At 40.7% G+C, this 144,179-nt stretch overlaps 1 pseudogene; it reads right to left on the bottom strand.

The window, feature by feature from the left end:
* Window positions 1-89,909: 89,909 nt before the first annotated feature.
* Window positions 89,910-90,704, bottom strand: LOC114226536 (large ribosomal subunit protein bL9m-like; annotated as a pseudogene).
* Window positions 90,705-144,179: the final 53,475 nt, after the last annotated feature.

Consider the following 144,179-nt stretch of genomic DNA (forward strand, 5'->3'; position numbering starts at 1 on the left):
AGCTCTTACAATCTCAGACACCCCCGTTCTGCAGTGTGTCCTGAGTGGTCAGCAAGGGGTTTTGCTAGCATGGATGTGGCTCATTTGGCAGGTCTCTGGCTGCCTTGGAGGCAGATGCTGTAGCACCAATACAGGCACATGCAAGAGAAAATAATTAAGACAAAAATTCCCCAAATCAGTGAAAACTTTTTCCACCAAGAGCCCCATGATCTGAATCACCAATTTATTAAGTCTTCTAGGCACTCAGAGCATTCACTTATGTCCCCATGTAATTTAATAAAGATGACACATAGGCAGACTTCATCAGGTATGAACATACAACATTCTGTTTGGATAAAGGCACAGGTGACTTTTTGTGAAGCAGTAATAATGTCCAAGGCCATCCTATTTGGAAGACAGCCTTTCTCACTAGAGACATTTCAGTGTTCAGTAAGGACAAGCTATTATTTAAGGCTTGCTGGGTGAATTTAGTAAGGGCTCCCATGTGTGCTATAACATCCTACAAGCCAAAGGAGGGAACAAAGATGGTGGCCAGATGATCACACCAGTGGAAAACAAAATGTGTCCACCTGGCCTTGAGGAGAGGGAGGTGGGCAGATTCAGGAGTTTAACCTGGCCTGGTTGTATATACCATATGTGTTCGCTGGGGGAGACAGCACTGTCAGGCATGAGAAGATGGACTAGAGACGAGATATGCCGGACCAGGACCAGGACCCCCACCATCTCCCCTCTTTTAACGGTGCATGTCACATTCCTGGTATAGTGCATTTCGGCAGGTCCACCTTAGAGCAGGACAATAGAATCTCAGTGGAGATGGAGTAGTTCCTCCTTACTCAGGGGTGTGAAGTCACTCACCCATCCTGGTGGAATATCCCATTGTAAACTCCAATAGATGACACCTTTTCCAGGTGTGATGGGGCTTGGTGTTCTCAGCAGCATAGCACATTGATCCCTGGTGAGAGTCAGGGCAATGGCATTTTCCCCTCAACTTCCATACCTTTATGGCACTAGGTGTCTCAGCAGGAGTTCTCAGTCTGGCATATGGGGTAACAGGCCTGACTTGTTGATCATTCAAAATTATTAAAGCCTGAGACAGTACTTTAGTCCACCCAGCTGAGATGGTTTTACTCATTAGTAATTTATTCTGCTCCTTTAATATTTCATTTTTCCTTTCTACCAACCCTGCTATGTGCAGGTTATAGGAGAGATGGACTTTCTGTTCAATGGCATGTTCTTTTGCCCAGACTTGCATCATGACCTTTGAAATGTGACCCCTAATCACTGTCTAGTTGATGAGGATATCTATACATGGTACTCAGCTTCTCTAAACCCCTAATGGTGGCAGCCTGATTTGTATGGTGACAGGAAAATCTGAGTGAGTGTAGATGTGGTGTACCCAAACCAAGGCATATGTAGAACCCTCACTCAGATGGAGGGGGATAATATAATCAATTTTCCAATTCCTTACCAATTGGGCCACCTTTGTACCCAGGTGGGATGGCATATTGCCAAGGACACTGGGTTGCCTTTGAATTACAGTGACTTGGTTGATGCAGTACCAGCATGTTCTAAACGACCCAGGTGCAATGATGGCCACTCTTCCTGTGCACCCAATCTGCTATATCAATCGAAGGGTCAGTCATTAAGGCTTATACCTGGGCTAGGGCATCAGCTTCCTGATTGCTAGGGAATACCAGTGCATTATGAGCCAGGACATGGAAGACAGGGAAGAGTGTCTCAGGCTCCTGCAGGTGAACCTGAATTTCACTCCACACATCCTGACCCCACAAGGACATACTCATGATTATCCACCTCTTGGCTTCCCATTATATAAGCCACAGGGTTAATCCCCTTAGAATAGCTCAACTGTCAGTGCAAAGGGTTAATGGTCATGGATCATGAGTGATCACCAGCCAAATTGCTCTGAGTGCAGCCTACTGGTTGCCGCACTGGCTTCTGTATGAAAGGATCTTCCTGGAGGAACACTGTGTTCATTGCTAAGAACTGTTGCTTTAGGGGATGTTTTGGGTTTCTGTCCCCTCTTTTAGCTTGGACCAAAATCCTAGGGCTACTCTCTTCTTCTGTTGTTTCTGCCACAGTGCCTGACCTATATATTCCTGAGTCACAAACACAACACATCTAACTCAAATGGTAGTCCTGCTTGGGAAATGCCCAGAGCTTTAACTGAGTTTCCCTCATTAGTATTTTTGTCTTTCCAAAGGCAGCTTACTGCTCAAATCCCCATTCCCACACATACCCTTTCTTAACCAGGTGGTATAAGAGATGGAAGCACTCTGCCAGGTGAGGAATAAAAGTCCTCCAATCCTAAAATCTCTACATAGGCTTGCATCTCTTTCACATTTTTAGGGGTTGGATAGGCTTGCATCTTGTCAATAACAGTTTCTGGGAGAATGTATGTCTTACCTGACCAAATGACTCCCAGATACTTTGTGGGGGGGTGCCTTAGCCTTTTTTCTGTGGGTTTTCTGTGGGAATTTTTGTGGGTTCACCGCCCAGTTTCTCCCTCACAGATGTTTCAGCAAATCCTGCAGTGTCTAACAGGAGAGGCAAGTCTTCACACATAAACATTATATTATTAATGTAACGGCTCATTTTACTGATGTGGGGAAGACGAACAGGGACAGGTCTCAGGCTACCAACCCATGACATATTGTGGGGCCACATAGGTAGCCTTGGGGAAGCATATGTAAGGTCCACTGTTACCCTTTCCATGTGAAGTAATTATCAGAAACCTGTACTTGTCAGAGACATTTCCATGAATCTCCTTGAAGGTGAAGCACTTTTGTAGGAACACTTTGCAAATATCAGAATAAAACAATAACTGTCTGTAAATGACAAAAGACTTAAAACCACCCATGGTTAAAAATCTGATGAGAGTTTATTATAATGCAATTGACAAGGGAATTTGTTTATTTCAGTGACACATTTTATTTAAAAAAATTTTATTATGTTATTTTATTCACCATGTAGTACATCATTAGGTTTTTTTTTTTAAAAAGATTTTATTTATTTATTTGTGAGAGAGAGAGAGAGAGAGAGAGAGAGAGAGAGTGAGCATGAGAGGGGGGAGGGTCAGAGGGAGAAGTAGACTCCCCGCTGAGCAGGGAGCCTGATATGGGACTCGATCCCAGGACTCCAGGATCATGACCTGAGCCAAATGCAGTCGCTTAACCAACTGAGCCACCCAGGCGCCCCACATTAGTTTTTGATGTATTGTTCCATGATTCATTATTTGCATCTAACACCCAGTGCTCATTACAACGCATGCCCTCCTTAATACCCAACACTGGGCTAACCCATCCCCCCACCCCTGTCCCCTCAGATTGTTTCCCAGAGTAGTCTCTTGTGGTTCATCTCCCCTCTGACCCCCCCCTTCATTGTTCCCTTCCTTCTCCTAATGTCCTCCCTGCTATTCCTTCTGTTCCACAAATAAGTGAAACCATATGATAATTGACTTTCTCTGCTTGACTTACTTCACTGAGCATAATCCCCTCCAGTCCCATCCATGTTGATGTCAAAATTGGGTATTCATCCTTTCTGATGGCTGAGTCATATTCCATCGTATAGAGGGACCACATCTTCTTTATCCATTCGTCTGTTGATGGACATCTTGGCTCTTTCCACAGTTTGGCTATTGTGGACATTGCTGCTATGAACATTGGGGTGCATATGGCCCTTCTTTTCACTACATCTGTGTCTTTGGGGTAAATACCCAGGAGTGCAATTGCTGGGTCATAGGGTAGCTCTATTTTTAACTTTTTGAGGAACCTCCATACTGTTTTCCAAAGTGGCTGTACCAACTTGCATTCCCACCAACAGTGTAGGAGAGTTCCCCTTTCTCCACATCCTCTCCAACATTTGTTGTTTCCTGCCTTGTTAATTTTTGTCATTCTAACTGGTGTAAGATCGTATCTCAATGTGGTTTTGATTTGAATTTCCCTGATGGCTAATGATGATGAACGTTTTTTCACGTGTCTGTTAGCCATTTGTATGTTTTCTTTGGAGAAGTTCAGTGACACACATTTTATTTATTTATTTATTTATTTATTTAATTTTTAATTGTTATGTTAATCACCATACATTACATCATTAGTTTTTGATGTAGTGTTCCATGATTCATTGTTTGTGCATAACACCCAGTGCTCTACGCAGAATGTGCCCTCTTTAATACCCATCACCAGGCTAACCCATCCCCTCCACCCTCCTCCCCTCTAGAACCCTCAGTTTGTTTTTCAGAGTCCATCATCTTTCATGGTTCGTCTCCCCATCCGACTTACTCCCCTTCATTCTTCCCCTCCTGCTATCTTCTTCTTTTTCTTTTTTCTTAACATATGTTGCATTATTTGTTTCAGAAGTACAGATCTGTGATTCAACAGTCTTGCACAACTCACAGTGCTCACCATAGCACATACCCTCCCCAATGTCTATCACCCAGCCACCCCATCCTTCTCACCCCCCTCCACTCCAGCAACCCTCAGTTTGTTTCCTGAGATTAAGAGTCTCTTATGGTTTGTCTCCCTCTCTGGTTTTGTCTTGTTTCATTTTTCCCTCCATTCCCCTATGGTCCTCTGTCTTGTTTCTCAAATTCCTCATATCAGTGAGATCATATGATAATTGTCTTTCTCTGATTGACTTATTTCACTTAATATAATACCCTCTAGTTCCATCCACATCATTGCAAATGGCAAGATTTCATTTTTTGATGGCTGCATAATATTCCATTATATATACATACCACATCTTCTTTATCCATCCATCTGTTGATGGACCTCTGGGCTCTTTTCATAGTTTGGCTATTGTGGACATTGCTGCTGTAAACACTGGAGTGCACATGCCCCTTCGGATCACTACATTTGTATCTTTGTGGTAAATACCTAGTAGTGCAATTGCTGGGACATAAGGTAGCTCTATTTTTAACTTTTTGAGGAACCACCATACTGTTTTCCAGAGTGGTTGCACAAGCTTGCATTCCTACCAACAGTGTAGGAGGGTTCCCCTTTCTCTGCATCCTCGCCAACATCTCAGTGACACACATTTTAAAGTTATAACTGATAACATTATACCAGAACATATCAGATTTTTAGAAATTTCATATAAATATATCCCCCAAAATTTTAGCATTATTTCTTATTTGACAATGTTTCCCATGAAATTTAATATACCATGTAAGCCTAATTAGTTTGACATCTTGCTTTCATAAGGATAGAGAACACATCTTTTGAGATGGTCCAGGGACCCTTTAGAAAATCCCAAAGTTAGTTCAGGGTCAACAAGACTTCACTCAGGATTTGTTTTTGGGGAAGTTTGTTAAAAATATTGAAATGTTTAAAACCCTTGATTAAATAAGATCATAGGTCACTGTGAAACAGTACTTAGCTATCAATTAATGAAAGTGACAAAGACTTCAAAGGCAAATACAGAAAGCTATAGAGTTGTAAAAATCTTATCTCTTGAATAGAGAAGACTAAGTTTTCTCCAGTAATCAACGACCTGATAAATACAACATGCAGCACAGGAAATTATTTTGATAAAATATAGAATCTTTGTTTTTTAGGCAGATTACTTAACAAGTAAAGCAAAGCCTTTCACAATCCCACCAAGAACAGACCAAGAACTTTTAGCAGATGAAAGAAAATTAAGTTTCAGTTTTACATGAGTACACCTTGATATTAAAGCTTACTTTTCTTTAGGTCAAGTGAATAGAGCTCTTTTACAGATCAGTTTTGTAAATTACCTCTAGAGGTAGAAAAAAAAATCACATATACATAACAGCCATCCATAGACATACGCAAAAATACAGACAGACACAGAGACCCATAGCTTTTATTCCAAAACCTTAGTCCTTGATGAATAATCTCCTGGAGGCTGTAGACTAGATTTTGGGCGGGGGAGCTTCTACAGTAGTCTATATTTTAAAAAGCTTCTCCCTTCCCCTTTTTTTCTCTTCAGTCTTTGTGGGTAGTGTTTTAGTTATCTCCTGGGATGTTTATATTTCAAAGACATTATAAGATTTACAACTTCGAGGACAGAGAAAGAATGCAACTTTTCTCCTAGGAGTTTTAGGGTGTATTTCTTTATTATCAGAAGTCTAGATAATTGCTATTTAAAGTTTTTCTTTGTATTAGGGGTCAGACAGCATGGGGCATTCATGTTTCACTGTCAATCACAACATCCTCCCCTTTGCTTTCCTTACTTTCCTGGGATTCTGCCTCTTAGCATCCTAATCAGGCTTTGTCACAAAGCCCTCCTCGTAGCTTTACCAAATGGCACAATAAGTTCTCCAAGTTATTATTCAGCTCTTCTACCTTGTCTGCCAGCCGAGTAGTAGAAAACTGCACATCCTTCTCTAAGTTCAGTTCTTTTCCCAACTTTCTAACTTGAGCTTCAGCTTCTAGTTGGGCATCAGTGTCTAGGCAAACTGCCCACAGTAGAGGCCAACCCACTGCGGCAGCCATTCATTTCACTTCTTTGCCACAATGCACTATGTGTAGTTTCTTAAACAAGCGCATTCAAGCAGCCAGTGTTTTCAGGGCATCCTTGTACTCACATGGCAGTCCACAAAACATCTAACATATGGGTCACCCCTCCTTGCATAGAGGTCAGTGGCCAACTTGGGATGCCTCTTTCCCACCTATTTCTTAGTCTCTGGGCTGGCTCACCAATTGTTTGTTGCCAAACTGGTCCCCTTACACAGGGGATAAAGAGAGACTGAAGAAAGAGGCAAGCCACGCCAGATAGTAGGTGGCAGATTTAATAAGCACGAGAACTGGCTTACAAGGCTTGTCCTGGGCAGCCAGCCACAAGATTAGTAGATCTCTCAAAAGTCCGCATAAAGGTCCTAACTGGGTTCAGCCATGTAGACTGTCCAGATGATCTCAATACCACATAACTGTCTAAAGGTTATGTCCTTGGGGCAACTTCTAGCATGGGGAAGGCAAGCACAACACACATTCCAAGAACAGGGAAGGAGGTGAGAAGCCTCTGAAGCTCAGGTCCAGCTCATGGGTCAACCAGGGATCATGTCCTCTCAGTGACCTTCTCCAACACTGGCTGATGTAGACAGCAGCCTGCATGTGACAAGTCTGACAAAGAAGGGTCACCAACTGGATGCACTAGGGGCTCTGAATAGCTCTGGTGCCTATAATATTAATTTCAAGCCAACATTTGCTCAAAGAAAACAAGCGGTAAAATCACTTTCCCTTATCATTTGAAATGGACATCAAAATCCTGTTAAAAATCTGAGGATGACTGAAGACCCTGCACTCAGGAGGAAAAACAGTTTCTTGCTTTTGTAAAGTGACTATCAAATATGTCAAGTATTTACTTTCCATTGCAGTTATAATGGTACTTCAGTATCTCCCGTGGTTGTTGGTGGGGGGGAATTGAGGCATTTGTGTAATTTAAAAAAATAAATTATGATGCCAAATATTCTTCACAACAATTTTTGGTCAGTTTCTGTGCAGGTCTATAGAGGCTGTTAAAATATGAGATTACAGCAGAAAACCAGTTTCAATGTAAGCCTATGGAGATCCCATTACAATATAAAAATGAAATGTTGCCAATGTATGTTATACACTACACCCAGAAATAGATAGAAAGCAATATGAAAACCCTCATGCCTATATAATATTTTGGTTCAGACATTCATCCATTGATTGAGCAGCATTCTCTAAAAGGAAGCTGACACAGCATCCTTACCTCAAATTGTAGTTGTTATTATACCACAGATGATGTTTTATTTAAATGGATTATGCTTTAAGCCACCTGGGAAAATTACAAAGAAACTGAATTCAAAGTCTTAGGCCATAACTAGACAACTCAAGGGTATTAACTGAGAAAGTCAGGCAATCAGCGTGTTTAGTACATTAGTGATTCTCAACTCTGGCTGTACATTAGAATTACTGGGAAGGTTTAAAAAATACTTATGCCTGGGTTCTAACCCCCAAAAGTCTAATTTAATTAGTTTCCTGGTGCTGTGCAGGCATCAGTATTCTAATATGCAACACTGATTTACATAGACCCGAAAAGCTGGGTTTAGCGGAGCCTGCTATGTTTTGCCCACCCAAAAAATTGAAGAAGGAGTCCTGTCAATCAGGAACAGAAATTGCATACAAATGGATACAGTAGCTTCTGCCAATTTCTTTCTCACTCCATCTGCTATATCACTTTGGAAGTTTGATGGAGGAAATATTGAGGAATGGTGGGTTAGAAGTGGGAGAGGAACATTTAAGGTGTATCGAGGGCAGCTTGGACTTCTGATTACTTGCATACTAATTTGAACTACTATTGGGATAGACATTTAGTAGTCAAGCTAAATTCTTTACCTAACTCTAAATTATTTGTGCATAACAGCACTCTGGATCTATTTAAGTATCCATCCCATCTCCAGCTTTCACGGACCAGGAGTGAACATAAGATCTAAATTTGCGAAATTGTAAGAGATTTATATTCCTTCCCCACCTCCCATAACCAGTATTAACAAGCAAACACACAACCTCCAGTAGCAGTTAATGCTATCTTAAAACAAGGAAGGGAATCAGACTTAGGAGGAAGTTGTACCTAGGGAGGCAGAGTGGAACAGGTAGAAAGAACCTGGGTCTTTGATGACATCCCTGGGTTGCTGACCATGGGTACCTAGAACGTACTCTGTTTCTAGACCAGGTAGATCATATAGTTCCTCATTGTTTAACCTATTTTTGTGAAAATGATGCATAATTAGGAATTATTTCAGATGGGTAGAAAGAAGAAAGCATTCTAGTTGGAATTAGGAGTCTCAATCTGACACTAACTCAAAGATGTTAGACCAAGAGAAATATCTCTGAACCTGAGTTTCCTCCTTGGTTAGTGTTAGGGATCTGAACACGATTTGAGGTTCTTTCATCACTCAAAGATCTGAGTATATGCTTAAGAATTTTATTCATTAAGTTATATTTGCTACTCGGTGCTTTCTGAGAAACAGTATTATTTTCAAACATGCTTAATATATCTCTTCTTTGTAACCTAGCAGTTTCAAACTTTCATAGAGAGTCAATCTCAAGTGTAATTTCAATACATTTTCATTGATATTTCAGTTTGGGATTGTCAGTTTTGGGGGCCCAAGGCCAATCTAGACTTTTGCTCCTATCATCTTTTTGTTTTTATCTCAGACTTAATTTCTTTCCCCCTCATAGTAGCCTTCTGTCTGGCTGCTGCCTCTTGAAGTGGCATTAGATGGGTAGACCTGATCCTACATGCTCACGTCAGGCTCTTGGCTCGGGGTCATGAAATAAGTAACATGATCAGAAAAAAATCACCTAACAGGGAATAGTGGAGGTGCATGCAGAATGCTAGGAGTTTTGCTCACTTTCAGCTGTAGAATCTGGAGTCTAATAGTAATGCAATGTCTATCCAGGTATATAACAATACCCAAGAGGTTTATTAATGTGGGCTGTATAAAGACTTTTGTCACTTTCGACAAATCATTTTGAGCTTACATTCTGAAATGAAAATGGTATATAATATGTACACACTAAAAGAACAAAATTTGAAGGTATGCTGTGTGTCTTGATGTCAGTCTTTAATGTTCTCTTATTAAGATCAAAGTTCTATATCCCATGGGCTGATGGTAAAAATCTCACAACTCATCTGTCGATACCTTTTTCTGTGTTTCCCACATTGCTCTCATTCTGATGACTCACCTGCTACTTCCTTGTCTCCCTCTCTGCTCTCACCCCATCCCTTACAACTGTTAGTTTCTAGTATGTGCCAAACACGGCACTACATAGTGGATATAAAAATTTGCTCCATGTCTGGTGGTGGTGGGGGGACCAAAGAAACACAACACATGATTAAAAAGAGTGTAACATTTCTACATAAGAGGATTGAAAAATAACTGCCTCTTTTGTAAGGTATGATCTGGCAAGAGATTACATTGTAATAAGTTTTGAGAAGAGTAGAGTAGAAAAAATCTTACCATGTTCTTTGGCACAGAATATGCATGGCCTCCGGTGTAAGTGTGTAATAAAAACTGAAATAGTATATATGAAATTCAATCTAGTTCCTCTAGTAGAAGAGTAGAAGAGTAGCCCTCTTCCCCTTTATTCATGGCTTGTTTGAAACTTTGCAGAGTGGAGTGGTTCTTTGAGGTGTGAAGGCACAGCTGATGTCTTTACCAAGGCACATGCAAAGGTGGCTTAGTTTGTGGCCACACATAATTGTGCTGTAGCCCCAGTGTAGCTCTGGTGTATAAGGTCTTTAGAAAGAACTCCCTTCTACAATCTTACTTCAGTTTGAGAAAAAACAAAACTTTTTAGAGGAGATTTCTCTCAGAGTAGATTCTTCTGCAGAGTCGTTGATGGCTCTTGTATTGACAACTCTTAGTCACTTGTAAGCATATGGTCTTTCTGGTAGGGCTGCCCAGTTATTTAAAAACTGCCCAACATAGAGTCTAATCATGTAACAGATGCACAGATGGTGCTGGAATGAACACACTGGTGGACCCTGAAGATAACTTCCCTCATTCTCTGCTGCATTTTAATTTGTTTTGTGACTTATTGACAATGGATTTGATTAGAGTAGAAATCTGCTAGCTAGTTTCCAGGTGGCATGAGCTGTGTGTCTGGTAACCTCATGGGAGTGTGTGTGTGTGTGTGTGTGTGTTGTCTGGTTAGTGTGAGGTTTTAAAAATCTTGTCTTTGAGTCATAGTTTAGAAACTATGACCCCCGCAAGCCAGATAATTGAGTAAAATAGTAGTCGATACTGTATCAAGAGAATTAGACAATGAGCACATAGTCTTTTTAAAAATTTTTATTGTTATGTTAATCACCATACATTACACCATTAGTTTTTTAATAATTTTTTATTGTTATGTTAATCACCACACATTACATCATTAGTTTTTGATGTAGTGTTCCGTGATTCATTGTTTGTGCATAACACCCAGTGCTCCATGCAGAATGTGCCCTCTTTAATACCCATCACCAGGCTAACCCATCCCCCCATCCTCCTCCCCTCTAGAACCCTCAGTTTGTTTTTCAGAGTCCATCGTCTCTCATGGTCCGTCTCCCCCTCCAACTTACTCCCCCTTCATTCTTCCCCTCCTGCTATCTTCTTTTTTTTTTCTTAACATATGTTGCATTATTTGTTTCAGAGGTACAGATTTGTGATTCAACAGTCTTGCACAATTCACAGCGCTCACCCTAGCGCATACCCTCCCCAATGTCTATCACCCAGCCACCCCATCCCTCCCACCCCCCACCACTCCAGCAACCCTCAGTTTGGTTCCTGAGATTAAGAATTCCTCATATCAGTGAGGTCATATGAAACATGTCTTTCTCTGATTGACTTATTTCACTCAGCATAACACCCTCCAGTTCCATCCACGTCGTTGCAAATGGCAAGATCTCATTCCTTTTGATGGCTACATAATATTCCATTGTGTATATATACCACATCTTCTTTATCCATTCATCTGTCAATGGACATCTTGGCTCTTTCCACAGTTTGGCTATGGTGGACATTGCTGCTATAAACATCGGGGTGCATGTACCCCTTTGGATCCCTACATTTCTATCTTTGTGGTAAATACCCAGTAGTGCAATTGCTGGATCGTAGGGTAGCTCTATTTTCAACTGTTTGAGGAACCTCCATACTGTTTTCCAGAGTGGTTGCACCAGCTTGCATTCCCACCAACAGTGTAGGAGGGTTCCCCTTTCTCCTCATCCCCGCCAACATCTGTCGTTTCCTGACTTGTTACTTTTAGCCATTCTGACTGGTGTGAGGTGGTATCTCATTGAGGTTTTGATTTGGATTTCCCTGATGCCAAGCGATGTTGAGCACTTTTTCATGTGTCTGTTGGCCATCTGGATGTCTTCTTTGGAAAAATGTCTGTTCATGTCTTCTGCCCATTTCTGGATTGGATCATTTGTTCTTTGGGTGTTGAGTTTGATAAATTCTTTATAGATTTTGGATACCAACCCTTTATCTGATATGTCATTTGCAAATATCTTCTCCCATTCTGTTGGTTGTCTTTTGGTTTTGTGGACTGTTTCTTTTGCTGTGCAAAAACTTTTTATCTTGATGAAATCCCAATAGTTAATTTTTGCCCTGGCTTCCCTTGCCTATGGCGATGTTTCTAGGAAGAAGTTGCTGCGGCTGAGGTCGAAGAGGTTGCTGCCTGTGTTCCCCTTTAGGATTTTGATGGACTCCTGTCTCACACTTAGGTCTTTCAACCATTTGGAGTCTATTTTTGTGTGTGGTGTAAGGAAATGATCCAGTTTCATTCTTCTGCATGTGGCTGTCCAATTTTCCCAACACCATTTGTTGAAGAGACTGTCTTTTTTCCATTGGACATTCTTTCCTGCTTTGTCAAAGATGAGTTGACCATAGAGTTGAGGGTCCATTTCTGGGCTCTCAATTCTGTTCCATTGATCTATGTGTCTGGTTTTGTGCCAGTACCATACTGTCGAGCACATAGTCTTTTGTGCTGGAATAGACCATTGGAAGCAGAAATAAGTACAAGTATTATTCTCCTTAAAGAACACTGTATCTAGGATTTTGGTATTTCTTATGGGTCTGGATTTTAATAACTAGCTGTGTTGGCAAACACAACTAATCTATCTGGCCTCACGTTCTTCTTCTGTGAAATAAGTGTGTACTAAATCAGAGTGCTTTCCTGCCAAAAAGTTTGAAAGTAGTCTTTAAATAAAATTACAGGGGGGAATAAATTATATAAAAGAAATACAACTGGAACTGTAGTTGAAGTAGAAATGTTTAAGAACCTAGGCCCCAGAAACGCAGATGACATCTTACTGAGAAAAGTAGCTCAGAAAGCTAAGCTGCGTCTAGTGAGTGATAGGGGTAAGGACTATGGTTTCTTCCCTGTACTGATGATACAGTCTGGGCTATAAAATAAGGTGATGTGTGGGTGTGTGAAACTCCTCTCTGCAGTGGCAAACCAGGGGTGTTTGCGGACAAGTGTTCTGCCTGTGCAGTGGGGGTAAACTAAATCTGTGCTTGCTCCACACTGAATTTTGAGATGGGCCATTTCATCCTCAGTGTTCTGTCACCTTCAAACTATGGAATTCTGTTTCTAATCCTCTCAAGGATAGGAAGATGTGAAAATGCACAGTCCTCTAAAATGATCATCTATTTCTCAAGGGGCGACCCTCCTGGAAAAAATTTCTTATGGTCAGAAGCTGCTATACAGTAGTTTTAAGCAGGGCCCCGAAAGTAATTCCATTTCTAGGTGATTTCATTAACAACCTGCAATGACTTGGTTGATCTGGAGATGATTTTCTACCAGACTGGGAAGTACTCATCCCTTCAGCATTTACTTAATGTCTGCCATATGCCAGGCATATGCTCAGTGCAAGAGACAAAAGGAAACTCTTTGTCTTCAAGGAAGTTAAGGTGTGAAGTGGGAGATAGCTACACAAGCCAACAATTCTAATGTACTGCAGTGAGTCCCACTGAGGGCTGGACAAGGTGTTACAGTAAGCAGAGAAGTAAACCATCTCGGCCTCGTGGGGGAGGCTTCCTGGAGGAGATGATGCCAGAATCAGCTGAGAAAGAAGCTAAGAGAGGAAGAAACGCCTCCTGGGCAGAGGAAATAGCACGTGGGGCCCAGAGGCGAGAGAGACAGTAAAAAGAGTTGAGGATCTCCAAGTACTTTGCAGGGGCTAGAGAATCAACTGTGTGTGGGGGCTGGAAATAAAGTGAGACAGGTGGGCAGAACCTGCCTCACAGGCCACAGTCAGGGGATTAAACTTTCTTCTGAAGGATTGAGAATCTCTGATGGAGTGCAAGTAGGGAAGCAACAAAATATAGATTCATGTATTAGGAGGCTCTCCCTGTCAATAACATAGATGATCCTCTGGGGTTGAATGATGGGGAGGGAGGGAGGAGGAATGAACTTAGAAGGCAGGGGGCCAATTACAGCACTGGTTCAGGGAAGAAGTGATCAATAGCAAACAGAAAGTTGTGGCCTCTAATTATTCTTGGGCTATTTCACTTCTCAGTAAACTTTATTTGGTCATGGAACATTTTTTTTTTTTTTATGTTCTGTTGGATTCTATTTGCTAATATTAAGTTAGAGATTTTTACATTGACATTAATTAGCAAGATCTTTATTTCTTATTTGTTTTCTATGCTTTGAAAGAGTGTAAATAGTATCACAGTATTCGTTCTTTGAAGATTTGACAAAAATGAATGTTTGTGTCTTTTTGACCCACTCTTGTTGGGGGGTGGGGAGATGGAGAGTAGTTGTTCTTTGACCCCAGAAGAGAAAGAAGGTAAGCAAATTTATAGTCATGAAAGAAGATAAGAATGCTCTCAGTTTTGATACTTTTTAACTTAGAAACTGTCCATTTCACCTAGGAACTCAGTATTATTTTTATAGAGTTTTTATGAAGTACTCATAATTCTTTAAAAAATCTTATGCATATGAGGTTTCTTCCCCCCTTGGTCTCATTGTTAGTGATCTGTGTTTGCGCTCTCGCCTTTTTATTTTTTTGTTTAGACTAACTGCTGATTTATCTTGATTTCTTTTCCCCCTAAGAATCGCCTTCTGGTTTTATTGATTAAGTTTACTTTCTCTCTTTTGTTTTATAATCAATTAATGCTTTTTATCTTAAATAATTTGTTCCTTCTGCTTGCCTTAGGTTTTATTCTTTTTAAATTACTGAGTTGAATTTATATTTAGTAATGTGTTTAGAACTTCACATTTTTTACAATGCATAGCTTTAGCTATTGACATGGGGTTTTATTAATATAGTGTTTTCAATATTATTATTTGCTAGATATTCTGCACTTTGGAGTCAATGAAGAAATCATGACTAGAATTGTTAAAGAATGAGTTATAACATTTCAGGTGGTTGGTTTTATAAGTTACTAATTTCTACTTGAATTGCATTATAACCTAAGAGCATGGTCATTACTATTATTACCATTTGTTTTGAAATACTTTTTTGTGCCTAATATATGGTCAAGTTTTATAAATATTTTTAAAAGTATTTGAAAACAAGTCTATTCTTGTTTTCAGGGTTGGAATTATAAAGGTGTTAATCTGGTGGATTAGATTCCGGATTCTTTATACCATCACTCATTTTGAGAATTTGCCTTGTTTGCAGCTGAAAGAAATAAATTAAAATCCTTCTCCATTTAGAGCAATCTCCTTAAATTCTCTGTGTTTTAAGCTTTATGTGTTCTTATGCTGCAATAATTGGAATGTAAAATATAACAGTAGTTATATCTTCATTTGAGATTGAATGTTTTTATAATGATAAACTACTCTTTTGGCTTGTTTAATGCTTTTTGCCTTGAAGTCTGTCTGGCAGACATGACAAATTCATGCCAAAAAAAAAAAAAAAGAGAGAGAGAGAGAGAGAGAGAAAAGCCAGAATCACTTGTCATATCACTCATTTGACTTTTAACATTCTTGAGTGATTGAGACATATAGATAGCTTTTGTTTATTAAACACAATTTGAGAATCTTTGAAGAATTTATTATATTTCATATACATATATAACGTATTTATTACATATATAACGTTTCAATTCTGTCATCTTGTGTTTTCTCTTTCTAATGCTTCTGTTGCTTTTCATCTCTTGCTATGTGGTTATGTTTTCTTTATTTTGGTTCTGTTGCTCCCCTACCATTGATATTTTGAGAGATTTATAATCTGGTTTTAAGTTCCTCTAGGGGCTACCTTTATGATTGTTAATATTTTTTCAAGTTAGGTCCATTGACTCCTTGCTATGAAATATGGGGAAATCCTACACCATCCCTACATCACTACCTTGCTTTTTAGCTCCTTTGTTTCACAGTGTTAAAGTTTACAACACTTCTAGTAGATGTAATACACTTCTTTATTTTATTTTATTTTTTAATAATTTCTTATTGTTATGTTAATTACCATACATTACATCATTAGTTTTTGATGTAGTGTTCCATGATTCATTGTTTGTGCATAACACCCAGGGCTCCATGCAGAATGTGCCCTCTTTAATACCCATCACCAGGCTAACCCATCCCCCCAACCCCCTCCCCTCTAGAACCCTCAATTTGTTTTTCAGAGTCCATCGTCTCTAATGGTTCGTCTCCCCCTCCGACTTACTCCCCTTCATTCTTCCCCTCCTGCTATCTTCTTCTTTCTTTTTTTTAATTAACATATATTGCATTATTTGTTTCAGAAGTACAGATTCATGATTCATCAGTCTTGTACAATTCACAGCGCTCACCATAGCACATACCCTCCCCAGTGTCTATCACCCAGCCACCCCATCCCTCCCACCCCCCACCACTCCAGCAACCCTCAGTTTGGTTCCTGAGATTAAGAATTCCTCATATCAGTGAGGTCATATGATACATGTCTTTCTCTGATTGACTTATTTAATTCAGCATAACACCCTCTACTTCCATCCATGTCGTTGCAAATGGCAAGATCTCATTTCTTTTGATGGCTGCATAATATTCCATTGTGTATATATACCACATCTTCTTTATCCATTCATCTGTCGATGGACATCTTGGCTCTTTCCACAGTTTGGCTATGGTGGACATTGCTGCTATAAACATCGGGGTGCACGTACCCCTTTGGATCCCTACACTTGTATCTTTGTGGTAAATACCCAGTAGTGCAATGGCTGGATCGTATGGTAGCTCTATTTTCAACTGTTTGAGGAACCTCCATACTGTTTTCCAGAGTGGCTGCACCAGCTTGCATTCCCACCAACAGTGTAGGAGGGTTCCCCTTTCTCCACATCCCTGCCAACATCTGTCGTTCCCTGGCTTGTTAATTTTAGCCCTTCTGACGGATGTGAGGTGGTATCTCATTGAGGTTTTGATTTGGATTTCCCTGATGCCGAGCGATGTGGAGCACTTTTTCGTGTGTCTGTTGGCCATTTGGATGTCTTCTTTGGAAAAATGTCTGTTCATGTCTTCTGCCCATTTCTTGGTTGGATCATTTGTTCTTTGGGGGTTGAGTTTGATAAGTTCTTTATAGATTTTGGATACTAGCCCTTTATCTAGTAGTCATTGCAAATATTTTCTCCCATTCTGTTGGTTGTCTTTTGGTTTTGTGGACTGTTTCTTTTGCTGTGCAAAAGCTTTTTATCTTGAAGAAATCCCAATAGTTCATTTTTGCCCTGGCTTCCATTGCCTTTGGCGATGTTTCTAGGAAGAAGTTGCTGCGGCTGAGGTCGAAGAGGTGGCTGCCTGTGTTCTCCTTTAGGATTTTGATGGACTCCTGTCTCACGTTTAGGTCTTTCAACCATTTGGAGTCTATTTTTGTGTGTGGGGTAAGGAAATGGTCCAGTTTCATTCTTCTGCATGTGGCTGTCCAATTTTCTCAACACCAGTTGTTGAAGAGACTGTCTTTTTTCCATTGGACATTCTTTCCTGCTTTGTCAAAGATGAGTTGACCATAGAGTTGAGGGTCCATTTCTGGGCTCTCGATTCTGTTCCATTGATCTATGTGTCTGTTTTTGTGCCGGTACCATACTGTCTTGATGATGACAGCTTTGTAATAGAGCTGGAAGGCCGGAATTGTGACGCCACCAACTTTGCTTTTCTTTTTCAATATTCCTCTGGCTATTCGGGGTCTCTTCTGGTTCCATACAAATTTTAGGATTATTTGTTCCATTTCTTTGAAATAGGTGGATGGTATTTTGATGGGGATTGCATTGAATATGTAGATTGCTCTAGGTAGCACTGACATCTTCACAATGTTTGTTCTTCCAATCCATGAGCGTGGAACGTTTTTCCATTTCTTTGTGTCTTCTTCAATTTCTTTCATGAGTATTTTATAGTTTTCTGAGTACAGATCCTTTACCTCTTTGGTTAAATTTATTCCTAGGTATCTAATGGTTTTGGGTGCAATTGTAAATGGGATCGACTCCTTGATTTGTCTCTCTTCTGTCTTGTTGTTGGTGTATAGGAATGCCACTGATTTCTGTGCATTGATTTTATATCCTGCCATTTTACTGAATTCCTGTATGAGTTCTAGCAGTTTTGGGGTGGAGTCTTTTGGGTTTTCCACATAAAGTATCATATCATCTGCAAAGAGTGAGAGTTTGACTTCCTCTTTGCTGATTTGGATGCCTTTGATTTCTTTTTGTTGTCTGATTGCTGTGGCTAGGACTTCTAATACTATGTTGAATAGCAGTGGTGAGAGTGGACATCCCTGCCGCGTTCCTGACCTTAGGGGGAAAGCTCTCAGCTTTTCCCCATTGAGAATGATATTCGCTGTAGGTTTCTCATAGATGGCTTTTATGATATCGAGGTATGTACCCTCTATCCCAATACTCAGAAGAGTTTTGATCAACAAAGGATGCTGTACTTTGTCAAATGCTTTTTCTGCCTCTATCGAGAGGATGCTATGATTCTTGTCCTTTCTTTTGTTAATGTATTGTATCACGTTGATTGATTTGAGGATGTTGAACCAGCCTTGCAGCCCAGGGATAAATCCCACTTGGTCATGGTGAATAATCCTTTTAATGTGCTGTTGGATCCTATTGGCTAGTATTTTGGTCAGAATTTTTGCATCCATGTTCATCAAGGATATTGGTCTGTAATTCTCCTTTTTGATGGGGTCTTCGTCTGGTTTGGGATCAAGGTAATGCTGACCTCATAAAATGAGTTTGGAAGTTTTCCTTCCATTTCTATTTTTTGGAACAGTTTCAGGAGAATAGGTATTAATTCTTCTTTAAATGTCTGATAGAATTCCCCTGGGAAGCCATCTGGCCCTGGGCTTTTGTTTGTTGGGAGATTTTTGATGACTGCTTCAATTTCCTTAGTGGCTATAGGTCTGTTCAGGATTTCTATTTCTTCCTGGTTCAATTTTGGTAGTTGATACATCTCTAGGAATGCACCCATTTCTTCCAGGTTATCTAATTTGCTGGCATAGAGTTGCTCCTAATATATTCTTATAATTGTTTGTATTTCTTGGTGTTGGTTGTGATCTCTCCTCTTTCATTCATGACTTTGTTGATCTGGGTCATTTCTCTTTTCTTTTTGATAAGTCTGGCCAGGGTTTATCAATCTTGTTAATTCTTTCAAAGAACCAGCTCCCAGTTTCGTTGATCTCTTCTACTGTTCTTTTGGTTTCTAGTTCATTGATTTCTGCTCTGATCTTTATTATTTCTCTTCTCCTGCTGGGTTTAGGCTTTCTTTGCTGTTCTTTCTCCAGCTCCTTTAGGTGTAGGGTTAGGTTGTGTATTTGAGAACTTTCTTGTTTCTTGTGAAAGGCTTGTATTGCTATATACTTTCCTCTCAGGACTGCCTTTGCTGTATCCCAAAGATTTTGAAGAGTTGTGTTTTCATTTTCATTGGTTTCCATGAATCTTTTTAATTCTTCTTTAATTTCCTGGTTGACCCATTCATTCTTTAGTAGGATGCGCTTTAGCCTCCATGTATTTGAGTACTCTCTGACTTTCCTCTTGTGATTGAGTTCTAGGTTGAAAGCATTGTGGTCTGAAACTATGCAGGGAATAATCCCAATCTTTTGGTACCGGTTGAGACCTGATTTGTGACCTAGGATGTGATCAATTCTGGAGAATGTTCCATGGGCACTAGAGAAGAATGTGTATTCTGTTGCTTTGGGAGGGAATGTTCTGAATATGTCTGTGAAGTCCATTTGGTCCAGTGTGTCATTTAAAGTCTTTATTTCCTTGTTGATCTTTCGCTTAGATGATCTGTCCATTTCAGTCAGGGGGGTGTTCAAGTCCCCCACTATTATTGTATTGTTGTCAACGTGTTTCTTCGCTTTTGTTATTAATTGCCTTATATAATTGGCTGCTCCCATGTTAGGAGCATAGATATTTACAATTGTTAGATCTTCTTGTTGGATAGACCCTTTAAGTAGGATATAGTGTCCTTCTTCATCTCTTATTACAGTCTTTGTTTTAAAATCTAATTTGTCTGATATAAGGATTGCCACCCCAGCTTTCTTTTGGTGTCCATTAGCATAGTAAATGGTTTTCCACCCCCTCACTTTCAATGTGGGGGTGTGTTTGGGTCTGAAATGAGTCTCTTGCAGACAGCATATCGATGGGTCTTGTTTTTTAATCCAATCCGATAGCCTGTGTCTTTTGATTGGGGCATTGAGCCCATTTACATTCAGGGTAAATATTGAAAGGTATGAATTTAGTGACATTGTATTGCCTGTAAGGTGACTGTTACTGTATACTGTCTGTGTTCTTTTCTGATCTATGCTGCTTTTAGGCTCTCTTTTTGCTTCGAGGACCTCTTTCAATATTTCTTGTAGGGCTGGTTTTGTGTTTGCAAATTCCTTTAGTTTTTGTTTGTCCTGGAAGCTTTTTATCTCTCCTTCTATTTTCAATGACAGCCTAGCTGGATATTGTATTCTGGCTGCATATTTTTCTCATTTAGTGCTCTGAAGATATCATGCCAGTCCTTTTTGGCCTGCCAGGTCTCTGTGGATAGGTCTGTTGCCAATCTAATATTTCTACCATTGTAGGTTACATATCTCTTCTCCCGAGCTGCTTTCAGGATTTTCTCTTTGTCTCTGAGACTCACAAGTTTTACTATTAGATGTCGGGGTGTTGACCTATTTTTATTGATTTTGAGAGGCGTTCTCTGTGCCTCCTGGATTTTGATGCCTGTTTCCTTCCCCACATTAGGGAAGTTCTCTGCTATAATTTGCTCCTATATACCTTCTGCCCCTCTCTCTCTTTCTTCTTCTGCTGGGATCCCAATTATTCTAATGTTGTTTCATCTTATCGTATCGTTTATCTCTCAAATTCTGCCCTCGTGATCATGGAGTTGTTTCTCTCTTTCTCTGCCTCTTTATTTTCCATCATTTGGTCTTCTCTATCGCTGATTCTCTCTTCTGCCTCATTTATCCTAGTAGTTAGTGCCCCCATTTTTGATTGCACCTCATTAATAGCCTTTTTGATTTTGACTTGGTTAGATTTTAGTTCTTTTATTTCTCCAGAAAGGGTTTCTCTAATAACTTCCATGCTTTTTTCAAGCCCAGCTAGTATCTTTAAAGTCATGATTCTGAACTCTAGGTCCGACATCGTACTAATGTCCGTATTGAGTAGGTCCCTGGCAGACAGTACTACCTCTTGTTCTTTTTGCTGAGGTGATTTTTTTCATCTTGTCATTTTGTCCAGAGGAGAACAGATGAATGAGAGACCAGAATGCTAACAGGTTAACAACGTCTCCAGCAAATATACTCTATACAAATCAGAAAAGACCTGAAACCAGGGGACAAGAAAGGGAAAGAAAGAAGAGAAACAAAAGGAAAAAGAAAAAGATAAAAACAAACAAAAAGAGAACAAAACAAAACAGAATATGATCAAATATGATCAGGCTAGTGCATAGATCAGTGCCACACACTAGCTTTTAGGCATATTTTGGTCTGTTAGAAGAAAGTGCCTGCTAAAATTTTAAAGGAAGAAAGACTTATATATGTACAAAATAAGGGTTGATACAATGAAGGGATGGCAGATGACTGTAAAGAGGAAAATTATAAAAGATTTTATAAAAGGAATTGATAAGATAAGAAGTTGTTTTGAAAAAGAAAGAAGAAGATTTAAAAAGAAAAGAAAAAAGAAAAAAAGAACAAAAAGGGAGAGAATGTGATCAGGCAGGAGAATAGAACAAAGCCATACACTAGTGATTTAGGGTATATTTTGATCTGTTAGAAGAAATTGTATCTCAAAATTTTAAAGAGAGAACAACTTATATATATATATGCCAAAAATAAGGGTAACTACTATGAAGGGATAAAAATGTGACTCTAAAAATGAAAAAATATAAAATGTTTTTTTTTTTTAAAAGGGATTGATAAGGTGTTGTTTGAAAAAGGGAAAAGACGAACCAGGAGAGATGATGGACTCTGAAAAACAAACAGGTTTCTAGAGGGGAGGAGGGTAGGGGGATGGGTTAGCCTGGTGATGGGTATTAAAGAGGGCACATTCTGCGTGGAGCACTGGGTGTTATGAACAAACAATGAATCATGGAACACTACACCAAAACAAATTATGTAATATATGGTGATTAACATAACAATAAAAAATTAAAAAAAAGGAAAGATAAAAGATACATATGGTATGATTCCATTTATATAAAATTCTAAAATAGTCACAACTAATGTATAATGAGAGAAACACATCTGTGGTTACATGGGTCTGGACTAATTTCAAAGGGACACAGGGGAACTCTCTGGGCCTAGGGATTGTTCTGTATCATTTCGGGCATGATAGTTACATAAGGATAGACATTTGTTACAGCTCATTGAACTGTGCGCTTAAAATGGGTATATTTTATTGTATGTAAATTACACCTCAATGAAATTTTATTACTTATTAATAAGGAAAAAAATAAAAAAAAGAAAAAGTGAAAAAGAAAACTAAAAAAAAACAGTTAAAAAAATTAACTTTGAAAAACGAATGAATTATGTTAAAAAAAGCCATGAATTCTATGTGCAGTATTCCCCTAGCGCTGGAGTTCTCCAGTTCTCCTTGATCGGTAAACTTGGTCTTGGCTTGCTGGCTGTTCGTGCTGATCTTCTGGGGGAGGGGCCTGTTGCCGTGGTTCCCAAATGTCTTTGCTGGAGGCAGAATTGCCCTGCCCTTTTGAGTCCAGGCTAAGGAAGCTGCTCGGGTTTGCTCTCAGGAGCTTTTGTTCCCTGCAAGCTCTCAGTACAGCTTTGGAGGACCAGGGTGAAAATGGTGGCCTCCCAATCTCTGCCTGGAGGAGCTGAGAACTCGGGGCCCCGCTCCTCAGTGCACCCCCGGAGAAAAGCAGTCACTCCGGTCTCCCTGGTCTCCGGCCGCACTCCGTGCTCACCCGGCCTGTGACCGAGCGTTTCTATGTCTGGCACCCGACCCCGTGTGGAGTCTCCAAACCCAGCAGATCCCTGCGGTGTGCTCCCGCGCCGCTCCCCCCGGGGGAGGAAGGGGAGTCTCCCCGGCTCTGCCGCTTGTTGGGTCCCTGCTGGAGGAGCAGTGGCCCGACTGGGCCGCGGATCACAGTTTATGGCAACCCCTTGCTGAGAGCCTGCGCCTTGGCTCCGTCTCTGCAGCCGGCTTCCCCGCTCCCATACCTGGGAGCTCTGCCACACTCAGACACCCCCGGTCTTTTTGTGACCCCGAGGGTCCTGAGACCACACTGTCCCGCGAGGGTTCCACCCCCCGCTTAGCCACTGGAGAGGAGTCCCTCTAAGGAGCCGGCTTCTAAAAGTTCCGATTTTGTGTTCCGCTGCTCTATCACTTGCCAGAAGCGGCCAACGGAGGCCCCCTCCCCCGCCGTCTATCCTCCTGAATATCGCCTCAGATTCACTTCTCCGCACATCCTACCTTCCAGAAAGTGGTCGCTTTTCTGTTCAGAGTGTTGTTACTCTTCTTATCTTCGATCTCCTGTTGAGTTCGTAGGTGTTCAGAATGGTTTGATCCCTATTCCGCTGAATTCCTGAGACCAGAGGAAATCCAGGTCTCCTACTCCCCCGCCATCTTGCTCCGCCCCCTCGATGTTATCCACTTCTAATGGCTACAGTATTCAACACCAAGTCCTTAAATATCACAGCTCCCTCATTTCTGATTCTTTATTTCAATTCCTCTTTTTGCTGGTTGGAGTTCATTCTCTCTCAGTTTTTCCCATTAGGTTTGATTGTTATATTCTGACTCTTTGCATAGTTGCAAACACATGGCCAATGACCATGTTCATGACTGATAATTGGTTAGTTTGAAAGTATTGGGGGCATGCATATTTCTCCCTAGACATCTCTAAACATTGCTCTGGCACGGAAGCTTTTGTAGCTATGTTATCCTAATCCAGCGTTTCTATTCTCACTATTATTATATTTACATATACATATATAACATATATATTTTATATATATATCATATGTTCTAACTTCATTATTGCTTTCTCTCCCGAAGAGCATTTAATACCACATGGCCCCTGGAGGGCCACAAACTATTATAATATCTAAGATTTTTCTCAGTCCCCCTTACCCTCCATGAAGCAATTTTTCTCCCCTTGGGGGTGATGTCATCCCTGTTGAGAACATATGTGCCAACCTGATGTCCCGTGTCCTCCTGTAAGTGACTTCTTCAGTGAGAATAGTGTTTTCCTGCACATTTTCTTGGGCCACAGTGTGATCTTCACTACTGCAGATTTAGGGCTTGCTTTTTTCTCTGCCAACTTTTATTATATTTTTGAAAAAAATTTGGGGTCCATCTGTTCCATTCCCTTCTTGAGAACTGTCAATTATGTGTGTATTAGTCATCTGCTTTCATCTTCCATGCCTCTGATCTTCTCTTTAGCCTCTTCTTTTGTCTCTTTTTTTCATTTTATTGCCTAGCTTCAAAGAGTCCATGTCACATTTCAGATGTCTCTCTTTTCTCTTTTGCTGCTTTTAATGTTTTACATTTTTGTACTGGTTTTTTTTTTTTTAATATCCTCTTTCTGACTTCACCACCATACTTCTTCCTGATATGTGTGTTCTTCATTTTTCTTTTGCCTTTTAAATTTCTTTTCTCCTTCATCAAAAACTAATGATGTAATGTATGGTGACTAACATAACATAAGAAAATTAAAAAAATTTCTTTTCTCCTTTTGGTGTTTCCATACATCTATGCTACTATCATCCCTTAGATTTTGGGATAATCTGCTCCTTCTCCCCTTCTCTGGGTATGCAGATCACCAGCCAGGAGATCCATGAGAATTTGCAGTATAGTTCCATGGCTCGTAGGTCTTTCATCTGGTGATTTTGTACTTACTTATCTTGCTTAGTTGGGTGTAGGAAACAGGAGCAAATCTGTCTGCTGTTTCTGACCTTTTTTCAACCTCCTCACCCCTGGCTGTTTTCAGCCCAGGAGTCATAACTGGAGACTGTGAAGATAGAAATAATACTTTTTCAACCCTTGTTTTCCTGTTCCTCAGTGTGTAACAGCCTCCATGATGGTCTCCTCATGGACTAGGCATGCACTCATACTCATCCTTCCACATAGAGCTAGGTCTCTTGGTCTCTGAGTGATTTTCTGAAAAAATCTGTATCCTTATTAAGACCCAAAGAGGTATAAAACATATCTAATCTATTATTCTACTTTATAATAAATATAATCTACTTATATGAAATTTTTAGAAAAGGCAAACCTATACTGACAGAAAGCCAGTCAGTGGTTGCCAGGGGCCAAGGAAGGGATTAACTGCAAAGAGGCACAAAATAATTTTTGGGGATAACGGAAATACTACATATTGCCATTGTGGTGGTGGTTACAGAGCTATATACATTTGCCAAAACTCACCAAATTGTATCTAATAATCGGTGGAGTTTTTGTAAAGCTGAGTTTTAGAAATTAAATAAAGACAGCAACAAATGTGCAGTGTATATATATATATATATATATATATATATATATATATATATATATTGCTGACATAATTCTATTTGTTTCACTATATACACTAGATTCTTGACTCTAAGAAAGTTTTGACAACATATCTGAGCATAACATGAGATGAAAAAATATAAGATGTTTTCCTTACTGCCTACTGCAGTAGTTCCCAAACAGATATACCTCAGAATTCCCTGGGATGCAGCTCTCCAGGCCCCACTCCCAGAGGTTCTGATTTAAGGCCACGTATGGGGGGTAGACTTCTGTGATCTAATGGTCTTTCCAGGTGATTATGATGCATGGAAAAATTTGAAAATCATCAGCCTAGTATATAGACTGACCTTGGAGTAAACTGAATTGATGTCACACTCTGGTCTGTTTCAGAGACTTCTGAGAATAACATCAGAAACATCGTAAAAGACCTTGAAGTGATAAATTACCAATTGCCTTGGCTAAATAGCTCTATAAGGAGTCTCAGGGCTTGGCAAAGTTGTATCCCAGAAGTCAAGTCTTCTGATATGCCATTGATCCCCTTCCCTGACCTCGGCCTGGCTAAGAAAGCATACTGAATCTTTGAGCTCTAGTTTTCTAATCGGTTATTTGGTAGGATCAATAGTACCTACCTACCTCCTATGGTTGGTTGTCAGAATTAAGCAGGATAATTCATGTAAACTGCTTAGCACAATGCCTAGTACATAGTATGTACAATGAAACCTGGAAAATTCAGATAACCTTAACTGGTAACTGATTCCCAACCTCCACAGCAGGCTCGCCCTGATCATTTCATTAATTTTATAATAATGAGAACTTAGATTTCATGCTTTTTAATTATTTGGCCCATTATACCATTTACACCATTGTAGTTGTTGTCACTGTTAATGTCAATGTTGTTGTTAATGTTGTTAGCATTATCATTATGTCTTATGTTTATTATTATATTTATTATCATTATCATCATCTCAGTGATTTTGATATCAATGGACCATCCTCTACCTCCCACCTGGGTTTACCACTGGCATTATTTTGTGGGATTGAAGCATTCCTCTCCTGAGTATCCAGACAGATCTCTATTTGCCTGTTAAAGTGGAATCGTTTGATAATCACTGTTTACTTTTTTAAAAAATTTAAATTCAATTAGCCAACACATAATACATTATTAGTTTCAGATGTAGTGTTCAACAGTGCATCAGTTGCCACTGTTTACTTTTAACAAGCCATTTCAGATAACTCTAAAGGTAATGTAAAACTTAGAAAAATATAACAAAGGATCAAATTGTAATAAAAGAATGACATTCAACCCTCTTCAAGTCTATTATTTAATAGCCTAAAATTAACCCAGATGGTACTTCCAACCACATTGTCTCACTTTTCTTTTCTAGCCTCTGCTTCCCAGGAGCTTGGGGGAGAGGGTGATTAGAGCTGGTGTTTTTGGTATAGGTGAGTGGAGGTGATTCAGGTAGGCAGTGACAGCAGGTGGTTAATGACAAGGAGTCATCAAGGTCTTCCCTCTTCTCTACTGCCCTCTCCTGAGCTGTTGTTCTGGGGTAGTCAGGCAACAACTAGCCTTTTCTCAGGTACACACATCAAGCAGAGCATTGTGATCAGTCCTGAATATTATGCACCCTATAGCTGAGGTTTTTACAGTGTAATAATAATTGATGTTTGACAAAGTGCTTAATAGTCTATAAAATTGGAAGATATCTTCTACTGAGGCCTAGACAGGTCATCCTTGGCAGAAAAGATAGTGTTGTGACTTAAACCAGATTTCGTTCAGCAATTCATCAGTATTATTGAACACTACATCTGAAACTAATGATGTACTATAAGTTGGCTACTTGAATTTAAATAAATAAAAAATAATAATTAAAAATAAACAAGCAAAAAACCCTCAGATTTCGTGACTCTAAATTCCATGGTTCTTTTCGCTCTCTGTGACACCCTTCCAGTTGGGAGGGAGACTGTGTTAGCACTTCTCAATTAATAGCTTACAGGCGAGCCAAAATCTTGACACTTCTCAGCCCTCAAGGTGGCCTGGTAAAAACTGTGTGCCAAGATGGCCTGGTTGGTCTATGCTTGGAGGTGAGCCACCTCTGTTCTTTACCCCAATGTGCTATGTGGACTGTGATGTGGAAAATGTCAGGAAGCACTGATATATGTTATCCGATGTTGAGGTATTAATCTTTATACTTCAAATGAGTGGCATTTGTACCTTGAACTATTGGGATTTTGAGAATTCAAAAACCCTGCTTCCCTCTGCCCACAAGTACTGGTGCTGATGGAATCAGATCTCTTCTGGGCACTCCCAGGCCGAAGAGATTGTTTAGACCAGAGGGGTCACAGGAAGACAGAATTTGTGCATTTTTGATCCCCTATGTTCTTCTCAGGTATTCCCATAGCACCCCATACTTCAGGATATCACACAAACTATCACACTGAATTATAATGTTCTCCTTCCTTGTTGATTTGTCCAGTTAAACTATAATCTTTTATTTTTAAAGATTTTATTTATTTGACAGAAAGAGAGAGACATTGAGAGAGGGAACACAAGCAGGGGGAGTGGGAGAGGGAGAAGCAGGCTCCCCACTGAGCAGGGAACCCGACACGGGGCTCGATCCCAGGACCCTGGGATCATGACCTGAGCCGAAGGCAGATGCTTAATGACTGATCAGCCACCCACTATAATATATAGCCCCTAGACTATAATCTTTTAGAGAGCAGATCATTCACTATTATACCCTGACCAGCACAGTGCCTAAGCCACTGTAGTAGCCTCTTAACTGGCCTCTCTACATTTACTCTTGCCTTCTTATGACCCTTCTTCAAGTTTGAGTAAGATTTTTAAAATGGAAACAAAAATCATGTAACCCCCTGTTTAAAATGCTGAAATGGTTGGAAATGTTTTGTATCTTGATTGTGGTGGGGATCATATGACTATAGACCTTTGTCATAATTCATAAAATTGTACACCTGAGAGGGGCGATTCTTACTGTACATAAATCATACTTCAATAAACCTGATCTCAAATTTAAAAAATTTAAATCGCCAATAACTCCATTGTACTTACGACAAAAGCCACACTCTTTGCTGTGGCTGATAGGACTATATGAGAGTCAGGGTGCCACGGAAAACAAGATGACACATTCAAATTAGGAAAAAATTGTAGATACTTTGTTGAACTCTCCTTAGAAGTGTGGGCAGACCATCATGAAGTGACAGGTGGTGTGGAGTCCCCAGAGCGAGTAAAAGCAGGGCACAGTTAGCACCCCAGGCTTGAAAGGAACGCCACCTGTTCAGTGTTAGGTGAAAACAGAGAGGCTGCATGGGGCTGAGACTGGCAGTTAAACACACAGGCCCCTATCTTCTCTCACCTGGTAGGACTCCTCATTGGCTGGACACAAACGAAGGTAGAAGATGAGGGAACGTTGCCCCTAGGACACAAAGCAGGGTGAAGAGTGGATCTAGAGGGGCAGATAGCAGCTATCCACTAAATAATGGTAAGTGGTCTGCCTCCTCTTTACCTCTATAACTTCGTCTCCAGCTCCTTCCAGAAAGCAATGTGATCCAATGAGACTGGCCTTTTTGTTTCCATTTCACCACCTTCCTACTTATTTATTCCTATGCCCCAAGTTCTCTGCTCCTGGATCTTTGCAAAGTGGTCGCTTGTGTGACATTTAGACCACCCTCCCAATCAAAAGTAAAGCCCACCCTCCCTTCTCAGCAGTCATCATCTCTGAATTCATCTTGGTTCCTATTTGCTTACACATTTCTGTCTCTCTCCAATACTGAAAACAGAGCGTGGCACAGAGTAAATCCTTAAGTGTTCAAAATACGGAAAGAACAGGGAGGGGTGGTTCCCCTGCCTTGTGCCCTGACTTTCCACTGGGGGCTGGTTAGATGGACACAGAGATATGGAATGTTGAGATCTGGATTGGGGAGGGAGGACGACATGGGCAGGTGGGTGCGAGGCCTAAGTGAGTGGAACACTCCAGGCATCGTGAGAAAGTCAGGGCCGGGACAGACATGGCTAGGGTGCCCTGAGATCCATGGAGAAAATGTGCTTTTCGCTTCTTCGGAATCAGCAGAAACCACTCTCTATGCATGAGAAAGCAGCAGAGAAAGGTCTGACCAGTGGGCCAGTGTGGGTCAAATCATGGGCACTCAATAAATATCTGACCAATATTCTGATTTACTGGAGCTTGGAAAGGAGACATTCTCCCTTTCTAAGGGAAAAAAACAAGAGATCATGAAAAAGGTAAATATTTAGTTAGCAAGCTATACTTATAGCAAGTTAAAGATCTTTTAACTGAGTTGGTTTAAATAAATATCTATACTTTCCAGAAAGCATTGTTCTTAGATTTTCATTATGCCTTATTCCTAAAAACAATTAATTGAGGCAGTATCTTTGTAATTAAAAAAAATCTCTCAAATAAATAAATAAAAATCTTTAAAAAAAATTCATTTGCAAAAATAAGTCCTCCAACCTAAGGCAGAAAACACTGCAAGAATGTTTCCAGCGTTTAGTCAATTTTGTCCAGAGCTGCTAAATTTTATATATAATAGTTTTCCTCTTTTGCTACAGAGCAAATCTCATGAATTGCAAAAATGTGAACATTTTAAATTAGAATAAAGGTTTCCTCAAATCATTTTCTGTATATGGAATAGTCTTTCATTCTCAGCATTCCCCAGTTTTAAAAGAACAGACTATCCCAAATATTGATTGGGATTTTTCTCCACGTAGTTTAGAAGACAGCAACATTGATTACACTGGGCTTTTCTTATTTACCACCTTTTCATTCATGATGGGCCATCTCGGTATTCAGTGTTTAGTTATGTCTGTCTAAACTCTTTGAGGAAGACAGTTTATTTGTCAGACTGCAAATATCCAGAGAGTTGGTAACAATTTTCTCTCAACAAGCAATTGTCAGGCTTCTTCTGGCTTGGAACATGCCAATCCAAATCTTCCTGGGTGGCACGTGTGGTCAGACACAAAATGGCATAACAGACTCTGGACCTGGCTTGGATCCAAAATTGAGCCCCAATCACCAAAGAGTCCATAGATGAATCTGTGAGGAAAGATGCCTGGAGCTTAGTACACAAACTCATATTTTTTTCGTATATATATATACATATATATATATATGAAAAATATATATATATTGTGTGTATATATGTGTATATATATATACACACAATACATATATATATGAAAGTATTACTAGTGAAAGTATATACTAAATACATGTATATATACTAAATATATGTGTGTGAGAGAGAGAGAGACTGAGAGAGATTTATTCTAGGAATAGGCTGATGTGATTTTGGAGGCCAGGAAGTCCCATGATCTGCAGTCTACAAGCTGGAGAACTGTGGGAGGGGAACGGGGGAAGGGTGTAAGTCTCCATCCAAGTCCAAAAGCCCAAGACCCAGAAGCACTGGTGTCCAAGTGCAGGAGAAGACAGATGTCCCAACTCAAGCAGACACCAAGTTTGCCCTTCCTCCACATTTTTGTTCTAGTCAGGCCTTTAACAGATTGGGTGATGCCCATTGGCATTGGGGAAGGTTATCTTCTTTACCCAGTCTACTGATTCAAATGCTAATCTCTTCCAGAAACACCCTCACAGACACATCCCGAAATAGTTTTACTGGCTGTGTGGGCACCACCTAGCGTAGTCGAGGTGACACATAAAATTAATCACACACTTCCATACCTCCACCCCACCAAGAAATTCCCATCTCATGTTATTCCCTTGGGATTCATTCATTCATTCATTCATCAAATGAGTACTGTTTTTGAGCATCTACTCTGTGTAGGGGGTGCTACCAGTGCTGAGGATATAGCAGTAAGCAAGATATACCCTCCTGCTAGGAGCACGCAGGCCAGTGGGGATGACAAGGAAACAGGTATCACAATAAGGGTAAATACATGGAGGGCCATCCTCCCCAACTTGTTCGGAGAATGGTGAGGGGAGCTCATATGGGAAGTGATGTCTAAATGGATACTGGAAAGGTGAATAAAGCCTAAGTGAGGAGAAAGCAGCAGGGCTATAGTGTACATTGGGGGCAGTTCTAGAAAACATCAGGCAAAGGTCTGGAGGCATAGCAGAGCCCAGTGAGTTTGGGCTAGGGAGAAACGAGAGACTAGGTGAGGCTGGAGAGAAAAGCTGGGACCACATGACACAGGGCCACTACAAGTCACAGAAAGGATTCAGCAGTGTAGTGTAGTAGTTAGGAGGGCAGGATCTGGCATCCTGAACTTGCATCTGAATCAGGGCTCTCAAATGGAAACAACCATTTACCTGCCTCATTGGGATGTGGAAAGAAGGTACAGAGCTAACCCATGGAGAATGCCGAATACAGTGCCTGGCATATACAAAGTACTTGGTAAAGGATAGCTATCATTGTTGTTATTTCAGTCTGAGCCTCATGGGAGTCACGGAGGCATTCTAAGAAGGGAAACAACATAATCAATTTATATTTTAGAAAGGCTGCTCAAGGGACAATGTGTTGAATAAATTTACAAAGGACAAGGCTGAAGGCAGGTAGAACTAGTGAGGAAGCTGTTGGGCAGGAAACAAATCCTTTCCAAATTCTTCATGGCACCTAATAGGTATTTAAGAATGCTGACTGGCTGTAGCTATTAAACATTTTGTGGGAGAAACGCCTTAAGATATTGTCCATGGTTAATACTGTGTGTGTTATATATTACAGATAAATTTTGATATGGGGGAAGACCAAAGCAAGAGAGCCTGGTGTGTAGGGAACCATAGTATGGGAAGGGTCATCCAGATGAACAAGAAGACTTTACATATCTGGGAAGAGAACACTTGGCAGATGGGTGGGGATCGAGGCAGACACGGTGAGGAGACATGCTCTAAAGATAAATTCTGTCTACTTCACAGTTTGCCCAGAACCAGTCCTCCCGGAGTTACATCTTGTCAAAATATACTCTCCTGTGCTGCACATCCAGTTTTTCACACTGATGTTTAAAAATGATTTGGCTTAAGCTACCCTGCCTTAAGCTACCCTTCCTTTTGTAGGAAGCATTCTCCAGAAGCAGGCATCAATGAGGAGTTTGGAATCAACACCTTTGAGAGGAAGGGGAGGTAGCAGGATTGGGCTGCTGTCCCATACCCCAGAAAGATAACTGGACTTTGTACATATAGGCCTAGGAGGCAGGAAGGGATGTGGAGCCTCACCAGAGCAGGGCACATGCTGTCTTTTACAGGAGAGGGCTTTGCTCTCTCTTCCAGCATGGAGAGGTTGGGTGAAATGGTAGTTCTTACTAGAGAATGTTCTGAGGGGTCTGGGGAGACAAAATCTTCAAGGGCATCTACACAGAAGTCTCCATGTGGTGTGTTAGTCTTGTGTTTTCCTAACCTAGGCCCTGATCTCAGCATAAGATGATGGCCTTGACGGAGTGTTTAACTTTCTTTGAAGTTGAATCACTCTGACTTCTAAATCCTCTGCCCTCCTCCTGCAGGAGATGAGGGCCAAGCTATGATTTTACTTGTGCTCAGCTATTACTTATCTTTCTGGAGTATGGAAGGCAATTAGGCATAGCCATGCAATCCTATTTTCCCTAGAGCTACTATTTCCTCTACAGACCTCAAACACCTGACACACTTGCCAGTGTATCCACCATACTTTCAGCAGTGCGTCGTCCCAACTTACCACTGTCAAGTGTTTTCACAGTTTAACTGCCAGTGGTACCAGGAGCTGATTATGCTTCATTTTCCACCAGTGATGGGGAGCTCAGTGCCAGCCAGGACCAGTAAACCATCTCCAAGTCCCAATTTTACTGCCAGCTTTCTCAGAAACAGACACCAGCTGTCACAGGTTGGGTTCTCCAGAAGCAGACATCTAGATGGAGTTTGGGATATAGGAGGTTTGTTAAGAGTCAACACCTGTGAAAGGAAGCGGGTGGCAATGGGCAGTAGTTGTACTTGTCTCCAGGAAGCTGGTGGGAAGTTCGGGCACGTGTGTCGTCAATCAGAGCTACCTGGTGGACGGACACAACAGGGCTTTATCCCTCCACCTCACTCAACCACTAAATACAGGCTGTCCCAGGAAGGGCAGCTACCTGGCTGAGCAGCTGTCTGTAGCTGAGGCAGATCCCAAAGTGGCTGCTGATGAGAAGCCATCTTGTTGACCATATTCCCCAGGGCCTGATAGCTGAGTAGATGTCCTTCTCTAAAGGGTGGCATGTATCTGTGTCTAACCACACTTTTCCTTCCTACCTTCTGAGGATATTTTTATTTTTTTGAAGGTTTATTTTGCTGCTTTTGTCCCAGGTTTCTTAACTCTGGGATCTTCTTTCAAACCATTCCCTTCAGACTCAGCAAATCAACGCATTCACTCACACACACACACACACACACACACACACACACACACACACTTCATGTTTCAAAACTGTACTTTATACTGATGGAAATTGCATCTTGTGAAAAGATTGCATGTTTTGGCCTATGGAAGCTAACTTTTGTGGATATGTAGGGAAGGAAGGATCTAGAAGAAACATCGGTCATTGCTTTGATTATAAAGGTTGATTCAGTTGATCTGACTGGTTAGAGTGAATCTGGTTCCTACTTCATAGTTCCTCAGGCCTCCCTCTTAACAGTGTAAACTTGGGCAAAAAGATGACCCTCCCCAAGGGGAAGAAATAGCCCTCAGTAAAATTTATCAGTATTAGCTAGAGCAAATCTGCTAACATTCGCAACTTGGTCTTTGGTCATAACTGAGATTTAAATGACATATAAAGAGCAGGGGTGAGAATGATTAGATCCTGATCTGATGTTCCTTAATTTTGCTTTAGCTTATGGAGCCAGTGGCAAGAGGTCTAGCTCCCAGTTAGTACCCTTATCTAGTACACTGCAGTGCAGTCCTGTCCTCACTTGTTAAACTGTTACATGATTTGCCCCACCCAACACTCTACTACCATCCCTACCACACTTTCTCTTTAAAATATTAACTAAAATTATTCATTTCAGTAGGAGAGTATTTTGTTCTGTTCTTAATTATAAAATACCCAAGTAAAATTTTTTTCTGTTCTTTTAAGAAGAAAGTTAAATTAAGTCACTTTCTATTCATATGGCTCTTGACTGACTACCCCCAACCATCATCCACAACTCCATTTTGTGGTAATAATGCTTGAAAAAGAGGAATGCCCCACAGTGACATAAATGTCAGCATTGATGAATTATGTTTAAGCCTCTTCACTTGTTGCCTTCTACAAAGTAGTCCTATTACCACAGCATTCTTCCACAAAATAAAGTCCAGCATGGATGACTCCTATACCTCTCATTAAAACAAAACACCAAGGGGCGCCTGGGTAGCTCAGTCTGTTGAGCATCTGACTTTTGATTTCAGCTCAGGTCTTGATCCCAGCATCTTCAGGGTTGTGAGTTCAAGTCCCACGTTGGGCTCTGTGCTGGGCGTGGAGCCTACTTAAAAACAAAACAAAACAAAAAGGAAACACCAAAATAAAAGGGGGAAAATAAAGAAAAAGAATATTAAATATTGCTTTGTTCTAAGAGAACTTCTCAGGTGTCAAAATAGCTTTATAAAAGTCTCTCCTGAATCAGGTTTAAAGGGAGAGGCATGGCCACCCAGCCCATGTGATGCATGGAAAGGGGGGCCTGTGCTGAGTCTTCCAAGGGGTGGTTAGGGTAGAAAATCCCCTATTTTTCTCCTATTTATATTTTTAGAGATTTGCTTATTTTGCTTACATATGAAAAAAAAAATCCAACCATGGGGTCCAGGGGAGAGACAGAAGGAAACATACATTGTTTACTAATCCTGGGAGTCTACCACCTCCCAGAGCAACACAAAATGCAGGCAACAAGGGCATGTTGGACCAGATCCAAAAGAGCAAGAATCAGGAGTCAGGGCAAAGACAGAGGGAGATTTTCTCCAGTTCCTTGATCCATTTCTGTTTTAAAATATTCAGTAGCAAGACTCACAATAAAGTGTCCCTTGCCAGCTAAGTCACGACTCTCTATTATACAGTTTTCCAGGAACTGATTCTAATTTGCTCAGTGATGCTTAGATCCACACAAGGAAAATAAAGCTAATGTCAGCCTCATGGAAACTTCAGGGAACAAGCTCCACACATTTATATACCAAAACTGCAGGTACACAGTGGCATAGCAGGAAGCTCTGAGACCCCAAGCAAGATTTCAGAAAAGCTTTTTTTTTTTTTAAACTATGAAAATAAATAGACTTCTAACTCCATGCACTAAAGGGGTTTGTGGAGTAGTATTTACACCCGTGAAGAGTGGAAGGTGGTGGCTGAGAGGATCAGAGTTTTTCTCTTTGACTCTAACCGGCTTTCCATTATTTTTGCAGTGACTTCATGCAGGCCAGAGATCCCAGACTGTTTTACTCAAGTTGGGTATATAACCTCAGGAAATGGGCAAATCTAATTTTAAAAAGCTAAGTTAAAATGGGTAAGTGCCAACCGGTTGTCTTGAGTCCCTCTATTTCAGAGGAGATTGTCATGGGTTGGCCTTGGGCCTGTAGCTGGATGGCCTTAGACAAATCATCTAAATTCTCTGATCTCTATTCCTCCCCTTCCGTGAGGTGAAATTGGTACCACTTCAGGCAGATAATGCTTGATGATCAAACTGGAAGATACATAGAAACATTTTAGAGGTTGGAGGGTTAGGATTCTTATAGAAGTTTCAGATGTTCCTTTTTTTAGGTGGTATGGTGTTGGTGGAATGTGGAGGATGGTTTTCAGATATTCCTTCAGTGTCTAATCCCCAAACTTGTATCTTGAGGATAGATATAGTTACCCCAATATGCTTGCTTTTCTGTTTCCTTCCTTCTCACTCTTTTAATTCATCTGCTTCCATTCTGGAATTCTAAATCTTTTCTAGTGCCCTGTGTTTCATTTCTGGCCCTACGTGTCTTATTACTTAACACTGTGGCATCTAGGCCAATTACATGAGGTTCCGATCATGATGATGCAGTGCATCAGTCCAAGCTAGCTTTAAGAAGTTCTACCTGTTGGGTTCTATAGGAAGTAGACAATTCAATGGGGATAAGTAGGCAGGAGAGTTGTTAGTAAGTGAGGAAGGAAAGGGAAGAAAGCCAGATTGGGTGGAGGGAGAAGTTTAGCTATAATATAGTTTCAAGAAAGGCCTCTGCCAACCCTATAGGGAGTTCTGAATCCTGTAGGGACAAAAGATCCAGGCTCTCATATTCTTGTGAAGGTCACTCATTGAATTCAGGCAGCCTTGGGAAGGGCCATCACCTTCAGCCATGGCAAGAGGAAGCTGACAGCTGATGGGAGAGATCTCCCATCAGCCGTCTTAGTAGCTGGGGGAATAAATCCTTTATTTCTGATAGGGGATCTGAGTGATGCATCTCGGCATTCTTCTCCAGAGGCCATTAAGCCACCATGATTATATCCACTATTTATTGAGGGGGCTGACTTGACCTTTCATGTTTCTGTATAAGGAAACTCATTATCATACTATGGCATCAGGTACAGGATTTGAAGTAAGAGGCTCAAGTTTAGGGTCCAAGAAAGATAAGGCAAGTAAGTCTAGGAGGTTCTCATTATCTGGAGCAAGTAGAAACTATGGGAACCCGGAGAAAAACTAAGTCAGGAGGACTAACTAGGCCTCAGAAATCAAGATTGGCAAGAATGCATGTCTAGGTGTAAGTACAGAAGGAAGACCCAGAGCCAGGACTAGTAGGTTCACAAATAGGGCAGAGGAAACATTCCATGCTCATAGATTGAAACAACAAATATTGTTAAAATTTGAACTACCCAAATGCTACCCAAAGCAATCTACACATTTAAGGCAATCCCTATCAAAATACCATCAGCATTTTTCACAGAGCTGGAACAAACAATCCTAAAATTTATATAGAACCAGAAAAGACCCTGAATAGCCACAGGAATGTTGTAAAAGAAAAGCAAAGCTGGTGGCACCACAATTCCAGACTTCAAGCTATATTACAAAGTTATAATCATCAAGACAGTATAATACCAGCACAAAAACAGACACATAGATCAGTGGAACAGAATAGAGAGCCCAGAAATGGACCCTCAACTCTATGGTCAACTCATCTTCGACAAAGCAGGAAAGAATATCCAATGGAAAAAAGACAGTCTCTTCAACAAATGGTGTTGGGGAAATCAGACAGCCACAAGCAGAAGAATGAAACTGGACCACTTTCTTACACCATACACAAGAATAAACTCAATATGAATGAAAGACCTAAATGTGAGATAGCAATCCATCCAAATCCTAGAGGAGAATGCAGGCAGAAACCTCTTTGACCTCAGCCACAGCAATTTCTTGCTAGATACATCTCCAAAGGCAAGGAAAACAAGAGCAAAAATGAACTACTGGGACTTCATCAGGATACAGAACTTTTGCACAGCAAAGGAAATAGTCAACAAAACTAAAAGGCAACCTATGGAATGGGAGAAGATATTTGCAAATGACTTATAAGATAAAGGGCTAGTATCTAAAATCTGTAGAGAACTTTTCAAACTCAACACCAAAGAACAGAAAATCCAGTCATGAAATGGGCAGAAGTCATGAACAGATACTTCTCCAGAGAAGACATACAAATGACTAACGGAAACGTGAAAAACTGCTCGACAGCACTTGACATCAGGGAAATACAAATCAAAACCACAATGAAATACCCCCTCACACCAGTCAGAATGGTTAAAATTAACAAGTCAGAAAACAACAGATATTGGCGAGGATGCAGAGAAAGGGGAACTCTCCTACACTTTGGTAGGAATGAAAGCTGGTGCAGCTACTCTGGAAGACAGTATGGAGGTTCCTCAAAAAGTTAAAAATAGAACTACCCTATGACCCAGCAATTGCACTACTAGGTATTTATCCAAAGGATACAAACAGTGATTTGAAGGAGGAATGCACCCCAATGTTTATAGCAGCAATGTCCACAATAGCCAAACCATGAAAAGAACCCAGACGTCCATCAACAGATGGATAAAGAAGAAGTGGTATATATATAATGGATTACTCAGCCATCAAAAATAACAAAATCTTGCTATTTGCAGTGACATGGATGAAACTAGAGGGTATTATGCGAAGTGAAATAAATCAATCAGAGAAAGACAAATACCATATGATTTCACTCATATGTGGAATTTAAGAAACAAAACATGAACATAGGATAAGGGAAGGAAAAATAAAATAAGATGAAAAGAGGGAGGCAAACCGTAAGAGACTCTTAACTCTAGGAAACAAACTGAGGGTTGCTGGAGGGGACGTGGGTAGGGGATGGGGTAACTGGGTGATGGACATTAAGGAGGGCACTTGATGTAATGAGCACTGGTGTTATATGCAACTGATGAATCACTAGATTCTACCCCTGAAACTAATAATACAGTATATGTTACCTAAATTGAATTGAAATAAAAAATAAAAAACAAACAAACAAAAACCATAGGGCGTTGCCTGGGTGGCTCAGTCGGTTAAGTGTCTACCTTTGGCTCAGGTCATGATCCTAGGGTCTTGGGATTGAGCCCTGCGTTGGTCTCCCTGCTCAGTGGGGAGCCTGCTTCTCCCTCTCCCTCTGCTGCTCCCCCTGCTTGTGCTCTCTTGTGTGTTCTCTCTCTCAAATAAATAAAGTCTTAAAAAAAAAACCCATATGGTCATCTCAAGAGAGGCAGAAAAAGCATTTGACAAACTTCAACATCATTTTATGATAAAACTCTCACAGAGTACATATAAAGGCAACGTAGTTCAACATAATAAGTATATATGAAACCCACAGCTAACATTATACTCAATGGTGAAGAACTGAGAGCTTTTTCTCTAAGATCAGGAACAAGATAAGGATGTCCTCCATTCTCACCATTTTTATTCAACACAGTACTGGAAGTCCTAGCCACAGCAATCAGACAAGAAAAAGAAAGAAAAGTCATCCAAATTGGTAAAGAAGAAGTAAAACGTTCACTATTTGCAGATGACATTATACTGTCCATAAAAGCCTTGAGACTCCACCAAAAAACTATTAGAACTAATCATTGAAGTCAATAAAGTTGCAAAATACAAAATCAATGTACAGAAATCCATTGCATTTCTATACACTAATAACAAAGTAGCAAAAAGAGAAATTAAGAAAACAGTCCCATGTATAATTGTGCCAAAAACAATAAAATACCTAGGAATAAACCTAACCAAGGACATGAGAGACCTATTCTCTGAAAACTATAAGACATTGATGAAAGAAATTGAAGACAAAACAAACAAATGGAAAGAAACACCATGCTTATGGATTGGAAGAATTAATATATTTAAAACTACAGATTCAGTTGTGTATATATACCACATCTTCTTTATCCATTCATCTGTCGATGGACATCTTGGCTCTTTCCACAGTTTGGCTATTGTGGACATTGCTGCTATAAACATTGGGGTGCATTCCTCCTTCAAATCACTGTTTGTATCCTTTGGATAAATACCTAGTAGTGCAATTGCTGGGTCATAGGGTAGTTCTATTTTTAACTTTTTGAGGAACCTCCATACTGTCTTCCAGAGTAGCTGCACCAGCTTTCATTCCTACCAAAGTGTAGGAGAGTTCCCCTTTCTCTGCATCCTCGCCAATATCTGTTGTTTTCTGACTTGTTAATTTTAACCATTCTGACTGGTGTGAGGGGGTATTTCATTGTGGTTTTGATTTGTATTTCCCTGATGCCAAGCAATGTTGAGCACTTTTTCGTGTGTCTGTTGGCCATTTGGATGTCTTCTTTGGAAACATGTCTGTTCATGTCTTCTGCCCATTTCTTGATTGGATCATTGGTTCTTTGGGTGTTGAGTTTGATAAGTTCTTTATAGATTTTGGATACTAGCCCTTTATCTGTCATATGCAAATATTTTCTCCCATTCTGTCGGTTGTCTTTTGGTTTTGTGGACTGTTTCCTTTGCTGTGCAAAAGCTTTTTATCTTGATGAAATCCCAATAGTTCACTTTTGTCCTTGCTTCCATTGCCTTTGGCGATGTTTCTAGGAAGAAGTTGCTGTGGCTGAGGTCGATGAGGTGGCTGCCTGTGTTCTCCTTTAGGATTTTGATGGACTCCTGTCTCACGTTTAGGTCTTTCAACAATTTGGAGTCTATTTTTGTGTGTGGGGTAAGGAAATGATCCAGTTTCATTCTTCTGCATGTGGCTGTCCAATTTTCCCAACACCATTTGTGGAAGAGACTGTCTTTTTTCCATTGGACATTCTTTCCTGCTTTGTCAAAGATGAGTTGACCATAGAGTTGAGGGTCCATTTCTGGGCTCTCGATTCTGTTCCATTGATCTGTGTGTCTGTTTTTGTGCCGGTACCACACTGTCTTGATGATGACAGCTTTGTAATAGAGCTGGAAGTCTGGAATTGTGATGCTGCCAGCTTTGCTTTTCTTTTTCAACATTCCTCTGGCTATTCGGGGTCTCTTCTGGTTCCATACAAATTTTAGGATTATTTGTTCCATTTCTTTGGAAAAAGTGGATGGTATTTTGATGGGGATTGCATTGAATGTGTAGATTGCTCTAGATATCACTGACATCTTCACAATGTTTGTTCTTCCAATCCATGAGCATGGAACGTTTTTCCATTTCTTTGTGTCTTCTTCAATTTCTTTCATGAGTATTTTATAGTTTTCTGAGTACAGATCCTTTACCTCTTTGGTTAAATTTATTGCTAGGTATCTTATGGTTTTGGGTGAAATTGTAAATAGGATTGACTCCTTAATTTGTCTCTCTTCTGTCTTGTTGTTGGTGTATAGGAATGCCACTGATTTCTGTGCATTGATTTTATATCCTGCCACTTTACTGAATTCCTGTATGAGTTCTAGCAGTTTTGGGGTGGAGTCTTTTGGGTTTTCCACATAAAGTATCATATCATCTGCAAAGAGTGAGAGTTTGACTTCCTCTTTGCCAAATTGGATGCCTTTGATTTCTTTTTGTTGTCTGATTGCTGTGGCTAGGACTTCTAATACTATGTTGAATAGCAGTGGTGAGAGTGGACATCCCTGCTGCGTTCCTGACCTTAGGGGGAAAGCTCTCAGCTTTTCCCCATTGAGAATGATATTCGCTGTAGGTTTCTCATAGATGGCTTTTATGATATTGAGGTATGTAGCCTCTCTCCCTATACTCTGAAGAGTTTTGATCAAGAAACGATGCTGTACTTTGTCAAATGCTTTTTCTGCATCTATCGAGAGGATCATATGATTCTTGTTCTTTCTTTTGTTAATATATTTTATCACGTTGATTTGTGGATGTTGAACCAACCTTGCAGCCCAGGGATAAATCCCACTTGGTCGTGGTGAATAATCCTTTTAATGTACTGTTGGATCCTATTGGCTAGTATTTTCATGAGAATTTTTGCATCCATGCTCATCAAGGATATGGGTCTGTAATTCTCCTTTTTGATGGGGTCTTTGTCTGGTTTTGGGATCAAGGTAATGGTGGCCTCATAAAATGAGTTTGGAAGTTTCCTTCCATTTCTATTTTTTGGAACAGTTTCAGGAGAATAGGTATTAATTCTTCTTTAAATGTCTGATAGAATTCCCCTGGGAAGCCATCTGGCCCTGGGCTTTTGTTTGTTGGGAGATTTTTGATGACTGCTTCAATTTCCTTAGTGGTTATAGGTCTGTTCAGGTTTTCTATTTCTTCTGGGTTCAGTTTCGGTAGTTGATACATCTCTAGGAATGCACCCATTTCTTCCAGGTTATCTAATTTGCTGGCATAGAGTTGCTCCTAATATGTTCTTATAATTGTTTGTATTTCTTTGGTGTTGGTTGTGATCTCTCCTCTTTCATTCATGACTTTGTTGATTTGGGTCCTTTCTCTTTTCTTTTTGATAAGTCTGGCCAGGGGTTTATCAATCTTGTTAATTCTTTCAAAGAACCAGCTCCTAGTTTCGTTGATCTGTTCTACTGTTCTTTTGGTTTCTAGTTCATTGATTTCTGTTCTCATCTTCATTATTTCTGTTCTCCTGCTGGGTTTAGGCTTTCTTTGCTGTTCTTTCTCTAGCTCCTTTAGGTGTAGGGTTAGGTTGTGTATTTGAGAACTTTCTTGTTTCTTGAGAAAGGCTTGTATTGCTATATACTTTCCTCTCAGGACTGCCTTTGCTGCATCCCAAAGATTTTGAAGAGCTCTGTTTTCATTTTCATTGGTTTCCATGAATTTTTTTAATTCTTCTTTAATTTCCTGGTTGACCCATTCATTCTTTAGTAGGATGCTCTTTAGCCTCCATGTATTTGAGTTCTTTCCGACTTTCCTGTGGTGATTGAGTTCTAGGTTCAAAGGATTGTGGTCTGAAAATATTCAGGGAATAATCCCAGTCTTTTGGTACCGGTTGAGACCTGATTTGTGCCCTAGGATGTGATCAATTCTGGAGAATGTTCCATGGGCACTAGAGAAAATGTATATTCCGTTGCTTTGGGATGGAATGTTCTGAATATGTCTGTGAGGTCCATTTGGTCCCGTGTGTCATTTAAAGTCTTTATTTCCTTGTTGATCTTTCGCTTAGATGATCTGTCCATTTCAGTCAGGGGGGTGTTCAAGTCCCCCACTATTATTGTATTGTTGACAATGTGTTTCTTCACTTTTGTTATTAATTGCCTTATATAATTGGCTGCTCCCATGTTAGGGGCATAGATATTTACAATTGTTAGATCTTCTTGTTGGATAGACCCTTTAAGTAGGATATAGTGTCCTTCTTCATCTCTTATTACAGTCTTTGTTTTAAAATCTAATTTGTCTGATATAAGGATTGCCACCCCAGCTTTCTTTTGGTGTCCATTAGCATGGTAAATGGTTTTCCACCCCCTCACTTTCAATTTGGGGGTGTCTTTGGGTCTCAAATGAGTCTCTTGCAGACAGCATATTGCTGGGTCTTGTTTTTTATTTATTTATTTATTTATTTATTTTTTAAGATTTTATTTATTTATTTGAGAGAGAGAGAGAGAGAGAGAGAGAGAAACAGCACGAGAGGGGAGAAGGTCAGAGGGAGAAGCAGACTCCCCACTGAGCAGGAAGCCCGATGCGGGACTCGATCCCAGGACTCCGGGACCACGACCCGAGCCGAAGGCAGTCGCCCAACCAACTGAGCCACCGAGGCGCCCGGGTCTTGTTTTTTAATCCAATCTGATAGCCTGTGTCTTTTGATTGGGGCATTGAGCCCATTTACATTCAGGGTAACTATTGAAAGGTATGAATTTAGTGCCATTGTATTGCTTGTAAGGTGACTGTGACTGTATATTGTCTCTGTTCCTTTCTGATCTGTGCTGCTTTTAGGCTCTCTCTTTGCTTAGAGGACCCCTTTCAATATTTCTTGGAGGGCTGCTTTCGTGTTTGCAAATTCCTTTAGTTTTTGTTTGTCCTGGAATCTTTTTATCTCTCCTTCTATTTTCAATGACAGCCTAGCTGGATATAGTATTCTTGGCTGCATGTTTTTCTCGTTTAGTGCTCTGAAGATATCATGCCAGTCCTTTCTGGCCTGCCAGGTCTCTGTGGATAGGTCTGTTGCCAATCTAATATTTCTACCATTGTAGGTTACATATCTCTTCTCCCGAGCTGCTTTCAGGATTTTCTCTTTGTCTCTGAGACTCGTAAGTTTTACTATTAGATGTCGGGGTGTTCACCTATTATTATTGATTTTGAGAGGGCTTCCCCGTGCCTCCTGGATTTTGATGCCTGTTTCCTTCCCTACATTAGGGAAGTTCTCTGCTATTATTTGCTCCAATATACCTTCTGCCCCTCTCTCTCTTTCTTCTTCTTCTGGGATCCCAATTATTCTAATGTTGTTTTGTCTTACCATATCGGTTATCTCTTGAATTCTGCCCTTGTGATCCTGTAGTTATTTCTCCCTCTTTTTCTCAGCCTCTTTATTTTCCATCATTTGGTCTATATCGCTGATTCTCTCTTCTGCCTCATTTATCCTAGCAGTTAGTGCCCCCATTTTAATTGCACCTCATCAACAGCCTTTTTGATTTCAACTTGGTTAGATTTTAGTTCTTTTATTTCTCCAGAAAGAGTTTCTCTAATAACTTCCACGCTTTTTTCAAGCCCAGCTAGTATCTTTAAAGTCATGGTTCTGAACTCTAAGTCCGACATCGTACTAATGTCACTATTGAGTAGGTCCCTGGCTGACGGTACTATCTCTTGTTCTTTTTGCTGAGGTGACTTTTTTCATCTTGTCTTTTTGTGCAGAGGAGAATAGATGAATGAGAGAACAAAATGCTAACAGGTTAACAATGTCCCCAGAAATATAGTCTATACAAATCAGAAAAGACCTGAAACCAGGGGAAAAGAAAGGGAATGAAAGAAAAAAGAAAGAAAAGAAAGAAAGGAAAAAAATAAGAAAAAGATAAAAACAAAAACAGAACAGTACAAAAAAAACCCGAATATGATCAAATTTGATCAGGCTAGTGTATAGATCAGTGCCACACACTAGATTTTGGGCGTATTTTGGTCTGTTAGAAAAAAGTGCCTCCTAAAATTTTAAAGGAAGAAAGACTTATATATGTACAAAATAAGGGTTGATACAATGAAGGGATGGCAGATGACTGTAAAGATGAAAATTATAAAAGATTTTATAAAAGGAATGATACGATAAGAAGTTGTTTGAAAAAAGAAAGAAGAAGATTTAAAAAAAAAAGGGAGAATGTGATCAGGCAGGAGACTAGAGCAAAGCCATACACTAGTGATTTAGGGTATATTTTGATCTGTTAGAAGAAACTGTATCTCAACATTTTAAAAAGAGAACAACTTATATATATATGCCAAAAATAAGGGTAACTACTTTGAAGGGATAAAATATGACTCTAAAAATGAAAAATAAAAAAAAAATTTTTTTAAAAAGGGATTGATAAGATGTTGGTTGAAAAATGGAAAAAGAAAAATAAAAAAAAAAACAGTCAACAAAAATTAACTTTGAAGAACTAATGAATCATGGTAAAAAAAAAGCCATGAATTCTTTGTGCAGTATTCCCCTAGCGCTGGAGTTCTCCCGTTCTCCCTGATCGGTAAACTTGGTCTTGGCTTGCTGGCTGTTCGTGCTGATCTTCTGGGGGAGGGGCCTGTTGCCGTGGTTCCCAAATGTCTTTGCCGGAGGCGGAATTGCCCCGCCCTTGTCGGTCAGGGCTAAGCAAGCTGCTTGGGTTTGCTCTCAGGAGCTTTTGTTCCCTGCAAGCTCTGGTAGAGCTTTGGAGGACCAGGGTGAAAATGGTGGTCTCCCAATCTCCACTCGGAGGAGCTGAGAACTTGGGGCCCCGCTCCTCAGTGCGCCCCAGGAGAAAAGCAGTCACTCCCGTTTCCCTGGTCTCCGGCCTCACTCCGTGCTCACCCGGCCTGTGACCGAGCCTTTCTATCTCTGGCACCCGACCCCGTGTGGAGTCTTCAAACCCAGCAGATCCCTGCGGTGCGCTCCCGCGCCGCTCCTCCCGGGGGAGGAAGGGGAGTCTCCCCGGATCTGCCGCTTGTTGGGTCCCTGCTGGAGGAGCAGTGGCCCGACTGGGCGGCGGATCACAGTTTATGGCAACCCCGAGCTGAGAGCCCGCGCCTCGGCTCCGTCTCTGCAGCCAGCTTCCCCGCTCCGATACCTGGGAGCTCTGCTGCACTTAGGCACCCCCGGTCTTTTTGTGACCCCGAGGGTCCTGAGACCACACTGTCCCACGAGGGTTACACCCCCCGCTTATCCACTGCAGCGATGTCCCTCAGTGGAGCCAACTTCTAAAAGTTCCGATTTTGTGCTCCGCGGTTCTATCATTTGCCAGAAGCGGCCGACGGAGGCCCCCTCCCCCACCATCTATCCTCCCAAATATCGCCTCGGATTCACTTCTCCACACGTCCTACCTTCCAGGAAGTGGTCGCTTCTCTGTTCAGAGAGTTGTTGCTACTCTCTTCTTTGGTCTCCTGTTGAGTTTGTAGGTGTTCAGAATGGTTTGATCCCTATTCAGCTGAATTCCTGAGACCAGACGAAATCCAGGTCTCCTACTCCTCTGCCATCTTGCTCCGCCTTGCCAGGTATCAACTAGTGGTTTTTGATATCCAGTTACCGTTAGGTTTGTATGTAACATCTTCTGCATAGAGTAGCCTATATGAAGTCGATAGTCCTTTAAGTGTCAACCCATTATCTTTTCCGCTCTTCCCCATGTTTTAGGTATATGTCAGTATATTTTTATATCCTTTTTCTTTTGTGAGTTCCTTGACTGATTTTTTTTTTTACAGAAATATTCATTTTTACTGCTTTTGTCTTTCCTACCTTCCCATTATTTTGTTGGTCTTTCCTTTCCACTCAAAGAGTCCTTTTTAATATTTCTTGCAGGGCTGGTTTAGTGGTCATTAACTCCTTTAGTTTTTGTCTGGGAATCTCTCTCTCTCTCTCTTTTTAAAAGATTTTATTTATTTGAGAGACAGAGAGATAGGTACAAAGATAACGAGACAGCATGAGTGGGGAGGAGAGGGAAAAGCAGGTTCCCGCCAAGCAGGGAATCCAACATGGGGCTTGATCTTAGGAGCTTGGGATCATGACCCCAGCCAATGGCAGACACCCAAATGACTGAGCCACCCAGTCGCCCCTGTCTGGGAATCTCTTTATCTCTCTTTCCATTCTGAATAGTCGCCTTGCTGGATAGAGCATTCTCAGCTGCAGGTTTTTTCCATTCAGCAGTTTGAATAGATCATGTGACTCCCCTTTGGCTTGCAAAGTTTCTGTTGAAAAACCTCCCTCTATCCTTATGGGTTTTCCCTTGTAAGTGACTGACTTCTTTTGTCTTGCTGCTTTTAAATTTTTTTCTTTATCACTATATTTTGCTAATTTAATTACAATATGTCTTGGTGTGGGTCTGCTTTTATTGATTTTGATGGGAGTTCTTAGTACCTCCTGGATGTGGATATTTGTTTCCTTCCCCAAATTAGGGAAGTTTTCAACTATCATTTCTTCAGATAAGTTTTCTGCTCCCTTTTCTCTCTCTTCTTCTTCTGGGACTCCTATAATATGAATGTTATTACATTTGATGGAATCTCTGATCCCTAAGTCTATTCTCATTTTGCTTAATTCTTTTTTTCTCTTTTGTTCAGCTTGACTACTTTCCATTACTCTCTTCTAGGTCATAATTCATTCCTCTGCTTCTTACATCCTGCTGTTTATTCTATCAAGCATGTTTCTCATTTCGTTTATTGAGCCCTATATTTCTGCTCTGTTATTCCTTATCTCCGTGTTAAGGCTCTCACTCATGTCTTCCACTCTTTTCCCAATTCCGGTGAGTATCCTAATGATCATTGTTTTAAATACTCCATCAGGCATGTTACTTATCTCTGTTTTGCTTAGATCTCTGGCTCTGGCCTTGTTCTGTACTTCCATTTGGGATAAATTTCTCTGTTTCCACATTTTGTCTGCCTCTTTGTGTCTCCTTTTCTGTGTTAAGAAAGTCAGCTGTGTCTTTTACTCTTGAAAGTAGTGACTTTATGAACTATAGACTTCCCTGTTCACCAGAATCTGGCACTATGGGAGAGTATCCTATGTGTGTTGCTTACACCCTGCTGTTGTGTCTGAGTCACCTCTCCTTTCTGTGCAGTCATCCGTACTGACTCTGCCTGTCGTGGGCTGTGCTTGCTCTCTCTGGTGTTAATGGGACCCAGGCAGGCCACGTCTGAGGGGGCGTGCCTGCTGGGGAACTTGGGAGTGGGCAGGAGTGTTAACAAAATTTGCTCTGCGCCTATGCTGGTCCTCTGAAGTGTTGTGGCAGTTGGGGGCTGTGTGTTGGGGGCACAAAGCTGGGTGTGGTCTGCAGCAATGGTGGGCCTGGCACATGATGGTGGCTGGGGCATGTGGCTGTGTGTGGTGTGGCAGATGAGGGTAGCATGTAGTAGCAGCTGTGCACCTAGTTTCTGAGCATGATGCACAGTGGTGGCTGGATGCTGTGTGGTGCACAGTGGCAGCTATACTCTCAGCAGCAGAGAGGGGCACTCAAGCACCTTAACAAAATTTACCCTGAGCCCTGGGCCAAGGCTACAGGTGTCTGTGCACCTTATCTCCCACAGGTGGCTCTGTATTTATGCTGGGGGGTGGGCAAGGAAAATGGCACCTGCCAACTCCCTCATTTTCAGAGAAGTCCCCCGACACACTCAGAAATCGGCATGAACAGATCTGCCTCCTGTTTATCCCGTACATTGTATAAACTGCTGTTTTTATGTTGCCCCTCTGCAGAGGCTGCTGTCTCCTTAAGGGCTGTGACCCAGCTATGACTTGCTTTCCCAGCTCACCCAGTGCTGAGTCAGCTGACTTTTAAAGTCAGGCTCCAAGTCCCACCTGTTTTAAAAACTCATGAAATTCAGCCCCTCTGAATTTTTTTTTTTTTTTGAAGATTTTATTTATTTGTCCGAGAGAGAGAGAGCATGCAGGTGCACTAGCAGGGGGAGCAGCAGGCAGAGGGAGAAACAGGCTTCCTGCTGAGCAAGGAGCCCCATGCGGGGCTCGAACCCAGGACCCTGGGATCATGACCCGAGCCGAAGACAGACTGAGCCACCCAGGTGTCCCCCCTCTAAATGTTTTTAAAGCCAAATGTTACAGGGATTAGTTTTTCCCGTATGAGCTCCCAGGTATGAGGATCCCTTTCTCTTTCCTATGTGCAATTCCCTCCCTCCTGCAGGCAGCCTCTGTCTGCCTTTCTGACCTTCCTAGCCTTTCAGATGCAGCTTCTTCTCTGTATTTAGTTGCATAGTTTTTTTTTTCTGCCAGTGTTTGGATTATGCTCTCTGGTTTGTGGACTTGGATGTGGATATTTAGTTGAAAACGTGGGATGGGGTGAGCTCAGGGTCTTCCTACTCTGCCATCTTCCCAAGCTCCTGCTCTGTGTAATGGGGTGTATTTCTTTATATAAATCCTCTAGTCTCTTATTGCTTTAGCTTTATAATGTACCTTAAAATTGGGAAAATTCTAACTTTATTTTTTCTTTTTCTAAGTGATTATGGCTATCCTAGGTTTTTTTTTTTGTATTTCCTTATAAATTTTAGAAACATCTTTTTAAAAATACAAAAATGCATGCTGGGATTTTACTGTGATTGTGTTGAATTTGTAGGTCAATTTGGGAGAGAGTCAATATCTTAGCATTATTGAGTCTTCCAATTCATTAGGATTAGAAATTTCACTCCACTTATTTAAATTTTCTTTAATTTCTCTAAGCAATATTTTATAGTTTTTGATGTACAGTTTCAATGTCTTTTGTCAAATTTATCACTATTGCACACTTTTTAATGATATTTCAATTTCCAGTTGTTGGTTTCCATTATATAGAAATATGATTTTGCATCTTGACCGTGTATCCACAACCTCATCATACAGTAGTTTTAGTAGCTTTTTTGTAGGTTTCTTAGGATATTCTCCATAGATCGTGTCACCTCCAAATGAAGAGAGTTTTACTTCTTTTCCAATCTGTATGCCTTTTTTTTTTTTGTTTTTTTAAACTTTTTTTCCCCCCTTCTTTTTGTCTTAATGCTCTGGCCAGGATATCTATCACCACGTTGAATAGAATTGCTGATAGCAGACATCTCTGCCTCTCTCCTGATCTTAGGAGGAAGCTTTCAGTCTTTCACCATGAGTAGGATATTAGTTATATGTTTATCATATATGTTCTTTATCAGGAAATTTGTTTCTATTCCTAGTTTTCTGAGAGCTTTTTATCATAAGTAGATGCTGAAATTTTTCCCTGCCTTTTTTAAACAATTAAGATGGTCATATGGCTTTTTACAGTCTGTTAATTTGGCAAATTATATTGACTGATTTTTGGAACCAATCTTGCATTTCTAGGATGAACTCTACTTGGTAATGATGTATTATTCTTTTTTATATATTATTGGATTTAATATGCCACTATTTTGTTAAGAATATTAGCATCCATGCTTATAATTTTCATTTTTATTTCTTTGTTTTTTATTTCTTATGATGTCTTTATCTGGTGTTCTGTCAATGCTGGTCTCATTAAAAAAATTTGGGAAGTATTTCTCCTCTATTTCCTGAAGAAGTTTGGGAAGGATTAATATTATTTCTTCTTTAAATATTTGGTAGAATTCACTACTGAAGCTATCTGGCTGAAGTTTAACTTTTGAGATAGTTTTTATCTGAGAATTTAATTTATTTAAAAGATATAGGACTACTCAGGTTATTTATTTCTCCTTGAGTGAGCCTTGGCACTTTATGACTCTTAAGTCACAAATGTCCTTTCATTTGTCAAATGTATTGACATAAATGTATAAATATTCTCTTACTATCTTTTAAACCTATAAGCTCTCTAGTGATGACCCTGCTTTAATTGCTGATATTGGTAATTTCTGCCATCCCTTCTGTTTTCTTAATAAGTGTGACTGTCTAGAGTTTCATCAATTTAAAAAATTTTTTAAATTCATTGAATATCTGCATTATTTTCCTGTTTTCTGTTTTATTGATTTCTGCTCTTATCCTTATTATTTACTTTCTTCTTATTATCTGGGTTAAATTTACTCTTCTTTTTCTAGTTTATTCAGGTGGAAATATACATAACTTATTTTAAGACTTTACTTCTTGTCTAAGTACGCTTATTGCTATAAATTTTCTTATAAGTTCCGTCGCACAAATTTTGAGATGCTGTGTTTTCATTTTCATTCAGTTCAAAATATTTTTAAATGTCCTTTGTGATTTCTTCTCAACTCATGCAGTTATTTAAAAGTGTGTCAGTTAATTTGAAAATATTAGAGATTTTTAAGATATCTTTCTGCTAGTATTTCTAGTTCTTTTTTTTTTTTGGTCATAAAACATGCTTTGTATCATTTAACTTCTCTTAAAGTTGTTGAAACTAGTTTCATGGTCTAGGACATGGTCTGTTTTGGTGCACATCCCATGTGCAGTTGAAAAAGATGTGTATTTTACAGTTGATAAGCTGTGAAATAAATGTCCATTTGGTTTAGTTGATAATGATGTCTAAGCATTCTCTGTCCTCATTGACATTTCTCTCTGCTTGTTCTATTAAATTACTGAGAAAGGAATGTTGAATTAGCTAACTGTAATTATAGATTTGTCTATTCCTCTTTCAGTTCTATAAGTTTTTGCTTCATGTATTTTGAAGCTCTGTTATTGGGTACATATACATTTAGGGTTGTTATGTACTGTTGTGAACTGATTTGTGTCCCTCCAAAATTCATATGTCGAAGTCCTCCTACTCTTCAGGACCTCAGAATGTGACTATATTTGCAGATAAGGTTTTTAAAGAGGTAACTAAATTAAAATGATTTCCTTAGGTGGGCCCTAATCAAATATGGTTGGTTTCCTTATAAGAAGAGAAGATTAGGATAAAGGCACACTCAGAGTGAGTACTATGTGAAGACACAGGGAGAAGATAGTCATCTACAAGCCAAGGAGAAAGGTCTCAGAAGAAACCAACCCTGCTGACATTCAGATCTTAGACTTCTAGCCTCCCAGATTGTAAGAAAATAAATTTCTGTTGCTGAAGCCATCTAGTCTGTGATACTTTTTTTTTTTTTAAGATTTTCTTTGTTTATTTGTGAGAGAGAGAGAGAGGGGGCACAAGCAGGGGGAGCAGCAGGCAGTGGGAGAACCAGGCTCCCCACTCTGTGGGGAGCCCAATGCAGGACTTGACCCCAGGACCCTGGGATCATGACCTGAGCTGAAGGTAGACACTGAAATGACGGAACCACCCAGGTGTCCCTGTGGCACTTTGTTATAGTAGCCTCAGGAAAATAATGCATGTACTTTTGATGAATCAACACCTTTTCCATTATATAATATTCCTCTTTCTTTGTGGCAATGTTTCTCAATCTAAAATTTGCTTTGCCTTGGTATAGCTATTCCTTCTTGCTTTTGATTAGTGTTTTTATTGTACACACACACATATTTAGAGAAGGAAGGAGGGGGACAAGTGAAGGGGGAGGGGCAGAGGGAGAGGGAAAGAATCTTGAGCAGCTTCCACACCCAGTGCAGAGCCTGATGTGGGGCTTGATCTCACAATCCTGAGATCATGACCTGAGCTGAAATCAAAAGTTGGATGCTTAACTGACTGAGCCACCCAGGTACCCCTATTATACATATTTTTATATTGTTTCTTTTAAACCTATTAGTGTGTTTTAAAATTATCTTTCACTTCTTTCTCCATAATGCTCATATTTTTCTCTAGCATTTTGATCATAGAGAATATATTCATTATAGCCTTTTCTGTGCCTTTGTTGCTGGCTCCATTGCCCCAGCCATTTCTTGATCGATTTATATACATTTTAGTTTTTGCTTTGGCTGGTAATAGGTCAAAATGTTCTGCTGCTTTGCATACTTTATAATTTTTTATTGCATGCCTGACATTGTGATTTGACATTGTGTATATTTTTGGCTGTTGCTTTTATTAAATAGTGCTGGATTTTATTCTAATATGCAGTTAAATTACTTGGACTCATTTAAATCTTTGAATGTTGCATTCAAGAATTGTTAGGGTGGATGCAGATGATCCTTTACTCCAGCATCAATTTAATTCCATTATGGCACTTATATTCTCCTACATGATGCACCTGGTGTTGTGATATTTTATACTCTGGTCGGTAGGATCAATAACTATTCCTATTTTGAATGGACTTCAGGAATTGTTCTTCCTACTCTTTTCTTTTGATTATTTCCCTGTCACACATGCACTTCTGTACATAGCCAAAGACTCTAGGGGACCCCTCTGTAGAAATCTAATGCTCTTATTTTTGGTCTTCTGCCCCACAAATTCTAGCTGCCTTGGCCTTCTGTATTCCCAGCCCCTGTGTTCTCAATTCAAGAAGGGCTGGGCCGTTTGGGTTTTCCGTCTGTGTGAAGGCCAGAAAATTGCTTCTAAATAGTAAAGCAGTAAAGTTGTAGAGCTCATCTTATTTGTTTCCCTTCTCTCAGGGATTTCTTTACTGCTATTTTGTCACTCAATATCTGAAAAATGTTGTTTCATAAATTTTATCCAGGTTTTAATTATTTAAGTTGGGGGGATAACTCCAATTCCTATTACTCTACTTGACAACCTTATTTGATTTAATTCTAAAAATTATCTTGCTTTTAAAAGTCAGCCTCTTGTTCTTAGAAGGATTAGAGGTCTAATAACATATATGTTTATAGTATATACTATATATACTGTACTATATACTATACTATATACAAGTATCTATTATATATGAATATATATGCATATATACATATACACATACACATATATATACATATATACTTTCCCTCTCATTGTATTCTTGTTTGGCTCAGTCTCAGCTCTGTAGTATCTTTCTGGTGTCTGGTGCCTGGATCTCTTGCTCAGCTGCAACCTGGAGTATTTCCCATAGGAAATGGCACTGTTTCTTTGGCACCTCCAGAAATTATCCCAGTCTCAAATCTCCATATTTCCAAAGTTCCAAGGAACTGTCTAGACACAGATCTACTGAACTAAATATTTACATTCTAAGTACAAATCACCTTATGCACATGTATTTCCCAAGCAATCCAGTGTTTCCCAGTACCAAACACATAACTTAGAATCTAACCACAATTTGTTTTTATCAGTAAGGGGCCACCACAAAGATGCAGCATATTTTGGAGATCATATAAACCAAGAAAAGATTAGGGAGGGAGAGAGAGAGACTTTTTAGTTTCTCCATAGGGCAAGGCTAATTGATACCTACTGTCTAGCCTATCTTGAGTTTAAAACTCAAATGTAATAGTTCTGACAAAGGACTCTTACACTGTAATTGTCATGTTTGGTGGGGAGAAGAAAGGGAAGAGGAAGATACATACAACTCTGAAACATTCCTTTCTTTTAGTAAAATCTCTAGGTTTGAGATGGTAAGATCTTTTCCTCCAGGTAATTTGTAAGACTCCTTTTTTCCATTTAGTGTTCAGATCATATATTTTGAATTAAAAAAAAAAAAAAAAGGAGAAACCAAGAATGTCTTCTATCCTTTTTTGGACCCTGCAGTTTTTCTGCTTCTTTCCAGAGCTCACAGTCAAATGAGTTCAGGATTTATACCTTGTAAAAGATGCTATCGGTGCCCCAGCCATATCTCGTTGGGCCTAATGTTCATGGTATATTCCCTGTCTTTCTTCCAACTGCCAGGATATGCACCTATTTGCTGGAGCTACTAAGGTAGCTGGAACCTACTGTTTGTACCTAAGGTAGGCTAGAAGTGCCACAGAATTAATGCCTCATAATCAGCCCTTAATCCATGATTTGGGTGGGATATCTCTGGATTGCCTGTTCTACACTGATTCCTGGAGTTTCCCAGCAGGATAAGGTTCCAGTGACCCACAGTGGTAGCTGGCTTGATACCCTCTTTTTCCTGTCAAATTTCCCACTTCTCTACAAGTGTTTCTTGGATAACCTCTGAAATAAACAACTTATATTCAATTCCCTGTCTCAGATTCTGTTTCTGAGAGAATCCAAATTAAGATACTCCTACTTTCTGACAAGCAAGAAACTCCTCACAGATGAGACTCTAGAAGTAAATTCACAGCTTTGCATTCCCAGCAATGCTAGTCTCCAATCCTCACTGAATATAGGAGAAAGAGGGAAAACAAAAATAGAATAGTGAATGCACTGCCTCCTACTATTTCTTCATACTGCCAGGCCCAAAGTGCACTTCCCTAACTGACCTGGGCCTGTTCCAGTCTAGAAATGAATTCCTAACTGTCTAAAACAAGATCCTGCTTCTTCAGTTGGGGTCAGATACATAATTGCTGTTATAATTTGTACTTTAGGAGTGAACCTGCCTTAGTCCTTAAGATGAGTCCTTATTGCATCCCCCCCGCCCCCAGCCTCTGAGATGACTTCTACAACCAGTGATGGATACACCATGTAAAACTTGAACCACTGTTCATAGAATTAAAGAAATATCTAAAAGGAAGAAAAACAAACAGAAAACCTGGACTATTGTAGGCATTTGGAATAAGTACAGAATTTGTTCCTGGTTGGTGCATACAAAGTTGTTGCTGAGTTCTACAAAAATCTCAATACCAGAGGTTGGTTGGTTGGTTGGTTTGTTTGTTTTTTTGCAGTTTGACCTCTTTCTCTCTCTCTCTTTCTTTCTTTTCTTTTTCTTTCTTCCTTTTTCTCCCTTCCTCCTTCCTTCCTTCCTCCCTTTCTCTCTCCTTCCTTTCTTTCTCTTTTTCTTCTTTCTTTCTTTCTTTCTTTCTTTCTTTCTTTCTTTCTTTCTTTCTTTCTTTCTTTTTCTTTCTTTTTCTTTCTTTCTTTCTTTCTCTCTCTCTCTCTCTCTTTCTCTTCCTCCCTTCCTTCCTTCCTCCCTCCTTTCTTTCTTTCTTTCTTTCTTTCTTTCTTTCTTTCTTTCTTTCTTTCTTTCTTTCTTTCTTTCTTTCTTTCTTTCCCTTTCCTTTCCTTTCCTTTCCTTTCCTTTCCTTTCCTTTCCTTTCCTTTCCTTTCCTTTCTTTTCTTTTCTTTTCTTTTCTTTTCTTTTCTTTTCTTTTCTTTTCTTTTCTTTTCTTTCCTCTAGAGAGAGAGCAAGAGTGAATAGGTGGCAGTGGTGGGGCAGGGAGGGGTAGAGGGAGAGAGAATCTCAAGCAGGCTCCACACTCAGCACGGAGCCTGATGTGGGACTCAATCTCATGATCCTCAGATCAAGACTTGAGCCAAAATCAAGAGTCCAACACTTAAACAACTGAGCCACCCAGGCGCCCCTGCAGTGTGATCTTTCTGAGTGAGCCTGTCTCCCATATCCTGTACTCTTCTGCATCTACTCACTTCCATCAGATGTGATTATGGGAAAAGACTTAACTGGCATCCTGAATCCTCAGATCTTTTCTCAGCTGTGTACCATGAGTGCTGCCACTTCAATTAGTCACCAGGGATATGTGCTTTGGGTTCTTTCCAATGAAAACAACTACCTTATTAGTAGCCAGAGCTTTGATCCACACTCTTAAGCAATATCTTACCCTCATGAATTTGTCATAACTAAGAGTGAACTGTGAAGGCTACTAATGTAGAGGTTTTTGCTGCATTTCCATATTCTTGCCTCTGAGATCCCCATCCTAGAAGAATCCCTTTTGTCAAGTGGGAAGAGATTTTAGACCATTATTTTCAGAAACACCACATGAAGAAGTAGCTTCTAAGAGAATAAAAGTCTTAAAAAGGGAGGATAAAAGAACTCCTTACATGGAAAGCAAGTTTTTCTCTGCCCCACAGAGAACTCCACCTTCTGTATCTGATGGCTTTTCTGAGTATTGATTACATGATATCTTTAGATACTTCTTGAGTAGGGTGTAGGTTAGATTGGGATACTAGATTGGTTGAAAATCAGTATTTTTTCTTGTTCCAAATACAGCATGTAAAACTTGAACTACTGTTCATAGAATTAAAGAAATATCTAAAAGGAAGAAAGACAAACAGAAAACCTGGACTATTGTAGGCTTTTGGAATAAGTACGGAATTTGTTCCTGGTTGGTGCATACAGTGTTGTTGTGTTCTAGAAGACCAGGCTGAGAGAACTACATTTTGGGATAAATGGATATACTGATGAATCAGAAATAAGTGAAGAACTAGAAGAGAGTTGTGATAATAAAACAAAGAAAAGATCATTGAGAGAAGGAACAATGGAAATTTTAACAAGTAACTGTGTGAGGTACTTCAAATGATGCTCTATTTCAAAGGTCAAGTAGGAGGAGAAGTAGAGGAATAGTAGGGAAAGGAAGGTGGTTGGGAGGCATGTTAGAAGAGGGGGAGAGTAGGAAGGAGAGCAGTGGGGAATTAATAGGTATAATGACATGTGAGGGAGATCAAAGATGAGTAGTAAAGAAAATAAGTCAGGAAGTAGAGATGGAGATGGACTATAGCAGCAGTTGGTGGCCTGCGTGTCACATCTGACCAGCTGCCTGTTTCTGTAAATAAACTTTTATTGGAGCACAGCCAAGCTCTTTCATTTACATATTGTCTATGGCTGCTGTTGTGCTAAAACAGCAAAGTTGCGTGGTTGTGATAGAGATGATATGTGGCCTACAAAGTCTAAAATATTTATTTTTATGTAGAAGATTGCTAACCCCAAGGAGCAAGATGGCAGAAGAGTAGGAGACCCAAATTTCCTCTGGTTCCAGGAATTCAGCTGGATAGGGATCAAGCCATTCTGAACACCTACAAACACAACAGGAGATCGAAGAAAAGAATACCAGCAACTGTCTGAACAGAAAAATGACCACTTTCTGGAAGGTAGGATGTGCGGAGAAGTGAATCCGAGGTGATGTTCAGGAAGATAGATGGTGGGGGAGGGGACCTCCGTTGGCCATTACTGGCAAGTGATAGAGCCCAGGAGCACAAAATTGGAACTTTTAGAAGTCGGCTCTGCTGAGGGACGTTGCTCCAGTGGCTAAGTGGGGGATGGAACCCTCCCTGGGACAGTGTGGTCTCAGGACGCTCGGGGTCACAGAAAGACCGGGGGTGCCTGAGTGCAGCAGAGCTCCCAGGTATTGGAGCGGGGAAGCCAGCTGCAGAGACAGAGCCGAGGCACGGGCTCTCAGCTCGGGGTTGCCATAAACCATGATCAGTGGCACAGTCGGGACACTGGTCCTCCAGCAGGGACCCAACAAGCGGCAGATCTGTGGGGACTCCCCTTCCTCCCCCAGGAGGAGCAGCGCAGGAGCGCACCGCAGGGATCTGCTGGGTTTGGAGACTCTACATGGGGTTGGGTGCCAGAGACAGAATGCTTGGTCACAGGCCGGGTGAGCACGGATTGCGGCAGGAGACCAGGGAGACAGGAGTGATTGACTGCTTTTCTCTGGGGGCTCACTGAGGTGTGGGGCCCCCAGTTCTCGGCTCCTCTGGGGTGGAGATTGGGAGACCGCCCCCATTTTCACTCTCATCCTCCAAAGCTGTACCAAAAGCTTTCAGGGAACAAAATCTCCCAAGAGCAAAATCGAGCAGATTATGTAGCCAGGACCCGGCAAGGGCAGGGAACTACCACCTCTGGCAAAGACATTTGGGAACCATGGCAACAGGCCCCTCCCCAGAAGATCAGCAAGAAAAGCCCACCAAGACCAAGTTTACCGATCAATGAGAACAGCAGAACTCCAGTGCTAGGGGAATACTGCACATAGAATTCATGGCTTTTTCTCCCCGATTCGTTAGTCTTTCAAAGTTAATTTTTAAAATTTTCTTTATTTTTCTCTTTTTCTATTTTTTTGGTTGAATTTTTCTTCTTTCCTTTTTCAACCAACATCTTATCAATTCCTTTTTTAAAAATCTTTTTTAATTTTTCATTTTTACAGTCATAACTTTTCATTGTATTTAACCTTATTTTTTGTGTATATATATATATATATATATATATACATATATATATATATATATAACTTTTTCTTTCTTTAAAATTTTGGGATACAGTTTCTTCTAACCGACCAAAATATACCCTAAATCTAGTGTATGACATTTTCCTAGTCTCCTGCCTGATCACATTCTTTTTTTTTTTCATTCTTTTTTCAACCAACTTCTTATCAATTCCTTTTTTATTTATTTGTTTTTAAAAGATTTTATTTATTTATTTGACACAGAGAGAGAGAGTGCACAAACAGGTAGAGCAGCAGGTAGAGAGAGAAGCAGGCTCCTGGCTGAGTAAGAAGCCTGATATGGGGCTCGATCCCAGGACTCCGGGATCATGACCTGAGCCAAAGGCAAATGCTTAAGAACAGCCATCCAGGTGCCCCGTCAATTTCTTTTTTAAAATCCTTTTTCATTTCCATCTTTACAGTCATACTCCATCCCTTCATGATATTTACCCTTATTTTGTATATATATAAGTTTTTTTCTTTAAAATTTTGGGAGGCAATTTCTTCTAATAGACCAAAATACACCCAAAATCTAGTGTGTGGCTCTGTTATATTCACCAGCCTGATCATATTCTTTTTGTTTTTTTCTCCTTTCTTCCCCACCCCCTGCCCCGTTTCGGGTCTCTTCTGATTTGTTTAGTGTATATTTTTCTGGGGTCGTTGTTACCCTTTTAGCATTTTTTTTAGCATTTTGTTCTCTCATTCATCTATTTTCTGGACAAAATGACAAGATGGAAAAACTCATCCCCCCCCAAAAAACAGAACAAGAGGAAGTACCAATTGCCAGAGACCTAATCAATACAGACATTAGTAAGATGTTGGAACTAGAGTTCAGAATGATGATTATAAAGATACTAGCTGGGCTTGAAAAAAGTATAGAAGATACTAGAGAATCCCTTTCTGGAGAAATAAAAGAACTAAAATTTAACCAAGTCAAAATAAAAAAGGCTATTAATAAGGTGCAATAAAAAATGGAGGCTCTAACTGCTAGGATAAATGAGGCAGAAGAGAGAATTAGTGATATAGAAGACCAAATAATGGAGACTAAAGAAGCTGAGAAAAAGATTAACAACTACTGGATCACGTGGGGAGAATTCAAGAGATAAGTGATACCATAAAGTGAAACATTAGAATAATTGGGATCCCAGAAGAAGAAGAAAGAGAGAGGGGGACAGAAGGTATATTGGAGCAAATTATAGCAGAGAACTTCCCTAATTTGGGGAAGGAAACAGGCATCAAAATCCAGGAGGCACAGAGAACCCCCCTCAAAACCAATAAAAATAGGTCAACACCCCAACATCTAACGGTAAAACTTACAAGTCTCAGAGACAAAGAGAAAATCCTGAAAGCAGCTTGGGACAAGAGGTCTGTAACCTACAATGGTAGAAACATTAGATTGGCAACAGACCTATCCATAGAGACCTGGCAGGCCAGAAAGGACTGGCAAGATATCTTCAGAGCACTAAATGAGAAAAATATGCAGTCAAGAATACTATATCCAGCTAGGCTGTCATTGAAAATAGGAGAGATAAAAGCTTCCAGGACAAATAAAAACTAAGGGAATTTGCAAACATGAAACCAGCCTTCCAAGAAATATTGAAATGGGTTCTCTAAGCAAAGAGAGAGCCTAAAAGCTACATAGACCAGAAAGGAACACAGACCGTATACAGTCACAGTCACCTTACAGGCAATACAGTGGCACTAAATTCATATCTTTCAGTAGTTACCCTGAATGTAAATGGGCTAAATGCCTCAATCAAAAGACACAGGGTATCAGATTGGATTAAAAAACAAGACCCATTGATATGCTGTCTGCAAGAGACTCATTTTAGATGCAAAGAAACCTCCAGATTTAAAGTGAGGAGGTGGAAAACAATTTACCATGCTAATGGACACCAAAAGAAAGCTGGGGTGGCAATCCTTATATCAGACAAATTAGATTTTAAACCAAAGACTTATATAATAAGAGATGAGGAAGGACACTATATCATAATTAAAGGGTATATCCAACAAGAAGATTTAACAATTTTAAAGATCTATGCCCCTAATATGGGAGCAGCCACCTATAAAAGCCAGTTAATAACAAAATAAAAGAAACACATCAACAACAATACAATAACAGTAGGGGACTTTAACATGCCCCTCACTCAAATGGACAGATCATCTAAACAAAAGATCAACAAGAAAATAAAGACCTTAAATGACGTACTGGACCAGATAAACGTCACAAATATATTCAGAACATTCCATCCCACAGCAACAGAATACACATTCTTCTCTAGTGCCCATGGAACATTCTCCAGAATGGATCACATCCTAGGTCATAAATCAGGTCTCAACTGGCACCAAAAGATTGGGATTATTCCCTGCATAGTTTTAGACCACAATGCTTTGAAACTGGAACTCAATCACAAGAGGAAAGTTGGAAAGAACTCAAATAAATGGAGGCTAAAGCGCATCCTACTAAACAATGAATGGGTCAACCAGGAAATTAAAGAAGAATTAAAAAAATTCATGGAAACCAATGAACATGAAAACAACTGTTCAAAATCTTTGGGATGCAGCAAAGGCAGTCCTAAGAGGAACGTATATAGCAATACAAGCCCTTCTCAAGAAACAAGAAAGGTCTCAAATACACAACCTAACCTTACACCTAAAGGAGCTAGAGAAAAAACAGCAAATAAAGCCTAAACCCAGCAGGAGAAGAGAAATAATAAAGATCAGAGCAGAAATCAATGAACTAGAAACCAAAAGAACAGTAGAACAGATCAACGAAACTAGGAGCTGGTTCTTTGGAAGAATTAACAAGATTGATAAACTCCTGACTAGACTTATAAAAAAAAAAAAAGAGAAATGACCCACATAAAATCATGAATGAAAGAGGAGAGATCACAACCAACACCAAAGAAATACAAACAATTTAAGAACATATTATGAGCAACTGTATGCCAGCAAATTAGAAAATCTGGAAGAAATGGATGCATTCCTAGAGATGTATCAACTACCAAAACTGAGCCAGGAAGAAATAGAAAACCTGAACAGACCCATAACCACTAAGGAAATCGAAGAAGTAATCAAAAATCTCCCAACAAACAAGAGCCCAGGGTCAGATGGCTTCCCAGGGGAAGTTCTACCAAATATTTAAAGAAGAATTAATACCTTTCTTCTGAAGCTGTTTCAAAGAATAGAAATGGAAGGAAAATTTCCAAACTCATTTTATGAGGCCAGCATTATCTTGATCCCAAAACCAGACAAAGACTCCATCAAAGAGAACTACAGCCCAATATCCCTGATGAACATGGATGTAAAAATTCTCACCAAGATACTAGCCAATAGGATCCAACAGTACATTGAAAGGATTATTCACCACGACCAAGTGGGATTTATTCTTTGGCTGCAAGGTTGGTTCAACATCCACAAATCAATCAATGTCATACAGTACATTAATAAAAGAAAGAACAAGAATCATATGATCCTCTCGATAGATGCAGAGAAAGCATTTGACAAAGTACAGCATCGTTTCTTGATCAAAACTTCAGAATATAGGGATAGAGAGTACGTACCTCAATATCATAAAAGCCATCTATGAAAAACCTACAGCGAATATCATTCTCATTGGGAAAAGCTGAGAGCTTTTCCCCTAAGTTCAGGAACGCGGCAGGGATGTCCACTCTCACCACTGCTATTCAACATAGTATTAGAAGTCCTAGCCACAGCAATCAGACAACAAAAAGAAATCAAAGGCATCCAAATCGGCAAAGAGGAAGTCAAACTCTCACTCTTTGCAGATGATATGATACTGTATGTGGAAAACCCAAAAGACTCCACCCCAAAACTGAATTCAGTAAAGTGGCAGGATATAAAATCAATGTACAGAACTCAGTTGCAATTCTATGCACCAACAACAAGACAGAAGAAAGAGAAATTAAGGAGTTGATCCCATTTACAATTGCACCCAAAACCATAAGATGCCTAGGAATAAATCTAACCAAAGAGGCAAAGAATCTATACTCAGAAAACTATAAAATACTCATGAAAGAAATTGAAGAAGACACAAAGAAATGGAAAATGTTCCATACTCATGGATTGGAAGAACAAATACTGTGAAGATGTCAATGCTACCTAGAGCAATCTACACATTCAATGTAATCCTTATCAAAATACCATCCCCTTTTTTCAAAGAAATGGAACAAATAATCCTAAAATTTTTATGGAACCAAAAAAGACCCCAAATAGCCAGAAGAATGTAAAAAGAAAAGCAAAGCTGGTGACATCACAATTCCGGACTTCAAGCTCTATTACAAAGCTGTCATCATCAAGACAGTATGGTACTGGCACAAAAACAGACACAGAGATCAATGGATCCGAATAGAGAGCCCAGAAATGGACCCTCAACTCTATGGTCAACTAATCTTCCACAAAGCAGGAAAGAATGTCCAGTGGAAAAAAGACAGTCTCTTCAACAAATGGTGTTGGGAAAATTGGACAGCCACATGCAGAAGAATGCAACTGGACCATTTCCTTACACCACACACAAAAATAGACTCCAAATGGTTGAAAGACCTCAATGTGAGACAGGAGTCCATCAAAATCCTAAAGGAGAACACAGGCAGCAACCTCTTCGACCTCAGCTGCAGCAACTTCTTCCTAGAAATATCACCAAAGGCAAGGGATGTCTGCTATAAATGAGTAACAGCTGGGTTTGACGGGGTCTAAGTGATCAGGGAAAGCATTTATTTGGCATCTGAAGGGGAGTGAGTTAACTGGCTGAAGAGGGAGAACATTTCAGGGGGAATGAGCAGCAAGAGCTAAGGCCCTGTGGCAGGAAGATGCCTGGAACTAAAGAAAATAGTTGAGGAAATCCAGGCAGGTCATTGTCACCGAGTGCAGGGAGCAGAGAAGACAGGTGTATCCCAGTCCATGCAGGGCCACATCAGACATAGCAAGTATTTTTACTCTTTGTTTTGGGAGCTGCAGGAAGTGATTGAATCCTAAACAAGTCATGAGCATCTCATTCTCATGCTCAGGATCACTCAGGCTTCCATATTGAAAGGAGGTTAGAAGGGGGCAAGAATGTACAGAAGAGTTGTGGGGAAGCACTTGTGGGAAACCAGGAAAGAGGTGATGCCAGTTTTGAGTAGGACAATTTGAAGTATACGAAATCACTACCAATCTGTCCTCCAAGTTAAGGAAAAATAAAATTCTTGTAGAAATGTGATCTGGAGCCCTCACCAGTATGTACCACGGAAGAGAGGTTGGACAGACTAGGTGTGATCTGGACAGGTAGTGCAGGTGAACCTTGGCAGCTGGGAGTTGGTGGAGGAGCCTCAGACCTCGTACCTGGTAGTGCTAATTGGCTTGTAATTAGAACAAAAGAAAAGATACAGAGAAGCCCAGAGAGCCAGTCCTATCCCTTCTCTATGTTGCTCAGCGTATGCCCTTCCATGTGTCTTATGAATTCATGGAGATGCTTTTTAGAAATCATAGTATAGAGCTGGAAAGGATGTGACAGGTCATCTAAGGTAGTGGTTGTCAAAATGGGGTCCAGAGACTTCTGATTCTGGAAGGGTGGAGAGGTACTTCTCCCACTTTTCTCTGTTTCTCCTTGTAAGTACAATGCCCTGAGCGCTTTGTATAAAGCAAACGTGACTCTAAAGGATGGAAAAAGAAAGACTGGCTAAGGATCTCAGGCCCCTAGGAATGACATAATGATGAGTTCCCTGTGTTTTCTTTTAGTTTCACAAAACAGACTTTTAGCTGAAGACACTGGTAACCCAGAAACACCAATAACCACAGAAAAAAATAAACAAAAAAATGTTCCACAAAAAGCCTGTTCTTGAACCTGGAAAGGAACAAACTGGCAAGAGAAAACTTCTAGACAATAATCATTATACTCTAGGCAATTATGACCCCTGGACTAGCCCCATCAGCATCACCTGGGAACTTACTAAAAATGGAAATTCCCTGGGGTGCCTGGGTGGTTCAGTCAGTTAAGCTTCTGACTCTTGGTTTTGGCTAAGGTCATTATCTCAGGTTTGTGAGATTGAGCCCCTCATCGGGCTCCATGCTGGGCACGGAGCCTGCTTAAGAGTCTCTCTCTTCCTCTGTCGCCCACTCCCTTAAAAAAAAAAAAGCGAATTCCTGAGCCCCATCCCAGACCTACTGAGTCAGAAACTTGAGGGTGGAGCTCAGTAGTCTGTGTTTTAACAAGTCCTTCAGGCGATTTTGATGCATCTTATAGTTTGAGAACTATGGTACCAGATGGTCTCTCTTCAGATGAGAAAACTCGAGGCTGGAGGCTGGTTGGTTTTCCCCAGGTAACAGCTTTTGTGGAGTCTAGCTCTTGTTCTAGATTTGCCCAGAATGCCTTTTCTAGCACTAAAATCTAAGGACAATAGAGGAAATTTTAAAATACATGTTTGAATTAAGTGTTAACATGTGTATTATGAAGTATCTGGCACATACTATGAGCTAAATTTTTTGAATATTGAACAAATCATTAGTCTTTGATTCAGCTACAGTTTTAGAGAAGATGCTAGAAGATCTTTTGGAAAATCTCAAACCAACATGTGCAAAAGTATCTGCAATATCTGTCAGACCTGTCCAGTGAGGACGGCTACTGCAGATAAAGGGCTTGTAGGATGTTCCTTCATATCCAGGCCTGGTTTTTTCCCAGCCTATATGCGGCTTTCTAAACACTTGACTTCATCCCATGCCAGAATTTCTCACCTCTGAATTATTACCTTCTCCTGATGGGGGAGGGAGGAAAGTCTAGATTCCTGTGGTTCAAGCACGAAGACTGTTCTCCAGGTGAGTTAGAACATGGGTTTTCAACAACAAAGCAGTTTGTAATTGTTCCTCCATTGCGTCTTGGTCCCAGCCCACTGAATGATTAGATTTACATCATTAAAACTTTGCTTTAATTGGACTAGAGCAAAACATAAATGTCTGCTGCTTGGAAAACAAACACTTTTAGTATTTTCTTAATGTTTATTTTAACTGATCCTTACAATTGCCCCGAGACTAAATAGAGTTTTTATATTTATTTTAAAAGGCATAATTGCTAGGATGGGCTGATGGAGGCCAAGTTTGAATTCATAGTGTGTTTTTACCAGTAATTTTTTAATGACTCTCTCTGTGTAACCCCTTCTGTGTGAGGAGAACTCAAGGGTGACTGTAATTATGGGGGTGCAATTAGGCATTTTGACCTTGCAGGCACATGGGAAATCTAAGGCTACTAGTCTGGCTACTCTTGCAATCTCCCATTTTATATTTTGTAAAGCTAGTTGGAAGCAGCAATAAAGCTTAATATTAAAGATTTTTCAAGCCACTGGTTCAACAGATGGAGAGACATGGTAACTTGGTGAGTGCCTGAAAAGTGTATAGAAACAGCCTATTCTAATTCTCATTACCAAAGCCAGGACATACACAATCTAGCTCCAGGTGAGACACTTTCTGAGGGGAACAGGTATACCCAACTCTACCTTATGGAGGCTCTTTGATGCCAATTTGCAAGCTCACTGTGATATTCCACTCAGCTCCTATATTCAAAGGAACTGGATGTTGGTTTAGACTCATGGTTCTCCAAGTGTGGCGTCTAGACCAGCAACCTCAGCATCACTGGGGAATGTGTTAGAAATGCAAATTCTTGGGCCCCACTCCAGACCCACCTAATCTGAAACTGTGGGGATGGAGCCCAGCAGTCTGTGTTTTCTGAAGTCCGCCAGGTGACTTTGATGCAAGCTAGAGGTTTGAGAAGTCCTGGAGAGTGACTTAAAAGAGGATGTATCTTTTCAGAGGGGTACAGCATCTCACTGCTGATGTGAAAAATCAGTTCAAAAACTGGATAGGGAACCAGAGTAAATATGTTTTTTTTTTCAAATTTTTATTTAAATTCTAGTTAGTTAACATATAGTGTAATACTGTTTTCAGGAGTAGAATTTAGTGATTCATTACTTACATTTAACACCCAGTGCTCAACATGAGACATGCACTCCTTAATCCCCATCAGTCATTTAGCCCATCCTCCACCCACATCCCTCCATCAACCCTGTTTGGTCTCTGTTGTTGAGTCTCTTATGGTTTCTCTCTCTCTCTCTCTCTTTTTTTTTTCTCCTTCCCATATGTTCATCTGTTCTGTTTTCTAAATTCCACATATGAGTGAAATCATATGGTATTTCTTTCTCCAACTGACTTATTTCACTTAGCATAATACACTCTAGCTCCATCCACGTCATTGCAAATGGCAAGATTTTGTTCCTTTTGATGACTAATATTCCATTGTATGTATATATATACCACATCTTCTTTATCCATCCTCAGTTGATGGACATTCAGAGTAAATATGTTAAAGGCAAGAAAGAAGTCTTTCAAGAACCAGAGACAAAACCAATGCCTCTCCTGCTGCGTTTGAAAGGAGAAAATTCAAGGGAATCCAGGAGGTGATACGACTTGACTTAAAGAACCAGAAAGCAAATAGCCACTTGGCTCTCGTATAAATATGAAATTAATTCATCTAGTCATTCTCATGTATTCTCTGTCTTTAACTTTCTCTAGATTGTTTTCAGCTAGCAAATTTTGTACATCTTGTTAGTTAGCTTGACAGCAAAAGTGATAGAGACCTCCACGTCTTTAAACCGTTCTTTTTGTTGTGAGCGGGGAATGGTAGGTACAGCTTGTGCATAAATTGTTTCTAGATATTCAAGCATAACTGAGGAAGCATGCCTTCTTTGAATTTATTACATGAGTAATAGGGGAGCCTCCTGGGAAGGGCCTTCAGCTTAAAGGAAGAGAGAATTAGACACAGTTGAACCAGTAACTAATATGGGGATCCTTCCCTGGAAACTATTTAGATTTGTCTCTTGACCACTAGTTCTGTGGAAGAAAGGTGGGTTGTAAGTAGAAATGCAAAGTTGCTTCACATCAACAACTCAGAGATCTTAGGGCAAAGATGCTACTTTGGTGACAGGGAGGAAAAGTACAACTCGGTTGGGAGAGAGAATCCATCCTTGCTCTTCTGTAAGAAAAATGGCTTTTGTTTTAGGGCATTCACGGCTCTAGAAAACTCCAGTGTTTTCTGAGTCTCGGCAGAATGCGAGCCAGCTGAGTCTCAGACCTGTGGTGGTACTAATCTGTGGTACTGCCTGGATGATCTTGACAGTGGCCCAAGAACACCAGCCTCATAAAGAAGAGTACAATGTGGTGGAGAGTTTGCATTTCCCTCTGTATTTCCTTGGCTGTATTGTCTTGTCACTTTCAATTCTACTTATGGGTGACAGGGAGGGGTTTGGTGGGGTACAGGACAAATTGATATCTTCATTTCCTCTCTCACACTGTAACACCTAGGCCACAGCTCATATACATAACAGGTGTTCGACTAATTATGCTGATTGAGAGACTCAGGAAAGCAAAGCTTTTAAGAATGATTTGATGCTTAACAAAAATGTTGCATGCCTATGAATTATAAACAAGCTGAGTCCATTTAGTTAGTCAGATTTACCCAGCCAACCAGAAACCTCTTATTCAACTCCCAGTGCTGGAAACCCAGGAGAAAAAGAATCAAAGAATGTTAAAGTTAGGGGGAACAATTAGGCACACATTTGTTCTGCTGGGTACTGTTCTCACTTATGATTTCTGCCTGAGAACCCTGCCATGACCCCAGCCTTGTTGCAAATGCCGGACGGTGGCTGAGCTCCTTGACCTTGCCTACCTTCCCTGACTGCCTTCCTTGGCCCTCTCTCATCTCCCCCCCCCCCCCCCCCCCCGCCGATCCTCTGCCCTTACCACCTCGGGGCTTTACTCAGCCCTCCCTGTTTCCCCCATCCTCTGCTCTTACCACCTCGGGGCTTTACTCTCCTGCTGGTGTGGCTGCTCCTGGACTTGGGCAGCTTTCTTAGAAAGAGCCATGACCTTCCTAATGGCAAGTATGGTCTGGTGCTTGTGTTTCCTGGTGTTCCCTGTGTTGGCAAAGACCTTGGGCACCAACAGTTGCTGGGCTCTGCTGTACTTGCTTTGCTGTTGCTACCACTTAGCTCTCCTCATCTAAGTTTACATCAGATTTAGTCTCCATGCAAGCCCCACCATGTTCCCTGGTGAGCATATTTCTGGTCCTTCCCTGTTATTCTGCTTTATGAAATGATGCTCATGTTAAAAAAACCCACAAAACTGTGCACATATTAAATGTACTAAATAAGATGAAAGCATTGTGTCTCAACCCAAACATTAGTGATGTTTTCAAGAGTGTGGTCTGTGGACCACCTGTATCAGAATTGTCTAGGAACAAATTAACAAAGAAAATTTCTGAGCCCTACCTTCAGCTACTAATTTTCAATTCTGTAGATCTAAGATGCAATTAAGACTCGACAACAAAACCTCCTCTAGTCTGAGAGTTGCTGCTTTCTATCTGGTTCTTAATCTTGGCTATAAGTCCCAGGGTGGAGGTGAGGGTAGGGAGGTGGGGAGGTTCACTTAAAAAACAGAACACATGGAACCCACCACCCAGCAATTAAATGAGAATTTCTGAAAATAGGGACTAGGCATCAGTGTTTTTTAAAAGCCTCCGAAGTGAATGTAGACTGTAGCCAGGCTTGAGAACAACCACTTTAGTCTAGATGATTCAATATATACAGTTTCAAAAGTCTGTAGTGTGAAAACTGCTTTAATAAAATAATTTCTTTAACCATGTTGCCTAAAACCTTCCTGTCTGTAGATCATATCAATAAATGTATTCCTTGCTGTGTTTTGCTATGAATCATCTTGCCTTTTTTTCTCTTCTTTGTTTTTGGCTTTTTTTTCTGATAACAGGAAAAAGATTCAAATCTGGCTTTGCAAGCTGGTGGCTCTCAGCTGACATTGGTCTAGCAGGTGTGTTTTATTTAAAATTTTATTTAAATTTTTCATTAAAATTTATTTTAAAACTGTTTCTAGAAAGATTTAAGGCACAATTAAAAGCTGAGATCTTTTCACATAAAAATTCAGACTTGTCACCATAAGGGAAAAACCACGAATTTCATCAACACTGGAGCCACTTCCCCAGGAGTGCCAAGGAGCAGCCCTGCTGAATGCCCCCCTTGCCATCAGGTCCTCTCAGACCCACTTATGCCTGGCTCCCCAGGCATTTAGTGTTTGTGACCCTTAGGATGGAGGGATGGATTTAATGTGTTTAATCAACATTTGGCACCTACGAAGTATCAGGCACTCTAGGGGAAATGTGTTTCTTTTTCTCCCACAAACCTATGAAATATGCATTGCCCTCTTTATAGGCAACTCTGAGGCTGGGCTGGGCTGAGGACTAGGTTTGATTTCCAATCCAAGTCTGTATTCTGCCAAAGCTTCTCCAGATCCTCATGCTTGCGGGAACTGCAGAAGCTTTGGCTTGGTTCCATACCTCTGAGATTAGAGAGATGGAACTTTTGGGGGGCACCTGTGAAGTATTTAGCATCTCATTAAGTTTTCATCACCTGGATAAAGGGAATTTAAAAATCAGTAAATTTGGGGGGGGTAGTCTAATTAGCTTCAAGTGTAAAAGCATAAGCCTTTTGGGCAATTTAAGACAGATTTGTAATCCTATCAAGTGGATGTAATCATGTATGTAACCTGAACATTTCAAGGAGAGTTAATAATGATTTTTCAGGCACCTCGGGGAACTGAACAGGAAGAGCATTTGTTCAATGCAGTTAGTTACCTGAGCTATTTTTTTGTAACACAAATTCTTGAGTGTACCTCTGGTGAAGTGAGGCCTTCTGCCAACAACCCAATAAGAGTTACTTCAGCTTGTGGTAGTCTAGAGTACCATCATTTTTGTATAGTTTTCAACTGAGGTTATAAATATTTTATCAGAGTTAGTTCATGGAATAGCATTTTATGTTCTTTGTGTGATTTTCAATGACATCTTGGGGCCAGGATTATTCCTTTAGAAATGGATCTCAATTCTATTTCTACATCCCTTTCAGTAACACATCACTTGCATAATCAAAGCGAGTACTTCAGGGTCACTTAGAATGGGTTGAAAAGAAGACAAATGTCTAGAGAACTTTCAGTTTTTCAAGTAGATCATATGGATTGGCAAAGTTAGGGGAAGGTAGGAATGGTAAAAAGAAACTGAAAGACATTTCAGCAATGTTAATAGTTATCAGGATAGGAAAATACTTTTAGCTATTTAACGGGATCAGGGTCAATGAGGTTTTGCCTTTGTATTCCTGTGATGTCTGCTGGGGGCTGGTGGCTGTAACTATTAAAATATTGTCAACCTCAGTCCTCATTGGCTCAGGGTCTAGCTCAGCCTAATCCTAAGGTAGTAGGTCTTTAACACCTATAGCTGACAGACCAGAATTGACCAGGTAGATCTGTCCCCTTCCATATTGCCAGGAGAGGTAATGGGAGACCCAGAACTGAAGGGTACTTTGTGTTTTCTTGGTGACAGTCTATTCCTTCACCCCTTTCTGACCAGAGCATTGCAGGAGCGACCAGAGTCAGACCTCAAGATGAAGAAAGAATTGGCTATCCCAATTCCCAGGGTGCTGCCCTAAACCACTGAAAAGGAGGGCAGCTGGGTGCATTGTGGTTTCATTTGCTCAGCTGGTCTGCTCCTAGTTTTCTGTGTCAGCTTCCTTTTTTTCCATTGGTATGGATAGACTCTCCAATGCTGGGAATCCTCTGTTTTTCTAGGGTGGGTATAGAACCTGTAGATTCTGTCCCAGACCTTGAGAAGTTAGAGAGATTAGCATACTCAGGCTATCAAATGAGGAATTTTAATTCTTGCAGTCTCTTAAAAAGAAGGACCCTGGACTAGAGATAATGCTTCATGGAATTCATCCACAGAGGTGCCCACAGGTCTATCTTAGCTGACAGGCTTACACCAAGCTAAGAATAGTTTCCTTATTTCCTTTTTTTTTCTTTTTGTTTGTTAGTTTTTATTTTTTTATTATGTTATGTTAATCATCATACATTACATCATTAAATTTTGATGTAGTGTCCCATGATTCATTGTTTTCTTTTTTTTTTTTTAAGACTTTATTTATTCATTTGAGACACGGAGATACAGAGAGGGAGAGAGAGCATAAGCAGGGGCAGAGGCAGAGGGAGAGGGAGAAGCAGGCTCCCCACTGAGCTGGGAGCCCAATATGGGGCTCGATCCCAGGACTTCGGGATCATGTCCCGAGCCGAAGGCAGACGCTTAACCATCTGAGCCACCCAGGCGCATATAACACCCAGTGCTCCACGCAGAATGTGCCCTCTTTAATACCCATCACCAGGCTAACCCATCCCCCCACCCCCCTCCCCTCTAGAACCCTCAGTTTGTTTTTCAGAGTCCATCGTCTCTCATGGTTCGTCCCCCCCTCCGATTTACTCCCCTTCATTCTTCCCCTCCTGCTATCTTCTTTTTTTTCTTCTTAACATATGTTGCATTATTTGTTACAGAAGTACAGATCTGTGATTCAACAGTCTTGCACAATTCACAGCGCTCACCATAGCATATACCCTCCCCAATGTCTATCACCCAGCCACCCCATCCCTCCCACCCCACCCCCACTCCAGCAACCCTCAGTTTGTTTCCTGACATTAAGAATTCCTCATATCGGTGAGGTTATATGATACATGTCTTTCTCTGATTGACTTATTTCGCTCAGCACAATACCCTTCAGTTCCATCCACATTGTTGCAAATGGCAAGATCTCATTCCTTTTTATGGCTGCATAATATTCCATTGTATATATATACCACTTCTGCTTTATCCATTCATCTGTCGATGGACATCTTGGCTCTTTCCACAGTTTGGCTATTGTGGACATTGCTGCTATAAACATAGGGGTGCACGTACCCCTTCGGATCCCTACATTTGTATCTTTGGGGTAAATACCCAGTAGTGCAATTGCTGGGTCGTAGGGCAGCTCTATTTTCAACTGTTTGAGGAACCTCCATACTGTTTTCCAGAGTGGCTGCACCAGGTTGCATTCCCACCAACAGTGTAGGAGGGTTCCCCTTTCTCCGCATCCCCGCCAACATCTGTCATTTCCTGACTTGTTAATTTTAGCCATTCTGACTGGTGTGAGGTGGTATCTCATTGAGGTTTTGATTTGGATTTCCTTATTTCCTTTTGTTAGAGGTTGGCCCAGCTACTGACAGCTCTCAATCAGGCAACAGTCCTGTGATCTCTCAGCTAGGAGGTGGTAGAGCATAGTGATAATGAGCTCAAGAGTTGGCATCATTCAGACCGGCATTCAAATCCTAACCTACCAGTTACTAGCTGAGTGTCTGGAGTACAGCTCTGAGCCTCAATTTTCTTATCTCTAAAATAAGACTATATCACTGAGGTATAGGGAAATTAGAGGATTAAATAAGAATGTATTTAAAGGGCTATCACAAAGCCTGGCACCTTAAGTGCTCAGTAAATAGACATTGTTTTTAATAAGAAAGCATTCCTAAAGGTAACCTCAGTTTCTCATTCATCAGATATCAAAAGGATCCCTGAATTTTCAAAGGAAGAACCCCTTTCATAGATTCCCATCAACAAGAGTCAAGGTGTTGAGGTACTGTCTGGTCTGGGAGAATGCTCAGCATCCTGCAGCGCCCCATTTATCAGAGGACAAGTGCTTGCCTGTGTTCCGAGTCAGCCCACATACCCTCAGCAATCCACCATCAGCAGGGTCAGAAAGAAGTCAGCACCCTGCAGAACACTATTTTAAGGGAATCCAGAGTGAGCCCACATTCAAAAAGATCACCCTTCTTTAGGGTGTGCTTCCTTCAGCAAGAGTGAATTAGGAGCCCAGAAATGTTTCTGCTCCTGGAAAGACTGCCTCATCCCTCTTTCCTCTCAACACTCAGCTTCTCCATCACTATTTGCCTTGGGACTAGTGGCAAAACTCTCATCATGCCTCTTCTCCCTGTTCATTACACATGCAAGACTGAAATCATCCCTCATCTCCCCATTGCTACTTCAAATGCCTTCTCTGACCCTTCTCCCTTGCCTCACCATCTCTTGAACTTTTTCGCATTGTCCCCAGGAACACAAGAGCAGTCATGATCAAGATGCCCTTTATCTGGAGCCTCTTTGAATGTTCTCTCCACTTCCTCCTCTGAAACCTGCTCTTCTCTTGACAACTCCTCTGCAGCCCTCCTACATGGGGGTGTTTTCTGTTTTTATCGCCTATCCTCAGAAGGAGTCTGGAGGTCAGAAGAGTGTCCTGTTTTCTTACCATATCCCCTTCCATATCTATTGCTCTTTTTTCTTCCATAAAAACACTCAGGTTTGAACCTTATGTAGGCAGACTATATCTCTTTCTACCCCTGTTGCAGTCCTTTGCTGTCTCCTATCCCCAGCCCACTCCTTCTCATTCCTTGATTATCTTAGCTACTGGTTAACCCTTCAGTGCCACTTCTATTATAGTGCCTTGTGATTTAATATACAGATGACCTTTCTGATACCCTGGCTTCCTGGACTGATCCTATTAAAAGATCATGGCACTCCTTGTTCAAAATCTTCCAGTGGCTTCCTACATCATTCAAGGGAACTGATCACATACCAGGACCTGGAAAGCATAGTAAAGACTTTGATTCTTGCTGTTATTTTTTCTTCCAACCAGCTGCATCAAACCCTTTGTTTTTCTTTGTGTACACCATGAACACTCCTGCCTTAGGGCTTTTGCATTTACTGTTCTTCTGCCTGGAATTCTCTTCCCCAAGGTTAAGTCTGTCAATTTATTCAGATCTTGAATCAAAAGCCACCTTATTGAGGTTTCCTCTGACTGTCTTATCTAAAATGCCAACACTCCACTGAGGATTTCACATCTGAATTGGTTCATACTTTTCCTCTTTGGCATTTATCGCTATTAAAATGGTATTTTAATTTATTATTTAGCTTCCAGTAACTCCTGTTCTCATGATATAAGCTTCATGAAGGCAGGAGTTTTTGTCTGTTTTGTATCCCTACTGCTTAGGGAAGTGTCTGGTATTTGATAGTTAATACACGTTTATTACTGACAGAAGATTAGGCTCCTGGAGCAAAGTGGGACGTCACTGGAGGATTTTGAAAAAGAAGTGACATGATCTGACTTAGGTTTTAATAGGATCAGTCTGGGAAGCCAAGGTATTGTCGTTAGTAAGATTCTTCTCCATTATACCCATTTTCATCCATTCATGCAATAGCCAGTTTAATAATTAATTTTTTATTTAAATTCAATTAGCCAACATACACTACAGCAGTTTTTGGTGTAGCTTTCAATGATTCATTAGTTGCATCTAACACCTAGTGCTCATCATATCACATGCCCTCCTTAATGCCCATAACGCAGTTACCCCATTACCCCCCCACCGCCCTTTCCATAACCCTCAGTTTGTTTCCTGGAATCAAGAATCTCTCATGGTTTGTCTCCCTCTCTGATTTCTTCCCATTCAGTTTTCGCTCCCTTCCCCTGTGATCCTCTGCACTATTTCTTATATTCCACATGAGTGAACCCATATGATAATTGTCTTTCTCTGATTGACTTACTTCATTTAGCATAATACCCTCCAGTTCCATCCATGTTGATGTAAATGGTAGGTATTCATCTTTTCTGATGAATAGCCAGTTTAATTTAAAAATAACACCATTGGAGGGGGCAGAGCAAGATGGCGGAGGAGGTAGGAGACCTAGATTTCGTCTGGTCTCAGGAATTCAGCTGAATAGGGATCAAACCATTCTGAACACCTACGAACTCAACAGGAGATTGAAGAAGAGAGTAGCAACAACTCTCTGAACAGAGAAGTGACCACTTACTGGAAGGTAGGACGTGCGGAGAAGTGAATCCGAGGCGATATTCGGGAGGATGGGGGGGGGAGGGGGCCTATGTCAGCGCTTCTGGCAAGTGATAGAGCCGCGGAGCACAAAATTGGACCTTTTAGAAGTTGGCTCCGCTGAGGGACGTCGCTGCAGTGGCTAAGCGGGGGGTGCAATCCTCCCAGGACAGTGTGGTCTCAGGACCCTTGGGGTCACAGAAAGACCGGGGGTGCCTAAGTGCAGCAGAGCTCCCAGGTATCGGAGCAGGGAAGCCGGCTGCAGAGACGGAGCCGAGGCGCGGGCTCTCAGCTCAGGGTTGCCATAAACTGTGATCCGCGGCCCAGTCGGGCCACTGCTCCTCCAGCAGGGGCCCAACAAGCGGCAGAGCCGGGGAGACTCCCCTTCCTTCCTGGGGAGGAGCGGCGCGGGAGCGCACCGCAGGGATCTGCTGGGTTTCTGTTTTTGTTTTTATCTTTTTTTTCTTTTTTTTTCTCTTTCTTTTTTCTTTCCCTTTCTTTTCCCCTGGTTTCAGGTCTTTTCTGATTTGTATACAGTATATTTGCTGAGGATGTTGTTAACCTGTTAGCATTTTGTTCTCTCATTCATCTATTCTCCTCTGGACAAAATGACAAGATGAAAAAAATCACCTCAGCAAAAAGAACAAGAGATAGTACCGTCAGCCAGGGACCTACTCCATACGGACATTAGTATGATGTCGGACCTAGAGTTCAGAATCATGACTTTAAAGATACTATCTGGGCTGTAAAAAAGCGTGGAAGTTATTAGAGAAACCTTTCTGGACAAATAAAAGAACTAAAATCTAACCAAGTCGAAATCAAAAAGGCTATTAATGAGGTGCAATCAAAAATGGGGGCACTAACTGCTAGGATAAATGAGGCAGAAGAGAGAATCAGCGATAGAGAAGACCAAATGATGGAAAATAAAGAGGCTGAGAAAAAGAGATAAACAACTACAGGGTCACGAGGGCAGAATTCGAGAGATAAGTGATACGATAAGACAAAACAACATTAGAATAATTGGGATCCCAGAAGAAGAAGAAGAAAGAGAGAGAGGGGCAGAAGGTATATTGGAGCAAATTATAGCAGAGAACTTCCCTAATGTGAGGAAGGAAACAGGCATCAAAATCCAGGAGGCACAGAGAACCCCTCTCAAAATCAATAAAAATAGGTCAACACCCCGACATCTAATAGTAAAACTTGCGAGTCTCAGAGACAAAGAGAAAAACCTGAAAGCAGCTCAGGAGAAGAGATATGTAACCTACAATGGTAGAAATATTAGATTGGCAACAGACCTATCCACAGACACCTGGCAAGCCAGAAAGGACAGGCAAGATATCTTCAGAGCACTAAACGAGAAAAATATGCAGCCAAGAATACTATATCCAGCTAGGCTGTCATTGAAAATAGAAGGAGAGATAAAAAGCTTCCAGAACAAAGAAAAACTAAAGGAATTTGCAAACACGAAACCAGCCCTCCAAGAAATATTGAAAGGGGTCCTCTAAGCAAAGAGAGAGCCTAAAAGCAGCATAGACCAGAAAGGAACACAGACAATATACAGTCACAGTCACCTTACAGGCAATACAATGGCACTAAGTTCCTATCTTTCAATAGTTACCCTGAATGTAAATGGGCTCAACGCCCCAATCAAAAGACACAGGCTATCCGATTGGATTAAAAAACAAGACCCAGCAATATGCTGTCTGCAAGAGACTCAGTTTAGACCCAAAGACATCTCCAAATTGAAAGTGAGGGGGTAAAAAGCCATTTACCATGCTAACGGACACCAAAAGAAAGCTGGGGTGGCAATCCTTATATCAGACAAATTAGATTTTAAACCAAAGATTGTAATAAGAGATGAGGAAGGACACTATATCCTACTTAAAGGGTCTATCCAACAAGAAGATCTAACAATTGTAAATATCTATGCTCCTAACATGGGAGCAGCCAATTATATAAGGCAATTAATAACAAAAGCGAAGAAACACATTGACAACAATACAATAATAGTGGGGGACTTTAACACCCCCCTCACTGAAATGGACAGATCATCTAAGCGAAAGATCAACAAGGAAATAAAGACTTTAAATGACACACTGGACCAAATGGACTTCACAGACATATTCAGAATATTCCATCCCAAAGCAACGGAATACACATTCTTCTCTAGTGCCCATGGAACATTCTCCAGAATTGATCACATCCTAGGGCACAAATCAGGTCTCAACCGGTACCAAAAGATTGAGATCATTCCCTGCATATTTTCAGACCACAATGCTTTGAAACTAGAACTCAATCACAAGAGGAAAGTCGGAAAGAACTCAAATACATGGAGGCTAAAGAGCATCCTAATAAAGAATGAATGGGTCAACCAGGAAATTAAAGAAGAATTTAAAAAATTCATGGAAACCAATGAAAATGAAAACACAACTGTTCAAAATCTTTGGGATACAGCAAAGGCAGTCCTGAGAGGAAAGTATATAGCAATACAAGCCTTTCTCAAGAAACAAGAAAGTTCTCAAATACACAACCTAACCCTACACCTAAAGGAGCTGGACAAAGAACAGCAAAGAAAGCCTAAACCCAGCAGGAGAAGAGAAATAATTAAGATCAGAGCAGAAATCAATGAACTAGAAACCAAAAGAACAGTAGAGCAGATCAACGAAACTAGGAGCTGGTTCTTTGAAAGAATTAACAAGATTGATAAACCCCTGGCCAGACTTATCAAAAAGAAAAGAGAAAGGACCCAAATCAACAAAGTCATGAATGAAAGAGGAGAGATCACAACCAACACCAAAGAAATACAAACAAGTATAAGAACATATTATGAGCAACTCTATGCCAGCAAATTAGATAACCTGGAAGAAATGTGTGCATTCCTAGAGATGTATCAACTACCAAAACTGAACCCAGAAGAAATAGAAAACCTGAACAGACCTATAACCACTAAGGAAATTGAAGCAGTCATCAAAAATCTCCCAACAAACAAAAGCCCAGGGCCAGATGGCTTCCCAGGGGAATTCTATCAGACATTTAAAGAACAATTAATACCTATTCTCCTGAAACTGTTCCAAAAAATAGAAATGGAAGGAAAACTTCCAAACTCATTTTATGAGGCCACCATTACCTTGATCCCAAAACCAGACAAAGACTCCATCAAAAAGGAGAATTACAGACCCATATCCTTGATGAACATGGATGCAAAAATTCTCAAAATATAGAATTAGCCAATAGGATCCAACAGTACATTAAAAGGATTATTCACCACGACCAAGTGGGATTTATCCCTGGCCTGCAAGGCTGGTTCAACATCAGCAAATCAATCAACGTGATACAATACAGTAACAAAAGAAAGAACAAGAATCATATGATCCTCTCAATAGATGCAGAGAAAGCATTTGACAAAGTACAGCATCGTTTCTTGATCAAAACTTCAGAATATAGGGATAGAGAGTACGTACCTCAATATCATAAAAGCCATCTATGAAAAACCTACAGCGAATATCATTCTCATTGGGAAAAGCTGAGAGCTTTTCCCCTAAGTTCAGGAACGCGGCAGGGATGTCCACTATCAGCATTGCTATTCAACATAGTATTAGAAGTCCTAGCCACAGCAATCAGACAACAAAAAGAAATCAAAGGCATCCAAATCATCAAAGAGGAAGTCAAACTCTCACTCTTTGCAGATGATATGATACTGTATGTGGAAAACCCAATAGACTCCACCCCAAAACTGCTAGAACTCATACAGGAATTCAGTAAAGTAGCAGGATACAAAATCAATGCACAGAAATCAGTGGCATTCCTATACACCAACAACAAGACAGAAGAGAGACAAATCAAGAAGTCGATCCCATTTACAATTGCACCCAAAACCATAAGATACCTAGGAATAAATTTAACCAAAGAGACAAGGGACCTGTACTCAGAAAACTATAAAATACTCATGAAAGAAATTGAAGAAGACACAAAGAAATGGAAAAACGTTCCATGCTCATGGATTGGAAGAACCAACATTGTGACGATGTCAATGCTACCTAGAGCAATCTACACATTCAACGCAATCCCCATCAAAATACCATCTGCGTTTTTCAAAGAAATGGAACAAATAATCCTAAAATTTGTATGGAACCAGAAGAGACCCCGAATAGCCAGAGGAATGTTGAAAAAGAAAAGCAAAACTGGCGGCATCCCAATTCCAGACTTCCAGCTCTATTACAAAGCTGTCATCATCAAGACAGTATGGTACTGGCACAAAAACAGACACACAGATCAATGGAACAGAATCGAGAGCCCAGAAATGGACCCTCAACTCTATGGTCAACTCATCTTTGACAAAGCAGGAAAGAATGTCCAATGGAAAAAAGACAGTCTCTTCAACAAATGGTGTTGGGAAAATTGGACAGCCACATGCAGAAGAATGCAACTGGACCATTTCCTTACACCACATACAAAAATAGACTCCAAATGGTTGAAAGACCTAAACGTGAGACAGGAGTTCCTCAAAATCCTAAAGGAGAACACAGGCAGCAACCTCTTCGACCTCAGCCTCAGCAACTTCTTCCTAGAAACATCGTCAAAGGCAAGGGAAGCCAGGGCAAAAATGAACTTTGGCATTTCATCAAGATAAAAAGCTTTTGCACAGCAAAAGAAACAGTCCACAAAACCAAAAGAGAACCGACAGAATGGGAGAAAATATTTGCAAATGACATATCAGATAAAGGGCTAGTATCCAAAATTTATAAAGAACTTATCCAACTCAACACCCACAGAACAAATAACCCAATCAAGAATTGGGCAGAGGACATGAAGAGACATTTTTCCAAAGAAGACATCCAAATGCCCGAGAGACACATGAAAAAGTGCTCAACATCGCTCAGCATCAGGGAAATCCAAATCAAAACCTCAATGAGATATCACCTCACACCCGTCAGAATGGCTAAAATTAACAAGTCAGGAAATTGGCAGGGATGTGGAGAAAAGGGAACCCTCCTACACTGTTGGTGGGAATGCAAGCTGGTGCAACCACTCTGGAAGACAGTATGGAGGTTTCTCAAAAAGGTGAAAATAGAGCTCCCATATGATCCAGCAATTGCACTCCTGGGTATTTACCACAAAGACACAAACATAGGGATCCGAAGGGCTAAGTGCACCCGAATGTTTATAGCAGCAATGTCCACAATAGCCAAAGTGTGGAAAGAGTCAAAATGTCCATCGACAGATGAATGGATAAAGCAGAAGTGGTATATATACGCAATGGAATATTATGCAGCCATCACAGGAATGAGATCTTGCCACTTGCAATGACGTGGATGGAACTGGAGTGTGTTATGCTGAGTGAAATAAGTCAATCAGAGAAAGACATGTATCATATGACCTCACCGATATGAGGAATTCTTAATGTCAGGAAACAAACTGAGGGTTGCTGGAGTGGTGGGGGGTGGGAGGGATGGGGTGGCTGGGTGATAGACATTGGGGAGGGTATGTGCTATGGTGAGCACTCTGAATTGTGCCAGACTGTTGAATCACAGATCCGTACCTCTGAAACAAATAATGCAATATATTTTAAGAAAAAAAAAAGAAGATAGCAGGAGTGGAAGAATAAAGGGGTGGAAATCGGAGGGGGAGATGAACCATGTGAGATAATGGACTCTGAGCAACAAACTGAGGGTTCTAGAGGGGAGGGAGGTGGGGGATGAGTTAGCCTGGTGATGGGTATTAAAGAGGGCACGTTCTGCGTGGAGCACTGGGTGTTATGAACAAACAATGAATCATGGGACACTACATCAAAAACTAATGATGTCATATATGGTGATTAACATAACAATAAAAAATTAAAAAAACCTAATGATGTATGGTGACTAACATAACAATAAAGAATTTATAGAAAAAAAACAACTAATGATGTAATGTATGGTGATTAACATAACATAATAAAACAAAAAATTTCAAACAAAACAAAAGAAAACAAAAACAAACACTCCTCAACTGGAATGGAACACAGTCCCGTTTTCTATTCATTCCCCAGGAGGAACCAAGTAGATGCCTGTCTTATAGCTTTTTCTAACATCAGGCAGCTATAAATTGGTCTGTATTCCAAACCAGTGCCTCTGTATTCAGTTTGAACAAACACAGCCCTGGTCAATGCCAACATATTTTGTCACAATGAGATGATCAAGCTCTATAGCTCAGATACAATTATCAAGTGAGAGAAGCTTGATTTGGGTCCTGTATGACTTCTCCAAGCAGCAATCTTGCTAACTGTTTCAGGATATACTCTTTTTCAGGTGCGTGTTCCGCAGGACCGTCTGGAGCCCCATCTTGGCAAGAAACAGTACACAATCGCATCATGAAGAGAGCTCAGTGTAATTAAATTAAAAATGAAAATTAAAAACTTAAAACTCATTTGGCAAAGACATAAGGGGCAACCTTGAGCAGGGCTATTGTAGTTTTAAGTGGGAATCGAAGTCTAACTTACTGCCCAGGTGGTAGAAAAGATGAAGGGGGAGAGTTCATAGCCTCAGACTTAACAGGTGTTCCTGGCTGCATTTCTGTTTTTTTAATTGTTATTTTATTATGTTAGTCACCATACAGTACATCATTAGTTTTTGATGCAGTGTCCCATGACTGGCTGCATTTCTAATCCTCTTTAAGAAGGGAAGGGATAGTAGCTGCTTGGATCAGTCCTGCTGAAAGTTTGCTGCCCCCTGGCATACACAACACCACATGACGAGCCTGCCCTCAGCCCCAGCCCCCCAGCAGACGCCAAGTATAGCACACAGGATGGTAGAGATAGAGACGCTAGACGCCGTAACAAAAAGGTTTTAAATATAAGTAATTCATCTTTGTTGAATTTAACATTATTTTTAAAGAGCTTTAGACGTCATTATAGCCTCATTGTACACTCTGCTAAGACCTTAGATCCCCTTCTCCACCCTACTGGTCTTTCTGAGAAAAACTGGAGGGGAACAGGGAGAAATGAGGCCTGAAGAGGGGAGATTAAAGGGGAGGGGGAAAGGCTTGAAAATTTTTACTTTCCAGTCTGATTTTATTGATCTCTGTATCTGGTATAAATAAACTGCAGACATGAAAGCCCCTACAGAACATCCCATATTTTGTCCCATAAAAATGTCATTCTGGGTTAACATTAGCAATTATATGTCATTACTGGAGCTTTATTTTGGTCACTCATCCTGTTCTTCTAATGTAAAGACAAGTGAGGAATGAACAGCCTGTTCATTATATTTCTCTTTGTAAAATATCTTTGTTTTTCCACGTTTGATTTATAGACCTTTTCTTTTAAGCAATGCGAAGGAGAACTAACATGTACTCTATGTCAATACAGATTGTCTTTACCATTAACGAAAACTTCCATGAAGTTTATCCTAAGAGGTTACTGAGCGAAGCGTTGAAAAGTTTCTCAGAATTATGTGAGGAACAGTTTTATAATACAAATGGTTTTTTTTATACTTGGCAGAGATATTTACACTATTTTCCACAAAACGTGTTCCAGCACCTCGACAACTTATTGTCGAATACTATACAAATAGGGCATTAATGAAGAAATTTAAAAAATAAACAGCACCATCAGCTTCATTATCAAAATCATCAATACTCATTGGTAACTAATGTGATTAAATACAATATGATGTGTGAACACTGATTCCTTCCTTGACTTGCTGGTTTAAGTTTGAGCTGACAATATTGCAGAGTTGTTTATTTTGGAATTGCACTGCATTGAGATGTGTCTAACATAATATGAGCATTTTCTAAATGGAATATTCATAGCTGGGAATGAAATCTTGATGTAGGCAAATTACATCTTTAAACCTATTGGCTTAATATGAAGAAAATACAAATGTGATATTTCTAATTTTTTTTTTTAATGCATCCCTTACAAGTGAATTTCTACAGAATTAGAATTGGGTGAAGTGAGGAGAAATAGATGTACCGGGGGATTGAAAATTCAAGGTGACTTTTATAAAAAATCGAATCGCCCTACTTTGGTTCAAATACTACAAGTTTTCCACTTCCCGGATCTTGCTTTGCAGACAGCAACACAGCACGGTTCTGGTTCAGTTAGTGCCCTGCTAGAGTGAATTATGAGAGGTACAGGTAGGACTTAGTGAGTTGGAGCTGCTGCACTGAGTCCTGAAAACAGTGTATGTAGTCGAGAAACATCAGAAATAATCACAAAAAAGTGACCCCATAAATCTTAAACACCTCACTAAAAAACATGTCCAGAAACTAATGCTTACCACATAGGTTTTCATGATGAGGAAGCAGAGATTCCTTGGGTTATTCCATTGAGCCGATTTCTTAAGCTCAGCTTGCAAATAATCCATAGCCAATTGTGCTTTGCTTAAAATAACAGGCGCTAGGATAACAGGGGTAAATGGGATGGCATCTGTAATTTATAGCTTTGGTCTTTGATGATGGTGGCCTTCGTTTGCTTTATAGTAGTGATAGTTCTGGGGGAACGGTGTAGAATTTGAAGGAATTAGTACTTGAGAAATGCACCTGACATTTTGTGTGAGACGAACGCTTAGATTTAGGGCATGACCCTCTGGTTAAAAAGCATCCCATACAGAGTTCACTGGCATGGACAAGGGGTAGAACAAATTACTTGATTGATTTTTGAATTAACCAACCTGGAGACCCGCATGTTCACAGTTATTTGTAAATGAACAATTTCAAAATAACAGGAAAAAGCTCCTACCCTATAATTTTTAATCCCTTAAAAAAGTCAAATAATAACACGGTTTCCACAGAAGCTAACAACTTCATTTATTGTTTCATCAAAAGCCTTTACTGACTTGCTTGCTAGGACACGTTCCCTTATTATATGCTCTCACTGCAGCATGTCTATGCATATATTTCCTGATGTGATTATTTTATTGATGTCTGTCTTACATACCTGTATGTGAGATACATGAAGGCAGGGATCTTGGCTGCTTTTGTATTTTTAGTGTCTGTACAAGGCACACTTAATGGATATTTGTTGACTGAATAATAAATGAATCAGTCTGGCCCATCGTCCTGAGGGCTCTCATAGCCTACATAGATAGATAGAACCCATGAATTAATGTGACCCAGTAATGCCCACAGGATGACATAGACATGTGCATAGAATATACTAGCGAAACAATGTACCTCAAGTTCTGAGGTTTATTTCAAGGAGCAATCAAGTGACAAAGGAAAAGGCAGTGATACTATCTCCTTTATGTTAGCTGGTTATTTAATACCTTTTTTTTTGACGTATCTTAATTAGTAGGACTTTTTCATGTCAAGTGACAGAAAACCTAAAGTCAAGTTGGCTTTTAACAAAAAGAAGTAGAATTCCATTTCTAATAACGTCAATAGTTAGGTATTTGACCTGACCCTTCCTCTTAGAAAAAATAAAAATGCTATATTAAATAAAATATTTTAAAAGTATTGGAGACATGCTAGATTGTGAGAAATTAAAGGCCATTGTCAAAGAAGGTAGGGGCCCAGAGAGGTAAATTGAGGATCCTTGTTTTGTTCAAAGAACATTTACCAAACCTGTTTTTTGGGGGGGAGGGGGGAGAAATTATGTTAGGTACAGGAGTCAGAAGACAAAACACAGCATTTTTTCAAGATGGGGCACCTCATGGGAGATCACCCCCAATAAAAGCTGGAACTCAAAAGGCCATTCTTCAGAGTAAGGGTGATCCAGAATTTAATCGGCTCTAGATCTCTACTCCCAGGGGCTTGTAGGAAAATGTGCTTTTGTGCTGAACAGAACAGTGTTTAAGAGGCCCTGAAAAGTCTGAACAATAGATTGGCCCTCAAGTGAATGTTTAGCTTAAATCTGCATCACTTTGGTGGTCCAATATGCATCCCAGAATTGGCAGAGTGAATCCAAATCTTTGGATAAAGATATCTTTATCCTCGGTCCTGAATGCCTACAAAAAATTTCTAAGTTAAATGACAAGCTAAAAAAAGGTGGGGGGTGGTGGTGAGTGGGCAACTAAGCCCAGAGGAAAATAGGGAACCATATCCTAATCCTAATCATTGTAACAGACTCCAAGACAAGGATTTGAAGGTATGTAGATGATTTGGGCAGTGCAAGTGACACTAGCTGGGAAATGGAGATGTGAGATTGGGAAGGCTGCCAATAAAGCCCAGTGTAGGAAATTAGAATTTAAACTCACGGGGAAACTGGGAAATAGGACAAAACACATATCTCAGAATAATCCCATCTAAGAGGTGAGGAAACACCTTTATGTCAATTCTGGTCGAGCGAACACTGGCTGACGGTTGCACCCGTGTGGGGGTTGATGTTGTGAATTGCTTTGCACTACTAGCCAGCATGGGTAGCAGAGTTGCCATGGTTCTGAGGAGAAGGGCCATTATGTGCAGAATAGACAGCCGACGTGGCAGCTGGGAGTCAGCAGAGCACCAAAAGTTCCCAGGGATAAGGGCAGGGCACTGGCAGCAATGGCTACAAGAGAAATCATAGAAAGAGACCCAGAAAGACCAAAGATAAAATGATCAGACACTGATCATAAAGCCCTAAAATAAAGACAAATTTGCAAAGTCTTAGGATGGTACAGAAAGCTATAAGAAGTAACAGATTTTGTAAATAAACCAAATAGAACTTCAGGAAATAAAAAATACAATAACCTAAATTAAAATAACTCAATGGGTGGTAAATTATACTTCAATAAAGTTGATTAAAAAAAACCCTCTGTAGATGGGGCTTAACAGCAGATGGAATGCAGATGAATAGAGCATTGGTGAATTGGAGGATAGACAGGTAAAAAGAAATTATCCAGAGGCAAAAAGAGGGAAAATGCAGATGAGAGTGAAAAGATCTAACATCTGATTAGAGTCCAATAAGGAGAGGAGAGAGTGAGAAAGAAGAGATATTTAAAGAGACAGCAGTTGATAGCTTTCTAGAATTGAAGACAGACTGTATAATCCAAGGACTCAACCCAAAGAATCCAAATCAGGAAAAGAAAAAAAAGAAACTCCTATCTAGACACGCAGTGAATCTACAGAGAACTGAAGACAGTCTTGAAAGTGGTCATAAAAACAGATTACTTCCAGGGAGTGGTAGTTAGTAGACTGCTAGCTAGCTCCTTAATGATAATGGAAGCCAGTGTTCAATAGAATATGATCCTTATTAAGTCAAAAATATATTCACCAAAATAAAACCCTATACCTTAAAAAAAAAGTTTCAAGACTGAAGATGAAATAGCTATTTTAAGTTAAAAATCCATACTTCATTACTAGCAGGCCCTGACTAAAAAGTTCCAAAAGTCAAAAGGAAGAAGAATGATCCTACGTTGAGGGTTTGATATGCAGGAAGTAATTCAAAACAAAAAAGTGGTAAATATATTGGTACATTTAAGTAAGTATTGGCTGTATAAAACAATAATGTCTAATGGGGTCAAAATGTATAATCAAAGTCCATGACAAACAATAATAGAGAAGTGGAGAAGGAATTAGGTGGAGCTGAAGTCTTCAAGGAAGTAGGGAGTAGGTAGAGATTAAACATATATAGGACGCACATTGGAATTTTTAGGTCACCACGAGAAGAAAAGAAATTGAAAAGAATATAAAGTAGTTGAAAAACTGGAGAAATAAAATATAATCAACTCAAAAGAAGGTAAGAACAAAAAAGATATAGGGAAGGTGAGACATAGAGTATATAGAAATGATGAGAGTGTATCATGACCTGAGGTTTATAATTAATATAATTCTGTGCACTTGAATTGTTTCAATCAGTTGACTGAATTTAATAAATATTTATGAAATACCTTTTCTGTATAAAGATTGCTAATGGAGGTGGCATTTCCTGGGGTAAGGCCACCCTCTTGGTTAAAAGGTGTATTCCCATGAGGAAGCAAGATAGGGAAGGCAGGCTTTGGCCTCGTTTGTGGAGGAGGAAGGGATGGAGTTGGGAGAGTTTAGCAGGGGCCAAGGAAACTGGGCCGGGAGTCGGGATCTGTTCCAGAGTGGAGGCCATAGGGAGGGGAAAGAAGGAGATGAGGGAGGAGTGGCGGAGGGTAGAGAGGTCAAAGCCCTAGGGAAGACCACCAACGGGAGGTGAGCAGGAGAGGAGAGGAAAGGAGGGGCTCAGAGGAGGCTCCATGTAACATGAACAGGAGAATGAGATACAGGACCCAGAAATAAGGAAGTCAGGAAGAGGGACTCTTTTGTGGGGAGTCAGGAAGGAAGAGGAGGAAGAGGCTGGGCAATATTAATAATATTTAACCGCCAGGGTAACAATGGCGAGGACCAAGGCCAGCAGCATCCTGAAGTCCCCACTCCAGGCCTTACCCCCCAGCACCATGCCAGGATTGGTGGGGTATGGTTAGGTCTTGGGAGGGGGAGGGTCCTGGGGAGGGGACAGGGTGCTAGGCAGCAGGGTTTGGAAGTATTTCATTTATTTTTGGTTTCAGGAGTAGTCGTATTTAGTGATTTATTACTTATAACACTCAGTCTGCTCTTGAAATTTGAGAAAAGTTTAAAAAAATAAAAATAACAAAACCAATCTAAAAATTGGAAAGAAGGAAATAATAATTAAAGGCAGAAATTATAGAACTAGAAAACAAACAATAGAGAAGATTTTAAAAAATCCATAATCTTTTTTTTTATTTAATGACTGATCTTGTTAGAGATTTTTCCAAAGAAAGAAAATATAAATAACTATTATCAGAAATAACAGGGACATCACTATAGATCTTCCAGTTCTTAAAAGGTTAGTGAGAAATGGAGTGCCTGGGTGGCTCTGTTGGCTAAGCCTTGGACTCTTGATTTCGGCTTAGGTCATGATCTCAGGGTCCTGGGATCGAGCCCTGTGTTGGGCTCCCTGCTCGAAGGGAGTCTGCTTGAGATTCTCTCCCTCCCTCTTCCTCAGCCCCTCACCCAGCTCGTGCACGTGTGTGCTCTCTTTCTCTCTAAAATAAGCAAGTAAATAAATCTTTAAAAAAAATAAAGCTTAGTGTGAAAGAAGTATGAACAACATTATGCTGATAACTGAAAATTTAGAAAAATCGAAACATTTCTATTAGAGAAATGAACTTATCAAAGCATACAAAAGAAGTAGCAAGTATGGGTAGTTATCTAATGACTAAAGGATCTGGAACCATAGTTAAGGCCAGAGAATATCCCAAATTATATTTTCCAGTGAGTTCTGTCTGCCATTCCAGAAGAAATATTTCCAACCTAAAACTCTTTCAGAGAATCAGAAAAGATGACCCTGTTCCCAATTAAAATTTTAATGTCCTAATAATATTGCTACCACCTATTAAGATGTGAAAGAATTGTACTCAGGAAGATAAATCATGCACAAAATATAAGCAAACATTATTATCTAGCTTCTGCTGCCATCAAATGCCCAACCTGCCAGCAACAAAGACAAGAACTATGCCCCTGATATAGTGTCATCTGTCTAGGGAATCAACCCATCACTTGGGAGCAAGTATATCTTGTCAGAGTTGAGAAACCACAGAGGGATGGTGGCTCTTACTGGAGATTAGCATTCCCAGCAGGAACTCCTTGGGCTGGAGGGATGTAGAGAGTATTACCAGAGCCCAGAAGCTAGGGCCTTTGGGTAGAGGCTGGAACCATGATGGCACAGGGAGACACAAAGGGAAGGGCCTGGTGGGAGCCTCAAAGAGGAGACATAGCTGCTGCCCAGCCACTGCCCTAGAGTCTGAGTGACAAAGAAATTCCCTGGTTTCTCCTCTCCAATATTCTAATCTTCCTCCAATCCCTCCCTTTGGTCACATTCAACTGAAAACCAGAGGACAAGACAATCTGCTAATGTAATACATAAATTTATTTCTCTTGGGGCACAGAGCAAGGTGAAAGATGGAGAGTGTATCTGGAGGGCAAACAAACTATACAGGATAGAGGAGGAATAATTATCACCAAAGTTAGGCAAGGGGTTACCTCTGGGAGGTGGGAGAAGTAGACAGGTACCTTCTGACATGCTAGAAATATTCTCTCTTGCCTTGCTTGGTGGTGACATTGGTGTTTGCTTTATAATTGTTTTTTTATGATTATTATTATTTTAAATAAAAAGAACAGAGCCTCTTCGTTTCCTCTTGAGATATCAATGTTCGGTTTGTATGAGAGCGCGCCCAGTACTAGAGACAGTGGCCAGGTCTTCCATTTGCTCCAACGCGTTCCAGTGGAGGAAAAGCCTAAACAGGATCTAGATGGTTTCCGTCTGTCACTATTCAGCTAATCAAATCTATAGCTTGGTATTCCTTGAGCAGGACGGCCCCAACAAGGCCCCACGTGATAACAGCCAAGGATGGAGGTGGGAGATATGGAGGATTCAATGGGCACGTGCAGTTTAGCCCGATGTCCCCATGTGCTCTCTAAAATTCCGTTATTTGGTCAGAGCTGAGAGTGGTGTCAGGGTGCTGGCCCATTTTTATCACTGCTCCTCTGATTCTGCCCTTCAGCTTTTGAGGGAGAGTAGGTTCAGATGGTCTCGGAGCTGGTGGGGGCCATTCCCTTGGCAGCTTGCTGGGCTAACCAGTACTTGTAGCTTTTGGTCTTGGGGCTCTCATGGTTCACCACAGACATAGGTACCCTCACAGTGTTGAGTCCATTCGCTGTTGCCCACTGTGTAATGGGCTCTTCTGGTAACCTTAATGCATGTGGGGTGATCAGAACACTGATTTTTAAAAATTTTTTTATTTAAATTCAGTTTAGTTAATATATAGTGTATTATTATTTCCAGGGGGAAAATTTACTGGCTCATCAGTTGCTTATAACACCCAGGGCCCTCCTTAATGTCCATCACCCACTCCATCTCCCCCACCTCCCACCCCTCCAGCAACCCTCAGTTTGTTTCCTAGAGTTGGGAGTCTCTCAGGTTTTGCCTCCCTCTCTGATTTTATCTTGTTTTAGTTTTGAGGAAAGAGTGGGCAACTATTTCAGGGTTTAGTTCCCATTTGAAGTTGTTCTTCATACCCACCTCCAGGTGACAGCTTCTCAGAAACTTCACAGTCCTCTCACTTGCCCCGGTCTGGACCTTCTCGAATTTTCCTTCTTGTCTGAGCAATTTCTCCTCCTCAAACCGTTTCTTGTTTTCAGGGGAGGCATATACAGCCAGACCTTGGGAGAGTAGTCAATTCTGGCCCAAAGATTTCTTCACTGAGACCGGTTCACCCGGGATGCCAAGTCTTTCCACTGCCTGTGTGAGGAGGAGCTCCAGGTTGCCTGTGGGCCCATGGTGGTGTCCTCCACTAGCTTGTAGAGCCCTGTGGGCATTGCAGGCCCACCTTGTGGCCCTCTCTGGACAACAGCGCCTCCCATGCACGATGACCATGCCCTGATTGTGAGAGAGGCTCAAGTCCTGCTCCAGGCTGTGGGTGCCCCCTGCCAGTGAGTGTGACCTCAGCAAGCCCCAGCTCCTCACCGCAGGGCCCTCCCCCTGCAGGGCACTCTCCCCCCAGGCCGCCCCACCCTGTTTCCCTGGCACCTAGGGAGAGCCTATAATTGCTTTTGAACCTCACATATATTTTAGGTTCTTTTCTGTATGAATGGTGTAGCTCATAAAAGTACAAACAAGAAAATTCCCAGAGTCACATAACTGAGAAACCCAGAAGTAGAATTAACTTTAAGTGCCTTTTATTCTGAGGGTCAGTTATTGTCGGGGCTGCTCTTCCTGTCATCCCACCTCATCCTCAGGGTGGCCGCAACAATCTCACCTTTCACCACACTGACTCTCACTCCCCATTTCCCAGAAACTTCAGTAAAGATTTCATTACTTCTTTCTGCCTCACATGCCCATTCCTGACCCAATTATTATGGCTGAGGGGTGAGGGGAGTCACCCCCACGTAAATTTAGTTAGCTGAGGCTGGAAGACAGGTGAATCCTCCCGAGGAATGAGTTCCATTAGATGAAGAAAATGGTAAGGCCCATTCCAAGTGGGCCATCCTAAGTGATTCGCTTTAATCAGTCCTTATCTACCATTCCTGGGTTGATGGATGCTCATGTCTCATACAATGCCTACCAGAAGCTGGAGAGACACATAAAATGAGGGAAGTGACAGCTGAGCTCTCTGTGGATTTGTGTTTCTATTCTGAGTTCTTACACATTATCCTTAAATATACTTACTAGTTGATTCTATGAAATATTATCAGATAATTGCTTAAGTCACAGGATAAGTTTCTCTGAGCTGTCTACCCCTTCTTCACCCCAGACACCTTAAGAGGTCACTACATCTGGCTCTGAAAGGGACTAGAGATATAAGCAACAGAGGCTCGCCGTATGAGTGAAGGTAACCACTGTGGTACAGAAAGCATAGACTCTGCATTTGGTTTACTGCGTATGTAAGCCATAATTTCAGATGTTTTAAGTGCTCTTAATCATTCCTTTTGAACCCACTCTTGTGTGTCCATTATGTCTATATCATAATATGTATTTATCAAACTTTTTTTTGAAGCATGGTATTGAATAAACTTTTTAACTGTAAATTTAATTGTTGAATACATTTAATTAATCTCCCAGGTGTGATGAACACAGAAAGGTTCTGCTCAGAGTCCACTTTGGGGAGATTCCTTGCCCCAGCAGCTGGGAATGCCATCAGGAGAAAGTTTTCAGCTGTTAGTCCCTTCAGGGAACCCCAGTTGTAGAAAGCCATCTTTCCCCCAAATCATGCCTTTCTGGGGTGGTGTGATGGTTAAATGTATGTGTCAACTTGGTTCGACCACTATACCCAGATAGTTGGTCGAACTTTATTCTAGATGTTTCTGTGGAGGTATTTGTTAGAGAGATTAACATTTAAATCGGAAGACTGATTTCAGTAAAGCTAATTGTCCTCCACCATGTGGGTGGGTATAATATAATCACCTGAAGGCCTGCATAGCAAAAGGCTGATCTTCCTGGAAGCAGAGATCATTCTGCCAGCAAACTGCCTCTGGAGTTGAACCACAACTCCTCCTTGGGGCTCCGTCCTGCCACCCTGCTCTGCAGATTTTGGATTTACCAGGCCTCCGCAATTTTGTGAGTCATTTCCTTAAAACAAATGTTTTTACTCACTCTCTGGTGCGCTTGTGTTGTAGCTTGACTTCTGTCCAATCCAGCTTCCTTGCCCTGCCTTCTACCTGTGTTTTCCTGTGTTGATCCCACGGTCACTCCCTAATAAACACACTGAATACTACACTCCATCAGAGTTTGCTTCTTAGAGGACCTAGCTTACAACAAAAAGAAGATGGAATGTATAAGGCAAATATCATAATTCCCATTCTCCCCGAGAAAAAATATTCCAAAGTCTAGGAGGGTAGAAAAGGCAAACACCTGAAGCCTGGGCTGAAAAGCAAGTTAACTGAAGAGAATTCCTTAGTTTGGAAAGAGAAAGGAAAAACATGGGAAAACTTATCAAGGTATTTGTCTTTTCCATTCAGGTAGAAAACAATATTCTCCCTAGTCAGCTACCTCTGAGGTTTGAAGGAGACTGATTTGGGCAGAGTTCCAGAGCAAGAAACACAGAGAAGCATTGGATTTCCAGTGATATACCAGGGCACATCTCTATTAGGAGATGGGATGAGGGGTGTCTTGTATCTCTGAGGGGAGAAAATGAGAAATAATGTATCTCACTTCCCCCTCCTTTCCCTGCTCTCCCTCCTTTCCCAGTACACTGGGGACTGATTAGTTACATGTTCACACTCTAATTTGTTACATTTTATGACTTACGGCCTGTGTTTTTAAAGGTTAAGCTTTCTTTTTTCTGCCATTACACCAGTAACTCTTCTTAATTACTCAGAAAATAAGCTTAAAGTTGGGGCAATTTAGTTTAGTTTACATGGTGGTGTTTGAGTCCTCAACTAGCCCACAGAGTTTGGCTGTTATTGACATACTTACTTCTTTTAGGAAGCTCAGGTTTCTCTTTTGGATTTTCCTGATCCGCTGTCCATCTCTGTGGATATATTTCTCTTTGTCCATGTGAGGCAGAAATGAGATATAATATAGCAAGATAATTTGAAAATTTAGTGTAATGGTATCACTGAAGGATTGAATTTGGGTTGTGTTTCTTGCTGCTGTAGACACAGAAAGAAGGAATGCTACTTTCCTTAGATCCCCTTTCCTAGGAAGATACTAAGTCTTTATTCTCCAGCCCTATCTTTCCCCTCCTCAACCATGGTAAGGAGACTCATATTTTAGGAACAATTTCTTGTGACTTGAATTTTTCCTTAAAAGAGGCATTGATATTTCGTCTGGGCTGGGGGGTGGGGAGTAAAAGTTGTTACCTTCATTTGATGGGAGTTGTGTGTTGACTGGAAAGAGGCATGAGGGAACTCTCTGGGGTGATGGGAATGTTCTCTACTTTGATCTGGGTGATAGCTACATGAGAGTATGTAGATGTAAATGTCATTGATCTGTACACTGTATGGAAATTATCTATGGCTACATAAAATGTGTACACATAGAGATGCACTGGTTGACAATGTCACTGTTCCCGAAACAGTCACAAGCCTGACTCTCCAGAGGCTGGAACTTAGATTATCCCCTTGCCACTAGTCTGCCCTTGAGGACATTTATTCCATAAGAGAATGTCAGAGGACATGCCTTGGAAGTTATAATTACCAGAAAATATTTATCTGTCTCATAGCAAAGTGAAAAGGAAGATTACTATCATTTCTTCAATGTGTGGAAAAGGAAAGAATTAAAAAAAAAAGAATAAAGTAAAATTTCTTCTTTCCAGGTTTACTTCCCACAGTCTGATATTTCCACTGTCAGCTTGGTAATGTGAAGGGGATAGACACTCCAGTTAGCATCTAGGAAAGATGAGTCAGAAATCAATCCAACAAACTGATAGAAAATCTGTTCATTTTTGTCACTGAATTTGTTCCAAGGAAATTTCCATTTTTTCTCCCTCTTTGGCATGAAGCCATTTGGACCAGCCAGTACACCTTCATATACATCAGTGACTTTTGGCTTTTCACATACACTGTGGCCAGTCTCTATTCATAATTGTTCCATTGGACCACTTTGCTGAACTCTAGGATGCTGTCATTATGAAGCTCCTTAGTACCGGAACCAGGTTGGTTATATTCTTGATGTTTGAGATCTGTTTCTTCTGGCCAGTGGCCAATTTCTTGCACATCTCTAAGATTTTTTCATTGTTATTGCTGAGGTAGAATGCTATCTTCCTTGAAATAGCCAGAGGCTCTCTGGGACCCTTTGGAACAACACCAAAACTGGACAATACAAATACTGCCTTTGCCCTAGCGGGAGTGGGTATGGGTACAGTTTACCAATCTATAACTCATCTGGGGTGTGTAGCTTTGGCTTCCAGAAATCTGCCATTTTGTGTGTCAAGAAAAGAAACAAGTTACAGATGAGAAGGAGACAATCTCAAGAGAGGCCTTTGTTGGATAGCCTAGGACTGTCATGTGTAGAGAGCTGTGAAGACACAGACTCTGACTCTGACATTTGTGTACAGAAGATTTACTGGGGAATGCTCTGGCACCTGTTAAGAAGTGCAAAAAGCAGAATTTTCAGAGGGAGAAGTTTAACAGTGATATGATTGCAATTCTCAATCATTAACAAAAGGAGCTCTGCAGCTGGGATGGCTTTTCAGAGAAGTACCAAACTGGCAGAGACTAGACCTTTGTACCTCTGTATGGATCATCTGGGGAGGGAGCATAAGCTTGGTCAAAGCAGATTCTTTTATCTGAGGGAGACTCCCTGTGCAGAAGACAACTGTGAGCCTATAGCTGGAGACCTATTTCCGGTGGCTGGGGAAATGGGTGCCTTGGTCTTGATCCATTAGGATCCATTTTTCATGTCACTTGGATCCACTTGTTCTATATAGTAAGTTCATACCACCTGTGAAGATGTCCTCTAGGATCGTGGTTAGTTTTTTTTTTTCCTGGAGAAATTTACAAAAAGAAAATCAAGGGGATGTGCTCTAGGTCCTTGCTGTAGCTGATCTTGACAACACAACTGATACTCATCATCTCCCTCTTCCAATTCCTTTCTAGAAAACCCTCACCCTTGTTTAGTACCTCTGATGCTCTAGATGGCTTAACTGAAGGGATACCCAGGCCCTAATCCATGAACAGTGAAGGTGACTTGGTTGGTTATTTGGTGGGCCTGGAATGAGAAAGATTAGAAGATCAGAGGAAAGTGGTCTGGAGGAGAGGTTGGTGGGTGTTGGCTTGAAATGTGAAGGGCTTTATATAACATATTGGCATCCACCAGATTGTCAAGCACAGAAGGTTCTTTTTTTAAAAATTTTTTATTGTTATGTTAATCACCATACATTACATCATTAGCTTTTGATGTAGTGTTCCATGATTCATTGTTTGTGCATAACACCCAGTGCTCCATGCAGAATGTGCCCTCTTTAATACCCATCACCAGGCTAACCCATCCCCCCACCCCCCTCCCCTCTAGAACCCTCAGTTTGTTTTTCAGAGTCCATCATCTCTCATGGTTCGTCTCCCCCTCCAGCTTACTCCCCTTCATTCTTCCCCTCCTGCTATAAGCACAGAAGGTTCTTAATAACTGCCTACACAGAATGACTTGACTAGTGTTAGCTTCTGTCAGTGGCTACCCATGTGCTTGGGCCCTTGAAGAAGTAGCCACTGTGGCAGGGATGCAGGCTATGTGGTCCCCATAGCATGGGCTCCCACTTGCCAAGACTAATTACCTTCTGCTGCCACCAAATGCTCACCTGCCAGCAATGAAGACCAGTGCTAAGCCCCTGATCTAGAGTCATCCATTGAGGGATCAACCAGTCACTTTGTAGTAAGTATAACACTGGACCCTTTCTTTTTTTTTAAGTTATTTTTTTGATGTAATGTTCCATGATTCATTGTTTGCGTATAACACCCAGTGCTCCATTCAATAACGTGCCCTCTTTAATACCCATCACCAGGCTAACCCATCCCCCCACCCCCTCCCCTCTAGAACCCTCAGTTTTTTCTGAGTCCACAGTCTCTCATGGTTCCTCTCCCCCTCCGATTTCCCCCCCTTAATTTTTCCCTTCCTGCTATCTTCTTTTTTTTTTTTTAACATATAATGTATTGTTTCAGAGGTACAGGTCTGTGATTCACCAGTCTCACACAATTCACAGCATTCACCATAGCATATACCCTCCCCAGTGTCCATCACCCAGCCACCCATCCCTCCCACCTCCACCACTCTAGCAACCCTCAGTTTGTTTCCAGAGATTAAGAATTCCTCATATCAGTGAGATCATATGATACATGTCTTTCTCTGATTGACTTATTTTGCTTAGCATAATACCCTCTAGTTCCATCCACATCGTTGCAAATGGCAAGATTTCATTTTTGATGGCTGCATAATATTACATTGTGTATATATATACCACTTCTTTATCCATTCATCTGTTGATGGACATCTTGACTCTTTCCATAGTTTGGCTATTGTGGACATTGCTGCTATAACCACTGGGGTGCACATACCCCTTCGGATCACTACATTTGTATCTTAGGGGTAAATACAGTAGTGCAATTGCTGGGTCATACGGTAGCTCTATTTTCAACTTTTTGAGGAACCTCCGTACTGTTTTCCAGAGTGGCTGCACCAGCTTGCATTCCCACCAACAGTGTAGGAGGGTTCCCCTTTCTCCGCATCCCCGCCAACGTCTGCTGTTTCCTGACTTGTTAATTTTAGCCATTCTGACTGGTGTGAGGTGGTATCTCATTGAGGTTTTGATTTGGATTTCCCTGATGCCGAGCAATGTTGAGCAATTTTTCTTGTGTCTGTTGGTCATTTGGATGTCTTATTTGGAAAAATGGCTGTTCATGTCTTTTGCCCATTTCTTGATTGGATTATTTGTTCTTTGGGTGTTGAGTTTGATAAGTTCTTTATAGATTTTGGATACTAGCCCTTTATCTGATATGTCATTTGCAGATATCTTCTCCCATTCTGTCGGTTGTCTTTTGGTTTTGTGGACTGTTTCCTTTGCTGTGCAAAGGCTTTTTATCTTGATGAAGTCCTGATAGTTCATTTTTGCCCTTGCTTCCCTTGCCTTTGGCGATGTTTCTAGGAAGAAGTAGCTGTGGCTGAGGTCGATGAGGTTGCTGCCTGTGTTCTCAAGGATTTTGATAGATTCCTATCTCACATTTAGGTCTTTCATCCATTTTGAATCTATTTTTGTGTGTGGTGTAAGGAAATGACACTGGACCCTTTCTACCATGGAAAGAACAGTGATTCAGTGTGGCTAGAATTGGCATATATTCCAGGTATGTTTTCTGTCTTCATTTCAGGGCCTCAGTCAGCATCAATTTCTGAGAACAGAGTATTTGATGATAGTTCCCCAAGAGACACTCTTAAGAGCAAATAAGCTGTAGCCATGAGCTTATGACTAGGAGATCCACAGTTTCTAATAGTTACCCCACCACTCAGAAGCTGCTGGCTTGATAAATGAATTAAACAGCTTTTTAAGTTCCTGCTGAGGAGCCAGCATGGAGGTACCTTGTGAGGATAGAATGCCATTTTCTAGACTCTGAGATATATTCTGAATCAGTGACCATTACTTGGTATTATGTCAGGCAGTGGGCCAAAACATAGAACCCCTGGGCCTAGGAACCACGGAATGAAAGTTGGGGTGGCCTCATTTACTATCCTAGTTTCCATTTAGAGAATTTGTGTTTCCTGTTCCACAACTCTAGGTTCTTTAGAGTCCTCAGGGATGAGGGTCTTTAACATGGGAGAAGTGGATGAATTTTAGATGAATCAGGGGATTCAAGATTTTTTAATGCCTTGACCCAGATTTTTTCCATGCCTTGGGGTTGACTCTTAATCAGAATGCTGATTTTGAGGTTAAAGACTTTTTTTTTTTTTTAGTTTTAATGAACTAGAGTTGACATACAAAATGGCATTAATTTAGGTGTACACAATGATTTGATAAATGTATTTATTATGAAATGATACCCCAATAAGTTTAATATCCATCACCACACACGGTTACACATTTTTCCTTGTGATGGGAACTTTTAAGATTTACTTTCATAGCCATAGAAGACTTGTTGGTGTGAGAATTCAACCCCTTTTGGAGCTCTTCCGTTTTCTTGTTATAATTAAGACGGGGACCTGAGCCTCAGTGTTTTCTGCTCTATGCCTACAGGAGTTAAGAGTCTCCTTATTTGTTATCAAGGAGAGCTTCTGGCTTTCATATTTTGCCTTAAATTGGCGATTAATGATCCCAGCCCTTCATTGCTTTCTTCAGTGCCTTGCATGCACTCAGCAACAGTCAACAGATTCCATAACCTTATAATGACTACCTCCCCTGTACCTCTCAAGTGCCTCATATGCTGAATCTGACAATGCATTCCCTTCTTCTGATAATTCATTCCAGTTCATCATTCCTAAGAGTTTTCAACAATTACACCCCTGTAGCAGGTCAGGGGCTATTTATACTCCTCTTGCTACCAATAAGGGCTCCTCTTTACTAGCTGGTCAGTGATACAGCTCCAAAATTCATATGAGAGTCTGCTTTATAGGATCATCTCCAGTACCAACTGTTACACATCAGGTTCCCTAGGAAACCAACTCAGACGCTATTTTCATGAAGCATGTTTATTTGGGTGTGCTCTCTGGGTCAATACTTTTTGAGGGGACCATGGATGCAAAATTGGGCCAAGGGAGAAGCTGAACTGCAATGTAGTTGTAACAGCTGCTTTAGCCAATATGCTGAGGAACTCTAAAACTAGGCCCTTCAGCAATTTTCCAATTTAGGTAAGGGGCCAGTCTTTTGTACCAGCACATCAATGTAGGTTGCCCCTGAGGAGGAAGAGCAATATGTGCAACTTCCTTCAGTCAAGGGCAATGTCTGGATAGGGACACAGCTGTGAGCCATCAGTAGTGAACATCCCTTGTGGCTGGGGGTATGAGTACCTTAGTCCTGATGGGGGATTTCCTTGGTATACCACAGCATCTACCACAAGACTCATTGAAAATTAAGAGTTATTACTCCAGAGACAGAAAGGAATAGTGCTACAAGGTTGAAGAACATTCCTACTCTTTCTGATACTGGGCTCCTCACACTTGGGAAAGGATCAGACTATCACACTACCAAGTTCCAAAAGTAGACTTGAGCCTAACCTGAAAAGGGCGCTCTAGAGGTGGCTGAATGTAAATGTTTGGCTACCATGTATCTGTAAGCTCTGTATTAAGTGTCTTGTGTTAGTATCCCCTGTGTATAAGGGGATATTGCCCTAGAGTACAGTTGCCAGCAGAATTGTCTGACTTTGAATGGACCACACAGGACACACAATGACCAGCTGGGTATGCAAGACCCGAGATGAATCAATAGGGCTAGAAAGAGAGGTCTTGTCCCATGTTTGTTAGACTGCTATCGTTCCTGGAAGTTTCACCTTGTGCTGTTGGGCTATGTCTTCCATCATCCAGGCTTTTATCAAAATTGACATGGGCCTTGCTCAAGGATTCCATGTACCAAAATTGGTGGAAGGTCTAAAAATCATTTACCTGGGGAGTCGTTTCATTGGCGATATACAAAGAAATATTATGTTACTTTACTTTGAGTGTGGTGGAGTAATTTACCTTATAGGATTAATATGAATTACCATGATAGTTTCTATTGTTCAAAATACTTGCTGCTTCCCTATAAGGAAGGATCACATATCCCCACCCACTCCTTTGGTATCTGTCTCAGCTATATGCATTGCATGAAGTGAAATGGCTAATGAGTAAAAATGATGTGTGTCACTCCTGAACAGAAGCTTTAAGAGCCATTGCATAGTCTACTCCTTGGCCATTCCTCCTCCCCACCCCCACCCCCAAGTCCATTTGGAGCCCAACATGGGGCTTGAACCCAGGACCCTGAGATTAAGACCTGAGCTGAGATCAAGAATCGGACACTAAACTGACTGAGCCAATCAGGTGCCCCTTGACCCCCCTTTTTTCCTCTCGTAAGATGAGAAATATTCCAGTGAGGGGTTGCCGCATTAGTCTGGGCCTCGACATAAAGATTCATGGAGCAGAGCCACAGCTGAATCATAATGAAAATAGAGTGAGGGAGAAGTAAACCTCTGCTGTTTTAGGGCACTGAGATTATTGAGAGGTTGGTTGTTATCATGGCATGATTTCACCCAAACTGACTGATACAGTTGAATTTCCATAGGTTTCATCTTTTGTATGTTCTGTTTGGAGACTTCATACTTTCACTTAAAAATGACTAAGGGGCAGGGGTGCCTGCGTGACTCGTTAAGTGTCTGCCTTTGGCTCAGGTCATGATCCCAGGGTCCTGGGATCGAGCCCCACATCGGGCTCCCTGCTCAGCGGGAAGCCTGCTTCTCCCTCTCCCACTGCCCCCTGCTTGTGTTCCCTCTCTCGCTGTGTCTCTCTCTGTCAAATAAATAAAATCTTAAAAAAAAAATGACTAAGGGGCATCAGACGGTGGTAATTCTCTCTCTGGAAGGAATATTGCTAAAGTACAGTTGGCCATTGTATCTCATTCCTATAATCTGGTCGTTTTTAGTGTTTTGTTTTGCTTTTATTTTGGGGACAATAGCAAAGTCTAGGAGAAGAAAGGAAGGCAGGGAGGGACATGGGGAAGCTGAACTGGTTAAAAAAAAAAAATCCCTGACTGGGCCTGGGGATGATGGGTGGGGATAATAGCAGCTCTGTAATTAAAAAGAAAAAAGATAAATTGCCAATTTGAATTTGCATTTTTGGAAGATATATGTTATTATTTTGAAAGTAGTACTGCAAGTAGTCTGTTCTGAAGTTCTAACAGGATCAAGGGGAAAACATAAGACTTTCCTGCCCCTAGCTCTACACTTAAAATTTGTACACATTTTGTAGATCTAAACACACACACACACCCCCCCCACACAATCAGTGAAATTAAGCTGTTATTTTCTTCATTGAAGTTTAATACTTAAAATAGTAACACAAACAGCCAAATGTATTTTTAAAGAAGCTCTTTGTTTGTGTTTGCCTAATTTATATTTTTAACTTTGGGGGAAGCATGGGGATTCTTGTTGGTCCATACAGCTTAAATTTTATACAAATATAAAAGTATGATTAGCTAAAAGTCAAATACAAGTCTTTTTAAAAATTTTTTATTGTTATGTTAATCACCATACATTACATCATTGGTTCTTGATGCAGTGTTCCATGATTCATTCTTTGTGCATAACACCCAGTGCTCCACGCAGAATGTGCCCTCTTTAATACCCATCACCAGGCTAGCCAATCCCCCTACCCCCCTCCCCTCTAGAACCCTCAGTTTGTTTTTCGGAGTCCATCGTCTCTCATGGTTCCTCTCCCCCTCCAACTTATTCCCCTTCATTCTTCCTCTCCTGCTATCTTCTTCTTCTTCTTCTTCTTCTTTTTTTTTTTTACATATGTTGCATTATTTGTTTCAGAAGTACAGAACTGTGAGTCAACAGTCTTGCACAATTCACAGCGCTCACCATAGCACATACCCTCCACAATGTCTATCACCCAGCCACCCAAACCCTCCCACCCTCCACCACTCCAGCGACCCTCAGTTGGTTTCCTGAGATTAAGAATTCCTCATATCAGTGAGGTCATATGATACATGTCTTTCTCTGATTAACTTATTTCACTCAGCATAACACCCTCCAGTTCCATCCACGTCCTTGCAAATGGCAAGATCTCATTCCTTTTGATGGCTGCATAATATTCAATTGTGTTTATATGGCACACCTTCTTTATGCATTCATCTGTCGATGGACATCTGGGCTCTTTCCACAGTTTGGCTATTGTGGACATTGTTGCTATAAACATTGGGGTGCACGTACCCCTTCGGATCCCTACATTTGTATCTTTGGGGTAAATACCCAGTAGTGCAATTGCTGGGTAGTAGGGCAACTCTATTTTCAAATTTGGAGGAACCTCCGTACTGTTTTCCAGAGTGGCTGCACCAGGTTGCATTCCCACCAACAGTGTAGGAGGGTTCCCCTTTCTCCACATCCCCGCCAACATCTGTCTTTTCCTGGCTTGTTAATTTTAGCCATTCTGGCTGGTGTGAGGTGATATCTCATTGAGGTTTTGATTTGGATTTCCCTGATGCCAGTGATGTTGAGCACTTTTTCATATGTCTGTTGGCCATTTGGATGTCTTCTTTGGAAAAATGTCTGTTCATGTCTTCTGCCCATTTCTTGATTGGATTATTTGTTCTTTGGGTGTTGAGTTTGATAAGTTCTTTATAGATTTTGGATACTAGCCCTTTATCTGATATGTCATTTGCAAATATTTTCTCCCATTCTGTCGGTTGTCTTTTGGTTTTGTGGACTGTTTCTTTTGCTGTGCAAAAGCTTTTTATCTTGATGAAATCCCAATACTTCATTTTTGCCCTGGCTTCCCTTGCCTTTGGAGATGTTTCTAGGAAGATGTTGCTACAGCTGAGGCCGAAGAGGTTGCTGCCTGTGTTCTCCTTTAGGATTTTGAAGGACCCCTGTCTCACGTTTAGGTCTTTCAACCATTTGAAGTCTATTTTTGTGTGTGGTGTAAGGAAATGGTCCAGTTGCATTCTTCTGCATGTGGCTGTCCAATTTTCCCAACACCATTTGTTGAAGAGACTGTCTTTTTTCCATTGGACATTCTTTCCTGCTTTGTCAAAGATGAGTTGACCATAGAGTTGAGGGTCAATTTCTGGGCTCTCGATTCTGTTCCATTGATCTGTGTGTCTGTTTTTGTGCCAGTACCATACTGTCTTGATGATGACAGCTTTGTAATAGAGCTGGAAGTCTGGAATTGGGATGCCGCCAGTTTTGCTTTTCTTTTTCAACATTCCTCTGGCTATTCGGGGTCTCTTCTGGTTCCATACAAATTTTAGGATTATTTGTCCCATTTCTTTGAAAAAAGTGGATGGTATTTTGATGGGGATTGCATTGAATGTGTAGATTGCTATAGGTAGTATTGACATCTTCACAATGTTCTCCCAATCCATGAGCATGGAACGTTTTTCCATTTCTTTGTGTCTTCTTCAATTTCTTTCATGAGTATTTTATAGTTTTCTGAGTACAGATCCCTTGCCTCTTTGGTTAAATTTATTCCTAGGTATCTTATGGTTTTGGGTGCAAGTTTAAATGGGATCGACTCCTTGATTTGTCTCTCTTCTGTCTTGTTGTTGGTGTATAGGAATGCCACTGATTTCTGTGCATTGATTTTATAGCCTGCTACTTGACTGAATCCTGTATGAGTTCTAGCAGTTTTGGGGTGGAGTCTTTGGGTTTTCCACATACAGTATCATATCATCTGCAAAGAGTGAGGGTTTGACTTCCTCTTTGCCGATTTGGATGCCTTTGATTTCTTTTTGTTGTCTGATTGCTGTGGCTAGGACTTCTAATACTATGTTGAATAGCAGTGGTGAGAGTGGACATCCCTGCCGTGGTCCTGACCTTAGGGGAAAAGCTGAGAGCTTTTCCATCCAGAATAATATTCGCTGTAGGTTTTTCATAGATGGCTTTTATGATATTGAGGTATGTATCCTCTCTCCCTATATGCAGAAGAGTTTTGATCAAGAAAGGATGCTGTACGTTGTCAAATGCTTTTTCTGCATCTATCAAGAGGATCATATGATTCTTGTTCTTTCTTTTGTTAATGTATGGTATCACGTTGATTGATTTGTGGATGTTGAACCAGCCTTGCAGCCCAGGGATAAATCCCACTTGGTCATGGTGAATAATCCTTTTAATGTACTGTTGGATCCTATTGGCTAGTATTTTCGTGAGAATTTTTGCATCCATGTTCATCAAGGATATGGGTCTGTAATTCTCCTTTTTGATGGGGTCTTTGTCTGGTCTTGGGATCAAGGTAATGGTGGCCTCATAAAATGAGTTTGGAAGTTTTCCTTCCATTTCTATTTTTTGGAACAGTTTCAGGAGAATAGGTATTAATTGTTCTTTAAATGTCTGATAGAATTCCCCTGGGAAGCCATCTGGCCCTGGGCTTTTGTTTTTTGGGAGATTTTTGATGACTGCTTCAATTTCCTTAGTGGTTATAGGTCTGTTCAGGTTTTCTATTTCTTCTGGGTTCAGTTTCGGTAGTTGATACATCTCTAGGAATGCACCCATTTCTTCCAGGTTATCTAATTTGCTGGCATAGAGTTGCTCCTAATATGTTCTTATAATTGTTTGTATTTCTGTGGTGTTGGTTGTGATCTCTCCTCTTTCATTCATGACTTTGTTGATTTGGGTCCTTTCTCTTTTCTTTTTGATAAGTCTGGCCAGGGGTTTATCAATGTTGTTAATTCTTTCAAAGAACCAGCTCCTAGTTTCGTTGATCTGTTCTACTGTTCTTTTGGTTTCTAGTTCATTGATTTCTGCTCTGATCTTTATTATTTCTCTTCTCCTGCTGGGTTTAGGCTTTATTTGCTGTTTTTTCTCTAGCTCCTTTAGGTGTAGGGTTAGGTTGTGTATTTGAGACCTTTCTTGTTTCTTGAGAAGGGCTTGTATTGCAATATACTTTCCTCTCAGGACTGCCTTTGCTGTATCCCAAAGATTTTGAACAGTTGTGTTTTCATTTTCATTGGTTTCCATGAATTTTTTTAATTCTTCTTTAATTTCCTGGTTGACCCATTCATTCTTTAGTAGGATCCTCTTTAGCCTCCATGTATTTGAATTCTTTCCGACTTTCCTCTTGTGATTGAGTTCTAGTTTCAAAGCATTGTGGTCTGAAACTATGCAGGGAATAATCCCAATCTTTAGGTACCAGCTGAGACCTGATTTGTGACCTAGGATGTGATCAATTCTGGAGAATGTTCCATGGGCACTAGAGAAGAATGTGTATTCCGTTGCTTTGGGATGGAATGTTCTGAATATGTCTGTGAAGTCCATTTGGTCCAGTGTGTCATTTAAAGTCTTTATTTCCTTGTTGATGTTTTGCTTAGATGATCTGTCCATTTCAGTCAGGGGGGTGTTCAAGTCCCCCACTATTATTGTATTGTTGTCAACGTGTTTCTTCGCTTTTGTTATTAACTGCCTTATATAATTGGCTGCTCCCATGTTAGGAGCATAGATATTTACAATTGTTAGATCTTCTTGTTGGATAGACCCTTTAAGTAGGATATAGTGTCTTTCCTCATCTCTTATTACAGTCTTTGGTTTAAAATCTAATTTGTCTGATATAAGGATTGCCACCCCAGCTTTCTTTTGGTGTCCATTAGCATGGTAAATGGTTTTCCACCCCCTCACGTTCAATCTGGGGGTGTCTTTGGGTCTGAAATGAGTCTCTTGCAGACAGCATATGGATGGGTCTTGTTTTTTAATCCAATCTGATAGCCTGTGTCTTTTGATTGGGGCATTTAGCCCATTTACATTCAGGGTAACTATTGAAAGGTATGAATTTAGTGCCATTGTATTGCCTGTAAGGTGACTGTTACTGTATGTTGTCTGTGTTCCTTTCTGATCTTTGCTGCTTCTAGGCTCTCTCTTTGCTTAGAGGACCCCTTTCAATATTTCTTGGAGGGCTGGTTTCGTGTTTGCCAATTCCTTTAGTTTTTGTTTGTCCTGGAATCTTTTTATCTCTCCTTCTATTTTCAATGACAGCCTAGCTGGATATAGTATTCTTGGCTGCATGTTTTTCTCGTTTAGTGTTCTGAAGATATCATGCCAGTCCTTTCTGGCCTGCCAGGTCTCTGTGGATTGGTCTGTTGCCAATCTAATATTTCTACCATTGTACGTTACATATCTCTTCTCCCGAGCTGCTTTCAAGAGTTTCTCTTTCTCTCTGAGACTCGTAAGTTTTACTATTAGATGTTGGGGTATTGACCTATTTTTATTGATTTTGAGCGGGATTCTCTGTGCCTCCTGGATTTTGATGCCTGTTTCCTTCCCCACATTAGGGAAGTTCTCTGCTATTATTTGCTCCAGTATACCTTCTGCCCCTCTCTCTCTTTCTTCTTCTTCTCAGATCCCAATTATTCTAATGTTGTTGCCTTAGTGTATCGCTTATCTCTTGAATTCTGCCCTCGTGATCCTGTAGTTGTTTCTCTCTCTTTTTCTCAGCCTCTTTATTTTCCATCATTTGGTCTTCTCTATCGCTGATTCTCTCTTCTGTCTCATTTATCCTAGCAGTTAGTGCCCCCATTTTTGATTGCACCTCATTAATAGCCTTTTTGATTTCGACTTGGTTAGATTTTAGTTTTTATTTCTCCAGAAAGGGTTTCTCTAATAACTTCCACGCTTTTTTCAAGCCCAGCTAGTATCTTTAAAGTCATGATTCTGAACTCTAGGTCCGACATCATACTAATGTCCATATTGAGTAGGTCCCTGCCTGACGTTACTACCTCTTGTTCTTTTTGCTGAGGTGATTTTTTTTCGTCTTGTCATTTTGTGCAGAGGAGAATAGATGAATGAGAGAACAAAATGCTAACAGGGTAACAACGTCCCCAGCAAATATACTCTAACCAAATCAGAAAAGACATGAAACCAGGGGAAAAGAAAGGGAAAGGAAGAAAAAAAGAGAAAAAAAGAAAAGAAAAGAAGATAAAAACAAAAACAGAGTAATACAAAAAAGGAGAATATGATCAAATATGATCAGGCTGGTGCATAGATCAGTGCCATACTCTAGATTTTGGGCGTATTTTGGTCTGTTAGAAAAAAGTGCCTCCTAAAATTTTAAAGGAAGAAAGACTTATATATGTAAAAATAAGAGTTGATACAATGAAGGGATGGAAGATGACTGTAAAGATGAAAAGTATAAAAGATTTTATAAAAGGGATTGATAAGATAAGAAGTTTGAAAAAAGAAGATACCAAAAAAAAAAAAAAACTAAAAAGGGAGAGAATGTGATCAGGCAGGAGACTAGAACAAAGGCATACACTAGTGTTTTAGGATATATTTTGATCTGTTAGAAGAAAGTGTATCTCAAAATTTTAAAGACAGAACAATTTATATATATATGCCAAAAATAAGGGTAACTTCTATGAAGGGATAAAATATGACTCTAAAAATGAAAAATAAAAATGTTTTTTTAAAAAGGGATTGATAAGATGGTGGTTGCAAAAGGGAAAAAGAAAAAAAAGTATAGTTAAAAAAATTAACTTTGAAAAACTAATGAATCATGGTAAAAAAAGCCATGAATTCTATGTGTAGTATTCCCCAAGCGCTGGAGTTCTCCCGTTCTTCTTGATGGGTAAAGTTGTCTTGGCTTGCTGGTTGTTCATGCTGATCTTCTGGGGGAGGGGTCTGTTGCCATGGTTCCCAAATGTCTTTGTCGGAGGTGGAATTGCCTCGCCCTTGTCGGTCCGGGCTAAGCAAGCTGCTCAGGTTTGCTCCCAGGAGCTTTTGTTCCCTGCAAGCTCTGGTAGAGCTTGGGTGAAAATGGTGGCCTCCCAATCTCCACTTGGAGGAGCTGAGAACTCGGGGCCCTACTCCTCAGTGCGCCCCCAGAGAAAAGGCCACCAGGGTGAAAATGGTGGCCTCCCAATCTCCACTTGGAGGAGCTGAGAACTCGGGGCCCTACTCCTCAGGGCGCCCCCAGAGAAAAGCAATCACTCCCATCTCCCTGGTCTTCGGTGCACTCTGTGCTCACCCGGCCTGTGACCGAGCATTTGTATCTCTGGCACCTGACCCCGTGTGGAGTCTCCAAACCCAGCAGGTCCCTGCGGTGCGCTCCCACACTGCTCCTCCCCGGGGAGGAAGGGGAGTCTCCCCGGCTCTGCCGCTTGTTGGGTCCCTGCTGGAGGAGCAGTGGCCCGACTGGGCTGCGGATCACAGTTTATGGCAACCCCGAGCTGAGAGCCCGCGCCTCGGCTCCGTCTCTGCAGCCGGCTTCCCCGCTCCGATACCTGGGAGCTCTGCCACACTCAGGCACCCCCGGTCTTTCTGTGACCCTGAGGGTCCTGAGACCACACTGTCCCACGAGGGTTCTCCCCTCCGCTTAGCCACTGCTGCGACGTCCCTCAGCGGAGCCGAATTCTAAAAGGTCCGATTTTGTGCTCCGCGGCTCTATCACTTGCCAGAAGTGCCCGACGGAGGCCCCCTCCCCCACCATCTATCCTCCCGAATATCGCGTCGGATTCACTTCTCCACACGTCCTACCTTCCAGTAAGTGGTCACTTCTCTGTTCAGAGAGTTGTTGCTACTCTCTTCTTTGGTCTCCTGTTGAGTTCGTAGGTGTTCAGAATGGTTTGATCCCTATTCAGCTGAATTCCTGAGACCAGATGAAATCCAGGTCTCCTACTCCTCCGCCATCTTGCCAAAGATTACATACAAGTCTTTATACAACTCTTAAACTAATAGCCACCATTTAAAACATACTTTTATGTGAGACACTGTGGTTAGTATGGTACAGGGTCTATAGGTGATAACAAGATGGATAGCCTCAGCTGGAAAATGAGGCTTTGAAAACCAGACTCACTGGTTTGTCAAAATAGGAAGAAGTTAAATGAGAATGCATGTGGAGAGCATGCACAACAGTGTCTGGCACAGAGGAAATAAGAATAAATGATAGCTAATATGCACCCTGACTTAATGCTTCTTCCCACTGAAGAATACATGTTCTTAGCTTTAGTTTTTCTACTTTTCACATGGAGAAAATACTAGCAAAAATTGACTAAGGTCAATGTATTGGAACAAAAACATCGTACGTGTTCTCCATGTCTCCTGGCTTCCTCCTTTCTCTCTTTGGTGCCCCAGCAACACCTGGCTGCCCTTCCGGTTTTGGAATTGGATGTGACAGGTAGAATTCTAAGATGACCCCAAGATTCTGCCCCTGATACACATACCCTCTATCTTCCTCTTGAGTGTGGGCAGAACCCGTGAATATGATGGGGTATCATTCCCATGATTCATTACTAATCCTTTAATTTGCGTTAAAAGGGAAATTACTCAGTGTGGGTTTAAGCTGCTCAGAGGAGTCCTTTTTTTTTTCCTTTTTTTTTGTTTGAACATGTTTTTTATTTTATAAACATAGTATTTGCAATTTGATAGCCACACCCCCTCCAATTTGACTATTCACTTAACAACCAAATATTGATAAATACAGGGTATTTCTTCATGCAAATTGTGGGAATATATACATTGAATAACAAACATTCCAGAAACAAATATCTATGTACATTATTTATATATTAACAATATTGTAAATAGAAAAATCTAAGAAGAAATAAGAAAACATGAAATCACATGTGGTTTCTGGTCTGTAACAGACCTAACTTCTCAGCAAAGCACATCTATGTAGATCAATACACTTTAACTTTAAAAAATTTGCATTGCTTCATATGAAGCATGAAATGCTGCTTCATCTTTCTATAAACAGTTCCTATTTTTCACTCAGTTGGGTACCACATTAAACTGGTCAAAAATGTTCTGTGATCCTAAAGACACTGTTGCTTGTCCTGGCTCAGCATCCTCCAATTAAACCTCACGGGTTACCTAAGGCCGGCCAGGCTGTGGCAACTACGATCTCCTGCCCTTTGCGTCTGGAGGGAAGCTTGTCTTTGGCCAGAGTTGGGACTAATAATTCAAGCACTGAGCATGGACATGGTGGTCAGGAAGAGGAAGAACATGATCTTCTTGAGGTCCTCCCAGCCCCCGTCATGGCGGGTTTTCCAGAACAGACCCACCCGAGGGCTTAGTGGGCATGACAGTTGCGTGCCTGTCATGTTGACACTATCACAGCAAAACTTGGAATGAGAGGATTTCCGGTAACACGCTGATGGCAAGTTACACAGATTCTAAGCACCATGACCTTCTGCGTCGTTCTTAGGGAAATAGCCATCAGTCAGGTGAGGTTCCTTCACAGGTAACCAGAGAAACGTTTTTTAAGGTGTTTCCTTAAAGCTCACTTCTCCCAACCCCAGTCTGAGGCCAAACCCAAAAGACAGAAAGCCCTGTCTCCCCGAGGTTCTACCTGGGTCAGACAAAGGAGAACGAGAACTGTTCCCTGATGTGAGACACTGATCTAGCTGTCGCTGGCAGTCCTGCGTGTGGGGCCAGCTGGCTGGTTGGCGCCCCTGGAATTGTCTTTAGAGGCATTTGGCCACATGGTGCCGGTGGTGTTTGCTTTCATGGAAGACTGGAGGCCAGAGTTGCATATATACCAGTCAGGCATTTTGAGGATGCTGACTTGCCTTTCTCAAAAACTAAAGTTTTGAATTTGAGGTATCAGTACAGTAACAAAGCCCAAAAGCTTGGCAATGAACCAAAAAAAAAAAAAATCCGTTTGCACCGTGTTCAAGGGTCCTGGGCTCAGACCCCTTTGCATCTAGCTAGTATGACTTAAAGCTACATCAAGGTCAGCGGTGCCTTGTCCAAGAGTCCACAGCCATTCAGTCTCAGCATCAACTCAAAGGAACTGTCACTCCCACTGAAATCGCTACATAGGTGCTTACATTCTGTGGTTTGTTTTCTTGGACTTTGATTTTGCACAGGAACAGTTAATGACCTCTCCTGGGTGCAGATTAAGGTATACCTATGCAGCTGCAGCAGGGAACCAGCACCAGAACAGGCCACGTGTTCGAGGCAGTCCTGATGGTGGAAATAAAGCATCTAATAAAAGGGCAGGCATCTGTCACTGGTTCTGTCCCGAACAACCAGTGGCATCTTGCCCCAGCCCCCAGCCTCACCCACCTACACACTCTCATCCAGTTCTGTGATCCATCCCCCCCAGCAAACACCAGTAGGGTCCTTTGAGAGAAGAGGGGGCATCAGATGCTTCTGCTGGCCTTGAAGGAGCAGGCTGCCACACTGTGAGGTGGGCAACTTGGCAAAGACCCAAGAGAGGCCTCTAGGAACTGAAGACTGAAGTAGTCCCCCACAAATAGCTAGCAAGAAAACCGAGACCTCTGTCCTATGGCTACAAAGAAATGCATTCTGTCAACAAGCCAAAGGAGGATGGAAGCAAATCTTTCCCCAGTCAAGCCTTGAGATAAGGATGCAGGTGGCTGACACCTTGATGTCAGCCTTCTAACACCCTGAACGGAAGAACCACAGAAACAGAGATAACTGTGTTTTGAGGCTAGTTTGTGGTAATTTGTTATAGAGCAACAGAAAACTATAAAATGAAACACACACCCCAGTGCATGGGATCTGGTCTCCTAAGTGACTGCTGGAGTCAGATGACAACCCAGAAGTACAGGGGAGTCAACTCCCCAGGGGGTGAATTTCGACAAAGGGGAAAGGGAAGATGGAAGAGGAGCATGAATTCCTAAATTCCCACCTTCCGTGGGCTACTCTAATTTTCATTTTTAATTTGTAACTTTTCTAAAGAAGCACAGGGAATGCACCTGCTGCTTATCTTGCTTTGTCTTTTCACAGCTTGTTGTGAGTAGAAGGCAGCGTGGGAAGGCGTCACATCATACTTTTCTCATTTCTTTCCTTTCCATCCTCACCAGTATGTCTTGTATCTCCCAAAGAAGATATTATCCCTTTAATCCTTTCCCCAGGTTCTGCTTTCCGAAGGACCTGGGCTCAGTCAGTCACATGACTGTGTGGCAGATCCAGAATTTGAGTCCAAGTGTGACTCCAAAGCATAAATTCAGGATACCATATTTCACTTTAAGGAAGTTAAATTTAAAGGTGGAAAATACATACATGGTAGAAGCAGCACACAATTTCTATGCTAATGACAACTCAGGAAGATGTGGAATAGGGATTTCGGATTGTCTTGTTATTTCAAATAGAGTTGATCTAACTGTTAGAAGGAATAATTTCTGGCTCTTTCCTGAAGTTCAATTTAATATACACGCATTTGGGAACAAGGAACTCTGTCACATACATGATACTAGGTTACTGTAATGTTTATTGCTAGTACATCTTAGGGCAGTAATATGATAGAGAGTTGCTTTTTCACAGTGGAGACAGAAGGTCAGGCATACTCTTCTCTGTTGTGAGGGTGTTTTTGTTTCTGTTTTTGTTTTTTAGTTGTCAATACATTTTCTAAGGTTGAAATTGGGCCTTGAACTATTTCTGAGATGCTCTTTTCTTTGGTGTTCAATGAGCCTGAGGCAGAGTTTGAGGCAAATAAACAGAAACCGTACCCAAGTGCATTTTTAACACTGAGTTCTGTTGGTGAATGAAAATGTTCCTTTCAGATTGGTTAATCTGTTCAGCACATTAGGGCCTAATAGGGTGGGCATCACACTTTACTGCTTTAACGGTAAGGCCCAGAGCAGAGGTAAGCCCTTATTTCCAGCTTCTTTTTCTCCATTCTGAACTCACGGTCGCTTGATGATCACGTTCACAAGTTGAGCATGTTGATTTTAAGTATGTGTCCTTAGGATTCAGTTGCAGATTCCTCGGAGATGTCTGTGCTGCCCTGGTTCTTTGAAATTTTTATGGATCGTCTGGGTTGAGTCCTTTGGCAGTCGCGTTTATACCCTCGGTCACCTGTGATTGAATGAGAAGTGGATACCTAACTGGAGCCTGGCCAAACATTCTCTGTCAGGAATTTGCAGTTGAGATGGAGTGAGGGTTGATCCCTGACCAGGTGACCTGTAGCCCTGAGAGCTGCAGGGTGGCCATCTTCCCCTGTATGGGATAGGGAAGCTAAAAAGCCAACCTGACTATATTCTATGTGGATTCTCTGTTCTTTCCCATTTTTATAGAAATGTGGTATGAAGAAAGAATGCCAACAGGGATGATATTCATTTTTCCCTTCTGAATCCATTCTTCACCCTTCTCCATGATTTGTTTCCCAGTAGGCTGATCTCCATCATCTGATTCAAGGTGACTCTCACACCCTCTGGCTTCCAGGTGGGTTTGGACAATGTGAGGTCTCATTTGGAGATCAAAATTTGGGAAGCGAGGTTGGAGTATTTATTTCCTTGCTTCCTCACTCTCAGGCTGCAGATTTGCTGCGGTTGTCTTTTCTGTTGCAAGGTCACAGAGCTTACAGTATGATTTTTCTCCTCCAGCTGTAGCTATAGATCTCACTATGTTTCAGTAAATGCCCCCTCTGGTCCAGCGACTGGGCAGACACTGTTACTGACTCTAGGCCTGGACGGGGAGAGGGAGGAGACTTCCTTTTGCCCTGTTGGTTTCTCTTTACTCTGCCTTTCACCTTTTTGTAACTAATCTAATTAGGCCTTTTTGAGAATGCCTTCTGTTTCCTGCTGGGTTCACGACTTATGCTCCTGAGGTTCTCATACGTTTTGGGTTCCTGAGTATGAAACTAACCTCTGATCTTACAGTAAACTTGTTTGGCTCTAACTAGTCAAATGTGTCTTAAAACCAAATAGCTTCAACAAATGAAGTTTCCTTGAATTACATGTAAAACATATATAGTACTTAAATAAACAAACAAATAAAAAGTATCTACTAATATAATACATATATATACTTAGACCTAAACAATTTTCAAAACAGATGAGAAGTTTATCAGTAAATCAGATGGATTGTGACAGTATACATGGTACTATGATAAGCAATGCATTTAGTTTTTCTTTGGTTTTACTGAGCTATAAATAAACATAACATTATACTAGTGTCTGATGTACAACACGGGGATTCAGTATATGTACGCATCACAAAATGATCACCACAGCAAGGTTGGTTAACCTTCATCACTTCACATAGTTATATTCTTATGATGAGAAACTTTAAAATGAATTCTTAGCAAAACTTTCAAATATACAATATATTATTAACTTTAGTCAACATGCTATATGTTATATCCCAGAACTTAATTATCTTAAAACTGGCAGTTTGTACCTTTTAACCACATTTACCCATTTCGCCCACCCACACCACCTCTGGCCATCACTAATGTGTTCTCTGTATCTATGAGTTCCGGTTTTGTTTTAGTTTTTAATTCCACTTACAAGTGAAATCATAAGTGAAATCTTTCTCTGTCTGACTTATTTCACTTAATATAATGCCCTCAAGTTCCATGCAGATTGTTGCAAATGGCAGAATTATCTTTTTTAGTGGCTGAAATACTTCCTTGTGTATATATACATTTTCTGTAGCCATTCATCTGTTGTTGGACCCATGGTTGGTTGTTTCTTTCATAAACAATGCGACACTGAACATGGGGATACAGATATAACTCTTAACACAGTGATTTCTTTTCCTTCAGATATATACCAAGAAGTGGTAGTTTTATTTTTAATTGTTGGAGGAACCTCCATACTGTTTTCTATAGTGGCTGCACAAGGGTTCCCTTTTCTCCACAAACTCAACACTTACCTCTTGTCTTTTTGGTAAAAGCCATTCTAACAGGTGTGAAATGTTATTGTGGTTTTGATTTGCATTTCCCTCTCGATTAGCAATGCGGAGCACCTTTTCATGTACCTATTGGCCATTTTGTATGTCATCTTTGAAAAAATGTCTATTCAGTTCCTCTGCCTATTTTTAATTATGATTTGTTATTGAGCTGGGTGAATTCTTTATATACTTTGAATATTAACTTTTCTTATTGGATATATGATTTATAAACATATTCTCCCATTCCGTAGGTTCCCTCTTCATGTTGTAGATGGTTTCCTTTGCTGTTCAGAAGCTTTTTAGTTTGCAGTCCCACTTGTTTTTGCTTTTGTTCAAAAACATCGCAAGAAATCATTGCTAAGACCAATTGCAAGGAGTTTACCCCCTATGTTTACTTCTAGAAGTTTTATTGTTGCAGGTTTTATGTTCGTCTTTAATCCATTTTGAATTGTTTTTTATGTATGGTGTAAGATATGGGTCCAGTTCTATTCTCTTAAATGTGGCTGTCATTTTTTTCAATATCCTTTTTGAAGAGACTGTCCTTTCCCTATTGTATACTTGGGGCTTCTTTGTCCTATTAATTGACCATATATGTGTGGGTTTTATTCTGGGTTCTGCATTTTATTCCATTGATCTGTATGTCTGTGTTGATGTCAATATCATGCTGTTTCGATTACCACATAGCTTTGTAATATAGTTTGAAATCAGGAAGTGTGGTGCCTTCAGTTTTGTTCTTTTTTTTTTTTTTTTTCCCCTCAAGATTGCCGTGGCTCTTTGGGGGCCTACTGTAGTTCTGTACAAATTTTAGGACTGTTTGTTCTAGTTCTGTGAAAAATGCCATTGGAATTTTTATAGGGATCACATTGAACCTGTAGTTTTCTTTGGGTAGTATGGACATTTTAACATTAATCCATGAACATAGAATATCTTTCCATTTATTTGTGTCTTCACTTTCTTTCATCAGTGTCATAGTTTTCAGTGTACAGATCTTTCATCTCCATGGTTAAATTTATTCCCAGGTACTCTTTTTGATGCAATTGTAAATGGAATTGTTTGAAGTTTTCTTCTAGTTTGTTTTTAGTTTATAGAAAGACAACTGACTTTTATATATTCTGCAACTATACTGAATTTATTAATTCTAACAGTTTTTGGTGGAGTCTTAAGGGTGCATGTATGTGTATCTATCTATCTGTATATATCCGCAAATAGGTGCACTTCTTTTCCCATTTGGATGCCTTCTTTTTTCTTATTGCTCTGGCTATGACTTCCATTACAATGCTGCGTAAAAGTAGTGAGATTGGGCATTCTTGCCTTTTAGCTTTTCACTATTAAGTTTGGTATTAGCTGTGGACTTGTCATAAATATCTTTTATTATGTTGAGGTACATTCTCCCTATACCCATTTGTTGAGATTTTTATCATGAATGGGTCAAATGCTTTTGTTAAATGCTTTTCTTGGATCTATTCAGAAGATCATGTGATTTTTTTTTTCATACTTCATTTAGTGAATGGGCTGTATCACATTGACTTGCATATGTTGAACCATCCTTGCATCCCTGGTATAATTCCCACTTGATGGTGGTATATAATTCTTTACTGTAGAATTCAGTTTGTTAATATTTTGTTGAAGACTTTTGCATCTGTGTTTATCAGGCATATTGGTCTATGGTTTTCTTGTGTTGTCCTTGGTTAACTTTGGTATCAGGGTAAGGCTGGCCTTGTAAAATGAGTTTGGGATCGTTCCCTCTTCTATTTTTTTAGGAAGAGTTTGGGAAGGATTGGTATTTTTTAAACGTTAGCTAGAATTTTTACCAGTGAAGCCATCTGGTCATGCTCTTTCGTTTATTAGGAGGTTTCTAATTATTGATTTAACCTCCTTCCTTCCTATTAGTCTGTTCAGATTTTCTATCTATTTAGGATTCCATTTTGGTAGGTTGTTTCTAAGAATTGATCCATTTCCTCTAGGTTGTCCAGTTTGACCTGTAATTGCTCACAATGGTCTCTCATGATCCTTGTATTTGTGTAGTATCAGTCATAATGTCTCTTTCATTTCTGATAGTATTTTATTCAAGTCCTCTTTTTCCTTCTTGGTTAGTGGTTTTGCGATTTCTTGTGATTTTTATCTTCTTAGAAAACCAATTCATAATTTCATTGCTCTTTTCTATTGTCCTGTTAGTCTCTTTTTCATTTATTTCTGCTCTGATCTTTGTTATTTCCTTTCTTTGCTAACTTTGGGTTTAGTTCGTTCTTTTCCTAGTTCCTTGAAGTGTAAAGTTAGGTTGTTCATTTATCTTCTTTCTTTCTTTTTTTAAAAGATTTTATTTATTTGACAGAGAGAGACACAGCAAGAGAGGGAACACAAACAGGGGGGAGTGGGAGAGGGAGAAGCAGGCTTCCCGCGGAGCAGGGAGCCCGATGAGGGGCTTGATCTCAGGACCCTGGGATAATGACCTGAGCCGAAGGCAGACGCTTAACGACTGAGCCACCCAGGCGCCCCCATTTATCTTATTTCTTGATAATGGCTTTTATCACTGTGAACTTCCCTCTTAGAAGTGTCTTTGATGCATGCCATAAGTTTTCAGATGTTGTATTTCCATTTTTGTCACAAGATTTATTTTTATTTTTTTTCTTTGACCCATTGGTTGTTCAATAGCGTATTTTTAATCTCTACATTTTGGTGAATTTTTCCATTTTCTTCTTGTAATTGATTTCTAGTTTCATATTGTCAGAAAAAATGCTTAATAGGATTTCAATCTTAAATTTATTAAGACTTATTTTTGTGACCTAACATATGATACATCCTGAAGAAAATTTTACATGCACTTGAGAATATGTATTCTGCTGCTTTTGGGTAGAATGTTTTATAAAGGTCTGTTAAGTCCATCTTGTTTATGTGTAGTTTACATCCAATGTTTCCTTACTGATTTTCTGTCTGGATTATCTATGCATTGATGAAACTGAGGTATTGAAGTCCTGTACTATTGTATTGCTCTTTATTTCTCCCTTTATGTCTGTTAATATCTGCTTTATATATTTAGGTACTTCTATGTTGGGTTCATAAATATTTACAAATGCTATATCCTCTTGTTGGTTTCATCCTTTTATCATTTTATAATGAATGTTCTTGTCTCTTATTGCAGTATTTGTCTCAAAGTCCATTTTGTTTGATGTAACTATAGCTAAGATTGATTTCTTTTTTTTTTAAATTTTTTTGTTATGTAAATCACCATATATTACATCATTAGTTTTTGATGTAGTGTTCCATGATTGTGCACAACACCCAGTGCTCCATGCAGAATGTGCCGTCTTTAATACCCATCACCAGGCTAACCCATCCCCCTACCCTCCTCCCCTCTAAAACCCTCAGTTTGTTTTTCAGAGTCCACCGTCTCTCATGGTTCGTCTCCCCCTCTGACTTACTCCCCTTCATTCTTCCCCTCCTACTATCTTCTTCTTTTTCTTTTTTTCTTAACATATGTTGCATTATTTGTTTCAGAAGTACAGATCTGTGATTCAACAGTCTTGCACAATTCACAGCGCTCACCGTAGCACATACCCTCCCCAATGTCTATCACCCAGCCACCCCATCCCTCCCACCCCCCACCACTCAGCAACACTCAGTTTGTTTCCTGAGATTAAGAATTCCTCATATCAGTGAGGTCATATGATACATGTCTTTCTTGGATTGACTTATTTCACTCAGCATAACACCCTCCAGTTCCATCCACGTCATTGCAAATGGCAAGATCTCATTCCTTTTGATGGCTGCATAATATTCCATTGTGTATATATACCACTTCTTCTTTATCCATTCATCTATCGATGGACATCTTGGCTCTTTCCACAGTTTGGCTATTGTGGACATTGCTGTTATAAACATAGGGGTGCACGTACCCCTTCAGATCCCTACATTTGTATCTTTGTGGTAAATACCCAGTAATGCAATTGCTGGATCGTAGGGTAGGTCTATTTTCAACTTTTTGAGGGGCTCCATATTGTTATCCAGAGTGGTTGCACCAGCTTGCATTCCCACCAACAGTGTAGGAGGGTTCCCCTTTCTCCACATCCCCGCCAACATCTGTTGTTTCCTGACTTGTTAATTTTAGCCATTCTGACGGGTGTGAGGTGGTATCTCATTGAGGTTTTGATTTGGATTTCCCTGATGCCAAGTGATGTTGAGCACTTTTTCATATGTCTGTTGGCCAGTTGGATGTCTTCTTTGGAAAAATGTCTGTTCATGTCTTCTGCCCATTTCTTGATTGGATTATTTGTTCTTTGGGTGTTGAGTTTGATAAGTTCTTTATAGATTTTGGATACTAGCCCTTTATCTGATATGTCATTTGCAAATATTTTCTCCCATTCTGTCGGTTGTCTTTTGGTTTTGTGGACTGTTTCTTTTGCTGTGCAAAAGCTTTTCATCTTGATGAAATCCCAATAGTTCATTTTTGCCCTGGCTTCCCTAGCCTTTGGCGATGTTTCTAGGAAGAAGTTGCTGTGGCTGAGGCCGAAGAGGTTGCTACCTGTGTTCTCCTTTAGGATTTTGATGGACTCCTGTCTCACGTTTAGGTCTTGCAACCATTTGGAGTCTATTTTTGTGTGTGGGGTAAGGAAATGGTCCAGTTTCATTCTTCTGCATGTGGCTGTCCAATTTTCCCAACACCATTTGTTGAAGAGACTGTCTTTTTTCCATTGGACAGTCTTTCCAGCTTTGTGGAAGATGAGTTGACCATAGAGTTGAGGGTCCATTTCTGGGCTCTCGATTCTGTTCCATTGATCTATGTGTCTGTTTTTGTGCCAGTACCATACTGTCTTGATGATGACAGCTTTGTAATAGAGCCGGAAGTCCTGAATTGTGATGCCGCCAGCTTTGCTTTTCTTTTTCAAGATTCCTCTGGCTATTCGGGGTCTCTTCTGGTTCCATACAAATTTTAGGATTATTTGTCCCATTTCTTTGAAAAAAGTGGATGGTATTTTGATGGGGATTGCATTGAATGTGTAGATTGCGCTAGGTAGCATTGACATCGTCACAATGTTGGTTCTTCCAATCCATGAGCATGGAACGTTTTTCCATTTCTTTGTGTCTTCTTCAATTTCTTTCATGAGTATTTTATAGTTTTCTGAGTACAGATCCCTTGCCTCTTTGGTTAAATTTATTCCTAGGTATCTTATGGTTTTCGGTGCAAGTGTAAATGGGATCGACTCCTTGATTTGTCTCTCTTCTGTCTTGTTGTTGGTGTATAGGAATGCCACTGATTTCTGTGCATTGATTTTATATCCTGCTACTTGACTGAATTCCTGTATGAGTTCTAGCAGTTTTGGGGTGGAGTCTTTTGGGTTTTCCACATACAGTATCATATCATCTGCAAAGAGTGAGAGTTTGACTTCCTCTTTGCCGATTTGGATGCCTTTGATTTCTTTTTGTTGTCTGATTGCTGTGGCTAGGACTTCTAATACTATGTTGAATAGCAGTGGTGATAGTGGACATCCCTGCCGTGGTCCTGACCTTAGGGGAGAAGCTGAGAGCTTTTCCATTCAGAATAATATTCGCTGTAGGTTTTTCATAGATGGCTTTTATGATATTGAGGTATGTACCCTCTCTCCCCATACTCAGAAGAGTTTTGATCAAGAAAGGATGTTGTACTTTGTCAAATGCTTTTTCTGCATCTATCGAGAGGATCATATGATTCTTGTTCTTTCTTTTGTTAATGTATTGTATCACGTTGATTGATTTGCGGATGTTGAACCAGCCTTGTAGCCCAGGGATAAATCCCACTTGGTCATGATGAATAATCCTTTTAATGTACTGTTGGATCCTATTGGCTAGTATTTTCGTGAGAATTTTTGTATCCATGTTCATCAAGGATATGGGTCTGTAATTCTTTTTGATGGGGTCTTTGTCTGGTTTTGGGATCAAGGTAATGATGGCCTCATAAAATGAGTTTGGAAGTTTTCCTTCCAGTTCTATTTTTTGGAACAGTTTCAGGAGAATAGGTATTAATTCTTCTTTAAATGTCTGATAGAATTCCCCTGGGAAGCCATCTGGCCCTGGGCTTTTGTTTTTTGGGAGATTTTTGATGACTGCTTCAATTTCCTTAGTGGTTATAGGTCTGTTCTGGTTTTCTATTTCTTCTGGGTTCAGTTTTGGTAGTTGATACATCTCTAGGAATGCACACATTTCTTCCAGGTTATCTAATTTGCTGGCATAGAGTTGCTCCTAATATGTTCTTATAATTGTTTGTATTTCTTTGGTGTTGGTTGTGATCTCTCCTCTTTCATTCATGATATTGTTGATTTGGGTCATTTCTCTTTTCTTTTTTGATAAGTTTGGCCAGGGGTTTATCAATGTTGTTAATTCTTTCAAAGAACCAGCTCCTAGTTTCGTTGATCTGTTCTACTGTTCTTTTGGCTTCTAGTTCATTGATTTCTACTCTGATCTTTATTATTTCTCTTCTCCTGCTGGGTTTAGGCTTTATTTGCTGTTCTTTCTCCAGCTCCTTTAGGTGTAGGGTTAGGTTGTGTATTTGAGACCTTTCTTGTTTCTTGAGAAAGGCTTGTATTGCTATATACTTTCCTCTCAGGACTGCCTTTGCTATATCCCAAAGATTTTGGACACTTGTGTTTTCATTTTCATTGGTTTCCATGGATCTTTTTAATTCTTCTTTAATTTCCTGGTTGACCCATTCATTCTTTAGTAGGATGCGCTTTAGCCTCCATGTATTTGAGTACTCTCTGACTTTCCTCTTGTGATTGAGTTCTAGGTTGAAAGCATTGTGGTCTGAAACTATGCAGGGAATAATCCCAACCTTTTGGTACCGGTTGAGACCTGATTTGTGATCTAGGATGTGATCAATTCTGGAGAATGTTCCATGGGCACTAGAGAAGAATGTGTATTCTGTTGCTTTGGGAGGGAATGTTCTGAATATGTCTGTGAAGTCCATTTGGTCCAGGGTGTCATTTAAAGTCTTTATTTCCTTGTTGATGTTTTGCTTAGATGATCTGTCCATTTCAGTTAGGGGGGTGTTCAAGTCCCCCACTATTATTGTATTGTTGTCAACGTGTTTCTTCGCTTTTGTTATTAATTGCCTTATATAATTGGCTGCTCCCATGTTAGGAGCATAGATATTTACAATTGTTAGATCTTCTTGTTGGATAGACCCTTTAAGTAGGATATAATGTCTTTCCTCATCTCTTATTACAGCCTTTGGTTTAAAATCTAATTTGTCTGATATAAGGATTGCCACCCCAGCTTTCTTTTGGTGTCCATTAGCATGGTAAATGGTTTTCCACCCCCTCACTTTCAATCTGGGCGTGTCTTTGGGTCTGAAATGAGTCTCTTGCAGACAGCATATCGATGGGTCTTGTTTTTTAATCCAAACTGATAGCCTGTGTCTTTTGATTGGGGCATTGAGCCCATTTACATTCAGGGTAACTATTGAAAGGTATGAATTTACTGCCATTGTATTGCCTGTAAGGTGACTGTTACTGTATATAGTCTGTGTTCCTTTCTGATCTTTGCTGCTTTTAGGCTCTGTCTTTGCTTAGAGGACCCCTTTCAATATTTCTTGGAGGGCTGGTTTTGTGTTTGCAAATTCCTTTAGTTTTTGTTTGTCCTGGAAGCTTTTTATCTCTCCTTCAATTTTCAATGAGAGCCTAGCTGGATATAGTATTGGCTGCATATTTTTCTCATTTAGTGTTCTGAAGATATCATGCCAGTCCTTTCTGGCCTGCCAGGTCTCTGTGGATTGGTCTGTTGCCAATCTAATATTTCTTCCATTGTACGTTACTTATCTCTTCTCCTGAGCTGCTTTCAGGATTTTCTCTTTGTCTCTGAGACTCCTAAGTTTTACTATTAGATGTCATGGTGTTGACCTATTTTTATTGATTTTTGACAGGGCCTCCCCTTGCCTCCTGGATTTTGATGCTTGTTTCCTTCCTCACATTAGGGAAGTTCTCTGCTATTATTTGCTCCAATATACCTTCTGCCCCTCTCTCTCTTTCTTCTTCTTCTGGGATCCCAATTATTCTAATGTTGTTTTGTCTTACCAAATCGCTTATGTCTCGAATTCTGCCCTCATGATCCTGTAGTTGTTTCTCTCTCTTTTTCTCAGCCTCTTTATTTTCCATCATTTGATCTTCTGTATCGCTAATTCTCTCTTCTGCTTCATTTATCGTAGCAGTTAGTGCCCCCATTTTTGATTGCACTTCATTAATAGCCTTTTTGATTTCGACTTGGTTAGATTTTAGTTCTTTTATTTCTCCAGAAAGCGTTTCTCTAATAACTTCCATGCTTTTTTAAGCCCAGCTAGTATCTTTAAAGTCATGATTCTGAACTCTAGGTCTGACATCGTACTAATGTCCGTATTGAGTAGGTCCCTGGCAGACGGTACTACCTCTTGTTCTTTTTCCTGAGGTGATTTTTTTCGTCTTGTCATTTTGTGCAGAGGAGAATAGATGAATGAGAGAACAAAATGGTAACAGGTTAACAATGTCCCCAGCAAATATACTCTAACCAAATCAGAAAAGACCTGAAACCAGGGGAAAAGAAAGGGAAAGAAAGAAAAAAGAAAGAGAAAAAAAGATAAAAACAAAAACAGAACAATACAAAAACAGAATATGATCAAATATGATCAGGCTAGTGCATAGATCAGTGCCACACGCTAGATTTTGGGCGTATTTTGGTCTGTTAGAAAAAAGTGCCTCCTAAAATTTTAAAGGTAGAAAGACATATATGTACAAAATAAGGGTTGATACAATGAAGGAATGGAAGATGATTGTAAAGATGTAAATTATAAAAGATTTTATAAAAGGGATTGATAAGATAAGTTGTTTGAAAAAAGAAAGAAGATTAAAAAAAAGGGGGGGAGAGAATGTGATCAGGCAGGAGACTAGAACAAAGGCATACACTAGTGATTTAGGGTATATTTTGATCTGTTAGAAGAAACTATCTCAAAATTTTAAAGAGAGAACAACTTATATATATATGACAAAAATAGGGTAACTACTATGAAGGGATAAAATATGACTCTAAAAATGAAAAATAAAAAAAAGTTTTTTAAAAAAGGGATTAAGGTGTTGGTTGAAAAAGGGAAAAAGAAAAATTAAAAAAAAACAGTTAAAAAAATTAACTTTGATGAACTAATGAATCATGGTAAAAAAAAGCTATGAATTCTATGTGCAGTATTCCCCTAGTGTTGGAGTTCTCCCGTTCTCCTTGATCGGTAAACTTGGTCTTGGCTTGCTGGCTGTTTGTGCTGATCTTCTGGGGGAGGGGCCTGTTGCCGTGGTTTCCAAATATCTTTGCTGGAGGCTGAATTGCCCCTCCCTTGTCGGTATGGGCTAAGCAAGCTGCTTGGGTTTGCTCTCAGGAGCTTTTTTTCCCTGCAAGCTCTGGTACAGCTTTGGAGGACCAGGGCGAAAATGGTGGACTCCCAATCTCCACCCGGAGGAGCCGAGAACTCGGGGCCCCGCTCCTCAGTGCACCCCCAGAGAAAAGCAGTGAATCACTCCCGTCTCCCCGGTCTCTGGCCGCACTCCGTGCTCACCCGGCCTGTGACCAAGCGTTTGCATCTCTGGCACCCGACCCTGTGTGGAGTCTCCAAACCCAGCACATCCCTGCGGTGCGTTCCCGCGCCCCTCCTCCTAGGGGAGAAAGGGGAGTCTCCCCGGCTCTGCTGCTTGTTTGGTCCCTGCTGGAGGAGCAGTGGCCTGACTGGGCCGCGGATCACAGTTTATGGCAACCCCAAGCTGAGAGCCCACGCCTCGGCTCCTTCTCTGTAGCTGGCTTCCCCACTCCGTTTCCTGGAAGCTCTGCCACACTCAGGCACCCCCGGTCTTTCTGGGACCCCAAGGGTCCTGAGACCACACTGTCCTGGGAGGATTCCACCCCCTGCTTAACCACTGCAGCGATGTCCCTCAGCGGAGCCAACTTCTAAAAGGTCTGATTTTGTGCTCTGTGGCTCTATCATTTGCCAGAAGCGGCCGACGGAGGCCCCCTCCCCCGCTGTCTATCCTCCGGAATATCGCCTTGGAATCACTTCTCCGCGTGTCCTACCTTCCAGTAAGTGGTTGCTTCTCTGTTCAGAGAGTTGTTGTTACTCTCCTCTTCGATCTCCTGTTGAGTTCGTAGGTGTTCAGAATGGTTTGATCCCTATCCAGCTGAATTCCTGAGACAAGACGAAATCTAGGTCTCCTACTCCTCCACCATCTTGCTCCGCCCTGCTAAGATTGATTTCTTTTGGTATCCTTTGTATGGGATATGTTTTCTCTTTTCACTTTTTTTTTCATTCAGTGCTTTGAATATATCCTGGCAGTCCCTTCTGGTCTGCAAAGTTTCTACTGAAATTTCTGATTATCTTATAGGGGTTGCCCCTGTATGTAACAACTTCTTTTTTTTCTTGTTGCTTTTAACATTCTCTCGTCTTCAAGTTTTGACGAATTAATTATAATGTGTCTCAGTGTTGGTCTCTTTGGTTTCATCTCATTTGGGATTCTCTGGGCTTCCTGGATTTGGTTGTCTATTTCTTTCCCCAGGTTAGGGAAATTTTCAGCCCTAATTCAAATAAGCTTTCTGCTAGTTCCCTCCATCCATCTCCCCCCTACCCCCACCCAGGGATCCTTAGCATACAAATGTTGGTCCACTCGATGATATCTCATTAGTACCTTAGGCTATATTTACTCTTTTCATTCTGTTTTTTTTTTTTTTTTTTTTTGCTCCTCTGATTGTTTGAATTCCACTGCCCTGTCTTCAAGTTGCTTTATCCTTGTTTCTACCTGTTCTAGTCTATAAGTGAAACTTTTTATGGAATTTTCAGTTCAGTTACTGTATTCTTTAGTTCTGTGATTTCTCTGTGGTACTTATCTTTTATATATCTTAAAATTCTTACTTTATGTGTTGTTCTCTTCATACCATTGAGCATCTTTAGGACCACTATTTTGAACTCTTTATCAGGTAAATCACATACCTCTGTCTCATTAAGGTCTGTTCTGGGGTTTTATTGTTTTTTTGGTTTGAAACCTATCTTCTTCAGTTTCCTTGAGTCTGCACTGATTAGTGCATTAGATAAAACTGCTACCTCTACCAGGTGAAGGAGTGGTCCTATATTGAAGATGAACCTTATTATTCCTTCCAGCCCTGGCTCTTCATTATCTCTAACTTTTGTGATTGCTTAAGCAGCTTTCTTTGTTCTTAGTGGCTCCCAGTAATTGAGGTTATGCCAAGACCATCAGTGTTCCAAAAGGGAGGATCTCAATCAGCACCTAGATGCAGGCTGATTGGAAGCTGGACCATTGGCAGCAGTTCTTAAAGTATGTAAATATACCACTTTCAGGGAAAAAATAGGAGATTGGTGACTGTCAGTTCTCTCTGTGCCAAGTCCCAAGGGCTGAACACATAGCCAAGTACTATCTCTTTGTTTGTTGCAGTGCCCCTGACCCCATGAGCACAAGCCCTGGGGCCACCAGCCAGGATCTCTAGGGATGTGTCCTCGGGGCAGCAGCCATAAAAGCTGGGATGCCGGATGTATGCCCACGTTCCTTTCATGTGGACACTGCCAACTTGGAATGGGGCAGAAAGTGAATGTGAAGATGGCATCTCCCTGATCTCTGGAGGGTGTTGCAGTCAGCCTTTAAATGTGTGTCAAACTAGAAGACAGACTCCCATGCTACAGGCCCCAAGATATGCAAATTGACCTCCCTTATGGAAAGACTCAGAGTTGAGTGCCTCTGTGCTGAGTTCTATGGAGATAGCCAATCAAGAACTGTTTCCTTCTTTACTGTGAAACCCATGAACAGAAGCCTCACTGGCCACCAGAGGCAGAAGACCAAGGGGGTATGATCTTTAATTGCAGCCAAAAAAGATGGGCTGCCAGACATATGACACTGGTGACCTAGGTCAGGGCAGAGGAACAGTGTGAAGGTGGCACATGCCAGGTTCCTGGGTTTCTGGAGAGGATGGCAGTTGGCCCCTAGACCTGCGTCCAATTAGAAGCCTGATTATCAGGCTACAGCTTTTAAGATATAGATATAAGCTGCTTTCAGGGAAAATCTGGGTGTTTTAGTGAGCTGCTAAACCCTGCAGGCGGTGGGTGATAGCCACAGCGAGTCCTCTTGAGTCTCTTAAGAACTATAGTCTTGTGAGTGTTGTAGATGCAAACCCTATTGGCTTTCAGAACTAGGTGCTTTGGGAGCCTGTGTCTTAGTGGACATTTTGAAAGTTGGGTACGTAGATGTTGGGCAAACCCTTCACTCCTCAGGAAGAAGCAGGGAGTTGTGTTTCATTCTGACTGTACTTTGCTCTGCAGGGGGTGGGGTTTATGGGGAGATTGTGTCTCAGCCTCTCCTACCCATTTTGAAGTGGGCTTTTTCTTATTTGCCTGATGCGTAGGACTTGCTCAGCTAGTTTCTGGATTTCTCTCAGAGGGAATTGTTTTGTATGTAGCTGTAGATTTGGTGCATCTATGTGGGGAGACAAATTCAGAAGCCTTTGTCACTATCTTGAACTGGACTCTGCCCTTTGTTTTAAATTTGAATTACATATGTTAACCCACAAATAGGTGTGGAGGTCTGAGAAAGTAGGCTGTAAAGAAGATGATTAATGGATTATTATAACAAGGAAGAGTATGAAAAGAACCAGAGAGGTAAAACAATGCAATGGAAGTTCAAAGGAGGAAGACAGCTCCTTGGAGGTAGGGGTGATATGAAGGAAAAGCAGGTAACATCTTCGTGGAAGTGGGATAATATTGGGGCCGTATTAAAGGGTGGACTAATAACTTCCTGGAAATATATTTTGTTTACTAGGCTAGAGAAATATATTTCCCTTTCCAGGTGATGAAGAATCAGGAAGTTTTGAGTAAGGCTGTGAAAATGAGTTTGATTTGAAATAAGACATACCTGCTTTGTCTATTGAATGGTCCACATGGCTCCCTCAGCTAGACTAAGAATAAGTGTCTCAGCAAAAAGAGTGACAAGTTCTCTAGCTGAAACTGAAGATGGTATGCAGTCTCCTAGGAGACTAACTCTGGGACCTGGATGTTTCTTTTGCCAGCAAGGCTATTTTCTCTCACCATGTGAGCTCAGGGCCTTTTAATCCTCATTATTAGATTATTGGTGTGTTCCTTTTCCTTTTTCCTCTACAGCTCTATAAATAAACAGAAATAAGTGGGGGCTGTGCCTACTTTCTGGAGCCCAACCCCTGGTGTGTCAAACTATACCCAAGTTCTCCTCTCTGTGGGATGGTGAGAAATTGCTATCAAATACATTCTTTGGTAATTCTAGGCTTTTAGGCAAGTATAAGTAACCTGCTTTATACCTTCATTGTGTGTCACGTGTGGTATTTACTTCTGTTCCAGACTTGACAGTTTTTGTGTTCTAGGAAAATTAATTTGGCTTACCCACTGCTACTTGGTAAGAGTGGAGGTGAGATAGGGAGACCAATTAGAGAGACTGGGTGGCTCTGCAAGTGGTTATGAAGCCCCAGAGAGCATCTTAGAAAGAAATGGACACAAATACTCAAGTAGTAGCTACAGGATTGGATAGCTGAATGTGAGAAGATAGAAAATCCAAGAGTTTGAACCTAGATTACTAGGCTAATGGTAGTGGTGGTCAAATAACTGTGGATGTTGGTTTACAGAGGATGGATGGGAAATGGTATGCATTTGGAAAGTTAGGTTTGGAATATGTCCAAACCTGATGGTGAAACTGATAGTAAAACTGAGTGAATGTTGGAGGCAGTTATAAATAAGATTCAGCAAGCCGTGGTTAGAGTTTTTCCTCAAATATATGTGAAGCTGATATTTTAAAGAAGGATTTTATTTAAAAATTTTAACAAGCTGACAGGTGTTGAACAGCATTAACTATCTGAAACCGATAATTATCCAACAAAACAAAAATTTTTCCCATGCAGTATGGCCCAAAAGAAATGAAGTGTAGGGGAGTGAGTGCTTTTGAATTTTGTATTCTCTGCTCTTTATTTTGCCAAGAGAGTGAAAAAGTAGCCACAGGATAGAAATGCCCCCAAATTGGATTTTCATGTTCCATTCAGCATGAACATATTCCTTATTGTTTTTCACATGACCTTCTCTTTTCTCTCAAACCCTCTGGTGAATGGGCCTCAGGAGAAAGACCTTATTAAAATATGTGGGTTCATAATGAGATAATAAATAATGCAGCAATTTCACCCCAACTAAAGACCGTCTCTATCTCTGTTGACTTCGGCATTTATTTAAAAATCTTCAGAAAAGAATCTTCTGGGTATTATTTTGGCAAAATTTTGCAGATGTCTTTTTTACCTGAGGTGCATTTAGAGTAAAAATGACAGTTATTCTAAATTGATTTTTTTTTCCTTACAGGTATTTCAAGGATATTTCAGCAAACGGCATAACTAAGTTTGTCTGGAGGCACTAAGCATGTTAATGGAATTTCTTCTTATCTCTCAGTAGAAAACGACAAAACCTGTCAAATGCTCTCAGCTCTGTTTCTTTAAGCTTGTTTGAAATTTGTTTCCTCATCTATGAAATGGAGGAGCTGAGCTACATTTCCCAGGTCTTTTCTTGCTTCAGGTTTCTAGTGACAAGTTCAAAGTCACACAGTAAGTGATAGCACCATACATTATGTTGACTGGTATGAGGGGGAAGCCTGACTATAACAGAAACACGGCTGGTTTTGGAATCAGACCAGTTTGAATACTGCTTCCAGCACCAATTACTAGTTGTAGGTAAGACAGTAAAACTTTTGGTTCCCTTTTTACAGATAATCAAAGTCAATCTCAAATGCCATATATTTTATGACTGTTTTCAGGAAATTGCATACAACAGGTACCTACTCCATTCCTTTCCCACTATACCAGGAAGCTTCTTTTAGGACAATTTTATGATAATCTTTATGTTGAAACTAAGCTTTGAGTCCCACACTTCAGTTTATAAGCAGAGAAGGCCCTCAGTGGTCCTACAGAAATTAAATGTCTATGAGCATTGAGACCAAGTTTTAGCTTTATTTTTACGTACACACCGATAGTTTTTTGATGCAGCTCTGCAGTTTTTTAATTGCTATAATGGGGGTAACATTTACTATGGAAACAGAAAAAAAAAAGGAAAAAAAACAAACACAAAGAACTCTTGAAGCTCTCTGAATGACCATGAGATTTAAGCATAGGGTCTTATCTACTACAGCTTTTTCTCTCATCCTAGCCATCAAATACTTTTTCACAAATTCAGATAGAACATATAACGCCTTATCACAGCTTCTCCATTAGATGGTAACCTCCTTTGTGGGAGACAATGCTTTAGTCATCTTTGTGTTGTCTGCGTTTAGCACAGTGACTAGCATCAGGACAGTGAATGTTGATTGAATGAACACAGCTTCAGTCCTTCTCCCATTTCTTATAAAAGTCTGAGCCTGGACAGCCACCATCTCAAAGTTCTGACCTTTTATTCACTCATATGTTTTCCCTGGTACTGATATTTTCTATTTTAATAATGTATTTCATATGTCTTATAAATGGCCTTAATTTTTGTGTGAGCCAGGGTAAGCATAATAAAAGAAAAATACTGTGTGCTTTTTATGAACAGGCAAATTGGTTTAAGTAAGTTTTTCAGTGGTTGGCCACAATTTCATTATATTGGAATGAGAGCACTAGGTCGGTGAGGGCTATAGTTTTCCTCTCCTACAGAATTACTACTAGGGATTATGTTATACTTAAAATCAGTGTCTGATGTGTGGTTTCTTGCAGCTACCATTATGACACAGGCGCCAAAACACCAGTTTGGTAAAGCCCCATCACTCTGTTCTACTGGGAATACTGACAATCTTTTTGCATAGAAGGTTCACGTGAAGCTGACTGAGCAGTTTTCTAGTAAGGTTTAGCTAACTTACTGAAATTAAACGACTGTATGGTTTTAAAATGGAGTCCTAAGTTTAATGTAGGTCTTCCTTGATCATCTAGAAAGCAAAATAAGGAGGCCGGGTGCTTATACTGGAGGTCCAAGACGGGGAGCTAAGGCTGAGGAAGAAAAGAGCAAATGACACGGAGAAAGACACCAAACAGTGTGATATTAGGTGATACTAACCGCCTTTACATAATGAATTAAAGGGACACTTGTCATGTATGTTCACATGGAAAGAGGAAAAGGAGTATCACACTCCTTCATGGGCTGTTGTGAGCAGTAATTATGTTAATCTATGTAATATGCTTAGGATACATCACATAGTGAGAACTGTTTATTAGCTATTATTATCACATGAGAAACAAAATGGTCCTTTTTCCAGGGCTGCATGATACAGTTCAGGTAGTCATATTACAACTAGCTTGGATTATATTCTATTTCTAAAATAAGGTTCTCATGGAGTTATTCAGCAAAAATTTATTAAAAAATTACAATGCTTGAGAAACAAAAAATAAGATCATGTCTTAACCTGGAGCTTCTGGAAATCAGATCCTGAGACAAGGATTTAGGTGTTACAACTTTGAGAGGTACAAGGCCAGGGCAGTGAGCGTGACGGGGAGGAGGGAAGTGAGTCGGGAAAGACGTGAAGCAATTCGAGAGTTACCTTAGTGCTTATTGCTACATAATGGGTTGCTGAAGGACATAGTGTGTTGCTCAGCAGTTGTGTTCACTCAACACCTGGGGCTTCTCCAGGAAATAGCCACTTCTCCAGGAGTTCACAAGGGAGAGAAAGGGGAGACTTTCATCTGTCTGCCTCTCTTATCTTGTTTCCTACTAGTCCTCAAGGGGGAGCTAACTCTCCTGTCTCACCACCTCATCAGCAGCTCTTCAGGCAGTCAGATCCTCTGTGATATTTACTCTACCTCCAAAAGTGGAGAGGAAATCTTGCATGGGCAGGCTGCTAGGAGAGAAAAAGAAGGAAGCTTCTGCATGCACAGGGTTGGAAAGAAGTACCTCCAATTTTTTATTCTTCCTTCAGTGACTCCTGGATGGATTTGTATGCACCTTATATCTCACGCTGGTTCAAAAATAACCCCCAAACAGCCACGTGTCTTGAAGGTGCCTGCTTGACTAAGACTGTACCCACTTTCCTCTACTCCTAACTATCCCTCCATTTGGATTCTCTGAAGGAAGAAATGGCATTATTTTTGTGAATGGCATGCTCAGAATCTCCTGTTAGCTCAGATGTATACCTCAGTATAAGAATATGCAAAAATTCTTATCTGCTCAGTTAAGTCATAAAATCCCCAAGAATAGGGATCATATATTCTCTGGATTTCTCAAAGCACTCAGTGACTAGATGGTCATGGATGAATAAAGATTGGTCGTGGTTAGTAGTTAACCCTTAACTCCTGCCTGCCACATCTGGTGTGATTTCCTTCTCATTTCTACCTTATATGTCAGGGAGTGGTTCAGTTGTCACCTTAACCAAAAATGACAATATTTTCCTGAGAGATCTTGTAGTATAAGATATCCACCATTAAATTTCCCATGGCAATGTGTTCGAAAATCTGCATGCATTCTGTGATATTTTGCATTGAAATCTAGTTAAGTGCATATTTTTAAATCTCATTTTTATTTATTTAGTAAACTTTGGAAACCTATGTTTAGGATCTGGGGTTACATAAATGGAAGACTTGGTTATTGTTTTCAAGGAACTTTTGATTCAGGATAGAGGGATACATAAAACATTATCTCCATCACAGTCATTATCAGGTAATGCTGAAGCCACATTGTGAGCAGAAAGGAGAATGCCTTTAGTGCAGTTTTCACAGAAGAAATTGTTAGAATTTAAAAATGAGTGATGGGGGGGTGGAGCAAGATGGCGGAGGAGTAGGAGACCTGGATTTCCTCTGGTCTCAGGAATTCAGCTGGATAGGGATCAAACCATTCTGAACACCTATGAACGCAACAGGAGATTGAAGATAAGAATAGCAACAACTCTCTGAACAGAAAAGTGACCACTTACTGGAAGGTAGGACGTGCGGAGAAGTGAATCCCAGGCGATATTCGGGAGGATAGACGGCGGGGGAGGGGGCCTCCGTCGGCCGCTTCTGGCAAGTGATAGAGCCGCGGAGCACAAATCGGACCTTTTAGAAGTTGGCTCTGCTGAGGGACGTTGCCAGTGGCTAAGCGGGGGGTGGAACCCTCGTGGGACAGTGTGGTCTCAGGACCCCCGGGGTCACAGAAAGACCGGGGGTGCCTGAGTGTGGCAGAGCTCCCAGGCATCGGAGCGGGGAAGCTGGCTGCAGAGACGGAGCCGAGGCGCGGGCTCTCAGCTTGGGGTGGCCATAAACTGTGATCCGCGGCCCAGTCGGGCCACTGCTCCTCCAGCAGGGACCCAACAAGCAGCAGATCCGGGGAGACTCCCCTTCCTCCCCCAGGAGGAGCGGCGCGGGAGTGCACCACAGGGATCTGCTGGGTTTGGAGACTCCCCACGGGGTCGGGTGCCAGAGATAGAAATGCTCGGTCACAGGCCAGGTGAGCACAGAGTGCGGCCAGAGACCGGGAAGACGGGAGTGACTGACTGCTTTTCTCTGGGGGCGCACTGAGGAGCGGGGCTGAGATTGGGAGGACGCCATTTTCACTGTCGTGCTCCAATGCTGTACGGAAAGCTTGCAGGGAACAAAAGCTCCCGAGAGCAAACCTGAGCAGATTGCTTAGCCCGGACCGGCAAGGGCGGGGCAATTCCACCTCCGGCAAAGACATTTGGGAACCACGGCAACAGGCCCCTCCCCCAGAAGTTCAGCACAAACAGCCAGCCAAGACCAAGTTTACCAATCAATGAGAACAGCAGAACTCCAGTGCTAGGGGAATACTGCACATAGAATTCATGGCTTTTTTACCATGATTCATTAGTCTTTCAAAGTTAATTTTTTTAAACTTTTTTTGGAATTTTTCTTTTTCCCTTTTTCAAACAACATCTTATCAATTCCTTTTTTTAAAAAAGCATTTTTATTTTTCATTTTTAGAGTCATATATCCCTTCATAGTAGTTACCCTTATTTTTAGCATATATATATATATATATATATAAGTTCTCTCTTTAAAATTTTGAGATAGTTTCTTCTAAGATATCAAAATATACCCTAAATCGCTAGTGTATGGCTTTGTTCTAGTCTCCTGCCTCATCACATTCTCTCCCCTTTTTTTTTCATTCTTTCCTTTTTGTTAAAGCCTCTTCTTTTTTCAAACATCTTATCAATTCCTTTTTTAAAATTTTTTATAATTTTCATCTTTACATTCATATTCCATCCCTTCATCATATCAATCCTTATTTTGTACATATATGTCTTTCTTTCTTTAAAATTTTAGGAGACACTTTCTTCTAACAGACCAAAATACACCCAAAAATCTAGTGTGTGGCACTGATGTATGCACCAGTCTGATCATATTTGATCATATTCTGTTTTTTTTTGTTCTGTTTTTTTATCTTTTTCTTTTTTTCTCTTCTTTCTTTCCCTTTCTTTTCCCCTGGTTTCAGGTCTTTTCTGATTTGGTTAGAGTATATTCTCTGGGGACGTTGTTAACCTGTTAGCATTTTGTTCTCTCATTCATCTATTCTCCTCTGGACAAAATGACAAGATGAAAAAAATCACCTCAACAAAAAGAACAAGAGGTAGTACCGTCAGCCAGGGACCTACTCAATATGGCCATTAGTGTGATGTCGGACCTGGAGTTCAGAATCATGATTTTAAAGATACTAGCTGGGCTTGAAAAAAGCGTGGATGTTATTAGAGAAACCCTATCTGGAGAAATAAAAGAACTAAAATTTAACCAAGTCACAATAAAAAAAGGCTATTAATGAGGTACAATCAAAATGGGGGCACTAACAGCTAGGATAAATGAGGCAGAAGAGAGAATCAGCAATATAGAAGACCAAATGATGGAAAATAAAGAGTTGAGAAAAAGAGAGAGAAACAACTACTGGATCATGAGGGCAGAATTCGAGAGAGAAGTGATACGATAAGACAACATTAGAATAATTGGGATCCCAGAAGAAGAAGAAAGAGAGAGAGGGGCAGAAGGTATATTGGAGCAAATAATAGCAGAGAACTTCCCTAATGTGGGGAAGGAAACAGGCATCAAAATCCAGGAGGCACAGAGAACCCCTCTCAAAAATCAATAAAAATAGGTCAACACCCCGACATCTAATAGTAAAACTTACGAGTCTCAGAGACAAAGAGAAAATCCTGAAAGCAGCTTAGGAGAAGAGATATGTGACCTATAATGGTAGAAACATTAGATTGGGAACAGACCAATCCACAGAGACCTGGCAGGCCAGAAAGGACTGGCATGATATCTTCAGAGCACTAAACGAGAAAAACATGCAGCCAAGAATACTATATCCAGCTAGGCTGCCATTGAAAATAGAAGGAGAGATAAGAAGCTTCCAGGACAAACAAAAACCAAAGGAATTTGCAAACACAAAACCAGCCCTCCAAGAAATATTGAAAGGGGTCCTCTAAGCAAAGAGAGAGCCTAAAAGCAGCATAAACCAGAAAGGAATACAGACAATATACAGTCACCGTCACCTTTCAGGCAATACAATGGCACTAAATTCATACCTTTCAATAGTTACCCTGAATGTAAATGGGCTCAATGCCCCAATCAAAAGACACAGGCTATCAGATTGGATTAAAAAACAAGACCCATCGATATGCTGTCTGCAAGAGACTCATTTTAGACCCAAAGACACCCCCAGATTGAACGTGAGGAGGTGGAAAACCATTTACCATGCTAATGGACACCAAAAGAAAGCTGGATGGCAATCCTTATATCAGACAAATTAGATTTTAAACCAAAGACTGTAATAAGAGATGAGGAAGGACACTATATCCTACTTAAAGGGTCTATCCAACAAGAAGATCTAACAATTGTAAATATCTATGCCCCTAACATGGGAGCAGCCAATTATATAAGGCAATTAATAACAAAAGCGAAGAAACACACTGACAACAATACAATAATAGTGGGGGACGTTAACATCCCCTGACTGAAATGGACAGATCATCTAAGCAAAAATCAACAAGGAAATAAAGACTTTAAATGACACTGGAGCAAATGGAATTCACAGACATATCTAGAACATTCCATCCCAAAGAAACGGAATACACATTCTTCTCTAGTGCTCATGGAACATTCTCCAGAACTGATCACATCCTAGGTCACAAATCAGGTCTCAACCGGTACCAAAAGATTGGGATCATTCCCTGCATATTTTCAGACCACAATGCTTTGAAACTGGAACTCAATCAGAAGAGGAAAGTCGGAAAGAACTCAAATACATGGAGGCTAAAGAGCATCCTACTAAAGAATGAAGGGGTCAACGAGGAAGTTAAAGAAGAATTAAAAAAATTCATGGAAACCAATGAAAATGAAAACAACTGTTCAAAATCTTTGGGATGCAGCAAAGGCAGTCCTGAGAGGAAAGTATATAGCAATACAATCCTTTCTCAAGAAACAAGAAAGGTCTCAAAAACACAACCTAACCCTACACCTAAAGGAGCTAGAGAAAAAGCAGCAAATAAAGCCTAAACCCAGGAGGAGAAGAGAAATAATAAAGATCAGAGCAGAAATCAATGACCTAGAAACCAAATGAACAGTAGAACAGATCAACGAAACTAGGAGCTGGTTCTTTGAAAGAATTAACAACATTGATAAACCCCTGGCCAGACTTATCAAAAAGAAAAGAGAAATGTCCCAAATCAACAAAATCATGAATGAAAGAGGAGAGATCACAACCAACACCAAAGAAATACAAACAATTATAAAAACATATTATGAGCAACTCTATGCCAGCAAATTGGATAACCTGAAAGAAATGGATGCATTCCTAGAGATGTATCAACTACCAAAACTGAACCAGGAAGAAATAGAAAACCTGAACAGACCTATAACCACTAAGGAAATTGAAGCAGTCATCAAAAATCTCCCAACAAACAAAAGCCCAGGGCCAGATGGCTTCCCAGGGGAATTCTACCAAACATTTAAAGAAGAATTAATACCTATTCTCCTGAAACTGTTCCAAAAAATAGAAATGGAAGGAAAACTTCCAAACTCATTTTATGAGGCCACCATTACCTTGATCCCAAGACCAGACAAAGACCCCATCAAAAAGGAGAATTACAGACCAATATCCTTGACGAACATGGATGCAAAAATTCTCACCAAAATACTAGCCAGTAGGATCCAACAGTACATTAAAAGGATTATTCACCACGACCAAGTGGGATTTATTCCTGGGCTGCAAGGTGGTTCAACATCTGCAAATCAACCAACGTGATACAATATATTAACAAAAGAAAGAACAAGAATCATATGATCCTCTCAATAGATGCAGAAAAAGCATTTGACAAAGTACAGCATACTTTGTTGATCAAAACTGTTCAGAGTATAGAGATAGAGGGTACATACCTCAATATCATAAAAGCCATCTATGAAAAACCTACAGTGCATATCATTCTCAATGGGGAAAAACTGAGAGCTTTCCCCCTAAGGTCAGGAATGCAGCAGGGATGTCCACTCTCACCACTGCTCTTCAACATAGTATTAGAAGTCCTAGCCACAGCAATCAGACAACAAAAAGAAATCAAAGGCATCCAAATCGGAAGGAGGAAGTCAAACTCTCACTCTTTGCAGATGATATGATACTGTATGTGGAAAACCCAAAAGACTCCACCCCAAAACTGCTAGAACTCATACAGGAATTCCGTAAAGTGGCAGGATATAAAATCAATGCACAGAATTCAGTGGCATTCCTATACACCAACAACAAGACAGAAGAGAGACAAATTAAGTAGTCGATCCCATTTACAATTGCACCCAAAACTATAAGATACCTAGGAATAAATCTAACCAAAGAGGCAAAGGATCTGTACTCAGAAAACTATAAAATACTCATGAAAGAAATTGAGGAAGACAAAGAAATGGAAAAACGTTCCATGCTCATGGATTGGAAGAACCAACATTGTGACGGTGTGAATGCTACCTAGAGCAATCCACACATTCAATGCAATCCCCATCAAAATACCACCCACTTTTTTCAAAGAAATGGAACAAATAATCCTAAAATTTGTATGGAACCAGAAGAGACCCCGAATAGCCAGAGGAATCTTGAAAAAGAAAAGCAAAGCTGGCGGCATCCCAATTCCGGACTTCCAGCTCTATTACAAAGCTGTCATCATCAAGACAGTATGGTACTGGCACAAAAACAGACACATAGATCAATGGAACAGAATCGAGAGCCCAGAAATGGACCCTCAACTCTATGGTCAACTCATCTTTGACAAAGCTGGAAAGAATGTCTAATGGAAAAAAGACAGTCTCCTCAACAAGTGGTGTTGGGAAAATTGGACAACCACATGCAGAAGAATGAAACTGGACCATTTCCTTACACCACACACAAAAATAGACTCCAAATGGTTGAAAGACCTAAACATGGGACAGGAGTCCATCAAAATCCTAAAGGAGAACACAGGCAGCAACCTCATCGACCTCAGCCACAGCAACTCTTCCTGGAAACATAGCCAAAGGCAAGGGAAGCCAGGGCAAAAATGAATTATTGGGATTTCATCAAGATCAAAAGCTTTTGCACAGCAAAAGAAACAGTCCAGAAAACCAAAAGACAACCGACAGAATGGGAGAAGTTATTTGCAAATGACATATCAGATAAAGGGCTAGTATCCAAAATCTATAAAGAACTTATCAAACTCAACACCCAAAGAACAAATAATCCAATCAAGAAATGGGCAGAAGACATGAACAGACATTTTTCCAAAGAAGACATCCAAATGGCCAACAGACACATGAAAAAGTGCTCAACATCGCTCAGCATCAGGGAAATCCAAATCAAAACCTCAATGAGATACCACCTCACACCCATCAGAATGGCTAAAATCAACAAGTCAGGAAACGACAGATGTTGGCGGGGATGTGGAGAAAGGGGAACCCTCCTACACTGTTGGTGGGAATGTAACCTGGTGCAACCTCTCTGGAAAACAGTATGGAGGTTCCTCAAAAAGTTGAAAATAGAGCTATGCTACGATCCAGCAATTGCACTACCGGTTATTTACCACAAAGATACAAATGTAGGGATCCAAAGGGGTACATGTACCCCAATGTTTATAGCAGCAATGTCCACAATAGCCAAACTGTGGAAAGAGCCAAGATGTCCATCAACTGTTGAATGGATTAGAAGATGTGGTATATATACACAATGGAATATCATGCAGCCATCAAAGGAATGAGAGCTTGCCATTTGCAACGACGTGGATGGAACTGGAGGGTGTTATGCTGAGTGAAATAAGTCAGTCAGAGACAGAAATGTATTGTATGACCTCACTGATATGAGGAATTCTTGATCTCAGGAAGGAAACTGAGGGTTGCTGGAGTGGTGGGGGGTGGGAGAGGGGGCTGTGTGATAGACATTGGGGAGGGTATGTGCTATGGTGAGCACTGTTAATTGTCCAATACTGTTGAATCACAGATCTGTACCTCTGAAAGAAATAATGCAATATATTAAAAAAAAAAGAAGATAGCAGGAGGGGAACGATGAAGGGGGGAAATCGGAGGGGGAGACGAATCATGAGAAATGATGGACTCTGAAAAACAAACTGAGCGTTCTAGAGGGGAGGGGTGTGGGGGGATGGGTTAGCCTGGTGATGGGTATTAAAGAGGGCACATTCTGCGTGGAGCACTGGGTATTATGCACAAACAATGAAAAATGGAACACTACATCAAAAACTAATGATGTATGGTGATTAACATAACAATAAAAAATTTAAAGAGAAAAAAGAAAGAAAATGAGTGATGAATCAATGGTTGTGTGTGTGTGTGTGAGAGAGAGAGAGAGCGCGAGAGAGAGAGAGCGCATGCGCGAGAGAGAGCAAAATGAGGCTGGAAGGTAATAGATGTTGAATAATTGGGCAGGTGGGTCTTGCATGTGCTGCTGGGGTGCACAGATGAAAGAATAGTTGTATTCTCATGAGGCTGAGGCACAGGACATATGGGGGAGAACTGGAGAGATCAGGTGGAGTGGGAAAGCTGGGGTCGATCATGCTTGACTATAGACTGTGCTACAGGGAATATCCTGGGAACAAAGATGACTCATGGACGCACTATGAATAGAAGAGAGAATGCCAACCTCGTGAGGGTCAGGGACCATATCTTAGATGCATTTTGTTCCTTCATGACACCTAGCAGAGCTTTTTTTCTTTTTTTTTTTTAAGATTTTATTTATTTAGTTGAGAGAGCACAAGCAGGGTGAAGGTCAGAGGGAAAAGCAGACTCCCCACTGAGAAGGGAGCCTGATGTGGGACTCTATCTTGGGACTCCAGGATCATGACCTGAGCTGAAGGCAGATGCTTGACCAACTAAGCCATCCAGATGCCCTAGCAGAGCTTCTTATTTGTAGCAGGCACTCAGTGAATTTTGGTTAAATGCTGGAGCTCCCATAGTTCTGGAACACTACATGACAGGCACAGATCTTAGCAGAATTCATAAGCGAGACAGTAAATGTTTAGAATTCTTTGTTCCTGGAGACAAACTTCTGAAGTATGACCTTGTATTTCGTACAACTTTGTTCTTCAAAAATTGCTGTTGTATAATACTTTTTGTCAATTAGTTGGAATTGCATTCAGTTAATGGCATATGTAATTAGCCATCTTATCTTGCTCTGAAGGGCACCTAACAAGAGGTAAAATGAGCTATTTTCAGTGGTTGTAAAACTACCGAGCCACAGAAACAGAGGTTGAGACCCTTTAAGGGCTCAGAGGAAATGGAACTGAAACTAAAAAAATACCATCACAAACGGAAACTACTCCATAAAAGCATAAAGAATTCAGTTCTGAATTTTTTTGGATTATGCCGCCATATATGTTAGATTCTCAGGAATTGGTTAACCTTTTTTTTCCCACACTCCCAAGCTCCATTTTCCTCTACCCATGAAGATAAAAATTGAACCAAAGGAGGTAATTGCTTAGAGTTTCATACATCTATTGTTTATCTTATCAAACTACAAAAAATAAGCTGATTAGTAATTAAAATTTAACACCCAGCTATATAAAATAAGAGTATTAACAGAAAAGCTAACATTTATTTTGTGCTTACTGTGGGCCAGGTATTGTTTGAAGTTTTCTACATGTATTCTTTTTAAAAAATTTTTTTATTGTTATGTTAATCACCATATATTACATCATTAGTTTTTGATGCAGTGTTCCATGATTCATTGTTTGTGCATAACACCCAGTGCTCCACGCAGAACGTGCCCTCCCCAATACCCATCACCAGGCTAACCCATCCCCCCACCCCCCTCCCCTCTAGAACTCTGTTTGTTTTGTTTAATCCTTGTAACAACTCTATGAATAAAAAAATGGAATAACTGATTACACATTAATAAGGAAATAATTATTCTCTCTACCCATGTGTCTCTAGACTTGTGCTATCCAGTACAGTAGCCACTACCCTCATGTGGCTATTTATTATTATTTTTGTTTTGTTTTGTTTTGTTTTGTTTTTTTTAAGATTTTATTTATTTATTTGAGAGCGAGAGAATGAGAGATAGAGAGCACAAGAGGGAAGAGGGTCAGAGGGAGAAGCAGACTCCCTGCTGAGCAGGGAGCCCGATGCGGGACTCAATCCTGGGACTCCAGGATCATGACCTGAGCCGAAGGCAGTCGCTTAACCAACTGAGCCACGCAGGCACCCTCATGTGGCTATTTAAATTTAAAGTCAGTTCCTCAGTCACAGTACCCCATTCCAACTGTTCAATAGCCACAAGTGGCTAGTGGTTACCATATTGGATAGTGATGGAAGAATCACTATCCATCACTGGAGAAATTGCTGTGCTGTTTTACAGGGACCTGGCAATACTGTCACAGAGCTCAGAACATTTAGAATTAGACAAGAGCAAAGAGGTCATCTGGTTCAGTGTCATTATTTCCAGGTGAACTATTTGCCAGAGGAGGTAAGAGACTTGCTTAAGATCACACAATTTATAATCAAGTGAGTCAGGACATAAACCTACACATTATTATCCATTGCATGCACGGATATAGCCTACCTGCTTCTAATGCACAGCAGGAAGAGGGCAGTGAAGACACAGTCATAACCACAGCCTTGCCCATAAATGCTTCTGTTAAGAGTAATCTTCAACTACAAAGGGTGCAGGCTAGAGTTTACCACTTTCCTTTGGACATCTGAATGCTAACTCAGGTAAAAGAGGAACACTAAATAGCAACAGGATGCTCTGTACTATGGGACGGACCAAGAGGTGGCAGATACAGAATCGAACCTCTCTTCCTTCTTTCAAGGTCCAGGGAAGTCTGAAGGCTTCAGTGACCTCTGCTTTCTCTATTCTGATAACACTGTGGCATTCTTACCATTACCTTCGCTCACCTCTAAGGATGGTTTGTGCCAAAAACTTGGCTGGGGCCTGGATCCTGGGAATATGTTAAAGTTTTCTGATTAAAACTTTTTCTCATTGAAAAAGTTCATTGTGACTTTCTTTGATTTTAGAAATTTAAGTAAACAAACTTCAACCATTATAAAAACCATAACTGATATTATAGATGTCTTTCATACCTTTGCTACAAGTATTATGTCCGTGTTCTATAGTCTTAAACTTTTTCATTTGTATCTAACATTTTAAGCACCTTTAAAAGAGTAAGTGTTTAAAATATTAGAATTTGTTGTCCCTCCTCCACCTTTATTTTAATTTTTTGAGGCTTCTCTGCTTAATAATCAGTGGGTGCAACAAACTGAGTGTTACTGGAGTGGTTGGGGGTGGGAGGGATGGGGTGGCTGGGTGATAGACATTGGGGAGGGTATGTGCTATGGTGAGCGCTGTGAATTGTGCAAGACTGTTGAATCACAGATCTGTACTTCTGAAACAAATAACACAACATATTTTAAGAAAAAAGAAAAAGAAGAAGATAGCAGGAGAGGAAGAATGAAGGGGAGTAAGTCAGAGGGGGAGACGAACCATGAGAGATGATGGACTCTGAAAAACAAACTGAGGGTTCTAGAGGGGAGGAGGGTAGGGGGATGGGTTAGCCTGGTGATGGGTATTAAAGAGGGCACATTCTGCATGGAGCACTGGGTGTTATGAACAAACAATGAATCATGGAACACTACATCAAAAACAAATGATGTAATATATGGTGATTAACATAACAATAAAAAAATAAAAAATAATAATCAGTGGGTGCTCTAGTGGATAGCTGACTTCCCCTCAGCCTTTGAAATTCTCAAACGTGTGGAGGGTTTCATACATCAAGCTCATGGGACTCACTGTTCTAGGGCTTCCTCTGAATGCAGGGGCACATTTGTTAGCCCATTGTGGAGCAGGCTGGGAATTAGCAGGTAAACACCATTCTCATTCTGCAAGTGGGACAACTCTGAGTTGTGGCTTCCCTGAGAGGCTAAAACATAATAAGTCATGTCATTGGATGATCCCATTCATATGGTTGTGGACAGAACCTGAGACTTGCTTCTACCTAATGAATATGGCCTATGTGTTGGGAGAGTTACTCCTGTGTTGATGTTATAGAAGACTAATCTTAGCAGACCCCCATAGTGAGAGATTCTCCTGCTGGCCTTGGGGAAGTAAGTAGCCATGTTGAGAGGGCTGCATGGCGAGAAACGGCTGGTTATCTCTAGGAGCTGAGGGCTTCAGTCCCATAACCTCAAGGAACCCAAAACTGTCATCAACCCCGAGAGGACCACAAGCTCCAGAAAGAAATGCAGCCTGGTTGACCTGTTGTTTGAAGTCTTGTGAGACCCTGAATAGAAGATCCAGGTGTTACCGGATCCCAAGTTTGTCTGCCCTGTCTCTTGAAAGGCCAATACTCAAGAGACAAATTTTGATTGGAAAGGAATTTGAGCTTTATTCAGGAGGCTGGCTGCCTGGGGAGAAGACAGACTCTTGTCCAAAAGCCAACTGTGAGGTTTCTCCCTGACCCAGGGCTTCTTAAAGGGTTTAGTGTAATCAGTAAAAGGAGTGCCATGGTCTGCAACATTTGATTATGTGCAGACTCGGTGCCAGCCAAAATGTTATCTCAATGCTCGTGGGTTGTGCAAGGGGGTCCGGTTCTTGTTTTGTGATGTGTAGGAGGACACTTTTGTTTCTGCAAAGGAAGGCAAGGTCTACAGATACACAAAGGGAGGTTAGTAAAATCATTTGTGTGACCTGAAAAAAGAATATTTTGCTAAAAAAATTGCCAGGCTAATAAAAAAGCCAAGGTGGCTTCAAACAGACTTGCTGGCTTCTGTGGCCTGGGAAAGTTTTGTCATCCTCAAGGCCAGTGATCTGCTACAGATCCAGGGACTTAGGTCAGCAAGTAAGGAGTGTGTTAACTTGAAGCAAATTAACCCTTAAGACCGGTTAGAATGCTGTTACACAGGTAAGTTGTGCCCAGACTTGTGACCCATGGAAAACTGAGGTCATAAATGTGTGTTGTTTTTAACTATGCAGTAATTTGTTACACAGCAATAGAAAACTAATGCAAGATTCTTACATAGCCTCCCAAAGGTGCCCAGTGGGATTGAGCCCCAGTTGCTCTCTGGGGTAACTTGCTCATTACTGTACTCTATCTAGGTTTCCTTTTATTTTCTTTCCATCTTCCTTATTCTCCTACTACTCTTGGAATCTCCTAAATAAAGTATTTGCACTCACATCCTTTGTCT

Source organism: Eumetopias jubatus, unplaced genomic scaffold, assembly GCF_037043125.1.
Source record: "Eumetopias jubatus isolate StellerSeaLion01/CBP00866 unplaced genomic scaffold, mEumJub1_p1.0 scaffold_7, whole genome shotgun sequence".
Taxonomy (NCBI): Eukaryota; Metazoa; Chordata; class Mammalia; order Carnivora; family Otariidae; genus Eumetopias; species Eumetopias jubatus.